This window comes from Hemicordylus capensis, chromosome 2 (genome assembly GCF_027244095.1).
Source record: "Hemicordylus capensis ecotype Gifberg chromosome 2, rHemCap1.1.pri, whole genome shotgun sequence".
In the NCBI taxonomy this organism is placed as follows: domain Eukaryota; kingdom Metazoa; phylum Chordata; class Lepidosauria; order Squamata; family Cordylidae; genus Hemicordylus; species Hemicordylus capensis.
The window spans coordinates 425,978,129-426,120,277 of NC_069658.1; the positions used below are offsets into that span (position 1 = coordinate 425,978,129).

The 142,149-nt window shown below is 46.7% G+C and overlaps 4 protein-coding genes across 18 annotated transcripts in view; 2 read left to right on the forward strand and 2 right to left on the reverse strand.

Annotated features, from left to right (window-relative positions):
* Window positions 1-1,841: 1,841 nt before the first annotated feature.
* Window positions 1,842-74,330, reverse strand: ESYT1 (extended synaptotagmin 1). 4 transcript variants are annotated; one of them, XM_053297692.1, is made up of 31 exons: window positions 73,623-74,330; window positions 37,684-37,725; window positions 37,458-37,592; window positions 34,008-34,081; window positions 33,309-33,381; window positions 31,478-31,567; window positions 30,333-30,388; window positions 29,499-29,622; window positions 29,237-29,413; window positions 28,947-29,029; window positions 28,607-28,655; window positions 28,187-28,276; window positions 21,780-21,872; window positions 21,286-21,357; window positions 20,873-20,959; window positions 20,642-20,791; window positions 20,111-20,263; window positions 16,503-16,679; window positions 16,028-16,110; window positions 14,305-14,353; window positions 14,111-14,200; window positions 13,445-13,540; window positions 11,881-11,952; window positions 11,541-11,627; window positions 10,302-10,445; window positions 10,061-10,224; window positions 8,284-8,382; window positions 7,358-7,489; window positions 5,067-5,169; window positions 4,908-4,957; window positions 1,842-4,291 (listed from the first exon to the last, which is right to left on the reverse strand). In XM_053297692.1, exons 1-31 carry the CDS (start codon window positions 73,989-73,991, stop codon window positions 4,258-4,260), a joined length of 3,297 nt encoding a protein of 1,098 aa, XP_053153667.1. In that variant the 5' UTR covers window positions 73,992-74,330; the 3' UTR covers window positions 1,842-4,257. The 4 variants fall into 4 exon arrangements, with proteins under 4 accessions (XP_053153667.1, XP_053153670.1, XP_053153669.1 ...); XM_053297695.1 differs by lacking the exon at window positions 73,623-74,330 and adding an exon at window positions 39,221-39,249; XM_053297694.1 differs by lacking the exon at window positions 73,623-74,330 and adding an exon at window positions 38,568-38,590.
* A 10,319-nt stretch (window positions 74,331-84,649) lies between these two features.
* INPP1 (inositol polyphosphate-1-phosphatase) lies at window positions 84,650-101,325 on the reverse strand. 8 transcript variants are annotated; one of them, XM_053289228.1, is made up of 10 exons: window positions 101,206-101,325; window positions 100,719-100,810; window positions 100,138-100,259; window positions 96,201-96,296; window positions 95,570-96,122; window positions 93,086-93,325; window positions 92,433-92,493; window positions 89,342-89,542; window positions 88,218-88,392; window positions 84,650-87,045 (listed from the first exon to the last, which is right to left on the reverse strand). In XM_053289228.1, exons 6-10 carry the CDS (start codon window positions 93,287-93,289, stop codon window positions 86,559-86,561), a joined length of 1,128 nt encoding a protein of 375 aa, XP_053145203.1. In that variant the 5' UTR covers window positions 93,290-93,325; window positions 95,570-96,122; window positions 96,201-96,296; window positions 100,138-100,259; window positions 100,719-100,810; window positions 101,206-101,325; the 3' UTR covers window positions 84,650-86,558. The 8 variants fall into 8 exon arrangements, with proteins under 8 accessions (XP_053145203.1, XP_053145201.1, XP_053145207.1 ...); XM_053289226.1 differs by lacking the exon at window positions 96,201-96,296 and having other exon boundaries at window positions 95,905-96,122; XM_053289232.1 differs by lacking the exon at window positions 96,201-96,296 and having other exon boundaries at window positions 93,086-93,320; window positions 95,843-96,122.
* Window positions 101,305-128,786, forward strand: PRKAG1 (protein kinase AMP-activated non-catalytic subunit gamma 1). 2 transcript variants are annotated; one of them, XM_053289235.1, is made up of 12 exons: window positions 101,305-101,455; window positions 107,588-107,636; window positions 108,819-108,925; window positions 111,910-111,991; window positions 112,123-112,181; window positions 114,142-114,187; window positions 114,486-114,540; window positions 116,452-116,578; window positions 119,895-120,060; window positions 123,357-123,394; window positions 124,471-124,617; window positions 127,259-128,786. In XM_053289235.1, the coding sequence occupies exons 1-12, from the start codon at window positions 101,447-101,449 to the stop codon at window positions 127,361-127,363; spliced, it is 990 nt and encodes a 329-aa protein (XP_053145210.1). In that variant the 5' UTR covers window positions 101,305-101,446; the 3' UTR covers window positions 127,364-128,786. The 2 variants fall into 2 exon arrangements, with proteins under 2 accessions (XP_053145210.1, XP_053145208.1); XM_053289233.1 differs by lacking the exon at window positions 101,305-101,455 and adding an exon at window positions 102,344-102,493.
* A 484-nt stretch (window positions 128,787-129,270) lies between these two features.
* DDN (dendrin) overlaps window positions 129,271-142,149 on the forward strand; it is a 14,705-nt gene continuing 1,826 nt past the window's right edge. The window contains exons 1-5 of one of the 4 annotated variants that reach the window (XM_053289222.1): window positions 129,271-130,392; window positions 132,877-132,949; window positions 133,757-133,889; window positions 136,470-136,553; window positions 138,976-142,149. The exon at window positions 138,976-142,149 is cut by the window's right edge and continues 1,826 nt beyond it. In XM_053289222.1, coding sequence (XP_053145197.1) covers window positions 136,480-136,553; window positions 138,976-140,878 — 1,977 coding nt within the window. In that variant the 5' untranslated portion in view covers window positions 129,271-130,392; window positions 132,877-132,949; window positions 133,757-133,889; window positions 136,470-136,479 and the 3' untranslated portion in view covers window positions 140,879-142,149. Of the gene's footprint in view, window positions 130,393-132,876; window positions 132,950-133,401; window positions 133,890-135,164; window positions 135,850-135,883; window positions 136,554-138,975 lie in introns of those variants that run through there. The other 3 variants (XM_053289221.1, XM_053289223.1, XM_053289220.1) reach the window with 3 other exon arrangements.

Consider the following 142,149-nt stretch of genomic DNA (forward strand, 5'->3'; position numbering starts at 1 on the left):
CATGGTTTTCATAATAGCGCAGCACTGCCTGGCGATAAAATCTTGCAGCCAATCTGCACGATCCGGAGGAAAGGGATCCTTGTTGGCCAAGGGCACCCTACTCACGATCTCTGTAGGTAGACTTGGTTAACTCGCCTCTGCCAGAGTAAGGTTTGTGAATGGCTGCGGAGGAGGAGGAGACTGAGAGGCCAGCCAGACTGGCAGATCTGAGGGGCTGCCGGGACAAAGCTATATTGGGCTGATCTTGCAGCAGTGAGAGTGGCGAGCTCCTGCTCAAGAGGGAGCCGCTGCTCAGTTGGTGGAGCCAATGGCAAGGGCTCCGTAACTGGAATTGGCTGCCCCACAGGTGGGGGAGAGGTAGGCGGAATGACCGTTGCGAGTACCGCAAGAGCGCTACCGGAATAGGTGCCCTAAAGGGGCTGCCGGAGGGAGGCGGGAGCTCAATAACCTCGGATGCAGGCAGCAAACCGTGAGGAGGGTGCTCCCTGCAAACCGCCTGAATGAAGAGCCATTCACCGAGCAGGGGAGTTGCCGAGGCCTTGTGGCACTTGCGAGGCTCGGCACCGCTCTTTTTGGTCTCTTCTGCATGGCGTGTCTTTTTAGCGGCTTTTTGGGGCACCTTTTTGTCTTTCTCAGAGCACGGAACAGAGACGGCCGGGGGGGTTACATGGAGCATTCCCGGCACGGAGAGGGGTTGCTCGCTTGCTGTAACCCCAGTTGTAGGTGTGAGGAAGAGCCTCCCCGAATACCAGGGCATAGGAACATAGGAAACTGCCATATACTGAGTCAGACCATTGGTCCATCTAGCTCAGGATTGTCTGCACAGACTGGCAGCGGCTTCTCCAAGGTTGCAGGCAGGAATCTCTCTCAGCCCTATCTTGGAGATGCTGCCAGGGAGGGAACCTGAAACCTTCTGCTCTTCCCAGAGCGGCTCCATCCCCTGAGGGGAATATCTTGCAGTGCTCACACATCAAGTCTCCCATTCATATGCAACCAGGGCAGACCCTGCTTAGCTAAGGGGACAAGTTATGCTTGCTACCACAAGACCAGCTCTCCTCTCCATGAACCTTCAGAGGGAGTCCTCCAGTAAAGCTCCTTCATAAGAGTGGCTCATAGTGCCAATAAGTGGCTGTAAACTCTCCTCCACGGAAAACAGAAAGCAAACACCAAACAAACCTTAGAGGTGCCAATGAGCCAAACTGAGAAAGGGAAAAAAACTGCAGTCAACTTCCTTCCCCTTCAGGCACACTACTAAGGGCGTGGAGGAAAAGGGGAAAAAGCTAGCCACAGAAAAAAGAGCCAAGGAGCCAGGGGCTCCTTGGTAGCCGTGTGTTCTGGAGCAAGACAGGGCTGGAACTGGGGATTTGCTGCCTTCCAGGCAGGAAGCTAGCCATGCCTATAGTTCAAAAGGTCATGTCCTGTCTGTTGGAGCATGCTCAATACACAACCCAGTATTAAGTATGGCCTCCTCAACCATGGAAAAAGCAGTATATAAATGCCCAAACTAAATAAACCTAGCAAGTGAGGGAAGTTGCATCCCGGGGACCAGTGCAAACACTAACCTTGGCTTGCTTACATGGAAGAGATTTCAGGACGCCCAGTAGGTAGCATATCCCAACAATGTACTGGTGATGTGGCCCTGCTGCACCTAATTTTGTCACACTCTTTTCTTTGAAAAGAGTGTGACAAAATTGTCCATACATGTATTTGTGCATCCAGTGCTGCACTGTGATGCCGCAGAATGGCAGAACCTCCGATTGAATGATGGTATGTGTCAGTGTTTTCATCAGGCTCTTGTTTCCCACTGTTCAGGGTGGGGAAATAGACCACGTAAAGCACAGTCACATTTTGCTCCTGTCTTTATTTGCTACGACAAGTTACAGTGGCTGCTACAAGAGGCACAGCTGCCTGGAACACAGTCTTACAGTAAAGCCTGCTTGAGCAAAAGCAAGCGTTGGAGCCTTGATTTGGCGTGGAAGGCAGCAAGTGGTTGAGCTCCTGACAGGCACGTGCATTTCATTCCCCGTCAACAAGCTTTGGGGGAAGCATAACCAGATTCAGTGAGGAGGTGCTTTTGCTGGATCAAACACACAGAAACAAGCCATTAAAAATACTTTATAAATAGACCACAAATAATGGTTTTGGCTTCTTCAGAGGCAAGGGAGCTAGTGCGCATGAGCAGAAGGGGAGAGGAGCTAGGACTCAGAGTTCCTGTGTTCTGGCTCCAGACGTGAGGGGTAAAAGGACTGGAAAAGGGTGAGCAGGGAGGCAAGATTGCTAGATAGTGGAAGTTCAGGTCACATTGCAAAGAAATGCTCTCCCTCCCTCCATATTTTGGGAAGACTCAAAGCATATCTTGCCTCCTGCCCTCCCACAGAACTTCTGCCCACCTGCTCCAGATTACAAGCTCTGAGAAACTGGAGGAAATCTACAGTCGCAATGAGGCACTGACCAGGATTTTGCTTCCTGAGAGCTTAATCCAGATGATTTTTTAAAATCACAAAAGCAGTAAGATTCTTTCTCATAGCAACAACACAAACAACAAACCCCCACAAAAACAAAAATCCAGGGCAGCTGCCAGATAACACTATGAGGGCAAGTCCATGCTGCCCACATGCTTTCAGGAAGGAGCCTCCGCCAAGGCCAGGACAAGAAGAATAGCTTGAGGATGAGGGAAAGGTGAATAAATGGAGCCCTTGCCACTGGAGTATGTTTTAAATAGCACTCAGCCCACGTCTACCCTGGAAAGTAGCATAGCACTGCAAATTAAACAGTGATTCATCTCTGAGTAAAAAGGGTTATGGGCTCTTTCGTTTGTGTGTGTGAAAAAGCCTCAGAAGTTCAGTCGTCAAGGTCTTCAAGCTAGCGCAGGAAACCTTAAAATCATGTCTACAGTGTGTGCTCGGAGTGGGGTTTCTGACCTGATCTACCTTTGTGACCTTTTGCTCCTTGAAGCAATTCCCCTGTCCCCACAAGTTTCACGTCTCTCCTTCCATTGTGAGCTATATTCAGCATCAGTCAAACTGCAAATATTGCAAGTTAATCTGCATACAGTTAGATAAATTCTTCATATTTGCAAATCTGATCTGGAGCACGGAATTCGTACTTCCTTGCTACAGAATACACACAGTCCTAAAATGTGGTGCTGCACTGTGGGGTGGAGGAGTATTGCCCCCCCCCCCCCAATTCCAGGCCTGGAGTACAAGAAGGCACCAAACAACATTCGTTTTTAAAAGCAGCAATGAAAGTGGCACAGGTTAAGATACAGCAAGAAAGCTGTCTGTCCTTTTGAGTGAGCAGCAGAATGTGGAGTGAGACACAAACAGAATCCCTTTAAAAGAGCCAGAAGCAGAAAGAGCAGGTTATGCACGGTGAGGTTAGCATGAGTTGCTGCTGCAAGGATGGGCTTGAAAAAAATTGGGATGCAGACACTATGCCAGGTGGGGCATTTGCTAAATGCACATAGCCATGAATCCCCCAATGGGGGAAAATAGCACATACGCTGCAAATAAAAAATGCTTGGCAACTGCACTCCCCCACCTGTTTTTTCAAGCTGTTGGTTCAAAATGATTGTATGCCATTTGAAAACCTTATTATCAGAGCTAGGACAGAATCCCCATCACTTGTCTTAGCTGACCAATCTCAGGGCAGGGGATGTCATAATTCTCCTTTTTGGATAAAAGATGTCTCCCATCAGGGACACACTTGTGTGTGGAACCCTTTGTTCCAAAGGAGGCCCACCGCTACTAAGGGAAATATTTGGTCCCTCCATGCTGGTCTCTTTGTACCTTTCTAACTGTCACTCAGCCTCAGGCCCAGTTTGCTCCTGGACTTTCTAGTTTCTGCTTCAGTGGCTGCTGAAAGTGTCCGCTCACAGCATCTGTGCAAAGAACCTTCATCCTCAACTGAAGGAGGAGCCAGGCCCATTTCTTTGGTCAATAAAAAGGCAGAATGTGATTTGCGGTGTTGAAAGAAGCACACAGGGTGAATGCAGGATGGGAATCTCCCCGCTCCTTTAAAACCCGCCCAAGAGTCACTTCTCTACCCCTGCCAACTTCACATTGAGAAGAAGATTCTAAACAAAACAAAACAAAACAAAACACACTATGGTTGCTTTGAAACAGAATCACTGAAAACCCCATCCAGATGGGGGGTGAGCTTGGAATCTTGCAGTGAAGGGTGGCGGTGTTGGCGGTCTTAATGCCAGCTCTTAACTCCCTGGATGGTGAAGTATCAAGAAAGGAGGCACTGTGGAGGCTAGGGGCTGCTTTTGTCATCTTTAATATCGTACCTGCCAAGAGAAAAAGAACCAGTGTGGTGAGGGGAAGAGGTAAGCACACAGCATGCCTTTTGTGGACCTTCTGACACAAGCAGTCTAAAAGAGATTCTTCCTCAACTGAAAGGCAAGGTCCTGCCTAAGAAGCTGCAGGTAGTTGCCAGGGGAGTTGTAATTTCCCCACAGTCTTCCCACCATGCAATGCCTCCCATTGACCGAGGGAGGGACAGAATGCCAGCCCATCCTCAAATCTTCCCAGTCAGCGCAATATGAGGAACAGTACATGTTACCACTTTATGTTGACAGGCTAGGCTGGGAAGGGGAGGGGTTGTACATGGATGTGTGTGCTTTTTAAGGAGGGCTAAAGAATCCTGGAGGCTCACATCTCCCCAGCTCCTTCCCTTGTCTTTGGCATATATCCATGTGCTACAGGTGCCCCTCTTTTGCCTTCATTATACAGAGGGATGCTCAAAAAAGGCCTATTCATGGGTCCTTCCATGCCAGGGTCTTTCAGTGCTGCGGAGGCATTGCTTTGCCACAAGTGGCTAGAAGCAGGATTAAAATGGAGCGACTATTTACCAGTTCCCTATGACGCTCTTTTTCTGCCCTCGTTGATTCCTCCCATACTCACCACTGGGCAGCACCCTGGGTCAGGTCCTTCTGTGAGAGGTCAATGTGCACCTGGGAGCAAAGGGCACAGAGAAAGGAGTCACATGCCTGCTCCTCTCCAATAAGGATCACAGTTGCTCTCAAAGCGAATACCAGGGCAACCTCTTTCTCCCTTCCATACCTTTCCAATTGGCTCCCCTCGTGACACAAAAGAGACACTATTTTTGATGTAGGCCTCCAGCTTCCTTCGTTGGGCTTCATCCACGGGTAGATCCCATTCAAACCTATTAAGGGGGAAGCACCACGAGATCATTTAACACGAATCACCCCACAACTCTGTAATTATCTTTTTGTAATCAGAGCAATTATCTCATTCATTTTATTTATTAAAACACTGCTTTACCAGCTTTTGGTTCAACACTAGAACCGCCCCCACAAGGTGGCTCACAGCTTTAAGAAAAACAATAATCAACGGAAATAGCAGACAGCAATATTATAGGATTCAAAACAGCAGAGCGTATAAGACAAAGGAATGGCAAGCAGTGATCATCTGAAGCAATCGTTAAGATTATCCAGGAGCACATTACTACGTCTCTGAGCAAAACAGTTCTTAACTGGTGCCTAAAGGCATAAAGAGAAGGAGCAAAATGGCAGGAGTCTGAATTCTTCCTTACTACATGAACACAAACTTAAGACTGGTTCTGACAATTATTCTGATGTCAGTGAAATCTTGAGATCCTGGCGGCATGTGTGTGCTCCCACGTAATGTGTCTTGTGGACTCAGGATCTTTTTGTTGGTTCCAGATTCACACCATGACTGACTGACATTTAATGAAACAGACAAGCCAAGTTCAAATCTAAGGTTACTGGATTGAGGCTAATTGTCAGTCTGTCATGGTGTGAATCTGGTGAAAAATCCCAAGTTCACACAACATGCTCTGCAGGAGCGTGTGCACCTCCGGGATCTGAGATTTTCATTTAAGTGACATCAGAATGATCGTGAGAACTAGCGCTTAGGGCTGAAATATGGAATTAAACCTATGTTAATGACTGCAAGTTTGGAAAACAAGTGACGATAGGTTTCTCAACAGAAAAAAGGCATATAAAGTAATTAATGATAGTTAATTTCAAATTATTTAAAGCAGCATAAAAGGGCTAGACCCTCACGTGGGCACTCAGAGCGTTGGAGCTAAGAGATGCCCAGGTAAATGCAATGCATATTCACAACACAACCCATTCTACACATGTGGCCCATGCTTCATTTCTACGAGAGAAATGTCAAAGCCCAAAGCTGCCTGACAGTTGCATCTCCTCTGATTTGGAAGCAGTTCCACTTAGCAATAGATATAGATAGGTGTGTGTGTGTGTGTGTGTGTGTGTGTGTGGTGACAGGCTGGGGTTCCTCAGTGGTGAGAGATCATGTGCCCAAAAGCACATGTTGCTGGGCGGAGTTCTGGTTAAACTTCCCTCCAAGTACACCTGCCAGTCTGGCCAAAGTCTTGCAAAGTCTTTCAACCAGGGATTCAAAGAACAGAGGGGATGACAGTTGCTTTCCAGGCATCTGCTGAATACTCCCCATGAATACTACAGTAAATCAAACACATTCACTGGGGGCTGGGAGGTGCACAAAATGGCCACTATGAGAAGGCTACTTAGATCTCCTTGCAAAAGCTGTCACCAGGAAATGATCAAGGGGTCTGCAGTATTTCAACACACCGATGAAGGAAGTTTCTCTTCACTCCACACCAAACCTCCAAAACAAGCCGGTTGGTGTTCATGCTGAAAATTCTTCCAAAGAGCAGGGAGCTTATTGCAGAGAAACCACTATTACAGAGAGTGTTTTAAAGAGGCCTCCATATGGCAGTCATTTTGTGGGCATTGGTGTCTAGTGAGTGTAGTAAACAGAGCTGTCAACAAGGACATCTCCAGTTCAAATGTGACCTCTGCCATGAACTCAACAGGTGGTCTTAGGCAACCCTCTGTCTCTGAGCTTCACTGCCCCACCCTCTAAAATATGGGGATAACAGTACAAGCCTACATTATAGGGTTGTTAGGAGGATCCGTGAAGTAATGTATGTCACATTATTCATTATGCCGAGTATTTAAATGGGGATAACTCAGTTGCTTCATGGAATGTGGTGGATCAGACACCGTTGTCTCAAAGTTTCTTTCTGATCTCACACTCTACAAATTTCTGGATGGAATCGTTGCTAGAAGGGTGATCATTTGGGATGTGAGAGAAATACCAGTCACTTCCCTGGGCAGACTCTGGTAACAGCTAAACTCCTTTGATGCTTGGACTTGAAAAAATGCATTGATCTAGCAAGAGATCCCGAGCAAAAGTTGGATCCCTGAATTTACTTTATACCAGTGGCAGATCCCATTCCCGTTAGGTATTACCTCACCATGTCCAACCCCAAGAGTGATCTTTCTAGCTATAACCATCCCACAGACAACTGCCTCCTCCCTTACTTCTCATTGAACTCAGGATTAAGAGTCTTCTTCCGCACAGTGGTCTTTCTTTTGGTGACACGGGATTTGTCAGGCAACAGAATCAGGGAGACATAAGGGTCAGGAGCATCCTTGGCACTTGACTTCAAGTTCCTGGAATGAGGGTAGATTATTAGTTAAAGGAATTATTAGATCCTAGCTGGCCTGGGCTCAGAGCATCTGCACTTCTAGTTCTCCATCGTTCTCGGCCCCCCTCCCTCTTTCTCTCCCACTGGCTTGGCCACCGTTTTCTCCCCACCCCGACCTGGCCGCTGCTTTATTCACACACACCCCTCTGGCCGGCCTGGCCATCACTTTCTCTCCCTGCCCACTGGCCGCTTTTTGCCTTATCTTCTCCGCTGTCGCTTTCCTCTCCCCCTCCCCTTGCTCGCAAACTCTCGTGAGAGCTGCCATGCATGGGATTAGCGACGGGTACGTCTAAGAGAATTATAGATATAGATATTGCCTTTAAAACTCCCAAATGCAGCAAAGGGACAAGACAAAGGGAAGTGAAATTGTGGTCATCATAAGTGGTAAAAGAAGCTGCTTGGGCTCTTCACATGGACATCAGGTCACTAGTGATCTCACTCCCTTCGTCACATGCTCATTAAAATGTGATCCAAACAAAAAGTCAGGACAGAGCTTCTGTGCACTTACAGTATTTTTCTACCACCACATAAAACTTGGCAGTAGAGACTGCATTGCCCACAAGAGGTTAAAGCAAAAACCTTTGCTGGGGCAGGAGAATCTGAAAATGCCCCCCACTTTCTGTTTCCAATCAGGAGAATCCAAGCTCTCTGGCCAATAGCCTTGGAGCAGGCAAAGGCAGCTTTTAGGGCTTATGTCAAATCTGTCTCTTCACAGTGCTCCTCTCAAACAAAATCTTCTTTCAATCCTGCAACAATTACCTGCAGGCATGAACGATGACAATCAGCTTGCGAGTATCCATGTTGTACCAGACAGTAAGGCGCAGCTGGCCCAGTGGCGAGTCGGACAGATCCAAATTACTGCAGTGCAAAAAGACATACAAGCCGGTGAGAATGCTGGGGGAATTATGGTAGCCTGTGAGGCTGAGATGAGGAAAGGGTGGGATGTTTAATGGCATGCCCAGCTAGAAGGAAAGAAAAGGGATGGTGTAATTAGGGGAACAGAGAGAACTGTGCAGTTCTTAAGATCCATTTCAGTTGCATACAGGTGATTTAAGAGATAGAATGATTCGTTTTTTATGTTGCAGATGTGAAGGCCGGTTAATGAAGTATCTGACTGTGGCAGCAGAATGTACCAATGTACCACCAGTTAACAGTGGGTTAGAGATCGTAGCAGCTGCCTCCATAAAACAATGATGAGAGGGGACTGGAAAGCAAGGCTATTACGTATTTTTCTGCAGCTCTCACTGCTGTGGAGAAGGGTCTGGTTTTGCTGCTGTTCCCCAAGCCTAGACAAGTGCTCCCATGCTGCAAAAGGAGAACTCACCTTTTTAAGTACTGAATCTCTAATGCACATAAGCGGCAGATGTTGTCAGTCCCTTTCTGGCAAAAGGCTCTGAGGCCTTTCAAGCGATTTGTATCAGCAAGAAGTTGTTCAAAAGGCCACTGTGCCTTGACTTCAATTTCATCGGTTGCCCAGACCTCACATTCTGAAGTCTCCAGCCCCTCCAAATGGCTCCCAAGCTGCAAGCTGGCAAAAGGAGGCCTCTGGGGAGTGGACAATGTACCACTCCATCCCGCTGGAGCCCTTTTCCATCACCACATGGCTGCCAGGAAAAGCCAGCAGCCCATGTGAGGAGGTAATTCACCCCCGAGGTGAAAACATCTAGAACTACTTGGCCTAGTTACCGGGTGGCACACCCTGGGCAAGTGGGTGCTGTTTTTCAGTTGTGGCCACCATGGAACCTTTACAGAGCAGCCGCTGGAGCAGCCACAGTAGCACCTGAGGCCTGGGGAGGAGTGGCCATCTTGCAGCCATAGCAGACCAGCAGCTGGCGTGGCAACAGTCACATCTCTTACCAGATTTCGAACCATTTCATTACATTGGCTTATTGCTGATTTTATTATTAGTGAATTATATTTTTTATTCTGACCGTAAGGTGCCTTGGATAGTAGAAAGGCAGGATTTTTAAAATCCCAGAATAAACTCCCCATAACATCAGAGCTACTAAGCCAATAGCATCCCAGAGGCTGTAACCACCACATTTGCCAACTCAAGGTCACTGGGACAGCAGAGCAGATTAATCAAACATGTCAAGAGAGGTGGAACCAGCAAAGAGAGTAGAAGTCGAAAGGGAAAGGTGAACTACCGGGAAAGAATTCTGACGATTTTCACAGCCTATCATATGAATGCGTCCTTTGCTGCTAGTATTAAATAAATAGTGAAGTCACAAAATGGCATTGTGGTGAGGAGTTGAATCACTCAGCACCATTCATGTCGCAGGGAATATGCAACAGGTGGCCCTTGTGCAACTCCCTTCCATGTGACAATAAAAACAGGATGGCCACTCTGTCTGGGGAAAGAGTAGAATTTCCTCAGATACAAAATATCAGGCTCTGACTGCTCAGAAAACATGATATCTCTGCAAGAGAGGCACCATGTCGATGGAAGAGGTCTCAGTCCTGTGCAAGTGCACATTTACTAAGTCTCAAAATCTACCTGCCTGGGTCCCACATTCTGCAGCGAAGTCTTCCTTACCTGTTGGCATGTGGCACACGCTGGCGCAGCTCTGGCACGGAACCAGAGTCGCTGTCCTCCCTGATATAGAGTTCTGCTGCTGACCCCTTCTGGGAGCCCTCCTCACTCTCGTCACCTTCCACGGCATGAAGAACTTCCACACCAGAGTGTTGTGAGATCAGAAGCTGTGGGAGAGGGGGGAAAGTGGTCAGGGAGTGTTCCATGGTAGCCTAGAGGGGCTGCTCTCCAGAATCCCACTTACTCCGAGTTGCACCCGCATCAGGACCTGGATGGCCGAACCAGAGTTGTTGAGCTGGAACCAGCGGTCAAGGACAAGCCCCTCTGCTGCCAGAAGCTGTGAAAGGGGGAGCGACAGGGTACCCAGGACATGCCCATCATCCTTCACCTGCAGGAATAACAGGCAAGCGTGGGCTCATCAAAATTCCATGGATTAAATGGAGGAAAGCATTTGGACCCACAGGAAGTGAAGGACAAGTCCCTTCCACAGCTTAAAGGGTCCTGCTGAGGAGGGAAAGCAGACTTGGAGGGGGTTGCACCTTCTCTGTGCTCATTCTCTCTTGCCCATCCTTTAAGCTAAAGGGGGCCACTGAGGTTCCTCTGATGAGAGTTAAATTAACACAAGCAGCAGATGTAGAGACAAAACTACTCCTCAACTGCACTGCTTTAAACAGCAAGGTCTCATGACTGAGTGTTCCTCCATATCATAAAGTCTCTCAACACTGGGAAGCTAGAAGTCAAGGAAGAGAGTACTAGTCTTGGCCTTCTCCCCATTATGCTAGTTTTCGACGTGTAGGGAATTTTCATGGGAAAATGCTCAACCATCCAATTCCCACCTTCAATTATCAGGGAGACCACAAGGGTGTCTCCAATACAGAGGAGAAGTATTCTGAGACCAAAGGGCAGTCGACTTGAGATTGGCTCAGAAGATATAGTAAAGGGAAAGTGTGCTGTCGGGTCGGTGTCGACTCCTGGTGCCCACAGAGCCCTGTGGCTGTCTTTGGTAGAATACGGGAGGGGTTTAGCATTGTCATCTCCCACGCAGTCTGAGATGATGCCTTTCAGCATCTTTCCTAGATCGCTGCTGCCTGATATAGGTGTTTCCCATAGTCTGGGAAACATACCAGCGGGGATTTAAACCGGCAACCTCTGGCTTGATAATCAAGTCATTTTCCCGCTGCACCATTAGGTGGCTTAGAAGACATAGTAGGGAACTATTTTTCCTCTTTCCAGCCTTGAGTTGTTTTGAAGTTAGCTGACATTTTCATTTAATTAACTCTTAGCAAAATGTCTTATAAATAAGAAAAACATCTTATAATGTAAATGACAATGACGATGACTATTCTTGTTGGATAACTTTACTGTGTTATAAAACCACCCCCAAAAATTTTTTTCTAAAAAGTGGGAGAGAGAGGGAGGGAGGGAGGGAGAGAGAGGGGCAGGAGAACTGAGAGTCAGGCTCCAGTAATGATGCGAGATTTACCTGCAACTCCAAAGATTCAGCGTGGGGTCTCTTGACAAGGAAGGAGAAAGCTTCATCCCACACTGGCTCTGCAGTCTGAGGGGAGACCTGAGGGCAGAGACAGAAGTTATGACAAACCCTCCAACATTTTGAAGATACAGAAAGGAACAAAATACCATAGCTAGAAGTTTGGCATTTGCTTTCTTCAGGGACTGGAGGGGGATCTATTCACGAGTCATAGGGGCACAAGACATCATATCTTAAGTAAGAGTAAATGTGCATAAACACAAGCTCATCATTACCACCCACCCCAACCCAACCCTTTCCCTCAAGAAACATATTCCCCCCCCCCTGCTGTTACCTTGGTCTTGAAGGAGATGCCCCGGACAGAGAGACTGGCATAAGGGCTTGGAGGTTTGGAACCCTTCCGCAGCTAGTGATGTGGGAAAGAGAATGGCCGAGAGTCTGGTATTGCAGGCGTCAACAGGAGGCACAGCTCAAAGACATCCATGTCGTTTACGTATGCTTAAAGCTCATCCTTGTGGGTGGGGGTGCCTCACTAGTACTAGTTCAGTGCTACCCAGCGTTAACCACAACACGTCATTTGTATGATAATAATTGGACTGCAGAGAGAAGTCATAGGGAACCGGAGAAGGGTGGACCACCACATTCTGTGTGTGTGTGCGTGTGTGTATGTATAATGAATTGAAATTTCTGACAGTACTTTTCAATGTGCTGTGTGTGTGCAGTACATTCTATAGTGATTTAGATGGCTTTTCTTCAAACCACCAAAGCAAGGGGTGAATGTACCCTGCACAGCCAGAGACATTCAAAATCAGATACCAGCAGTACATTGGACGTGAATCTTTCAAAGGTCCTGACCACTCTCAGTGCAGCTATCACTACAACATCAGCATTGAGAAAAAGCAAAACAGTAGTACAGGGAGCAGTAGTAAAGAGAGCAGAACCCTTTCAGGAGTGAGTAGAAGGCTCCTCCAGAGATATTTGGGCCACTTTCATGCATCAATAAAGTACAGGATATTCCAAGCTTTTGTGCAAGTTCCAAGTGCAACGTTGCTTCCCATACACACACCGTTGCCAGCTTCCATGCTACCTCCTAGCACAACCTTACCATCTGTACACATGCTAAGCAGGGAACTTTTGCCATTTTTGCAGCACCACATGTCAGTCAAGTCTTGCATTCCAAGAAGAACCTGCCTTTTTTCATTACCACTTTCCTGGCAACTGAGGGAACAGGGCAGGTTCTTCTCAGAATGCAAGAGTCGGGTGGCAGGCAGTGCTGTGAAAATCACACAAGGCCCCTGCTTGGAGAGTTTACAGAGGGTAAGATTGCAGTAGCACAGAAGCCTGCAACAGTAGAACAAGATTGCATTTGAATAGCAGAACAATACAGTAGAACAAGATTGCAACAGGGGAACAAGATTGCATTTGGACTTAAGTCAAAGCTTTAAATGTCCTGCATTTCACTGCTGTATGGAAGAGGCCTTGGTCCACTGGCCACTAGTGCACAGTGCAGACCAACAGTTGTGCTCCACTGAGAACATTAACTCCTGGTTCTTATCATTTCATATATCTCTTCTAGTTATTGCAATGCATTCTGTACACTATTACTTTCATATCCACTTTACAGGTGGAAAAACCAAACGCCTTGCCCAAGACCACTCATTTGAGTCTATGAATTTGCTGGGAACCCAGGTGTTCTTGGTTAAAATCCAACACAAAGTTTCAGAGTAGCTCTGTTTTCATACTAGTTAACAAGGAGGGACCTCTGCTCTAGCCTGCCCAGTTTACAGCCAGCAGTTTAGGGTCTCTGGGAATGCATTTTCTAGCTCTGATGGCCTCTGAAAGAAACTAAGAGCAACAAAATGATACAGAAGGGAGAGGTGATGCGTGTCTCTACTCACCGGCAGGTCAGATGCCCTGTCAAGGAAAACAGAGAGCAGGGCAGAGGACAAGTCCTCACTCTTTGGTGTCTGGATCAAGCTGTTCACCATCAGTACCTGTGAAGAAGGATGCCCAGTGGGGACTACGATGAGATGCAGCACCACATGGTTCACCCACCTGAGACAGTGGGTGGATGCATTTATTCAGTGTGTTCAACACCATCACATGACTATTTGCATTCATTATATAGTGGACTCATCAACAGGTAGCCTTCTCATTTCCAAAGAGAGATGGCAGTCAGCGGGAAGCTCCCATATGATGATCAGCTGAGCAGCTCTTGCTGTTCTGACCAGACGGATAGGCAAGCCTAAGTTCTAGGGCTATGGAATATTACTATAATGAAGTAATTAAAACAAACAAACAAACAACGTACTTCGAAACAAGGCACTGTAAAGTGCACACAAAAAAATTATCAATGACAAAACCCCATCCATAGACTTACAGTCTAAATAAAAGGAGACATGAAGAAAAGAACGGAAGAGGGAGTAAGGAAAGACAATGGAAGAAGAGAGACACAAACAGCATGATCCTATACAGGTTCATTCAAAAGCAAGTTCTACCAAGTTCAGTGGGGCTTATTCCCAAGAAGATGTGCACAGGACAGCTTTCCCGATGGCCCCTATTACCTGCTCCAGCTCAGCACCACTGGGCGTGGGGGGCAAGCACTCCAGCTTCACATGGAGTCGTCCTGATTTCACATCCTCTAGCAGGATCCACTGCAAGAAGAAGGAAGAGGAGGAGGGGGGAATAAGATCCAGCATAGCTCCTTATTTGCATCTTCTCCCTTCTTTTTCCAGTGCTGTCGGAAGACTCCTCTTACCTCATCTACAAACTTGGTGCTTAGCACTCGTCTCAGAGGGATCTTACACCTAAGGGATAGGGATTGAGGGGAGAGAAGGAGAAGGAGAAAGTCATCCATTTCATTAAGCAAGTACTTTTCTTTCTACTACAGGCCCTAGAAAAACAATTAGTTTGTTTTCATCTGTGGGGCAAACATCACAGGGCCTGATCCTAGGCTATCACCATAAGGCACCTCACAAACCATTCTTGAGGTACCTGTTAAAAATGACAGGAGAATGGTGGTGTAAATTTTTAGCCCAAAAACCTGGTCTTTGGGGAGGGGCTTTGGATGAATTTTGCTCACGATTCAAGGCCCTAATGATGGCCATATTGGGAATCATGGGCCAACATCCTGACTAAATAACTCAACAAAAATCCCATTGAAATTAATAGGACCAACTAACTAATGACTAACTAGTCCTATTAATTTCAATGGAACTTCCATTAAGTTATTTAGTCAGGATGTCAGCCATGGAGTTTTCTTCCAGACCAGATTGGAGGAAAACTCCATGACCCAGTGATCCTGGAGTTTCATGTCTTCCCCTTGACGTATTTGGCTTGGCTCTCATTTGCTTAGGCCTGAAGCCACTTGCTCTTTGCCTGTGGCACACTGTGGAACGTATCTGTAAGTTCAACTGTGGGAAGAAAAGGTTCGTTGCCTTGTCACACAGGACTAAACTGGAGGTTGTTTTGGTTTTCATTCTACGCCTCCAGTCCTATGGGCTGTGAAGTCTCTACCAAGGACTCTGCAGGCACTGCGAATTAGACCAAAACGCAGCTCAGATTCAGAGGCCCAGGTCCTCTGCTCCTAGCATACAGAGTGTGTGAGGTGGAACAAGTTGAAAACTAGGCCCAAACTATGAAGTAGTGGAGCTGTGATGGGACTCTTTGAAGTTCTTCCAGAGAAATTCAAACCCCTGAACTTTCAACTTTCATTAAACACAAAACAAAAAACTAAACTTTTAAGTTATGGAGGTATAAGGAGAAGACAGTGGCTGACATCCAGGCGAACCTGTTGGTAGCATGCAGGGAAATTCACACACCCCACAGAGATCTTCCCCACTACTGCTATGGCCAGAAAGCTTCCCCACTACCCTGCATGACTCTCAAGGACATATTTTAGGGTGACAGAGGCTGCTTCTGGAGCCAGAGCAATCCCTCAAAATTTGCTTCCCACGGCTGTGTGCAGAGCCCCAGTGCAGCTAGGAAGCCTCTCCATCACACGGGCCCGACTTCCTGGCATGCTGCCAGTAGGCTGCTCTGGAGTTCAGCTGGCAGTCCATACAATTGCCCTAGAAGAAGTAAACTCACTCCCAATGCATGCAAAAGGATAGGGAGATCTGAAAAGCAGCTAAATGCCTGACATATCCAAAAAATGCTTTGTTGTAGTGAAATGCAAAATAGTAAGTATCACGAATTTAAACAAAATTAGGCTACTTGTAGTTGCAATTTTCCAGTTTCACACTCATACACTCACTCGTGTCCCCCTTAAACTCCACCACCACCAAATGTGTGGCTGTGGGATTAATTAACTCTTTGTTTGGGTAGTGAGAGAAGGGAATGGGGTGCTGCATTTCAGATCTTCCGCCCACCTAATGGGATATTCAGACTACGCAGAGAGCTTCCTTTGCTCCCTACTCGGAGGGAGAGAAGATACTACATTGTCTGGGTTTTGTCCATTCTTCTACTTGCTTCAGACTTACCTGCCCAGGAAGTCATCCTTGTCAACATCTTTGTCATATAAGTCAAACTCCACCTCCTGGCCTGGGATGTCATTCACAATGACCTGAAGGATGGAGGATCAGGAAAAGGAGGCATGTTCAGAGCAACACAGACCCATAACACAGAAAATCCAGGGGTGGGCTTGAATGGATTAGGTATGAAACTATGACTCATTTGTTCTGACCTCAGCTTTGGAAAATCCATGAGATCTAGTACGTTATACCAACTGTATAAGCCAATTTGTACGTGGTAAGTCAAATTTGAAAAATCCATACTAGGGGTTACTTGGGGTGGTGAAGAAAGGGACATTTTGTCCTGCAGAGTTAAGGATTAGACCCTATGGGCTCCTAGGGGGCTGCCACACTCTCATTGCAGGGCCGTTTTTGAAAGTATTCCAAATGCTCCATCTGGGCTGTGAGAGAGAGAGACTGTCTCCCAGTGGAGTAGCATTCTCACCTCATAGATCTCACTCCAGCGGGGGTTGAGCTCCTCCTTGATGACGCGGCTACGGAACTTCTGACCCCCCAAGCGCACTTTGACGTAAGGGTCTGATTTGCCCTTGATCATTCCACCCATAAAGTTATCTTTGGCGATGAGGTTCTCAGCCTCCAGCAAGTGAATCCGAACCACGCTCTGAGGGTGGAATTAGATGAGAGGAGGAATGGTTCTCCTGACAGAACTATAGTCATCATCACATACAACAATGTCCCTTTGTCCTCTCCAGGTTCTTAAGACTTCTCTCTGGTTTCTCTCTGTCTTCTTTAGCTCCCAAACCATCTGGGATGTTTAGTTAACAACACTTTTCAGCATAGGAGTGGGTGGAAAAATAAGATAGGAGTGCCCAGATTCTTTAATCATTAAATTTGCTGTAATCAACCCAATTTTTATTGTCAAGACTAATAAGGGCCAAAGTGAAGAGACAAGAGAGATGTATGAATAAGATATCCTGTATTTTTAAAAAAGTGTTACTAGTAGATAAACGGGGAGGAGGAAAAGGAGGAGGAGGAGGAACATAATCCATACCAGGGCTGCAGTGTGGGGGGACAGGGGTTTAATCCTTCTCCCTTCTTTTTCCTGATTAAACCATCTCCAAAATTGCTGTTTGCCCCAGGAGGCAAAACATACAGGTATTAGGCCATGAATTCCGGGTGCTTTAATGCTGCACATGCAAGAGCCGACTATCCAGTTTAACTATGATGCTGGCCACGTGTAACTCCACACAAATAACAATTCTTCTATATGCCCACCATCATTTTACAACTGGGCCTATGAATCTGCTCCCAAGTCCAGTTACTTGAAAGTTCTGCAGCAGTAAATGTGAGTTTTTATCAAGAATGAGAATTCAGAATGAAGGTACCAGTTATGGATCTTCTCTCTCTCTAACCTTAAAACTATCAACAAACCTACTGTAAGTTCTACCTCAAGCTGTGGTTGATGTCTTATAGGTCCTGAGGACCAAGATTCCTAGGCTTTTTATGCATGGTTAAATTTTTTAAATAGAGTTTACTCTTACTACAATGGTTTTTGAATTGTCTTCCTAGGAACTCTGGGATTCCTCGGAAGCTTATTAGGGATTCCTAAGCAAAAAGATTAGTAACAGCAGACAAGCTTCCCTAAAAGTCACTGGCTGATACCCCAACATTGAGCACATGTGACTAAAGCAGCTATGTTCCCACTTCAGCAGTGTGGGCGGTAAAACATGGCGGGCACTTTTTGCCAATCTCCCCTTCCTCTAGAAGTACTCTGTGCAACATACAAATATCTCCCTGTGGGCTGTATGACCCCTGCAAGTAAGCCCCTGTGTTTCAGAAGTGGGAATGGAGCTGCTGTGGTTGTGAATCCTTTGGCCACATGTGTACAGCATTAGTTAGGATATCAGTCATCTTATGCCCATTACTGTTTTCCTCCTGTCAGGCACAGCTTCAGGGGGCTGTTGGGTGCATTTTGGGAGAAAGTCCCGGTCTGCATGGGTCAACAGTGACCCATGTTATCTTGAATTGTCAGTTTTCTCGAACTTTGCGGGAGAGATATATAAGTCCTTTTTTAACAGCATACCCCAGTTGTTCTGAGCAGTTCTATCTGGAATTACTTTTGACAGACTCGTAATACCAGAACTTGAGGTCACTCAAAGAAGTGGATTGGCAAAAGGTTCAGAACAAACACCACTTGGCTAGGCCAGGGAGTGAACAGGCAGGCAAGCTGGGTGAGCTGAGGTGAGTGGGTATCATGAGGGGAACTTCAAAGGGTGTTGCCCAGAGACCCACCAAAACCCAGCACCAGCCCTGGACAAAAGGAAGTCTCATTTCACATGCTGCTTAACTAATGCATGAAATCCACTACTACAAGGTGATTAGATGGCTTTAAAGGGGGAGCTGACAAATCCATGGAGGACAGGTCTATCACCAGCTATGAGTCACGATAGCTAAATGGATCATCATGTTCAAAGGCAGAGAACCTCTTAATATTCCAAACAAAGAACAGGGAAGGCCTGGAACTGTCCCACCCTGCTTGTGGGCTTCGTGGAGGCATCTGGCTGGCCACTGCTGGAAACAGAGGGCTGAATTAGTATGGGTGGGCTTTAAGTCTGACCCAACAGCTGATCTGGACAGCCGGATGCCTCCAGGAAGCTTATGCTCTTATTTTTCATAATAGCAAAACTATTTATGTTTGCACAACTGCTGAGGGAAATTATTCTTGGATTAGTTAAGAAGTGGCATCGAGCCCAATACATAAATAGCTTGACTGCAAATAGTTAATGGTTTATTTGAACAAAAACAGATCTGCCTGTTTGCAAAACTGGGAGACTAGAAATGAAAGATTTCAATCCTACTGTTTTCCAAACTTGATCTGATCTGTAATGTTGTTTTGACAAGTTGTAAATTGGTTTGTTCTTTGGTACAGCTTCATCGCAAGCCCTGTTCAAATGTTCAGGGCAGCATCAAAGATTGCATGTTGGCACGCCTCACCACCATGCCAACACACTCCATACTCCTGTCTTTATACTGCCCATGAGCACAGTGTGCATCGAAGAAGACAAACGCTGTAGATGGGGAGAGATCCTCCCCAGGACTGGGAAAGCTCAGTGTTGAGTCATGCGCAGCATTTCAGTAACTAGTAAATTAGGCTTTTAGAATCACATGTGTATATTCCCATTAATAAATATGTATCCTGCTAACTGAGCAAAGAGGCACTTTCAAAATAGTTATTGCTTTATATTTAGCAAAGGGAGAGCAGCTAGCCCTATCCAACCTCAGGACAGCATCCCTCCAGTGGTTGTTGCGGGTGTCTACCTTCTGTGTTTTTGGGACTGTGAGCCCTTTTGGGACAGGGAACTATCTTATTTATTTTTCTGTGTAAACCACTTTGAGAACTTTAGTTGAAAGGTAGTATATACTATATTCATCCAAACAGGATGACTCTGAATAAGCAAACCCCTTAGAAAATGAAATCTCTCTCTCTCTCTCCATACATACATTTTTCTCTAGACCTGTTTTATTGTGTAAGTTAAAACATAAAACATAAAAAGGAACTACAACAAAGAACAGACGTTTCAACTTATATATGTCAGCTTCATTGTTCTATGACCCACTGTTTAAAATTAGATTGGGGAAAGTCGTGGATATAAGGGTGTGGATTTTAAACAGTGGGACATAGAACACTAAAGCTGACATATATAAGTCAAAACATCTGTTCTTTGTTGCAATTCCCTTTTGTAGCAGATCCATCCTGTGTTTTGAATTGCCATTATATCAATTATTTATATATAATATATATAATACACACATATACATACACACACACACACGAATGGGAGATACTCTCCCCACTTCTAAAATCAAAGAACTTGGAAAAAACCTAGTCTTGGATTCGGATAAATAGAGTAAATATCCCAGTAATAACAACTAAAGAATTTAAAACATAACTGTCTGCACCTGAATTTGAACTGCTGATTTAAAAATGCAGCACATCTTATCCTTATTTCATATCATGAGCAAGAATGCTTCATCTGGCCTAGCATGATTGCTATTCAGACAATCTCAGCCTTCTCAGTGGGGTGTCCTTACCTCAGTGCCAAAGTGGGCATCTGGGCTGGCCTTGGTGGGCCTAGGAGGCCTGTCAACGCTGCTGCCAATATGGGCACTCTCGGTGACATTCAGATGTCCTGGAGGGCACGGCCGAGTGTTGAGGCAAACTTCAGGGGCATCCAGATACAGGACCTACAGAAATAGTAGTGTATAGGGAAGGATTACACAAGAAAGCCAACTCAAGCAGAGAATTAGGAAGCATTGACTGTTGAAGGAAGCAAATCAACACAGCTGTGGGGATGTAACACCTTCTTCCACTAACAGAAGAAGCACTGGTTGCAAAGCATTGGCAGTGATGGAACCTGAAACTAGACAGAGTTGGCCAAGACATTTCGCCACCCCAAGTGGCAGCATCATTCCCAAAACAAATGGTGCAACTAAGTATCTCTTACATTATGTTCCCTGAAAACTGTTGGGCTGGGGAGGAAGGGGAAGCAGGCCATTATAATAGAATCACCGGGGGACACATCTAGTCCCCAAACACAACAATCCCAACCCCATGCCTTTTACCCGCATAATGATTTTCATGTAGATGCGGCTGCTGGGTCCAGAGTTCTCCAGCTGGAACCACTGGTCAAGTGTCAGATTTTCGGCACTCAAAAGGCGGGACAGGCGGATAGTGAGGGAGCCCAGGGTGGTCTGACGATTGTCATCTTTGACCTGCAGGGAGCAAGAACTGTTTATGCTACTGCCTGCATGGGCAGAAAGAGGAAAGAATTCTGAAAAGGAGACAAAGCCTACCTGTATATCAATATCTTGGGTGGTTGGGTCTTGAAGGAAGAAACGGAAGGCATCATCCCAGACAGGCGAGACAGTGTTAGAGACAACCTGGCAGAAGAAGAAACAGAGAATGGCAGTGAGTCACTAGTGCCCCCTGCAGGGAAGGACAGAAATGGTACCCACTATGGGAGGTCAGTCATCGAAGCACCAGACATCTGAATGGATGGGAGGCAGCAGCTAAGCACTCATCCATCATGTCCAGGTGCAGCTTTGGCTGAGAATCCCTCCAGCAATGCTTGCCATTCTGAAGCTGCTGCCCCCATTCATTCTGCCTGCAACAGTTCTTCATGCAGCAAGGTGCTCAGTAGGCAACTACTAAGGCAAGAAAACCAGCTCTTTAGGGAAGGCTGTCTTATGCTGAACCAAACACTGACCTTGCTCTCACGGGTGACATCTTGGACAGAGAGCTGTGCCATAGGGTTGGGATCCTTACTGGATTTCTTCAGCTGTGGTACAAGGAGAAAGGAAACAAACAGAGTGCTTATTCAGGAACAAAATGGCATGGTGACAGCTTACACCTAATCTATTTAAGAGAGAGAAACCACTTCCTGCAATATGGAATCTAAAAGGGAGTCTTTACTATTTTTGTCTTTCACACATTTGAAATGAGTGATATTCCTGTTTTAGTAACACACTAAATGAACTGAAAAAAACTAAAGCTGAAGGTCCATCAATATGGGAACCAGTTAGCATTTAAAAAATATATATATTTAGAAGGATTTTTAAATTTTGTTTTACTCTCACAGCAAAATATAAATGTAAAAACACGGATTTAAATCTTTGAATCTGTCCAGTTCTATCCAGACCAGCTAGATGATAAACCCAGTGAGATCAACAAATCCATATCAGGAGGTCTCCGACTACTCACTGGGAGGTCTTGTGCCTTATCCAGATAGACAACCAAGATGGCAGCTGATGGGGGCTCTGGCTTGGAGGAGATGGTTTTGTTCCACTGAAGAACCTGCAAATATCAAATATCAAAATAAAGGAGCATTGGTTTCACTTACCGTGAAGGCTTCTTCTGGTTGCTGAAGCCAGGGACATCTCTATGGGTTATCCTCCTCCAGGAGCTCCAAGGCAGGACAGATTTAATTGGATAAAAAAGAAGGACACGCCTACCTGAGCCCGAGGGGGATAACCCCACTCTAGTTCTTTCAGACTCAGAAGGTAAAGGTAGATGTGTACTATATACAGAGAAAATAAGACTGTAAACAACAAAGAAAGAACTGCGGACAACAGAGCGAGGGACGAACGGTGGCCTGATCTATGCAGGGCCGCAGAACCAGGAGTCTTGTCGAGAGTAGGTCAGAGTGTTGCAGCTGGGTGGGCTGAGATGTCCCTGGCTTCAGCAACCAGAAGAAGCCTTCACAGTAAGAGAAACCAATGCTCCTTTCTCGGTTGCTTGAAGGCAAGGACATCTCTATGGGACATACCACAGCTGACCAATACGGGCGGGAGCGGTCTGACCTACCGTTGAGGAAGAACCTGCTGCAGAACCCGCCTCCCAAAGGTGGCTCTGGCAGGGGCGTATTCGTCGATTTTGTAGTGCCTTGTAAAAGTAGAGGATGACGCCCATGTAGCTGCTCTGCATATCTCGTCGACTGAGGCGTTTATAGAAAATGCCGCTGAAGTTGCTGCCACCCTGGTTGAGTGATCCAGAATGGAGGCAGGAGGCCTGAGGCATTGTGCTTTGTAAGCCATAGCGATGCATGCCTTGATCCACCTTGCTATGGTAGCCGAAGATACTGCTGATCCCATGGACTGTAGATGGAAAGACACAAACATACTCTCTGAGGTCCTGAATGAGGTTGAATGTTTTATGTAGACCTTTAAACAGTGTTGAACATCCAACTTGTGCCACCTCTTTTCTGTAGGGTGGGAGGGCTTGGGGCAAAAGGACGGCAAGAACACGTCCTGCGACAGGTGGAAAGTGGACGAGACTTTTGGACGCATGAACGGGTCTGGAACCAGGTGTACGGCATCTTTGAGAAAAATGCAGAATGATTTGTTTACTGACAGGGCTCAGAGTTCAGAAATCCTCCTAGTGGATGTGATTGCGACGAGGAAGGCTAACTTAAATGACAAAACCCGGATGGGGATGGATCGTATTGGTTTGAAGGGCTGTGATTGCAGGGTGCGAAGGACAATATGCAGGTCCCAGGTGGGAAATCGGTGGACTGTTGGTGGTGACAGTAGAGATGCACCCCTCAGGAAGTGGCAGAGATGAGAATGTGCTTGAGAGGACTGGGATGTGCCATCGGAGAGCAATGGAAGTAGTGAAGCCGCCTGTCTTTTTAAGGTGTTTGGTCTGAGTCCCTTCTCCAGCCCCTCCTGAAGGAAACAAAAAAGGTGCTGAAGAGAATGAGAACTCCTTGGAATGGAATGACGTGCCATCCAACGTAGAAATGACCACCAGGTGTATTGGTATACTCTTTCCGTTGACACTCAGCGCGATGCCAACATGGTGTCTAGTACTCCTCCATTGAAACCTTGCCGTTTGAGGATCCACCGCTCAGTCTCCAGGCAGAGAGACGCAACCAAGCGAGGTTGGGATGTTGGAGCGGGCCTTGTAAGAGAAGGTCCTGTGTCAATGGCAACTCCCGTGGGGGGGCGACCGACACGTGAAGTAACTCCGGGAACCAGAGACGTTGAGGCCAGAAGGGAGCTATGAGAAGTACTTCGGCTCGAAGAAGACGGATCCTGCGAAGGACTCTTGCTAGCAGTGGGGTCGGGGGAAAGGCGTAGAGAAACCCCTCTAGCCATTGGGCTGACATGGCGTCTACTGCTGCTGCGCCCTGGGAAGGGAATCTTGACATGAACCTGGGAAGCTTCACATTGGACGAAGTTGCGAAAAGGTCCAGCACCGGGACAACCATGCGACCCGTGATCTGATGGAAGATCCTGGGATGTAGTCTCCATTCCCCCGGGGAGACATCCATGTGACTGAGCCAGTCCGCCACTACATTCAGTTCTCCCTTGACATGATGGACTATTATGGATTCCAGATGTTCCTCCGCCCAGGCCAGGAGGAGCATCGCTTCCTGATGCAATGAGCGAGAGTGAGTTCCCCCTTGTTGGTTGATGTATGCTTTGGCCGTTGTGTTGTCTGTCTTGACTAACGCATGTGAGGCGTGGAGAGAGGACTGAAAGGCTAGGAGAGCTAACCGGATAGCTCGAGGTTCTCTCCAGTTTATGCTGTGCTCTTGCTCTTGTCTTGACCAGAGTCCCTGAGCAGACAGATTTGAGCTTGCGTCGGTATACGAATGGTCCTGGGAGGATCCAGGAAGGGTTTGCCTCACAGGAAGTTGTTGGAGTTTAACCACCAGTGGAGTGAAGTCCGGGTCGAGCCTGGGAGGTTTACTTTGTGCTTTGACTTTCTGGCGATTTTCCTCTGGAAGGGGAGCAGGAACCACTGCAGAGTGTGTAGATGGAAGGCACAGAGTCCAGTGCTGCCACCATCAAACCCAGCAGGTGCGCCAGCATGTTGAGGGGAACCGTAGGAGTCGATAGAACCAGTTTGATTTCTGACTGAAGAGTGAACAAGCGGTCTGGAGGAAGAGACAGGGTCGCCCTTGTTGTGTCTATTATTACTCCTAGGTGACGTAATTGGTGTAACGGAGTCAGCTGACTCTTTTCGAGGTTTACGAGGAAACCGTGAAGATCCAGTGCTGACAGAGTGGACTAGAGATCTCTTTGGGCCTCTTGAGATGAGCGTGACTGAAGAAGCAAGTAGGTACGCAAAGACCCACACTCCTTGGAGGCGGAGGTGAGCCACCAGGGGTGCCAGGATCTTCATGAAAAACCGAGGGGCAGAGGAGAGGCCAAAGGGCAGGGCCGCATATTGGAAATGCCGGTCTGCATATTTGAACCAAAGGTATTTCCTGCTGTCTGGGTGAATAGGCACATGCAGGTAGGCCTCCTTTGGGTCGATGGAAGCTAGTAGGTTGTGGGCCTCTGAGATTGATCTTAGGGTTTCCATGCAAAAGTGAATCCTGCGTACCGACTTGTTCAAGCATTTTAAGGCACCGGTTCGATTGCCCTGATGTCCTGAAGGTGTTGGATTGCTTATAGTATCTGGGAGTGCTTCGCAAAGGACCGTGACCTTGGAGTTGGTAGGAACTTGTAGGAGCGAAGAGAGTGGAATTCTATTTTGTAACCTTGTCTGATAAATTCTAAGACCCAGGCGTCTGAAGTGAGGGATTCCCAGGCTTGGAGAAACTGCGACAAACGCCTGTCATGCCAGGTAGGCCTTGCGTCATTGTTGCTGTTTTTGCTTGGAATGTGGCGCGGGCTTGAAGGCACTGGAGCCCCTGAAGGATTGGCGTTGTCTATTCCAGGAGCCCCTCTGGCTTCTATTGTCTGTGCCTTGGAAGGAACAAAACCCCCGAAAGGACTGGTTGGAATGCTGGTAGTGCAGGGGTTTCCGAAAAGGTGCTCTATCAGGTCTTTTAACTGCGGAGGAGGGCATTGTCTTCCGCTTGTCTTTGGAGTCTATCAGAACGTCTTTCAAGGCCTTGTCTCCGAAGAGCTTCGAGGCATCATATGGAACAGAAGAGAGGTTGATTCTGGAGTTGACATCTACTTGCCAATTTTTGAGCCACAGGTGGCGTCTGCCCACCACTGCAGCGGCAGACACTCATGCTGAAAAGCGAATTGCATCTAATGTAGCGTCGGCCAGAAAGGTCTGGGCCTTCTGTATCTTCAGCAATTGTTGGCGCATCTTCACTGGATCAGACGGTGGGTCGCTAATGAGGTCATCCACCCAAAGCGGAGACGCCCTGGCTGCCACAGATGCTGCAGAGGTGGCCCGAGTAACTAGAGCTGAATTGTCATGGACTCACTTGAAGGAGAATTCCGCCTTCCTATCCCCCAGGTCCTTGAGGGACACTTCACCATCTTTTGGAACCAAAGAGTCCCATACCAGCTGAGCTATTGGAGCATTGGTATTAGGTATTTTTAGCATGTTTGATGCCTCCTGTTGGAAGGAATAAAACTTGTTTGCTATCTCCGTTGGTCTGCAATTTGAGGCTGGAAGGAGCCATTCTTCTTTTACCACATCTGAAAATAAATCTGGCATGGGTAACAACATATATTTTGCTTTTGCCCTAGGGAACACCAACTCCCCCTTTGCTGTGGGATTGGGTTCTTGAGTAGATTTATTTGGCAGACCAATTGTTTTTATAATCTTGTTCATGAGTGGGGAGTAGTCTTCTGCCACACATAGACGCTGGGACACCGGTGCGCGGTCCCCTTTCTCTGCATCTGACCAATCACCCTCATTCTTGGTTGGAGCTGTATCTGAATCAGGATCAGATAGGGGCTCCAAGGGGAGATCTCGGTCATGGTCGGATTGCTCAGAGGAGTGATCCTGATCAAAGACAATAGTGGGGGTTGGCTTAGTATGTTTACGCTGTAGCTTTTTTGGGGGTAGGACTAACAGAAGTGCTAGAGGATGAATCGGGACTGGGAGACCTCCATCTAGACTTCCTCTTTGTCTTTTTTGCTTTTGGTTTTTTGGGTGGCCTGACTTGCAAAACAGTGTCCACAGTCACGTTTTTAAACCAAGCCTGCCACTCGGGAGGAATCACTTTGGGGAGTGAGATGGCTGGGCTCTGGTTGGCAGCAGCTACAGAACTAGGCCCTGCCGAAGTGGAGGAAGATGGTTTGGGCCCCGATCCCCCCTGCCCCTGGGTGACCAAAGAGCGCTGTCCCTTATTCCCAGGTCCCCCATGGGAGGTACTTGAGATCTGTGGAGGTGGTGAAGAGGCCGCCATTTTCAGTTGTTGTTTTCTTTGGGGCTGGACACCGATGGCCCAGATTTCTTCGGAAGTCGGGGGAGTGGTTTCACCAGGGGCCACCAGTGGAACCAGAGTTCCTCCACTGCAGCCTGGAATTCGGCTTCCTTGTAGGCCGCGGTGGATCTCCTCTCTCGGCCCGAGGGCAAGAGACGAGTGGCGGCTCCACTAGTGTGCAGCATGGGAGGCTGAGAAGCGGCCAGCGCCGACACTAATGCGGCAGGCTCTTTGGGCGGCTGAGCGGGGGCCGTAGATGCTGCCGGAGGATCGAGGGCAGCACAGTCGGGCGGCTGACGAGCGGCCGAAGGGACTGCTGGCTGTGTGGCTGGAGGGCGAGCAGGCGGCTCCTCGGAAGCCATTGTTGCTGCTGTTGAGGCTTTGTAGGCGAGAAACAGGCCTTGGAAGGGCCGTGAACGCCTGGGCCCGAAGGCTTTCTGATGCGGCCCCCTCGGGACCAAAACAACTATTCTGCCCCTAAGATCCTGCTCCATGCAGTGGAAGGGGAGAAGCGGGGGGGAGTTGTTATTATTTATTATTTATTAATTTTATATAGGTAGAGGATAAGGAAGGAGTGAGCCACAAAGGGAAGAAACAGAAGAAGAAGACAAAAGGAGTCAAAATGAGAGCAAAAAATGCTGAAAAGGCTAGAGAGAGAAGATAAACTGCCTGGAGCTGCTGAAGGACAGAAAGAACTGGGGCGGGGTTATCCCCCTTGGGCTCAGGTAGGCGTGTCCTTTTTATCCAATTAAATCTGTCCTGCCTTGGAGCTCCTGGAGGAGGATAACCCATAGAGATGTCCCTGCCTTCAAGCAACCAAGAACAGTAAAGCCTGCATTTACCCAGCTCCAACATTTTCTCCCACGAGATCTAGTTATCACCCTGTAGGATAATGCCCCTGGCAAGCTAAGTCAGCTCAAGACTCACTCTCAACAGGAGAGACAGATTTCTCCAAACTATACTTGGAAACGTTACTTTCCATCTCTCTTTTATAATCCAATCAAATGAGCCCAGCCCATATTGGAAGCTCAGTTGTTGAGCTCACCCACCCCCAGGTCTCCCAAGCCAGTTTTCCTCTGAACCTCACAGTCTTTATAGGAATAGTACCAGGAGCCCTGGCTCCCTGTTTCAGTCTCTATGTACCTTGGAGGCTGAATTTGCAGTCCGTGGTTGGGAATCTATAGAGTCCAATACTCACACTTGCTTTGAGGAAACTCTCCTCTAAGGAAACACTTAATAGAAAGGAGGGCTCTAGAGTCACAGATTAATCCTTGGCATCTCCAGTTCAAAAGGCAACAGGGCTGGGAGAGATCTCAGTGCTGCCTGAGACCTTGGACAGCTCCTATCAGCCAGTACTGGGCCAGATGATATGGCTCTGTATAAAGCAGATTCATCTGAAGGGCAGTGTTTCATATGCAGACCACTCCAGAGGCACCCTGAACTGCACTAGCCCTGTTACAAATTAGATCCTTGTTACACTCACCTGATCCAACTTGGAAGCATCTGACATAAGAGTATGCCACTCCAGGCGCAGATGCACACGAGCCCGGCCACCATCCTGCAATGGGAACCACTGCCAGCAAGGAGAAGGAGGAAGAGAATTAGGAACACAGCACCAGTCTGTACATCTGAAGACCATTCTCATTTACAGCCAATGGGCTCTCCCTCTATTGCCCCGCTTCAGAAAACATGGCCTGCTTGTTGTTCATATTCAGACCACTCTGTGTCAGCATTACAGTACTTTCTCACAAGACCCTTTTCCATCTCCTCTTTACCAAGCTGTGCCTCTCTATTCTTCATTGTTCCCCACAGGTGACAAACCTAGCCCGCTGGAAACCAAATTCAAATGCCATCCCACTGCTTGGCTCGGAGGAGTATGACGCCTGCCCTGCCTAGTGCTCACCTCCTCTAGCACATGAGCCTTGAGCACCTCACCAAAGTCCAGCTTCATCCTGCGAAAGGAAAGAAGAGAGTGAAATTTGCACATCTACGATTTCCATTCTGTCAAGAGGCTGCGGACCAAGTGACTCCCATCTCAAAAGATCCCCACCAGATCTCCCCTCACCAAGAAGATCCTACTCCCAGAACTGAGGGTGAAGCAGTTGACCCTTGGACAACTCTGTCCTCACTTATTACCTCCCAAATCCTCTCAGCATCAGCAAAACAGCTGCCCACCCCTCAGCGACTCATCCAACTAGGCCTCCCTCGCCGGCCAGAGCTGGAAGCTGAACCCAGCCTCTCACCTGCCCAGGAAGTCATCCTGATCGGGATCCTTGTCAAACAGCTCCACCTCCAGTTCCTGCCCCGGCACCTCGTGTACAATGAACTGTGGGGATAGTGGGGTGGGGGGTCAGAGCAGACACCACCTAGTGTGTAGGCCGGAGGGGCCCTCTTCAGACAGAGAAAGGAAAGGAATGATAGTTGTGTTGTATGAAGAGGAAAAACTAAGCCAGGAGGGAAGGATAGAAAGGAAGCTGAACATTCCCCGAAATATTTGTGTTCCAAGTTACTGCCTCAGATGGCATCCAATTACCTCATACGTTTCATTCCACTTGGGGTTGAGGTCTTCATCAATGACTTTGCTGGTGAAGACCTGGGTGCCCACACGCACAACGGCGTATGGGTCAGACTTGCCCTCAATCATCCCCTTGATGTACTTATCCTTGGACTGCACGTCCTTGGCCTCTATCAGGTGGACACGGACAACACCCTGGAGGGGAGCAAGTGGAAGGCACATCAGTATAGGGCACTGACTCACAACCCAACCCTTCTCCCCGTCACAGATTCCATCTTACCCTAGGAATAGGGGAGCGCAGCTCAGCAGCGTCATGGAGGTCAGGGACCAGTGGGATGAGCAAGCGATTGGGGAGGACCAAGAAAGAGGCAATGGAGTCCATTATCATTGTGTCAGACAACGAGCTGCAAAAGAAAGCGGCTTCTGATATAACACAGCACTCTCTGTGTCCTACCATACTGCCTCCCTGAATTGCATGCATAAGCATGCCGCCTCAGCAAAGTATATGCTGCAATCATGTACCCCCTCCAAAGCCCCAGGATGCCTCTTGAAGATGCCCTAGTGCACTTCAACTAATCTCTCCGTGAATTTTCCCTTCTACTACTATACGTATTTATATACCGCTTTTAAACCAAAGTTTTCAAAGCAGTTTACATAGGAACAGACAAATACAGACAAACAAGATGGTTCCCTGTCCACAAAGGGCTTACAATCTTTAAAATGTAAACATAAAAGGTAAACACCAGCAACAGCCACTGGAGGGGTGCTGTGTGATAGGGCCAGTTGCTCTCCCCTTGCTAAATATAAAGAGAATCACCACTTGAAAAGGTGAGGTGCCTCTTTGCTCAGTTAGCTTCACTCTACAAAATCCTCCTGGTCCTTCTTACACATTCAGCTCCTCTGTTACCTTCAAGAGAAAAAGTGTCCCAGCTGGAGATCTCGGGAGCATGGAAGAATCCCCACCACTCAACTGATGTAGCTCATGCTACCTAGCTACAGCTCTGCCCTTCTTGCCACAGTGGTAATTGGATGGAGGAAACAAAACAAGAATTTTTGCCCCACTCTCCTCTCATGACCCAGCAAACTGAAAGGCTTAAAGTCAGCCCCAATTTACCTCAGTCCAGGGATGTCCAAGAGGTTGGTCATTCCAGTCCAGTTGATGTCTAGAGTCTGGGAAAGAAAGGGGTACATGGATTTATGGGGTGGGAGAGAGAAAGATCTAAGATGTCTTAATCTGGCCATAGAGGGGCAGGACCATGATTCTGCAAGCACTTATAATATGCAGTTCCTCCACATCCTGTTCCCCTCCCCATTCCTTGTGGGTTGGGCCTGCATTTTTCAACACTTAGATTGGACTTTATCAATATTATTTATGACATTTTAATCCTTACTTTTCCCCAAGGAGCTCAGAACTGCATACATGGGCGGTTAGATTGGGGGAGAGAGAGACAGAGAGAGACAGAGAGAGAGAGAGAGAGAGAGAGAGTGTGTGTGTGTGTGTGACTGACACAAGTCTACTCAGAGAGCTTCATGGCTGAGCAGGGATTTGAACTTGGGACCTTGGAGAAGCTGCTGCTAGTCTAGCATTCTAACCACTATACCACACTGCCTAAGGTATTAAAACACCACGGAAGTCATTGGTTTGTTATTTCTCTTTGTAAACCGCCCTGAGCCATTTTTGGAAGAGCGGTATAGAAATCGAATGAATAAATAATAATAATAATAATAATAATAATAACAACGACGACAATAAAATTCTGGCATCCCAGGTCCTTGGGAAGGACTCGATGTCTGGATAAAACAAACCAGTCAATAACACCTGTCTGACTGTGTAAAATAATAAAATAATAATAATGGAAAACAAGTGACTGTATGCCTGCTCAATAAACTGTTGCATGACAACAATTATCTGCCCTTAAAAACAGATGGGCAAAGACAAACAGTGATGGGCCTCCACCCTGCCACCCACATGGGACAGACTGGGTTTGACTGTGCCACTTTGTCCCACAGCACTTGGCGCCGTTTCCGGCCTCCATCTGCCACAAAAAACATGATTTGATCTCACGCCCCACAGACGTCTAATAGGGAGAGGAGCCATTGCACAAGTAAATATGGGATTCACAAGACTGAGAGTGGCTCAAGACATGAAGAGAGCAGGGAGGCCAGAATGCTGGAGGTCTCTGTGGCCAATACATCGCCTGACTGGCTTGCTGTTCAGGAAATAGGACTCACAGGGATGTAGGCTGCAGGCATACTTACTGGCCGGCGAATGAAGAACATGGTGAGTGCCCCAACAATGGGGACATCACCAATGAGCGGTTCCAGGATGACTCGCAGCATGCCATGTAGCTGAGAAAAGAGGAAGAAGAGATTGACCCCGCAATTCCCAGTCGATGCTATTTTAATCCCCAAGTTCTGAAGGGGGGGGGATGCCCAACACAAGCACATCTGGTGCAAGTGATGCTCCTGCCATGTCATCAGTGATGCAGTTCTCTCTGACAAACAGCAGGGGTCGTTCTGTCACATCAGGCCTGCAGACTTAAGCCTCTATTCAGGAATTGTGAAACACTAGGGAGAGGGAAGGAGATTCGTCTCCTCCACAGATGATATTTCGAGGGGAAGAAGCACCAATAAACTCCCCCTCTCAGTTCTCAAAGTTAAGTTAATTTGGAAGGAGAGCTGGTCTTGTGGTAACAAGCATGGCTTGTCCCCTTAGCTAAGCAGGGCCTGCCCTGGTTGCATATGAATGGGAGACCAGAAGTGTAATAAATTCCCCTCAAGGGATGGAGCCACTCTGGGAAAAGCATCTAGGTTCCAAGTTCCCTCTCTGGCATCTCCAAGATAGGGCTGAGAGAGATTCCTGCCTGCAACCTTGGAGAAGCTGCTGCCAGTCTGTGAAGACAGTACTGAGCTAGACAAACCAATGGTCTGACTCAGTATATGGTAGCTTCCTATGTTCCTAAGTGGGATGGCCTTTATTCTTTTCTTTCTGGGACCACAGTACCTTTAAAATGGTAGCTCAAAGAAATTAAGGAACCAATTACTTACACACACACACACACACACACCCCAAGGATTTGTGAGATTGGCATTATGGAAAGATCCAGTGACTTTCCAAGACATTTTGCTGCCCAAGGCAAAGGACAGTATGACACCCCCTCCCATCTGCAGGTGAGTGCTCAGCATTCCCAGGCCATACTACAGAGGCAGGCCGTGGTGACAGGGGCATTCCGATTTTGCTTCGGGGGAAATAAGAGGTGTGTCCCAGTAAGGCAAAGAGGTAAAAAGGAACCGCATGCCCCAATGTAGTGAGGAGGGGTTGTGGCAGTGGGGCAGCAGGAAGGCCTGTGGGATGATGCCTGTGCTGATGGGGGGCCGGCACTTGCTGCCTCCTGCACCCCCCCTCCTCATGACCGCTTCTGAGGTGACTGCTTCATGGAAGGGCTGCCCAAGCTGTCCAAAAATCAACAGAAACAGGGTGGATGGGCAGGGAAGCAATGCCCCAGGAACACAGCCACAGCATGCCCCTCTCACCTCTTGCCTGTGGGCTCCCCAGAGGTGTCTGGTGGGCCACTGTGTGAAACAGGATGCTGAGCTAGATGGGCTTCCTTGGGCCTGACCCGGCAGGGCTGTTCTTCTGTTCTAACAAGGAAGCTGACCGCTGAGTCAGGCCATTGGTCTATTTAGCTCAGGATTACCTACACTGACTGGCAGCGGCTCTCCAGGGCTTCAGACAGGAGCCATCCCTTACCTGGAGGTGCCAAGGATTGAACCTGGGATCTTCTGCATGCAAACAGTGTGCTCTATCACTGAGCTATGGTCCCATTTATTTAAAGGAGCACAACACAAAGCCATGGAAAAGAATGGCCAGGTAGAACTGCTTGGAGCGGTGCTCCGCTTAGGCCAAGCAGAGGTTTCTTGGGCTAAAAGCCAGACTGCACCAGGATGCTGACACAGGAAACACACAGGCAAAGATTCTATATCTGGAAATCATATGAGCCTCTGTACTGACCAATCCGACCTTGAGCAACTGAGATAGGTTACTGTTTCTCTAGATCATTATCTAGATCACAGCCCTAATCCATTTTACCTGCATGCCTTTCACCCCGGCCTTACAGAAAAATTTCTTCACTTCCACATCAATCTGGACATCACCTGCGTAGCTGTTGGGTGTGGGAGAAGGGGAGAAAGACAGCAACATGAGGCTCTGAGAATCCAAAGAAACCCATAAGCCAGGAGCAAGAATGAACCATTAAATACCTAAAGGAAACAGTTTCTCCCTAGCCTCTACCTGTCTGGACAGCTTCTCCAGGGATCCCCAAGTAGAGCGGGCTCTTCTCTTTTAAAGTGGGGCTTATTCATAACAGAAGCCCAGTACGGCTAACAAGTGAAGGAGACAATGATTCTCTGTTCAGCTCTGCCCCAAAGAAACTCTGCCTCCTCCACCCAAGGAAGTTCACTGATCAACCTCAGCCTGTCCTTACACCTGGCTTCCCTCGTCAAAAGGCAAGTCAGTCATGAAGGGCCAGGCCAGGCTGAGCTGCACCAGGAGAAAGGAAGCTACCTTTCCTTCTGCACTGCAGCTCAGCCTCCTCAGTGCAGGCCATAACTTGCCTTCCGGGTGTGCGCTCTTCCAGGAAAGAGCACAGTGCACGCCCAAATACTAAAAGACAGGCTGGCAAAGTGACAGGCGCTTTGCTAGTCAATTCAATAACCAACAGTCATTTTCCATCCACATGGCCCCATCTGATGGCAGCAACACAGCAGCTCAGCAAAACCTGAAACTCACCTGATGTTTAGATCCAGCAAGATCTGCCTCTTGTTTGAGCCAGTGTGGACCTTGACTCCAATCACCTTGAGAGGCTGAGAAAAGAAAGGAAGTCACGATACCCAAAAAGGATGCATTGCTCTCCCATCCCTCTCCAGCCACGTTTCCTCAGGGTCTTAAGACAACCAGTTCATTGACGGCATGGACCTCACAGCTTGCACAAAGAGACATCTGCACCTGGGGTAACTCTTTATGTCCAGATCCCTTACCCATTTCCAATATACTATCTCTTAAATGACGGGGCAGGACATGAACAACATTCCTGTGCATTTATAGTGCATCTAATTCATGCAAGTAAAGAGAGAACTCGTGATGTTTTGGAGGCAGGATCTGGAATCCATCACCACAAACATCGGTTTGGAAAAAGCAACGGAGGCATGTTCTCTCCCTTCAACACCTCAGATGGAGAGGCTGTGATGTTCCAGCTATACGATGCTGCCTCTGTTCCTGCAAGGCCATTCCAGGAGCAGAGGAAGGGCAGGTAGTATGAAGAAGCGTGGTCAAGACAACGTGAAAGCACCACTCTTTCCCTGTGATTTAAAAACTAGAATGAATTATGGCAATTAAACAGATTTGCAAAGCTGCTTCATTTGTTTCCAAAATCCAAGCTTTCAAAGCATTTTGTTCATTTTCAGTTATAGGATTTAGAGTCTTATTTTTATTCATTTGCCCTCCAATCACAGAAGCAGTAGCTGTAAATTCCATCCGTCTATCTATCTATCTATCTATCTATCTATCTATCTATCTATCTATCTATCTATCACATAAATAAATGTGCTCCACCATCTCTTCACACCAGATTCCTTCCTGACTCTAAACTATAGCTGTAGGAGATGCAGTTCTAATGGTGGCCTTGGATGCCAATGCTATACCTAAGGGGTGAGAGGGAAGAAATATTGTCCTTCTGTGGTGCCTCACATGGGAAACATTTTATATTCTCCCTGAATATGCCAGGTTTTTTTAGAGCAGAATATAATATTTACAGCTTTTTTACAATGAGCAGACTATACATCTTAGTCTACATTTGTAATAACCATATGCATTACTTATTTCAAAATATAGATTTTTTTTTCATTCTAAGAACAAGGTAATGGAAGGAGATGCTATGAAAGTTAGGGTTGAGTATGCTGTAGAACAGGGGCTAGGGATAGCTAAGAGCGGGGGGGAAACAAAGGATAACGTAAGAGTCCCAAAACTCTGATAGTACTGCCTCGCTCCCTCTGTGATCCGAGCTTTCAATAACAAAAGCTAAGAATACTGGATTTTGCTCCCAAAACCAGTCTCCACATTTTGCACAGCAAAACTGCAGACCTGCAGGATGTGTACAGCCCTAAGTCTAATGTAGAAGCTGGAAGAGCATAAATGAGATAGTGATTATCTGTCTGTGATGAAAAAGCAGGATGTGAGCTTCTGGCTGCAGGTCCAATAATAAGTAATCATCTTAACTGGAAGAAGGATCACTATGTGACAGAATTACAGAACTCAACTACTGCATTTTGCACAGCCATACAAAATACATGATGACCATTTGATAGCACAATGGCTAAGTTCAGAATATAACATGAGACCATCATTTGCACTAGCAATAATTAAGAGCCCAAAGCATGGTTTAAACTTCCAGACACGCGACAGGCAAACTGTGATTTAGAGCTGCTTGTCTGCCTTTGTTTCCTGTCTGCTCAGGACTCGGCTTCACAAGGCCAAACATTCACTCCTGTTTCCATGGTGCAGCAGCCTCTTGAAGTGAAACAATGGCTCTAACTGTGGTTTCATCATTACATTGGAGGCTCCTTTAAGGCATGGGGAGGGTGCTTTTACCTCCCCTGCCGTGCTTGCCCCTGTAAAAACCACTGGCATGGGGTGGCTGTATTCCCTCTTGCCACCCCGGTCAGCATAATACCAGAAGTGGCAGGCATGTGTGCGTATTACGTTGAGTGGGGCGGCAAGAGGGAATACAGCTGCCCCGCACCAGCGGCTTTTACAGCAGCACTGGAGGCGCAAGCATGGTGGGGAGGTAAGAGCACCCTCCCCACGCCTTAAAGGAGCCCCCATATTCAAACCCTTTCAAACGCGGGGGTTCCAAACCTGTTCGGCGTTCTAGGAATAGAACGCCAAACAGGTTTGTGCACATCTCTAGTTTATTGATAGTCTGTGAATTCAGGCATGATGTAAAGCCATAGTTAACACTAACTCTAATTTGCAACTAAACAATAGTTTGCAACTATAGTTTTGGACCCTGGTTTGTTAGCTCCAAACAAATCATGATTTATGGACAAGCTCAGGTTCTGATATAAAACTGTGGTATAGCTAAATAAAACGGTGGTTCACTGCTCTGTTTGAATCTGTCCACTGGATCAAATGCAATGAAAACCTATGAGAAAAATTAAACTTCAGACAGGGTCCTAATAGATTAAAAACACAGACCACCAGCAATGCACAAATATATCTCAATACTTCTGGTAAATTTTAATCTAAAGCAGAAGAAATCTTCTGGCCAGACTACTAATTAGAATACAGTGTTCTGTTGTTTTAACTAAAATTTTCTTATACATTTTTATATATTATTAGACCATAGTTCTTGTGTGTGTGTGTGAGAGAGAGAGAGAGAGAGAGAGAGAGAGAGAGATGTCTTTAACACATTTTGCTAACTTAGAAGTCAGCAAAATTTCATACATTATGTTGAATTTCATTCATTAGGTCAGTGTTCTTCATTGGAAGGCCCAGGGTCCAGATATGGCCCCCATCAACCCTAAGTGCAGCCCCCTGACTGTTTATTGGGCCTGTGTGAAACTTCAGTCCAAGCTGAAAACTCTGCAGTCCACTTGGCATCATATGGTGATGTCCATTCCCATCATGCAGTGCTGCATTTTGCCCAGTGCTCCTTTCAGGGAAACAGAGCCCTCCTGAGCCCCTGCACCATCTCAGAAGATGTGTATGGAGTGCTAGGTACCATAGCCCTCCCTAGTGCTTTCTTCCTTGAGCTTGTAAGAGGGCTCTGTCTCTCTCTTAAAAGGCCCTCCCAGCACTGAAACAAGCGCACTACTGTACGGAGGTCAGCACAGTGGGAAATGGCTCTCACATTGAGAGTTTTTGCCAAAGTGGTCCCCACTTGAAAAATAGGGACGATCACTGCATTATGTCATATGCAATTATTTATTACAGATTGGTTTGTTTTGGGGGGAGTTGCATTTCTTTCTCCTTTATTTTTAGTATGTGGATGCTGACACGGATTAGAGAAGGTGCAAAGCCTTGGAGTTTGATAGGCTGACATCTGACAGAGGATTAATTACATGTTTAGTTTGGGTTAGGGATTAATTTATCACAGTGACTAGCTGCATTGGACTTGTGCACTGGGGTGGGGTTGCCCCCCCCGCCAATATTCTGAGTGAATATTCTTTCGCTGACCATTACCTTCTCTCCCATGTCCACCCTGGCAAAGGTAAAGGTCTGCAGATGGGTGTTGGAGGCTCGGATGTTTGGAGCAATGTTCTCCACCAACAGCTTCTCCATGTACTGGCCAAAGAAGGGCCAGGCCTGGGCCAGAATCTACCATGAGAAACAAGAGAAAGAAATGTTAGTCTCGCTACAATCATGTACCCACGATGGGACAGAAACAACCAAACCAATTGCTTCTCACCTTGTTGAGCCATTCAGCTTTCTCAACATCTGGGAAACTGACCTAGAAAGAAAAAATAAATAAATATAGATCAGTTTCGGCAACAGGGTCCCATCCGTTATGAACTCCTAGACCAGATCTTGACAATTCCCAGGTGGCAACTCACCATGGTATCAAGGCAGGTGATGGACAGATGTGACTGAGTTGCTCCCTCCTCTTCCTGGTAGCATCTGCCCATCGCCTGCCTGAGCCAGACAGATGTGCCCAGGAGGAAAAGTGGGCAAACAACAGCAGGGACAAAGTGCTGAGACTGTGTCCCCCACCCCCAATGGAGCAGAGGGCAGTCTGGCTCCTAAATTTTGGGGCTGGTTCCTAGAGCCAAAGAAAACATGTCGAGGCCTGTCCCAGACACACTGGAAGTGCTCATCGGCTGGGTAAAGCTAGGGCTGTGTGTATTCCATATGTCTGCCAAGAAGGAGGAGGAGAAGGAGGAGGCTGATATTAAGTGGAGCATAGAGTGTTGCATTTGAACTGGGCAGGCTGGTATTCAAATCCCTGTTCAGTCACAAAGCTTACTGGGTGACCCTGAACTAGTCACTAGCTTTCTGTTCTTCTACACAGGATTGCTGTGAAGATAAAGACTGAATAACTTTGTGTATCCCATGCTGAGACTCCTTAGAGAAAGGGTAGGATAGAAATGTTAAAGGGCCGCCATCTCTCACAGGATCCTGCCCTCCTACTGAGGTAATCAATAGAGGCCCTGCTCCATGTCCCACTACTATCAGACGTGTAGTTGGTGGGAACACAGGACTGGGCCTTTTCAGTTGCAGTGCCCCGGTTTCCTACCAGTACCAACTTCGGGTTTCAGGGGATTTCAGAAACTGCCTCCATAGGTCCTTTCCTACCTAGATGGGCCCTGTGCTGTCGCCGCCGTCACCACCACCACCACCACCACATGAAGGCTATGAGCACAGAGGTGGTCTCAGGGATCAGTAGTGGGTCCTTCCGAGGTCCCTGGGTAGGTGCCCAACTGTGCTGATCCCCGACACCAGCCCTACAATCATGGCCCCACTGGAGAACATCTCCATCTCAGAGTTCTTGAGGCAGCTGAAGTGTAGCAGGCAAAAAGTATGGTTCTATTGACCAGGCCTGGCCAGAGGACCACAGTTTCAGTATTTAGACCAGGCCTGGCCAATCCAGAGGCTTCATATTGCCTGCCAATGGCACATTCCTCAGGCCAGCTCCAAATTTTAGGACAGGCCTCACACTGCTCTCCATGGGACCCTTCCTACTTGAGTGGGCCCCAAGAGAGTCACTCTGCCGCCACCACATGAAGGCAACGGAGCACAGAGGTGGTCTCAGGAATCAGCAGAGAGCTCTTCTGAGAGCCCAGTGGGCTGGGCAGCGGCCCAATGATGTCAGCCCTGAGAGGCTCACTTGGCCCAACTTCATTAACATTCCACAGCCTTTTTATTCCATGGTCCTTTTGGGTTAGCTTGCTTTTATTTTCCCCTTAAGATATCACATTGCTGCCTCTCTAGCCTCAGACGTTACTCACCCCAGCGATGCTCACTGTTACAGCTGCAAAAGGCGGTAGGAAGTCCCGCCCTGGAGCTGTCACCCACCCCCTTCCTGCCAGGTGCTCACAGTTACGGAGTTGTTTATGTGAAGGGGAAACGCTGCAACCGTGATGGCTGGCGATTCCGTGAGCAGCAGCAACCTGGACCTCCCGAGGTTGCTGCTCACAGAAGTGCCGGCCATCACGGTTGCAGTGCTTCCCCCTTCACACAAACAGCTCCGTAACTGTGAGCACCTGGCAGGAAGGGGGTGAATGGTAGAGATGTGTACGGACCTGTTCAGAGGCCCTTTTACTGACCTCCAAGCTGGTTAGAAGGTCCAGCGGTTTGGCAGCAGGGGGGTCACCTTTAAGGAGTAGGGAGGTTGCTCTTACTCCAGCCCCCAGTGCTGTGATTAAAAACTGCCCCATGGGGCGGCAGCGTACCTCCTTGCTGCCCCAGTGCGCATCAGACCGCAAGTGCGCATGCGCATGTTGCGCGCACACACCAGGCACTTCCGGTCCAAAGCACACCGGGGCGGCAAGGAGATACACTGCTGCCTCATGGGACAGTTTTTAATCACAGCGCCAGGAGGGGAAACGCGGTGGGGGAGGGGGAAGGGCTCCCTCCCTGCTCCTTAAAGGTAACCACCCCTGCAGTCGAACTGGCCGTCACTGCTTCCGTGCACATCCCTAGTGAGTGACCGCTCCTGGATGGGACTTCCTCCCCACTTTTGCAGCTATAACAGTGAGTGCAGCAGCACGTACACATGTCAGAAGAGAGCTACTGTTTTGCACTATGTGTGTGTAAAATTTATTTTTGACTTCCTGTATATTGCCTCAGTGGTTGTTTAGGGCAAAAGGTTGGGCCATAAATATTTTATCACAAATAAATGTGCTAAAGAAGAGGATAATTTGGTATCAGGGCAGGATGAAGCATCCGAAAATTCCCAGCATTCATGTTCTTAAAAAGCAAGTGACAGAAATTAGCACTGGGTTGAGTTTTAGACATCAGAGGCAGCTACACTCTTTCCAAGTATGGGTCTTAGATCTCTGCAACACTGAAATGCCGAGCAACATCCACCTATTGCTCCATTAGCCATTAGCAGACATCTAAATGATAGCTTAAACTTTAGTGGCTTTGGTCCCTCAAGCACACTTTGGTCCTCTTTAGCACACAAAACCAGAACCACACAAGAAATGCAAAGGGCTGGGGATACTCATGCACCTTTTTTAATGAAAAACTCAGCACACAAATGCCTGGGGTTTCAGGACTCACAAATAAGCAGCAGGGTTATCAGGGAAAGATAAAACTGAATATAGGTCAAGGATGAGAAGCAGAACTCCAAGACGACCACGAGTCTGGCTTCATGACCTTGGAACATCTAGTGCTGTTTAGTCATCGTCCATCCACCACCGTGTCAGCTGTTGGGTGAAGCCATTTCCCCTGCCCTGTGCTTTCTTAATTTGCTTGCTCAGAACAGAGAGGGGGAAAGGAGGGGACTATAAGAGATATTTTGAAATGGGATGACTGTTGACATGAGAACAGCAGCTGATCCTTTTAAATGTTCTAGGCCATTGCTATCAAACATTTACACCCTTCCTCTCCCACTGGAGTCACAGAACTGGGAGGCTGAGCAGAGTTTTCTGTTCCTCACAAAAGTTCACTTCTGTATCCTCCCTACAATTAGTTATGGAAGGGTGTGTGTGTGTGAGAGAGAGGGGGGGCACAAGGGAGAGCGAGTGCAGAAGATGCCTCACATATTACAAAAACCCTACTCAAAAGCCATTTCTATGTAGGGAAATAGTGTGAATCCCATATGTAGTAGGGATGTGCATGGAACCAGTACGTGCACTCCTGGGAGGGCGGCGGGGGTCACTTTAAGGGACAGGGAAGGTGGTTCCTACCTGCCCATCCCTGCCCCACTGCTTTCTCCCAGCTGGCGCTCTCCTAAACAGCCTGGGTGCGGGGCTGCAGCATTCCTGCTTGCAGCCCTGTTCAGTGTCGCCACGTCCGCGTTGACCAGAAGCATGGCGACGCTGAATGGGGCTGCAAGCAGGCACGCTGCAGCCCCGCGCCCGCACTGTTTAGAACTTTCAAACCAGTTCAGCGCTCCAGAAAAGGCGTGCCAAACCAGTTCTGTGCACATGCCGAATATGTAGATTGTCACAGACAGTGATCCTCTATGTATATAAATAACTGTATACAGTCTATGTACTGGAATTGGCAGCCAGTTGCCACTTCCCACACAACCAGGGGCAGAGCCAGCCGAACGGCCGCCTGTGTTCGTCCCGCCCGGCAGCCCCACCAGTGAAGCCCCATGCGCGTGACATCACATGCACAGGGGCATGGCTCGGGCTCCGGAGAGTCCCGAGTGAGCTCTCCCTGTCTCATTTCAGGTAGTCTCATTTCCCTCGCTGGAGGGAGAGGAAGGGAAATAAATGCCTGGAAATTAGAGGGGGAGGACTGGGCAGGCCTTCAGGCAATTGGGCCATGCCACCTTTGTGCGTGATGCAACGGGGGCTCCAGTGGCCCTTTTCATTGGTGGCCTGGGTTCTTTGAACCCGTTCTTTGAACCACTGTTTAGATATATGTAGATACCACAAGTGACAAACGTCATGTAAGATTTGCATGATTTTCTATACGGAACCAACTTCCAAATAGGTAGGTGTGTGTGTAGCAATTTGAAAGATCAAGTTATGCACAAATACAGCCAATTTATCTACTCTGGCTTCCCCTCACAGCCCCTCTTCCCATCTTAGTTAGAGATTAAAATTCAGTTACATCTCAAGGATTCTTATTGAACTGGAGTTTTGTTTTGTTTTTTAAAAGATGCTGTTGCAAGAAATGAGCATATATTTCTAGGATGCAGGCGAGGAAAGAAATAACCAGTATCACTGATAATCCAAGCTAGAACATTAAGAATTGGCTGGACAATACAATTGGCTGTGTATGCGCATGCATGTGAACAAGAGACCACATTGAGAATGTATTTATTCATTCATTCACCCATGTTGCTCTTGCTCACTCCCAAAAGGTGGGAGGTTAGAAATGAGATTCACAAGGATTCATACTGAACTGAACAATTTGACATTGTTGCAAAGAGCGAGTACATGTTATTTTGGGATGCTGCAACAGAAGTCTAGTTGAGCTTCATAGAGATTGATTGCAATACGTTTGGAAGATGCAGATTTTAAAAACAAGATGCAGAGACACTGTACAGAAGAGCAATAAAAATAAGTGGTTCAGGTCTGAGACAGCACAAGAATATATTGCAAATGTGCACATACAACACTTTTTGCAATGTATTTTATGTTCACTCTGGAAGAAATGTCTAAAAGGTAAGAGATATGTCATTCTCCTGAAACAAGGAGGGGGGAAACACACCACCAAATATGTATGTATTTTGTGTGCTTGCATGATCTGCTCACATGCATGCAGTTTGGCACCTAGCATAGAGAGCAGATCAGCGGTACTTCCAGTACCGGGAAGTGTGGGAAAATATGTAGCTTCAGCACCTTATCTAGCTCTATGTATTCCCACCACTCAATATTCCATGGATCTAGCTGATGCAAGGTCTACCGTTACACTTTCCTCCTTTCATTTCCCTAAGAACTTTCTGTTTCTTTACAAGCATAGCTTTTAAAAACTAAGGTGTATCCACACTAGAGCACTTTTACAGTGCTCTTCCACAATAAATTGGAAGTGGAATTAAAATGGAGGTTCCACAGAGCACTTAATATAGTGCTTAATTATGCCCTTCCCCATGACCAAAATCCTTCTGTTTTACCCACAAGTAAGGCCCATTTGACAAAGTTCCTTTCTAATGCTAATGGGACATCTTCTCTTTGTAGATTCAGCTGATTGTATTGCTTCTCTAATCAGTTGCCCTAGGGTCTTTTGGCACTGAGCAGGGGGCTGCTAAAAGATTTCCAAGGTCCCTTCCAAATCTAGTGTTCTATGGATGTGTTCTCACAATGAGCCAAGGGGCCACACTTCCAGTTTTGTGTCGTGGAAACTCAGAAATGTAGGGCTTGCAATCACGCCTAGCCCACCTTGGCCTCAAATCTCTGATCTAGGATTTGATCTTGAGTGACTGCTCTGGGCTTGACATGGCCTGGGCATGATTGCAAGCCCTACACTTCTGGGTTCCCATGATACAAATGCAGGAGAATGCACACCGCTTGGATCTAGGATTCCCACTTCCCCACCAGCCCAGATCATCATGAGAACATTCTCCAATGATGTTTTTCTGTGGACAGGAAGAGACTTTACTCATTTTTTCTTGTTATTTTAAGGAACAAAGGAAAAATAGCTACTTTCATTTTCTTTTTAAAAAGAACTAAAGCCTCTGTCCCATGGGGAAAGAAGCTGACATTAGGGTGATTCCGAGTGGCTATTTAAGGGGCAAATTAGAGGCTATGCAGCAATAATCCCCTGGCCCCACTGAATAAGTACACAATAAATCTAAAATAGGGGGTCCTTGGTTTAAAGACACAAGAGCCCTGAAAAGTCTTGATAGCATATTGTCTCTCCACACTGGACATACTGGAGCAGCACCCGTGTTTTATTAAGCGTGTGCAGACACACACATGCCACAAATGAAGTCTGAAACCCTGGAAGTCAACTATTCAGAACCAATGTCAAGTGAATGCCCTATAAAGAGTGTGTGAAAGAAGATGGCAATTCCAAAATTAATTTTAATCTGAAAGCATCCTAGATTTTGAAAGCTGAATGCATTCCTTGGCAAAGAATGTGGGTAACCTTGCAGCAGAATCTAGTCTGGGGATTTTTCTGGCACAGGAAACACAAAGCTTTACTCTAATGCTAGAGTAAAAATGTTTCAGGAAAAGATGATCAAACAAGCAGATGCTCATGTTTTCCCCCACCCCCACATACATAAAAGGCTGTTATACAAAGATATAAAGTTGGAAGCTTTCTTTTCCCCACAGCCAATAAGAAACCATAAGGTATACAAGCCCAATGACACATCGAAGTAATAAATATTACAGTCATTATTCCCTAATTGTAACAACATCTGAGCACCAAAAGCGTGTATAACCCCTATACCAGAGGGTTTTATATAAGGCTGGGGAAATTATTTGAGGCCGCCTCAAGGAGAGCAGGAGAGAGACAAAGAAAATAAATGAAATTATACCAGGATTGGAAAAGGAAGCTTGGATGCTAGAAGATGGCATCCAAGATGTAAGTTCACAGGGGCAATGCAACCGGCAAGATGTAAGTTCAAGACATAACTGACTGGCAAGATGTAAGTTCATAGGGGCGATACAACTTCCCAAGAGGTAGGCATGTTAGCCTTTTGCAGCAAAAACAAGAAGTCTCGTGGTATCTTAAAGACTAATACATTTATTGTAGCAGAGTGCCAGAATGTTGCGGGCGTGGGGGGGAATACATCCGCTTCTCTGCAGGTGTCTGCCACTGAATCCTCAGCTATGCTGCTGCATTCCTGTGTTGTGCTTGATTCACTACTGCTGACTTCCTGCAGTTAAACTGCCATGGCAACAAACAAATATAGGGTTGCCCTGGTACAGATGGGGCAGGAAACCCAGGCCCCATCACCCGAGTCATAAGCCCACAGACAGTTTGAATTAAGATTTCCCCCTTAATGTGCTACACATCTTCTGCTCAGTGCCATCTTCACATCACTGCATATCCTAGAAGTAGGGCTTATGGCCTAGCGAAGGGCTGGCCAACTTTTGGCTAATGGAACCTCATGTGGCTTGCAAACAGGTCAAGAAAATAAACATAATGAAAACCAACCATTAGTGTGCTGTAAAAAAAAACAACAACGAGGCTCTGCAGCATATAGCCAACTTGGTTTTGCTCAGGTTTATCTGAAGCCATCTGTTTTGCTGGCATCTGCATATGATACCCCTTGTTTGTTTCTGCTCTTTGCTGCTAGTACAACATGGTTTGGATCATACAATAGGAACTGATGTGTGGAGAAGGTAGCTTCAGTCACCCCACCCCAAGCCCACACAGCCGGCCTGGAACACAGCTAACATTTATTTATTCAGCCTTGACATTCTGCTCTGCCCCAGACATTCTCGGCCATTTACACAGTTTTACTTGTAAAGAGGGATAAGGAAAAGGAACAGTCTGACGAGCTTTGCCCTAAAGATCCGATAAACAGCCCCAATGCAAGCAGTTCCCCTCAGCAGCCATTCATGGAGTAGCTGGTGGGTATGAAGAAGCTCTTGCTGGAAGGGGACAGGCACCCCCTTCCCACAGACACTGATCCTCTGGACACTGCCTTGCTTCTGTATCCCCAGGGATGACTCTTACTCTAGGACGGGGATAACAAGAGAGACTCTGTAGTGTAGAGCCAACAGGTTGCTTGGCACTGTTCAGGTCTTGTCCAGATCATTGATAATTTTATTAAACAAGAGAGAGAGGAAATGAAAGGCAGGGCTTAAGAGTAGTTCAAGAAAAGTGCTGCTTCATTCCCATATTTCTCTTTAAATAGCCCTCCTTTCGATCACCAAAGTACTTTTTGAACTCAGGGGAGTTTATTTTATTATTTTTTATTTTTTACATTTTATATCTCGCTCTTCCTCCAAGGAGCCCAGAGCGGTGTACTACATACTTACGTTTCTCCTCACAACAACCCTGTGAAGTAGGCTAGGCTGAGAGAGAAGTGACTGGCCCAGAGTCACCCAGCAAGTCTCATGGCTGAATGGGGATTTGAACTCGGGTCTCCCCAGTCCTTGTCCGGCACTCTAACCACTACATCACACTGGCTTTAATGAGAGGGACAGTGCTTGGGGGGGGGGGAATCAGTGTGGGTGTGTACCTCTCCATCAAACCCAGGAGGGGATGCAGCTCAGAACACATACACTGCACACACACAAGGCCCTGGGTTGAGCTTCCTGCATCATCACCTGCAGAGTTGGGAACACTTTCCAAAATGTTCAAGACCCCGGAGAGCCACTGCTAGCCGGGCTGGACAGGGCTAGATGGGCCAGTGAGCTGACTAAATAGCTCTACTCAGCATTATGCTCAACATGTTCAGTCTGTGTACACATGTGCAAAGGGGTGTACACATAGTTATTCACACATTATGCACAACGTACATACAGTAGAACAATTCCTGCCGATATATCCTGAAGCTGAGGGGTCCTGTACCCAGGTTCATGTTTAAATGATCACATGTACTGTCATTCACACCACAACACGTACATTTGTGGACACCTTTATGCACACACAACATAATGTCTGAATAGGGCTAATGTAAGTCAGCTTAATCTCTGTTGCCAGATTTGGCTTTTTTAAAGCCAAATTTTGGGTTACGGCCCATTTGACTCATGGGTATACCCCTGAGGTTCTGGCCACGCATGGGACAGCGGTGAGAAAGTGGCAGCACAACCGTAGAAAAGCAGCCCCTTTTGCTCAGCAGAAACAGCCACATAAGCTCTTCAGTTCCACAGACAGCCGATTCCTGCCACTCCAGAGTCTAGTTGTGTGAGAGAGAAGCCCGGGCATAAGTAGTCAACATAACAGACACCTTTATTCTTGAGAAAACGGGATCTGTGTTCTGCTGAGTGGGTGTGAAGAGGACTCACGCAATGCAAGTAGCACTACCAAACGTACAGATTGCAGTCAACAGCTTCCCTGGATGGGTGTGTTCTCAGCACCGACCACAGCAGGCAGCTGCGGATGCAGCTTTTTCAGTCTGCTATCCACGCGCCTGCAGTAATCTCTCTCTCTCTTTTTAATTTGCAGGGAAGGGAAGAAAGCTGCAGAAGCTCCCTAGGCGAGGGAGCAACCAACAGCTGGTTATAGACTGTCCAGAATAGGCCCTTCTAGCAGCTGTTTTGTTTCCTCTCTTCAGAGAAACAGTAAGGGGGTGGGGTGGGGAGACCAAAGACAGAAGAGCTTTGTCTACAGCACTGCTTCTTTAGCGCTCTTAAACACCCTGCTGCTGACATGCAAGGACAGATGATATAGCTGTAGCTCCAAGGCCAAGTCAGCACCCCACTTCCAACGCTTAATGTTTATTTCTTATCATTATTCCTTGCTGGGTGTTTTACTCACCCACAGTTTTGTAACTAGATTTCTCCTTCCACAGAAATCAGGGCTGTTCTTTCTCTGGTGTGTGGTGAGGAGGGAAAGAGCACCAACTGTTTTGGTTTTAAGTTACACAAGATCTGCAGCTGGCCAGATAGGTGCCAATTTCTTACAAACCAAGCATGCAGGGGCGCACAAAATGCACAAGGAAGAAAGAGACAAACTATGGAAAAAGATGGCCATGAAGGAGGTTGCAAAAGAGGCCCAAGTACACAAAACTGGGCCGGGGGGGGGGGATTTAGAGGCCAACGTGATTTTTTGTTTAGTGAAGACTGCAGAATGTGCACATAGAGATTTTTTTAAAGATTACATACCAATAGAGGTGGGAAAGGGAGATACGAGTGCTAGATAAAAGGAACTGCAAACTGTTTGTCCAAATAATCCTGCTAGAACCAAGAATGGTTACAAAGGGGACAATCCCACAAGATAATCTCTTGGGCACATGCCACTGAAATGAGTAAGAGTAATATAAGCATGAGCATTACACAAATCCCATTCAATTCAACATGGGGATTACATAGGAACATAGGCAGCTGCCATAGACTAAGTCAGACCCTTGGTCTATCTAGCTCAGTATTGTCTACACAGACTGGTAACGGCTTCTCCAAGGTTGCAGGCAGGAGTCTCTCAGTCTTATCTTGGAGGGAACATGGGACCTTCTGCGTGCAAGCATGCTGATGCTCTTCCCAGAGTGGCCAAATCCCCTAAGGCAGTGGTTCCCAGACTGGGAGCCTCCAGATGTTACTGAACTACAGCTCCTATCATACCCAGTCACAATAAATTGTAGCTGTTGCTGAATTGTAGTTCAGCAACATTTGGAGGCTCCCAGTTGGGGAACCACTGCCCTAAGGGAATTTTCTTACAGCACTCACATGTAGTCTCCCATTCAAATGCAACCAGGGTGGACCCTGCTTAGCAAAGGGGACAATTCATGCTTGCTACCACAAGACCAGCTCTCCTCCTCAGTGGAATTGCCCAGCAGAACATGTCTCTATCCTGGAAGATACCAACTTCCATATAAAAAGTCCAAGAAGTAAAATACAGATTGAGAAGATACCTTTATTAGATACTACGTAAGGGTTATATAAAAGAATTGTAGGTGCTGATAAATCTGTGAAGGACATCCTGTTCTCCATCATATTCAAAAGGGAGATGTAAAACCTAGCACATTCCAACAGCTTTTACATTATCTTTAAACACTTCAAATGGGAGTGCAACATTCTTAAGCTCTGTGGTGGTGAGAGAATCAACGCCCTGGTCCATAATGCAGCTAGAAATAAGTAATTTTGCAGCAAACCCCTTTCCCTTTGTCATACCAGACAGACTGTAGTCCCATTCTGCAGGGCTAGGCTCTCTCTGGGTCTGGAGCATATACAGGAATACACAAATCCAACCAGCCATTATTTGTGATCACCAACAGTCCCCTCTTTCACCTCAGATCCTTTTTCTGGCATGCAGGCAGAGGTCTTAGGGGTCTTCCATCATTTGCACTTGCAAGTGAAGTGGTATGAAACAGTGCTCAGAAAGGATTCCTGCTGTTTCTCACCTTCTCAAAAGTGGCAGTGGAAACCAGACTCCTGGTGAGGAGATCTGTGTGGTTCTGGGTGTCCTGCTCGCCACAGAGCTAGGCGCACTCACCACTAGTGAGCTGGCAAGTGGATTTGTAGATTCCTGAGCATATAGATTTACATTATTTTTTGTCAAGTGAGTGAGAGGGTAGGAATAATTTTTAATCCTGGGCCAACAATCTCTGAACACATTTCTGACATTACATGTTCAAAGGGTACATCAGAGACTGAAGTGAGTTAAGGGAACATTATCAGCACCTGGAAAGATCAAAGCAGAGATCTGGAATAGGACCATTGCTAGACAGAGCTCCTGCTTTGGGGTCCCAGGTTCACCCTCTGCCTAAAACCCTGGAGAGCTACGGCCACAAGATCATACAGAGCTCGACAGACTGAGGGGCTGACTCCGTAGAAGGCAACTTCAGATGTTCAAAGGCTTCTGACTCACTTCTAATTCTTTCTGGGATAAATGACCATGTAAACATCTCTGGACAGTGTAAATGGATTGTGAGCCCTTTTGGGACAGGGAACCATCTCTCCCCCCTCCTTTTTTTAATATAAACCGCTTTGAGGACTGTTGTTGAAAAGCAGTATGTAAGTTTTTGTTGTTGTAGTATTCAGTTTCCATAGAAAAACAAGACAGTCATCACATGGGTGTGGCTCAACCTTTGAATTCCCTGTTACATAGGCAGAGGTATGCTGCCCCAGGGCAACCACTTCTATGCATGGGGCCACTTGATGTTACACCAGCAGCAGTGATCCTCTTTGGGCCACAGAGGAGGAAACATGCCTCTGCCTTCCACCAGGCAGATGATCTCACTTTTGAAGGGGGGACTCCGTGCAGAAGCCCAATTGTACAAATGCCTACTTCAGATTATTCTTCCTCCTCAAAAAAGAGGAGGGAGTGTTGCAAATTGTGTGCCTGCACCTTTGGGCATCCATGTGGCATGGCCACTGGGGCTGGGAATGATGGGAGACGCCTCTCGCATCCATTCTCATCCTGCCCCCTTATTTCATGGTATTTCTGCAATGGATTCTCCGCCAAACACAGCTGCTATATTGACTACTCAGGGTTAGAATCTAAGAGCGGGATGCTTGGATTTGTCAGGGCCATTGGTAAAAGCTGTGATAATTTATTTTAAGATGTATGCGTGTTCTGAACTGCCCACTGACCAGGCCACAAGTTCAGCGTAAAGGCGGGAGGGAGCATTCGGACATATGCCCCTGTCTTGAGAATGATTTACTGAAAGATGGGTTACATTTTTTTATGATACAAAACAATGACAGATAACATCAGAGAAGGAAAACCACACACAGAAAGCTAGGGCAGATGATATCATGATATTTACACACTTCCCTTTATGCACACACTGCACAAGCTTCCAAACCTCATTTCTTTCCAGAGCTAAAGCAGAGTCAGTAAGTCCAGTTCTTTCCCTGCCATCCACCCCTACCTGCTTGAGAAACTCTAAGCCCTTCCGTTCAGCAAAGAATTTGAGCACTCAGTGGCTGAGATTGGGAAGTTGTTATCACAGATAAATGCAATAGTGAGTTTGCACTCATTTCAGAGCACCTGGTCAATGCATGATTCATTCAGGTCAGCCTAGAGGCTGAAGCCAAAAGCACACAGAGAAGAGCTGGAGACGGGAGGATAGGCCATCTGTTTCTGAGAAAGGAAGCTAAGCAACCCTCAAGCACAGCAGAAGCAGGCAGCATGGGGCGTGGCAAGGCAGGGAGCCCAAGATGAGAATTTTAACTTGGAGCTAGTTCTCAGTTACCTATGTATATCCAAGCACCACATTCACGTGTGCCCTATCTTGAATGAAAGGCAAATGGATATTACTTGTCACAGTCTCTTCCTCTTAAGTTCTACACAAGTGGGGCAGGGTCCCATCTGGACCAGATTACCGTTTGCAACTAACACTGCCCTCCACAAGCTTGCCACGTGAAACTGTAGGCAGGGGCACTTATCTGTGAATAGATCTGCTTGCAGATAAAAACCAACTCAGCATCTTAAGTATGTGGAACAACTACTCATGAGTAAATGGATGGCAGGCTCAAGTGCTCACGCTCAAGCAATCATTGCAAAGATATTCCAAAAGTTACCAGCCCACACAACTTTAATTAACTCCCTTGCCCACATCAACCTGTGTTAGTTGTTCAGGCCTCTGAAGGTTTTCTACCAGGTTGGCTGGAAGCAGTTCTTATACACCATGAGCAACCAGGTGTGGAGCTATTTAAAGCCTGCTCTTAGCTTATTAAAATGGCTGGTGGCCAGCAAAGTTTAAGCCTGTTTGCTTAGAGCAGCCGATAAGCATGTGACTCTTAAAGCAGACATGATTGTAGTGAGCACAGCTGAGATTCACTCACAAATCCTGAGCAATGGGTTGTTAACTGTAAGAACGGATGCGATCCAGGGCTGCACAACTTTGGTCCTCCAGCTGTTTATGGACTACAATTCCCATCATCCCCCATCACGATGACCAATAATCAGGGATTGTGGGAGCTGTAGTCCAGCTTCTGCAGGAGGGCCAAAGTTGTGCAGCCCTGCTTTATACACAACAGAAATGCAATTTGGGGTTTGGGGTGAATCTGGCCGTCTGTGATACATCGCAAGGCTCTTCTACAATTCTTCTCCATATATGCAAATGGCATATACATTAAGAACAGGATAAAAAAGAACATACAGCTCACGGGACTAAATAAATGTATATACATGTTAAGTAATGGTGGCCCTCACATTTCCCCACAATGCCCCACAGCAACACTATCTATAGGCACTGTGAGAGGGAATTGGTGTTGCGGTCTAATCCTCACCATGAGCCTAAGGGCAGGCATCAACAGCTGGCCCTCCCAGGACCATGGGGCCCAGCAGCTGCCCAGTGATGAATGCCGATGCCAGATGCCAGGCGTGTCTAGTAAGGGTCACAAATGCAGCAGAATCAAGCGGTAACACTTTTCCTCCATTTCACATGGCAGGTGGTGGGTGGTATGTCTGAATGCTGAATGGGAGGCAGTGAGAAGAGACACACTACCTACAGAAGAACAACATGCCAGGAAGATGGCTAGGCTAAACCTCTCTCCCTGACCTGTTGGAAGGTGGGGGGTTTTGCTAGGGGGGGTGGAGTAAGGCACACTCAGTTCATTGTCAGGACTTGTTGGACTTCGCTATTGTTAATTAAACCCTACAGTCTACCTCTATGGCTTCACTCTAAAGGGGAAGATTGGTAGTGGTAGGCAAGCTGTTATTCAGGGAAACTTGCCTTCTGCCACTTGACCTCCTGATTCTGAAACTCCTGAGTCTTCTGGATTCAGAAAATCCAGCAATGCCATCTTATTCCAGAAGCACAATCCCAAGAGAGTACCTTCAAGTGCAACATTCTCCCCACCGCCACAGTTCCAAACTTCCTGTTGAGAGCATTCTATTCTACATTCTACAACAGTTTGTTTCTAACCTGTTAAAATGTGTTGCTAGCCACCCCGAGGTCTCAGGATGAGGTCTTAGGATAAAAACCTACATACAATACAACACACACACACACACACACACACACACACACACACACACACACACACACACACCATAGAGTTTGCCCTGAAAATGGAGGTCACCAGTTCATGGGAGGATGGGGAAGGACCTAAACAGTGCATGTACAGTATATGTAAGCATGTATATCACCTGCATATCAGCACGTAGCACTGAAGACCGTTAAAGGTTGGATTTAGAAAGGAGATGCTGAAGCACACTTTGCTTCCACTCCTATCCCCCCTTTAGTTCTACTACTCCAAAACTCTTCTGCAAGCATAAGTGGGAAAAGAGCTAGTTGGAAAGCAAGACACTGCCTAGATCGGCTCTGAACCTGCTCGGCTTGTTTTCGGGATGGATCGGCTTGTCAAAATGTTTGCTTTCCTAATGAAGAAAATAGACTGTACATACAAGTGGCCTCTGTGGTTATGACACCTGGCTAAGGTTCCGGAAACCTAACTTCAGTTCTCCCTAGTTCCTGTACTGACTCCCTACAGTGGCTTGGGCAACTCGCTTATGGACAGCTCCCCACACCTTCCCTAGAGAGGGCACTGTGGATAGCAGGATATATACAAGAAACTAGTAGTCCCACAAGCAGCTACTGCTGCATTTTCTGGTTCCCTCAGCACATGCTTGTGCTGGTCACAAATACCACACACACACCAGCAGCAGGTGTTTGACTGTTTTGACACAGCAAGAAGGAATACATATTCTCCCCAAAGCCCCAGCTGTCTATATTAAGGATGAGATTTGGTGTGGGCGGATCTGCTGATGAATTCAGTGAATAGATTGCACACAAGTGTTATATTAAATCATATGCTTCCTGATTACTCCCCTCAATGTTGGAGGGGATGCCAAGTTAAGGGATCATGTTACCATATTTGGTGGGAATGTTCCAAAATTTTAAAGTTTGGGTTACGTGTCATCTATCAACATTATAACTGGGATATTAATAAATCCAGATTTGGTAACCATACTATTGGGGAGCTCATTTCTCATGTCATTGTCCAGTGATTCATGGAGATTTAATTGGGTTAATTTTAATGGTGGCAAAATGCATAATCTCTAAAGAAGAGACAATCCTCTATTAAATAGTGGTTTGACAAAAAATGGGAGCTCATGGTAATGGACAAGATATAATCACGTATTAAAAGTTCCACGATGAACTCAATATGCTGAAATTATGATGAGAAATGATTATCCTTCCTCAGTTTCACAGATAGAAATCAACTCCCATATTCAAGACCTGAAGGATATAATTCAATACTCCTCTGGTAAGAAGGTATCCTTTATAATTCTAATATTTATAAATTATACTGGCAAGTCATAAATCAGACAAATGGGCAAAATACATTGAGTCTTATTGCTATTCTAATTTCCTTTGTGTGTATATTAACTGGTGAGTACACTTGATAGTGGATTACAAAGTGAAATGCCAATGCTCAATTTTTTGTTCCTGCATATCTGGTGTAAGAACATAAGAACAGTCCTGCTGGATCAGGCCTAAGGCCTATCTAGCCCAGCATCCTATTTCACACAGTGGCCCAACAGATGCCTCTGGCAGGCCCACAGGCAAGAGCTGAGGGCATGTCCTCCCACCTGTTGTTGCTCCCCTTCAACTGGTATTTAGAGACATCTAGCCTCTGGGGCTGGCCCATAGCCCTCTGACTAGTAGCCATTGATAGACTTGTCTTCCATGAATTTATCTAAGCCCTTCTTAAAGCCATCCAGGCTGGTGGCTGTCACCACATCTTGTGGCAGAGAATTCCATAGATTATGTGTTGTCAGTCCTAAATTTCTTGGCAATCAATTTCATGGGATGATCCATCATTCTAGTAATGTAAGAGACGGAGATTTCTCCACACCATGCATAATTTTATAGACCGCTATCGTGTCTCCCCTCACTCTTCTTTTTTCTAAAGGCTAGTTGTAGCTTTACCTTGCAAGGAAGGTGCTCTAGGCCCCTGATCATCTTGGTTGACCTCTTCTGTATCTTTTCCAGTTCTATAATGTCCTTTTTGAGGTATGGTGAGCAGAACTGTACACAGTACTCCAAATGTGGCCGCACCACATATTTGTAAAAAGGCATTATGATACTGAAAACCTGAAAACACTTGTTCCTTTTTAAAAGGTGGGGTGGTGGTGGTGGTTTTTACTCACAATAAAAAACATTAAAGAACTTTGGCCATTCCCCACATCAAGAAAGTCGAATGATATGACCACCCCATGACTGAGAGTCAACAACAACCCAACTTTCAACACCCTTCATTTTCTTTCCTAAAGTAGACACAAGGAGGTAACTAGCAAGAGGAGCAAAGCAGTGTCATGTCATGGGCCCATAGATTGTGTTAATCTAAGGCTACCAAAAGGAAGGAGGGTAGATAAGAAGTTCTGATTTTTTAAATTGAAATTTGATCCAGTAACATTAAATACTTCAAATAACATGACTGAAAATTAAATGAAACCTAAAATCACTCCAAACATGTTCAAGTCTATATTTACAAGTTACAAGTCAAGTCCTGTTGAAATCAATGGAGCAATTTTCATAACTGACTTAAGCTTTTAAATTATTTATACCACCTTCCATTAAAACAATCTCTAGGCGGTTTACAAAACATTTAAAGCAATGTAAGACTATAAAAGTTACAGATTATAAAACAGAATATAAAAATACAAATCTAATTATAAGCTTAAAACACACACACAATAAGACCATAAAATACAGAGCAGCAGCAGCAACAAAAACACTTATAAAACTCTACACTTTCTTATAAAAGCCAGGACTTCACGCGCTTTCTAAAAACTGTGATGGAGACTGAAAAGTAGATGCCAACTGGTAGAGCATTCCAAAGTCTGGGGGCAATAACTGAGAAGACCCTATTCTGCATGAATGACAGCCGAGCCTCTCGTACTGTCAGCCCACGGAGCAGAGCCCCCTCCGATGACTTCCTCAAGTGGGCAGAAACCATCTCAGGTATCCAGGGCCCAAACCATTAAGGGTTTTATAGGTCAAAACCAGCACTTTGAATTGGACCCAGAAACAAATTGGCAGCCAATGTAGCTCTCTATAAAATCCTCGCTGCCGCATTTTACACTAGCTGTAGTTTCCAAATATTCTTCAGGGGCAGCCCCATTTAGAGTAAGTTACAGTAATCCAGCCATGACGTGACTAAGGTGATGCACAGAAAAGGCAGCTTTAAATTATGAACAAAGCCAGCTAATACAAATGGTGTACAGAAGGCCATATATTGTATTACTGAAGGAAATTATGAATATACAAGTAAATTTTAGCCCATTGAATAACGGGCGCTAGGAAGGGAAGGGGCCGATAACCGTCCTCCCGCCCTCCCAGCTGCCCGACTTACCCTTCCCCGCACCCCCCCCCAAAGGAATAAGGGCCTCCGCGGCCGCCGGAACTGCCCTCCCGCCCTCCCAGCTGCCCGAGCCCTACTCACCCGAGTCAGCCCGCAAGAGCCGGGCGAAGTGCAAGCATGTTTTCAAAAGGTCCAGAGAGGAGCTCGCGGACAGAGCTCCTCTCTGTGCTAAATCTCTTCCCGAACTGTCGGGAAGAGACTTAGCACAGAGAGGAGCTCTGTCCGCGAGCTCCTCTCTGGACCTTTTGAAAACATGCTTGCACTTCGCCCGGCTCTTGCGGGCTGACTCGGGTGAGTAGGGCTCGGGCAGCTGGGAGGGCGGGAGGGCAGCTGGGAGGGCGGGAGGGCAGTTCTGGCGGCCGCGGAGGCCCTTATTCCTTTGGGGGGGGTGCGGGGAAGGGTAAGTCGGGCAGCTGGGAGGGCGGGAAGGTGGATATAGGCTGTGGCGGCGGCGCCGCCAGCCTCTATGCCGCGGCCGGTCTCCCCGGTCAGGCAAGGGCCCCAAGCCGCCCGGCTGCGGCGGCGGCGGCGGCGCCAGGCCTCGGCGGCGGCTCGGCCACCACCTCGGCCGGCTTCCCCCGCCGCCTCCTCCCCCCGCCCGGCTTCGGCGGCGCGGCCATGGCTCCGCCGCCGCCTTGGCCGCACCTCGGCCAGTGTCCCCCGCCGCCGCTTATCCGGCTTCTTCGGGCGGCCACTTCTGGCCGCCCAAGATGGCCGCCGGGTGCTGGCGGTCGTATCTCCCTTGGACTGTTCTGAGCGTGCGCTCCGCGCACGCTCAGAACAGTCGAGGCACGAACGCACACTTGGTGTCCGTCCACGGACGGACACCAAGCATTTTATTAGAGAGGATATTACTGTACCAAGAAATAGGAACATTTTCCAACTCTTGAACAGTGGAAAGTTCTATGCACTAACCAAATAACTTCGTTATTTAACTTTGCATGCATACAGAAAACACACAGAAAGCCATTAATTACACAATTGCTCATCTTGCTTCTATGCAGATAGACATCTTCAGTGCAAAAAGCATACACACGTGGACAAATGTGTTGGTTCCCCTCCACAAAAAAAGAAGAACCTACAATTGTCTCTGAAATAACTTGAAACTGACAAAAGTAATTGGCACCCATCATTATTTATTCCACATTGAACAAAAATCAGACTTTGCTTTAGAGTTTTGATGCAACAGAATATTTCAAATAATAACATAAATGAAAATGGTATGGGCAAAAATGATGGGACCCTTAACCTAATATTTTGTTGCACAACCTTTAGAGGCAATCACTGCAAACAAGTGATTCCTGTAGCTCTCAATGAGACTTCTGCACTTGTCAACAGGTAGTTTGGCCCACCCTTCCTGAGCAAACTGCTCCAGCTGTGTCAGGTTTGAAGGGTGTCTTCTCCAGACTGCATGTTTCAGTTCTTTCCATAGATGTTGATTAGGATTCAAATCAGGGCTCACAGAAGGCCACTTCAGAATAGTCCAATGTTTTGTCCTTAGCCATTCTTGGGTGCTTTTAGCTGTGTGTTTTGGGTCATTATCCTGTTGGAGGATCCATGACTTGAGACTGAGACAGAGACAGAGCTTTCTGACACTGGGCAGTACATTCCACTCCAGAATGTCTTGATAGTCTTGAGATTTCATTGTTCCCTGCACAGACTCAAGGCACCCCATGCCAGACACAGCAAAGCAGCCCCAAAACATAACCTAGCTTCCTCCATGTTTCACAGGCGGTATGGTGTTCTTTTCTTTGAACGCTTCATTTTTTCGTCTGTGGACATAGAGCTGATGTGACTTGCCAAAAAGCTCCAGTTTTGTCTCATCTTTTCAAAGGACATTCTCCCAGAAGCATTGTGGCTTGTCAATATGCATTTTAGCAAATTCCATTTATGATTTTCTTTCAACAGTGGAGTCCTCCTGGGTCTTCTTCCATTGAGCCCACTGTCACTCAAAAAGTGATGGATGGTGCGATTAGACACTGATGGACCTTGACCTTGGAGTTCAGCTTGTATCTCTTTGGAAGTTGTCCTTGGCTTTTTGTCTACCATTCTCACTATCCTTCTGCCCATTCTGGGGTCGATTTTCCTCTTGCAGCCAGATTTTCCTCTTGTAGCCAGGGAGGTTGGCTACAGTCCCATGGACCTTGAACAACTTAATAATATTTGCAACTATTGTCACAGGAACATCAAACTGCTTGGAGATGGTCTTATAGCCTTTGCCTTTAACATGCTTGTCTATAATTTTCTTTCTGCTCTCCTCAGACAACTCTCTCCTTTGCTTTCTCTGGTCCGTGTTCATTGTGGGACACACGAGGATACCAAACAGCAGAGCGACTACTTTTCTACATTTAAATAGGCTGAATGACTGATTTCACGATTGGAGACATGTGTGATACTAATTAAACAGCTAATTTGAAAAATCACTCTAATTTATGATCTTTTCTAGGGGTACCAACAAATGTGTCCAGGCCACTTCAGAATATCTTTGTAGAATAAGCAATACTTTATCTCTTTTCACCAGGGGCGTAACTACCATTAGGCAAGGGGAGGCGGCTGCCTGGGGGCCCCCACGCCTCGAGGCCCCCCCCCAGAGGCAAGTCACATGACTATATATTGTGAAGTGTGTGTGTGTGTATCAGTGAGGGGCCCATTTTAAAATTTTGTCTCTGGGCCCACTCCAGCCTTGTTACGCCCCTGCTTTTCACACTTGCTTTGCTTTACTCGAAGACATATCAAAGGCATGCAGGTATACATGGGACAATTGCTTTTCATTTAAGCGCTTTTCAGGAGGCATAAAGCACTTTTTCAATGAGCTGTAAGGGTACCAACAAATTTGTCCACGTGTGTACGAGTTGTATTAGCAGAAGAATCATAAAAAAGTTTTATTTAGCTGCAAGTAATTGTTTAATAGTTTTCACAACCAATTCATATGAATGCGCTTTCAGAAGAACAAGTTACAATACTGGAAACTTAGGTTCCCACAAAGGGGGAACCTACAGGTTTGCTTAGTCAGCTAATGACACAGTGAGGAAATGACTTGACTAGCAAGCCAGAGGTTGTCGGTTCAAATCCCCGCTGGTATATTTCCCATACTATGGGAAAAACCTATATCAGGCAGCAGCAATATAGAAAGATGCTGAAAGGCATAATCTTATACTGTGCAGGAGATGGCAATGGTAAGTAAAGTGTTCCATCAAGTTGATTTCGACTCCCGGCGCCCACAGAGCCCTGCAGTTTTCTTTGGTAGAATACAGGAGGGGTTTACCATTGCCTCCTCCAACACAGTATGCCTTTCAGCATCATCCTATATCGCTGTTGCCCAATATAGTACCAGCAGGGATTTGAACCGGCAACCTTCTGCTTGTTAGTTAAGCATTTCCCCATTGCGCCACTTAAGGTGACTGGCAATGGTAAACCCCTCCTGTATTCTACCAAAGACAACCACAGGGATCTGTGGTCACCAGGAGTCGACACCGACTCGATGGCACACTTTACCTTACACTGCAGGTGTGCGTGCAACCATTTGCCACAAATGGTCTTTATAAGCTCCCTCCAGAGGGCACAGCTGGTATTCCAGAGGGGATAGTCCTTCATGCATCTCATATGCATGAAGGTCCATCTGCAGTTGCCACTGGCTCGTTTGGTGGCTACTTGGAGATGGGCCTTTTTCACTGCTGCCCCAAAGCTTTGGAACACACTCCCTGCTGAAATAAGAGCCTCCCTATCTCTGACAACTTTTTAAAAGTCTTTAAAGACACATCTATTCACCCAGGCTTTTAACTAAATATTGTTTTAATAGGTTTAACATTGTTTTAAATGTTTTAAGGTTTGAATTGTTGTAGTGTTTTAACTTTTGCTGTACCATTTATTCTGTTTTAACTGGTGTTTTAATTTTTGTTGCCATTTATTTTAACTGGTGTTTTAGCTTTTTCTGTTTTGTTTGCTTTGTTGTGAACCGCCCAGAGACGTGAGTTTTGGATGGTATAAAAATATGTCAGCTAAATAAATAAATAAGACCTGCTTCTCCACTGAGACCACTCCCCTTTCAGCTGCTTTTGCCCAGAGATATGCATAAGAACATTGACGGGGCTAGAGAGAAAGAGTCTCATGGGAAAGACAACTGGCAAAGGAAGGGTCAAGCACTCCTTTTCCTTCCATTCCTTTCCAAATGCACATCACTGCCTCCTGAGTGTGCTTTGCAAAGGAGGAGCCAATGGGGCTTCCTCACACACTGCTGCAGTGTAACATGTGGTTTGCCCAAAGTTGTTCATGTTACACCATCTAAACTAGGCCAAATTTAGGAGGACAAATGTGAACCCATATTTCCATTACGGGACCGTGAATCAAGACATGTTCCAAAGACATGTCATGGAAACTCATGGGCTCTCATTTCAAGGGCCCTGCACAAAAAGTGTGGCAAGTACCTAATGCAGAAAGTATTCACTTCCAGACCTACAGAAGCAAGATTGCAGACACACTGCAACATCATTGTGAAAACACTTTCCTCGGGCAGAGTCTCCAATTCTTCAGAAAACCATGAAACACTTTTTTTTTTAACCTTCGAGAAAGGCATTTCATGTTTCTTCTCAATTTATAGTCATGTTTTATGGGACCACAGCATTGCATCTTTTGCTCTTGGCTCTCTAGGTGTTTTCAACTGTGATCACAATGTCGATGTTCTGTGTTGCTTACATACTGGAACATTTATAAGTAGTTAGCCACTTTGAGCTCTTTTGATAAGCCAGAGTAGGCCTTGCCAAATTCTCCTTGGTTCTAGGAGCCAGCCCAAGCATGTAGGAGCCAGACAATGGACTCTGGACTTTGTGATGTGCACTGTAGGAGGAGGGGCAAATGGGCTTCTCTCTATCCTCTTCACAAGTAACATACTTGGCAATAGTATTGTTGCTCAGGTATTAGTTGAGCCTGGTACATGTATATGTTTTGGGTTGTCCAGAGGTGAGGACGCAGGGGACAACTCTGGGTCAGCTATTCCAGTGGTGGTGGGGAAGTGATGAAGAGATGGCTCTGGTAGGTCAGCTGGAAAATAATTCAGAAATTTAATTGCTGTTTCCCCTTCCAACAGGCCTACCACCTCTTTGACCTTGGAGCAGTGCCAATTACCCACAGAACCTCACCTTATTATTTTGTAATGCTCAGTTAATACAAAATATGTCTGAGATCATTAATGACCTGATTATGGATGAAGGAGCCAATCTGGTATGCATTACAGAGACCTGGTTGGAAGAGGCTAGTGGACACACAGCTCAGTTTTTGAAAGGTTGGCCAGGAACGCATCTCTCTGCTTTTGCAAGCAGGGAGAGGTGCTCCTGGCTGTGCTGCAAATGCAGCGATGGACAAAGCTTACTTGCAAATGGGGTGCATGGCCACGTTTGCTAATGTGGCCACACACCCCGTGTCTAACACCAGACACAGTGGGCTTGGCTGGGGTACAAATGCAGCCCTTGAGCACGGCGGCCCAGGTTCTTTGAACCTCCCGCACAATGGTGGCTCCGCTCCACTTCAATGTTCATTTTGGGACTGGGTTATCAAGAGTGGCTCAGGTGTTCATAGCAGCCATGACTATGGACCTATCCCAATTGGTCTCTGGACCAACACATGATTCTGTTCACACACTCAATTTGGTCTTTTGCTCTGTTCAGGGTGGTGTTCTGTGGGTGGGGACTCTTGTCATCTCACCATTGTCATGGACAGACCACCATTTGGTTAAGGAAGGACCTACTGGTTATTGGATCCAACAGGATCCCGAGAAGCCTTGGAAGGGTTTAGAGTTGGCTCTGTTAGTGATTCTCGGGGACTGTTGTTCCTCAAAAACTGAACTTCAGTATGGTGTCCCTCAGGGCTCCATATTGTCTCCGATTTGTTTAACATCTACATGAAACTGCTGGGAGAGATCATCAGGAGATTTGGTGCAGGGTTTTATCAGTATGCTGATGACACCCAAATATTTTTCTCCATGTCAACATAATCAGAAGGCATAACCTCCCTAAATGCCTGCCTGGAGGCAGTGATGGGCTGGATGAGAGGTAACAGGCTGAGACTGAATCTAGATAAGAAGGAGGTACTTATTGTGCGTGGTCGGAACTCGGGAGATGATTTTGATCTGCCAGTTCTGGATGGGGTCACACTTCCCCAGATGGAACAGGTACGTAGTCTCGGGGTGCTTCTGGACACAAAACTCTCCCTGGTGTCCCAGGTTGAGGCAGTGGCCAGAGGTGCCTTTTATCAGCTTCAGCTATACTCCAGCTGCGATTGTTTCTTTAGATAAATGACCTGAGAACAGTAGTACATCTGCTGGTCACCTCCAGACTTGACTACTGCAGTGCACTCTATGTGGAGCCCCTTTGTACATAGTCTGGAAACTGCAGTTAGTTCAGAATGCGGCGGCCAGGTTGGTCTCTGGGTCATCTTGGAGAGACCATATCACTCCTATCTTAAAAGATCTACACTGGCTGCAGATAGGTTTCCAGGCAAAGTACAAAGTTTTGGTTATAACCCATAAAGCCCTAAACAGCTTGGGCCCTGGGTATTTAAGAGAACGCCTTCTTTACTATGAACATCTTCTTTGCCACATCACCCATTGAGATCATCTGGAGAGGTTCGTCTGCAGTTGCCACCGGCTCGTCTGGTGGCTACTCCTGGATGGACCTTCTCCATTGCTGCCCCGAGGCTTTGGAACACACTTCCTGCTGCAATAAGAGCCTCCCCATCTCTTACGACTTTTAAAAAAGCAGTCAAGACACATTTGTTCACCCACACTTTTAATTAGATATTGTTTTAATTAGATATTGTTTTAATTGTGTTTTAATAGTTTTAATGTTTTAAATTTTAATTGTTGAAATGTTTTAATCTTTTTATTGGTTGTTTTTATTGTTTTGTTATAAACTGCCCAGAGAACATGCTTGTTGGGTGGTATAAAATGTGTTAAATATAATAAATATAAATATAATATTCTGTCTATGCTCTGGTACAAACATGGAATAATGAACTCACTAGGGCAGTAGACACAATAGCTCCAAAGTGTCCTCTCCAGCCTGCTTCTAAATTAGCTCCTAGGTATTTGGAAGAATTATGGGAGCTGAAGTGACAAGGTAGATGACAAGAGCTCAACTGGAGGATGACTCGGCATGAATCCAACAGAGTGCGGGCAGCAAAGAAGCTGTTTTTTTCTGCCAGCGTTGCTTCTGCAAATTCATGACAAGCAGAGTTGTCTCAGGTTGTGAGGAGGCTAGTATATGCCCCACCCCCTTGAATTTGAACTTGGAACCCTCAGTCACTCGCTGCAACATCTTCAATGACGTTTTTGTGCATAAAAATCTCTCATATTTAGGCTGAACTGGATTCCACAGTTTCTTCATAGTCTACTGTGGAGGTATCCAGCACCTCCTCTTATAGGATTAGACTGGACCACTTTCCGTTGGTGACTCCTGAGGATGTGAACAAGCTGCTTTGGACTGTACATCCTACAACCTGTTGACTTGACCCTTGCCCAACTTGGGTTATTTCATCTGGTAATCGTATTATCAGAGAGGGTCTGGTAAATATTATAAATGCTTCTCTGAGGGAGGGCAGGATGTTTTAAGGAGGCTATTATTAGACCACTCTTGAAGAAACTTGCTCCTGAGCTGTGAGAGAACTGAGAACTGGCTTGCTCCTGAGCAGGGAGGGCAGTGAGGGGAAAGCTCCCCTTTTACCTCTTAAAGCTGCGTGGCGGGATGTGGGCAGCAATGGCTGCATTGGCTACAAGATGGGGGCAGCAAGAGCTCCTTCCAGCTCTCCTCCTGCCTCCCGAATGGAGGCAGCAGGACTGAATGGTCAGTCTGCAGCCAGTTTTGAGCTGGAATGAGCTCTCATCGCCCCCTCGCAGCCACTGCAGCTGCTGCTGCCCCCATCCTGCCACGCAACGGCTTTAAGGGGTAAAAAGGGAACTTTCCCCTCACCACCCTCCCCTCAGTAGCCGCTGCCGCCCCCATCCTGCCACACTACTGCATATTTTTATAGATTAACAGGGGAACTCCCTACCACCACCACCACAAGTACTTTACTTGTAAAGGGGAATTCTTGCCAGATTCCCCTTTACAATTATAGTCTTCGAGCCATCAAGCAGGCTCGACAGCCGGACTGGGCCTGGGCTCATTTAAGACTGAACCGAGCCACCCAGGAGCACTTTGAATCCAGGCTGGCCAGTTCCATGCACATCCCTGAAACCTGCACTGGATCCCTCAGAGTTCGCTAAGTACAGACCCATTTCCAATCTTCTATGGTTAGGCAAGGTGACTGAGTGGGTGGTGGCCTCTCAGCTCCAGGCAGTTTCGGATGATACAGATTAGCTAGACCCATTTCAAACTGGCTTTCGAGTGAGCTATGAGTCCGAGACAGTTTGGTCAGCCTGATGGCGATCTCCGATTGGCTATCAACCGGGGTGTGTGACTCTGCTGATCCTTTTAAGTCTCTCGGCAGCTTTCAATACCATCAACCATGGTATCTTTCTGGGTCACCGGAGGGAGGTGGGATTGGGTGGCACTGTTTTACGGTGGGTCTGTTCCTACCTCTCTAGTAGATTCCAGATGGCCTTGCTTAGAGACTGCTGCTCTAAAAATGAAAACTAATGTATGGAGTTCCACAAGGCTCCATACTGTCTCCAATGCTCTTTAATATCTACATGAAAGCACTGGGAGAGATCATCAGGTTTAGTGCAGGGTGTTATTAATATGCTGATGACACTTAGATCTATTTCTCCATATCAACCTCATCAGGAAATAGCATATCTTCCCTAATTGCCTGCCTGGAGGCAGTAATGGGCTGGATGAGGGATTACAAACTGAAGTTGAATCCAATTCAAATGGAGGTATTGACTGTGGGGGATTGGGAGCAGAGAGATGGTTTAGGTCTACCTGTTCTGGATGGGGTTACACTCCCCATTAAAGATCAGGTACGTCACTTGGGAGCACTCCTGAATACAAAACTCTCTCTGGTTTTTCAAGCTGAGGCAGAGGTCAGGAGCACTTTTTATCAGTTTCGGCTGATACATCAGCTACACCCATTTCTAGAGATTAATCTATCTATCTATCTATTCGATTTCTATACTGCCCTTCCAAAAATGGCTCAAGGCGGTTTACACAGAGAAATGATAAATAAATAAGATGGACTCCTGTTCTCAAAGGCCTCACAATCTAAAAAGAAACATCAGATAGACACCAGCAACAGTCACTGAAGGTACTGTGCTGGGGGTGGATAGGGCCAGTTACTCTCCCCCTGCTAAATAAAAGAGAATCACCATATTAAAAGGTGCCTCTTTGCCAAGTTAGCAGGGGTAATGACCTTAAGACAGTGGTGTATGTGCTGGTAACCTGCAGGCTTGACCACTGTAAGGCACTCTATGAGGGGCTGCCTTTTTATGTCATCCAGAAACTACAATTGGTGCAGAATGTGGCAGCCAGACTGGTCTCTGGAGCAACGCAAAGCGACTGCATAACACTGAGTTTAAAAGAATTGCACTGACTGCCACTATGTTTCCGAGCAAAATATGAAGTATTGGTTAAAGCCCTGAATGGCTTGGGTCCAGAGTACTTAAGAGAGTGCCTTCTTTGTCATGAACCCTGTTATCTATTGAGATCATCTGGAGAGGTCCGGTTACAGTTGCCACTGGTTCTTTTGGTGGGACCAGGCCTTCTCTGTGGCTGCTCTGGGGACCTGGAATATGCTCTCTGTCAAAACAAGAGCATCTCCATCTCTGCTTGCTTTCAGGAAGATCCTCAAGACACACTTGTTCTCTCAGGCTTGTAGCTGAAATTAATTTCCAACTGTATATCCGGCAGGATAGAAATATGAGACATAAAAAACTGAAAAGGGACTGCCTGGGACAAAAATATGAATATCCTCTGATATTCATATCAGAGGTGCCACAGTTATTTCTAGATGCCATGGTTCTCTGGCATCTGGGATTTGTTTAGCCCTTAGTCAGTATATACAAAGAATATGCAAATGTTCATGCAAATCAGTGAACCGATGTGGGCAATAGGCTCCTTGACCCAGCTTATCCAAGCAAAGGAAGCCCCTACTTCAGCTGGAAATGTAGCCCTATGGAGGGGAGAGGGCAGGCTCTACGTGTAATATGCATAATCATAAACCAAATGATTCCAAGATCTGGCTCTGTCTAGCAGCATAAGTGTATGAGTTATTTTCACAGGATTTCTCCAAGTGTGTACTACTTCTAGTGTGGACTCACACCACCGCAGATGTGCTCATTTTCAAAATTCAACCAATGCTGAAGTCTCCAGCTCTAAGGTGTTGAAAAACAGCAGGAAGATGCCAGACTAGCTTATATTTAGATACTGCCTTGTGCTGCCTGCCCCAAATGTTACACCCACAGATCTTAATCGCATGGCTGCAAGAAGAGCAAAACCAACAGCCGCATTTCCTGTACAGGAGAAAACAGAGTGGGCAACAAGTAGTGAGTCAGGCAGAAGCATTCTCCAAATACTGTTGCTATTAGGACTGCCAAGTCAGGCTATGGCGGAGACAGCCGGGCTAAGGCGTCTGCTTTCTTTATGGTGCAAGAATCCTTCAATTTCTTTTCATAGCAAAGATTTCGGCCCCACTCCGGCAAACAGCTGACCGGATCTAAATTGCTAGCTTTGGCAGCAAGGCTTGATAAACAGCCACTTGCCTGGGCACCTGCGACAAGAGCAGCCTCTAGGTAATCTGGCAGGGGAGATGCTGTAAACTGGAGGAGAGCTGGCCCTTTCCCAGCCTTTCAGACTGTCTGTGTGCCACAAATACAGGTACATGTGGGCAGACAAGCTCATAAACATTTTTACAGGCTAGTACCTTGTGGGATTTGCTTGCAAAGCTGCCGTGTTCCGTGTATACAAGTGGTAGGCTTTTAAACCATCACTGCTATTTACCCACAGTTTAGCAGGCTTAATAATAATTAGTGTCCTGTGGTGCAAAGGCTGCTTGGCACACTCTACCATTTCCTAAATTTCTGACATGGAGTGATAACCACTCTTCTTTCCCCACCCTCCATAGAGTTAAAACTGAAGCCACACTGCACTCAGTTGAAAAGCTTTATTTTTGTATAGAAGGGTAAGCATCACCTGCCTCTTCAGAGAAACACACATTCTGTGTGACGCACTGATCTGGGCAGATGAAAAGCAAGCAAACCTATAGCAGTGACTCACGCAGAGACACAGCGGGCAGCTTTCCCTGGAGACAGGTAGTTCTGCTGCATCTCTGGGAATGAAAGGATGATCCAAATCTCATCTAAAAGCAATAAAATCACATCCAAAAGCACATCAAAAGCTGTGGCAAAAATTACCCAACTCCAGCAGAGGCGGAATGGAGAGAGGTAGGTCCAGAGCAGTACATAGACACAACATGCAGCCTCTGCTGTTAATATATGCTGTGGACTCACAGGAGTCTTTCGATATTAAATTTATCATGGAATGCCAACTAGTATCTCACAGCACATTGCTTTGGAATGATAGTTCTTTGGATTCTGAAGTAATCTGCAACACCATCTAGTCTAGTGCAGGCCTGCTCAATTTAGGTCCCCCCCAACTGTTTTTGGACTACAACTCCCATAATCCCCAGCCACAGTGGCCAATAGCCAGGGATTATGGGAATTGTAGGCCAACATCTGCAGGAGGGCGGAAGTTGGGCAGCCCTGGGTGGCTGGATTTTTAAATGCACATCTCCCCTGGTTCAAAAGCTAGTTCCGTGGGTTGTCTTGGACAACAGATGCTAATCCCAGCTCAGATAAAAGAGAGAGCAGAGAAAAGGATGCTGTCATGTCTGTCAAAGCACTTACTTCTGAAGGAAGCTAGTTTACCTTTAGCATAAACGGAGGGAAGATTCCAGATGTTAAGAACTGCAACTTAAAAGGTCTCAGCAAAGCCAGCCTAGTGCTCCACTTTGAGTTCTGGGAATCTCAAGGAAAACTAAGGAGTGTGATGTCATCAGCAAGAACTAAACACTCCATTTATGGCATGCAATGAATTGTTTATTTTCCACAGTTGAGTCTGTGCACACACACACCCCCACAGTCTTCTCAAGGATCACGGGGAAATTGAATTTAGATTTCCCCTCCTTTTAAACTCACAGACAAGAGTCACATTGCTGCAGACAGTCTGCCAGTTTTGTTTCTTAGGGCCCCTTTGTCTCATCTCAGCTAAGTTTAAGCCAAGTGGGCTTCAAAAACTAATATAGTTTTCAAGAACAGTGGTTAAATTAGAGGCCAATTCTTGCACAGTACATGATCTCAATTGTGATTGGCAAGACACCATGCAGAAATTGTCTGTCTTGAGGTTGTTAACTGCAACAGGGAGGTGCTTTAGTTTTCTCGCTTTAAAAAAAATATGCCTCTCTTCTCATTGACGTTATTTAAGAGCTGCCCTACTTTTACCCCTATTTTAGGCTACTCTTTATTATCTGAAAAATGGAAACATACCGTACTTCATGAAGCTCTAACTGCAGAACTTATTTCAGGACACACACAAAAAACACAAATATTTCCAGGCACATGGAACATGGCATTCCTGCTGAAAGGCACATCTAATTGGATAGATCAATTCTTTCCTTGAGCATTCTGTAACCTCAGCAAGGCACTAAAGAAAAATATATCAGTGCAGTGGTGGAGAAAAGCAGTTTCCTTTTAAGACTGCAGCCTAAACTTGCCTACATCTTCCTCATTCCATGGCACTGCATATTACATAATACCATGCAAGCATGTAAAAGTACAGGATGGGTTATCTGCACTTAAATTTTTTCAAAGTAAGTTTTTAGCTCTTATGGCTATGAAAATAGAGTTGAAAGTATGTGGGTAGTATCTGATGAATTCTGAATCCAAAGTGATCAGAGCTTAATTAATTAATTATGTATTAGGCGTTTATACTGCCTCACCCAGATGGCTCTAGGCAGTTCACAAATATAAAAACAGATTTAAAAAAACAAAACTCTTAAAATGTCAGTACTCACTAAAAACCAGGCTAAAGAGATGTTTTTAGGGCTCTTTTGTAGGCTGCTAAAACTCTTAAGCCTCTAATATCCATAGGGAGCACATTCTAGAGCCCAGAAACAGCTACAGAGAAGGCCCAATCCAAAGTTGTTGTCAGGCTCGCTGGTGGCAGCCAGAGATGGGCCTCTCCTGATGAGCTTAAAGTGCGATTGGGATCATACTGAACAAGGTGCTCTCCCAGGTAACCCGGTCCTAAGCAGTTTATGGCCTTAAAGGTAATTACTAGAACTTTGTATTTTGTCTGGAAACATATCGGCAGCCAGTGCAGCTGTTTTAAAACAGGCATAACAGGGTCTCTCTGAGAAACCCCAGAGACCAATGTGGCTGCTGCGTTTTGAACTCACTGAAGTTTTCGGACGATGTACAAAGGCAGCCCCACCTATAGTGCTCTGCAGTAGTCAAGCTGAGAAGTTACCAGTGAGTGCACCACAGTTTTGAGATCATTACCTTCAAGGAATGGGTGCAACTGTCATATCGACTGAAGTTGATAGAAAGCGCTCCTGACCATAGCCTCCACCTAAGACACCAAGGTGAGGCCTGGGTCTTGAAGCACTCCCAAGCTACATACCTGTTTCTTTAATGTCCTACGGAGCTCCTCACCTCTTTCCATGACAAACAGAAGCCAAATAAGCAAGTCACAGAAATTCATTTCTATGCCTAGCTTTTCTAGGTCACTTAAGAACAAAGTGGCATTTTTAATCACAAAGTACCCACCGCAGCGATATAGGAAGATGCTGAAAGGCGTCATCTCATGCTGCGCAGGAGATGGCAATGGTCAGCCCCTCCTGTATTCTACCAAAGACAACCACGGGGCTCTGTGGGCGCCAGGAGTCGACACCGACTCAATGGCACACTTTACCTTTACCCACCATCCTACCCATTACAGAGCCTCTTCCCCAGGTTTCCCTGGGCCCAGGCCAAAGAGTCCAGACAAGCTGCTGTACCTAATTTGTCCCACCTAGACTCTGGATCACAGCATGCTCGTTTACATCCCAATGCTGTTGTTGAGGCTCTCTGGATCTCTTTAGCATCAGGTCCTCTAACATTTCTGTTGCAACAGAGATACTCATTACCCTGATGCTGTGAAGGCATAAGGGTCGGTTTGGACAATACCTTACCAGCCCATGCAATTAGGAAGAGAAGCTGCCAAGAGGGACGTCTTTCACAGACAGCTCTCCCAGCCCATCTCTTTATCACGTGGAGTGGGACGGTTCACCTGAATGAGCAGCCTTTGAGGTGCATGCAAAGCGACCATTCAGATGAACAGCCCCCTCCATGTGAAGAAGAAGAAGTGTGCCTAGAGGGTGCCAGGACATCTGCAGAAGACATGACAATGAGAATGCTCTCAGCAGGCCCCCCTTTCTAATCAGGTGAGCCAATAAGATATTGTCCAAACTGGCCCATGGGCTTCCATCTTCTACATTGTGCCATCAAGTCAGTGTGGACTCCTGGTGACCACAGAGCCCTGTGGTTGTCTTTGGTAGAATACAGGAGGAGTTTACCATTGCCATCTCCCGCACAGGATGAGATGATGCCTTTCAGCATCTTCCTAAATCGCTGATGCCCGATATAGGTGTTTCTCATAGCCTGGGAAACATACCAACAGGGATTTGAACCGGTAGCCTCTTGCTCCCTAGGAAAGCTGCTTCCCCGCTGCCCCATTAGGCGCCCTGTAAGACTGCTGTCCTATACAGCCCTCTAAACTCACACTGACTAGTAATGCCCGCCCAGGGCACCCAATTAGTAAGCCATCTTTCCACACCAAGGAAAGGGTTTGTATTCCCTGCCCCCCCCCCCCAGTGCACAGAGTATGGGTCCCTCTTGATAACAAGATACTGGTTCTGGAGTGGGTGGGAGAAACCCTATCACAGATATACACACTTTCAATACAGACTTCATCACCATATTATATCCACCCTGTCACACAGAAGGGAAATTTAGATCCATGAGCACACACTTGAAGCTATGTTACTTATCTGAATAATGGAAGCCAATAATAAAAACATTCTTGCCAGGAGTTTGTTGCATTTTTTAAAGCTGCAACACAAAGTCAGGCAAGATAAGAAACCAGGTAGTTGAAAGCTAGTAAAAGGAACAATGGGAGGGATTAGGGTAGTGTTAAAAGCACCTTATTAAAAAATATACCACTAGGAATTTCCTAGAAACTTGAAACCTAGAAATCTGGTTTCAGGCCAGAATGGCCCATTGTACATTATCCCAGCCTGTATCATTGGTTGCTTCTGGTAAGGAGCAACAATCCCATGAAGTCAGAACACTGATAAATTGCCCTGGATGTCAGGAGAAATTAAACACATCATTGCTGCTTTCAGTAACGTCTATAGCATTCAATGCAGTATGCAGTTCTAGCTTCAGCTGCTAATGGTTTTTGAGTTAAATAAGACACACCAGCATGACCCGAGTTTCACCACCTCAGACTCAAATTTCTCATTACATTCATGGTTGGGTCAAGGGTTTATATTGGAATTTGTCAGTGCTGAAGTTGGGAGAGAGACTGGATTTCAAATTTTGGTGAATATTTGTTTATTTTGGTGCTACCTCAAAAAAAACATTGAGAATCTCCCACACACTTCCCCGCTAAACTCCAATGACACCAGTTTGCTAATTCCTGTTCACTAAGCTCTGGTCGCGAAGTCCCCTGGCCACCACCTCTTATGTAAAGAGTAGGCTTCAAAGTCGCAATCGGGCTCAGCAGGAATGTGGCCCCTCCCACCAGGTGTGACTCACCTCAGCCCTAGCTAGCTCCTCCCACTCTTTCTCTCCAAGCAAGAGAGAACCTAAAAATGAAAGCCACATAGCCACCAAAACAAGACCTGGACAAAAAAACAAAAACACAGACACAGACACACACAGGGATTTCTGCATATCCACTGCAGCGTATCAGAACTCAAATCTATCAACATTGACACACCATGGCGCAACAGTTCAGATAAGCACTATTAAAACAACAGGAATTGTGCATGTATGCCAACATGAAGGCCTTTTTCTCTTTTGCAACCATCACGTTAGATTGTTAAAGTGGTCTGATGCTATACAGCCACACTCAAGATCAACGCTAGCTGGAGCAACTGAAAGACAAACATGGATGCATCTTTCTTTCTTAAGGGCGCACCTGATACCAATAGGAATTGGGAGATCCTCATGGCAAATAGAGGAGGAACTCCCCCAAGAATCTATATGCCTCCTGCTTTTCCCCTTTCCTGTCCAAGTCTGTTACTGTTCCTTGCTGGGCTGCTTGTTTGACTCTTTGCTAGTATATATGCACACATGGCCCAGGGAGGGCAGAGAAAAGCCAAGAACAGGGTAGGAGATGCAGAAGGTGATGCCAAGATTTGGATGAGAGCTGCGGGTGGGGCAGGTGGGTGAGCACCTGCCGTCTCTAGGAACGACATCCACACATGCTAAGAAGATATACAACAGTGAGAAAAGGTGGTGGATGACTAACCAGGAGGCGAAATTGGATTCCCTCAAGGGAGAGATTTCTGGGCGGAATTGTAAGGAGAGCAAAATGTGGAAGTGTGGTTAAAGGGAGCTTCAAATAGGTATGAGAGACAGAAGAACATACCAAGAGGGCATTAGCTGCTGCAAGTCAGGGGGAGCATTAGATGTAACCACCGATTTACAAGGTGCATTGCTCCCCAAGACGACAAGAGTGATTAGCAGGATGCTGGCTTCTTTCTCCTCTCCCACAGCTCACTGTATAATTTCATTTATTCCCTCATGCAGAGCAAAAGCACAGAAAGTTACAGCTTAATGGCTCCTTCCAGACTAAACAGATGAAGGAATACCAGAAGGAGTCTGAGTTTAAGGTCACAGGGTGACTAGAAAGCAATGTATACAGTGCTGTCAGTGCTCATCGCATGAAATTGTATTCTTGCAATTTTTACAAGAACAACACAGTAAGGTAGGACAGACTGGACAGTATTAGTTTCCCCACACTGCAAATGCAGGCTGAAGCTGAGAGATATGCTAAGAAGATAAATGGGAAGAGAGGGCTGGTAGAAGGAAGAGAGAGCTAATGCACATACCTTCCATCTCCTATTTGTAAAGTTCTAAAATCAAGTTTCCCACCAGGATGGGACATCCAGAATGAGCCCAAGGAATTAGGAGCCCAATGAGCAGATAGGAATTATAGAGTTAGCATTAAGAATGGTGTATACTCAAGATCAATTGATGTAGGTTTTATTTTCATTAGAAGATGCACCTGATGGCCTGTGACAAGATTCATCTCCAAGTGATCAGACAAAGAAGCTTTACAAAGTGAGATATTTTTTAAGGCCACAAGCAACTAGCATATGCACAGATGGGGAAGCAGGCATGCAAGTATTTGAGTGGTCTAGTAACTTGGGAGCTTCTTTAGCAGTTTCATCACTTTGCCATTAGATTCTCAGTCTAGTCGGGCTGAAGAGCGGCCAAGTATTCCCTCCCCCACCCCTTTCTAAGTATGATTTATAAGAGCAAGGAGGGAAGGGGGGATGCTGAAACCCACGAAAGCTGCCAGGCATAGGGAACTAGAGATGAGCCATCATTCCAGACGAATGGGTCAAGAGTAGAAGGGCTGGAGCCAGCAGGGGCGAAGTTTCATCCCTTCTCTCCAAGCCTCGCCTTCGTTAGCCGTGCCTCCCAGGATAGGAAACCCAGGGTACATCTCCCGACCCCGGCAGACAGTACACAGAAACCTAGTAGTGGAAGATGGAAAGGGAACCTCCTGCTAGCCAGAAGAGAGAGAGAGAGGAGGGACGGACGGACGGACACTGTTAGCAAGCATGGCTGAAACGGGCGCATCGCTCTTCTTACCCAGGCGGGCAGCTCGCTCTGTCCCAGGCTTCGGCCCAGCCCCACGCTGCTGGCCGTAGCGCTCACCGTCGCCTCTTCGTCGCCCAGGAGCAGCCCAGCCGCCCGCAGCGACCGCTCCTTGCTCATCCGCCGTCCTCGCCAGCCCATGTAAAGAGCCACGCCGGCCACCACGAAGCCCAGGCTGAGCCCCGCCCGACCCGCCAGGTACACGGGGAGCAGCCAGAGCAGCCGCCGCCCGATGGCGCCCAGAGCCGCCAGGGCTTCTGCAGACCCTATGCCCCCGAGCCCGCCACGGGAGCTGGAAGGGGGCACCTCCGGGGCCGGATCCGGCACTGCAGTAGCAGCTTCCCGCGCCGGGCCTTGCTCCATGGCGCTCCCGGGGCCGAGTGGACAACGAGGACCACCAGTAGCAGAAGCCTCCCTCTCTCACTGCGGCGAACGAGGCTGCCCTGCCAACTCCCGCGGCTGTTGCAGTCATGGAACAAGAAGGCGCGGCATGGCCAAAAGAACGTCGGAACTAACCAACGGATTGGACGGCGAGGTTCCAAGGGGGGCGCTACGGCCGCACTGAGCCCCGCCGCCTCGTTTTTTGATTGGACAAGTTCAAAGGAGGTAGGCAATTAATCCACGCCCCCCGTTCTAATGGAGCGGCGACCCTTCCAAGGGACCGCAGCTAAGCAACGCCTAAAGCCTTGCCTCTTTTGCTTCCTTGTCTTCGCAGTGGGCTGCGATTCAGATAGGCAGGACTACGGAGACAAAGAATCCGCGCTTCTCTTTCTTTGATTGGTCAACTGGATCCCGAGCGGGCGGGGAAAGAGGTGTGGCCATGTTTGCATATTCATATCCTCAGGGTATAATTTGGAATTTGTTTTTATGCTAATATTCCGCCCTGAAACATGTTACATCATCACAATAAAGGAAAGGCAGCTGATCGTGTGCAGAGTGCATTTCCCATACCACTTGACCGAGCAGTCACAACTAGCCTCTACTCCCATTACTGCAGCAGGGGCTTCTAGGTATGATTGAACTTTGCCTGCTCTCTTTTTAGCAATTAACCATCGCTATCTTTTCTCTTTCTTCAATGGCCACCTAGAAGAAGGAAGCAAGGAAGGACTGACATCTTTAGGTTTTATTTATTTCCTTTGGATTTTTTAGATACTGAATTTTCCTCAACTTTGTATGAGTTTGTATAAAATAAGGTATATCCATGTTGTAGACTTGGAAAGAATATTCGCCAATGCCTTAATTAGAATTGAGAATATATGCTGGTCTGTGATCATAATAAAGGAATTGAATTGAATTGAACCAAAATAATATTTTGTTGAATTATTCTATCCATTCTATTACATGCATTGGAGAATATTCATCCATTTGAAAGAAAGGCTACATGTATATAGATCATCCACCCCTTGCCATACTTGATAACCAATCGTTCTTTTGTCAACTTTGTGACCTGTTCATGGTGTACCTTATAGAACCTTATCTTCATAGAGATTTTTAAAGTATGCCTTTAGTTAGGTATAAATATGCAAATCTATTTCATTTCTTCAATGCTCATATAGTTCTCCTTCAGTTTGGGGTGAAAGGCACTGATTGTGACTTTTAAGGAATCTCTAGAATACACCCTAAATGATGAGTTAAGGTGGGAAACCTTACCTTCTACTGAACTTGTTAAAGTTTATTTATTTGTTTGTTTGTTTATTTTTACATTTATATGCTGCTCTTCCTCCAAGGAGCCCAGAGCGGTGTAATACATACCTGAGTTTCTATTTCACAACAACCTTGTGAAGTAGGTTAGGCTGAGAGAGAAGTGACTGGCCCAGAGTCACCCAGCTAGTACCATGTCTGAATGGGGATTTGAACTCGGGTCTCCCCAGTCCTAGTCCAGCACAATAACCACTACACCACGCTGGCTCTATTGTTTATTGGAACGGAGCAAGATTAACGTCTTGGCTAGGCCCCAAGAGCAAAGAGGTTGATTTAAAATGTCATTCAGTGTTCAGCTTGAATTTTATTTATTTAATTACTTACTTACATGCTCAAAGCCATCTATAGCAAAGTATCCTCCAACAATGTCATGCTGCAACATCTCTATATTATTAATTCCTGTAGACGGACCAGAGGGATGCGTGAATCTCTATATTCTTAATTCCTGTAGTCAGATCAGGGGGATGCATGGGGATGTGGCAAGCCACGCCCATGCTGAAGAAACTGATTGGGCAGTGGGGATTCCATATGCAGATAGGGAGGAGGAGCCTGTAGCACCGTGGTGATTGGGCAGTGGGGATTCCCTATGCAGAAAAGGAGGAGGAGCCTGTGATGGTTAAAGTCAGTTGGAATGTAACTGTTACTGGTCGGAAGATGTTCTGGCAGCAGCCTGACAGGGGAATGAGTGGCCATGGCAGCTCTGGCAGCAAGGAAGGGCCCAGGCAACCACTGCTGCTGTTTGGGGCTACCGAGGCCATTGTCAGAGGGAGGGAGGCAGGCAAGGGATGGGTCTGGGCCTGTCAGCACCCTGAGGGGAATGAGCAGCCATGTTGGTGGCAGCAGTGAAGAACGGCGCGGTCAACCACTGCTGCTGCTCCTGTGGGGAGGAGCAGGAGCAGGAGCAGGGCTCAGGTGAGGGTGGGGAGTTCTCTGGGGCTACAGCTTGGTCAATAGGTGGCAGCAATGCTGCAACCACGACCAAGAGGAGTGAGGGGGGGTGGAAGCAACAAGATGGAGGAGGAGGAGGAGGAGGAGCAGAGCTCAGGTGCGGGTGGGGAGATCTCTGAGGTGAGGGGGGCTGGGGCAGGGGGTGAGGGGAGCAATCAAGTACTAGCGTGCAGATGCTCTAGAGCACACAAGAGTTCCAGCACTGAAGTGGAGAGAAAGAATGGTGGCCGCCAGGAGACGGAGGGCCGGCGAGCAAAGCCCTGACGGCCGGAAGAGGTAGGTGGACAGCGGGCAAAGCCCTGCCAGCCGGGAGGAGGAGGAGGTGGCGGCAGGATGGCCTGGCCCGCCTACCAGGGTGAGGCGGCGGGGGGCCCTGGCCCGGCTGCATGGAGGAAGTGGCGGCGGGCCAGCCTAGCCCAGGGGGAATGGCGGAGGTGGGGAGCTGCTGGTCAGCCAGCCAGAAAGCCGGGCATAACAGCATGGGTGGGGAGGACGGCTGGGCCCAACTAGAGGCACAGATGCTCTGCGCCCGGGCCCACTAGTTCCATATTAATTCTTTATCATTGTGGTGTCTCAGCTTTCTACACTAAATAACACTCCCCTCCAAAACAAAGGTTGTGATGTTGAGTAACCACAGCTTTGAGAACAACATTCTGGTTTCCTTTAGACAGGTGCCCTGAACCCTGGTGAATTCCCCTTATAGGTTCCCTAAAACCAGCCTCAAGTTCAAGGCCCAGGTGTGAAAATTGCCCTAATATGGTTATGGTAACAATTCAGCCTTTATCAGGCAAGCAGTGCTGGCTTTATCCTTTTGGGAACTCCAGCTCCAATCCCCCCTATTCCCACTACCCCCACACACCAACTACAGTGTTGCTTCCCCTCTTGCTTGATACTTTTGCGCGCACACACACACACACACTTCTTGCAGCTGCATTCCCAAGGCTGGAGAAGGAAAAGCCTTGAAACCATGTGTCATAGACATCAAAGCCTGTCCCAACCTTCAGCTGAGCAGAGTTTAATTTAAGCCAGGTCACAGAACAAATCAATAATAAACAGCATCTTTGAGCGTATAAATAGTTGCTGTTCCTTACCACAAAAACAAACCGTGAAAGGCCATAAATATTAGGGCTGAAAGCTTCCAGAGCAGAAACCCTAACTTTCTGAAAGGAGCCTGAATCCCTGCACCCCTTTTCTTAAGCCTCCATTGCCAGTGTCACCCTTAAAGCAAATGTTGTCCAACAATATCATCCTTAAGCAGACTTTATCTGGCCTTACTGTTCATTGTAAAGATGTTTATTCCCCCCACCCCCTGCCATCATAATGAGCCTGGTGAAACGGAAAGATGGAAGAGTCCATTATAATTTACACCCTGCCCGTTAAGATGCTCCTTCCATGAGGGGAGGCTTCATGCCATGATGGGGCCCACCTCCTGCCTATCAAACGATAAGAATTGTGTGTAGTGTGTGCGCGTGTGCATGCGCACATGTGTGTGCGTAGATCTCTAAATCACAACATAATGTAGTGCAGTAAGGATTATTCAAGAACCCACACAATAATAGTAAGATGACACTGAAGGCCAAACATCAGCAGAAAAACTTTGTAGAATATTCAGCACCAGCATCTTAAAATGTGGATGGCCACATTGATAACTGAATAAAAATGAAATGCTAAGGCAGGAAATAGCTCAACTCAAAAGCTCTATGGGTGGCTGGTCCTTTGGTCCATTTCAATCAATCATGAGCCTTGAACAAAGCAAGGAGCTACAACAGTCACATCCAAGTTTTTCTCTCCGTGGCTATTATACACACCTAATGGACCCTTTGCAGGCTTATGAGGTGGTCACTACAGAACCCATCACTGAGAAGTACAAATGTTAGGTTTTGTGATTCCCCAGCCAAATCAATTAGAATTGGGTGTGTGGAGGACAAACATGGTATGGAGCGGAGTGTGGGACTCTGGCTTCCTTCGTCACTGAAACTCAGCCTTCTTTCTGCTGCTTCAAGGGAAATGAAAGCACAGGAAAGGAATTCGATTTCCCAAGGCCACCCAGTGAAACAGGAACACCATTGCTTCTTAGATGAGGAGCCAGGAAACTGGTTTTTCATTCCTTTTGCTAAGTAAACCTCTTGGAGAACTGAAAGTGGCACACTTTTAATAACTGCTAGCCTGATCCTATGCAGAATTAGGTGCGCCTGAGTCCACTGTGATCAGGTGTACCTCCCTCTAAATAGGACTAGGCTGCAAACTGAATCCAGTCTGTCCACTTTCTCCCCCTCATCACATGCATACTGTTTTCATGTAGCTCATACAATGGGAATGACTGCTTTCCCCCTTCTTTCTGTATTAGTTGATTAGATTTCTCGTAAGCTTATCTTGCTAGAAGCATTCTTGGCAACTGTGCAGCTGCTGTGGCCAGACATCCTGCCCTTCCTTTGCTGAGCAGATACCACAGGATGAGCACTGGAGCTTTTTCGTGCACAACTGACAGCATAGGCCATCTTGGCTACCCGACACACACACACACTCACCTCTCCAGAACACTTAACGGCCTCCATTATTGACATTACTCACTGAGGTCTTCATAAAAGAGCATTTCCCGGTAGAAGACTTTTTCACACAAGCTACTAGGGCGGGGTATCTTTTGTAGCAGTTATTGCCCCTCTATTATCTCTCTACACCAAGGGTGGAGCATTGGGGGACATTATGAGTTAGAGTCCACCCCTGGTCTGAACTCTCACTGATGCCTTTTTTTTTTCTTTTAAAGAAATTAAATATTGTTGTGTAGTTACAGTTTAGTGCACTTTTGGCTTCCCTCTTCTTCTGACACTCCCGTGGAGCATGGCCTGAAAGAAACAATCTGGGCAAGCTGCATGGAGTTTTCAGTATAGATAGCAACTTATCTACAGATTTATCCTTAGTCCATCTACACCTTTTCCTGGTTGCAAAAAAGCTTCCCTCCTCTGTGATCACGTATAAGCTTGCCACCTCCCCTGGATTTCTGGGTATTTACCAGATTTTAAGCATGTTCCCCAATGCCTGGTTAACTGATTAGCTTGCCCAGATTCCCAGCTTTAATTTCTTTAAAAAAGCAAAGCGCTAGCTAGGGGTGTCGCTATAATTGAGCAGATGGGTTCAAAGAACCCCGGGCTCCTGAGGGCCACCCAGCTCCACCCCTCCCTATCCTCTTAATTATCTCCCTCACCCCAAGGGGCCACAGGAGAGAGGGGTGAACACAGGCTCCCCTGCCCCCCCCCCGCTAGCCCTTGTAGAAGTGAAGGAGCAAAACATGTGGCCACTATTCTGTTCAACCACTGGACTTGGAGAAAGGCAGGTGAAACAGAGAGGGTTGGCTGGGAGAGGTTCACAATAAGTAATCCCCCTGAGGAATTTTGCCCTTTTTTTGTCCACAGGGGATCTCTATAGGGCAGTTGAGAGGATAGCTTGATTTTGTTGTAAATCACTGCCTACCTGTAATGTTTAAGGGTTGTTGTGTTGTTGTTGTTTTGGCTTTATAGGGCAATGCATTCTATGCATGCCTACTTTCAAGTTAGTAGCACTGGTTTCAATCAGATATTATCCCAAGTAAGTGCATATAGAATTGCAGCCTTAAATACCCTCAGTGTATTTTTTGTTCTGTTGCTGCTATTCATATCTCAAACTCAGTATAACCTTCATTTATTTTTGACAGATATTGTTTTGTGTGGGTTTTAAAATTTTGCTTTAAGACACCATGAATTTTCCTTGCCCCCTGCTCTTTTCCAGCCTATAGTAATGTTGCTATGACATTTTATGTACTTATTTCAGGATGTAAATAGTGACCGTGACAAGGCTTAAGCATGAAAGCTGAAATACCTAGCACCGCTTTTTAAGGGTCAATTGTAGAATTTAGGTGTGATGAAAATGCACTCCACACTGCTCTTCAGCGTGAGCTTCGATTTGGTATCTTCACCGGTCTTATCTAGTATCTTAACCTTCACCAATAAGTAGAATATTAATTCACCAATAAAAAGCATATTCCGGTATTGGAAAATGGAGTGGGGTGGTAGTCTGTAGTTGGTCAGGAATCCATGACAGCACTACACACACAGTTCATTAGACAAGGTTGTATATTAGAAAATGTTGGGATATAAAGTCTGGGTGTTTAATAGTCAAGTAAAGAAGTCCTTCCCACATGTTGTTGGTAGATATCCAGAGCAAATACAAGTGCATCAGTTAATTTGCACAACTCACGTTAATTTGCATAACTCAGTGTGATGGCAAAGAGGCACCTTTTAACGTGGTGATTCTATTTAGCAGTGTGAGAGTAACTGGCCCTATCCACCCCCAGCACAGTATCTCCAGTGACTGTTGCTGGTGTCTATCTTACGTTTCTTTTTAGATTGTGAGCCCTTTGGGGACAGGGATCCATCTTGTTTATTTATTAATTCTCTGTGTAAACTGCTCTGAGCCATTTTTGGAAGGGTGGTATAGAAATCAAATAAATAAACTAACAAACAAATAAATAGAGTGCTGGACTAGAACTGGGGAGACCCAAGTTAAAATCTCCATTCAGCCATGATACTTGCTGGGTGACTCTGGGTCAGTCACTTCTCTCTCAGCCTAACCTACTACACAGAGTTGTTGTGAGGAAAAACTTAACTATTTCCACGCTCTGGGCTCCTTGGAGGAAGAGTGGAATATAAATGTAAAAAATAAATAAGGCTGCCCAGATTTGGAGAGCTTGAATATGGCAACCCTGGTGTTTCATGGACTGGCAGGCAGTTCCCGTGAGGAAGTGATGTGCAAAATGTTATCTAGATCTCCTCCAAAATCATCTGTGAGAACCAGCAGTCTTGTTAGAATAAACCATCATCTGGAAATACTCAGTGTTTCTTACCACTAGAAATAAGGAGCCAGCGTGGTGTAGTGGTTAGAGTGCTGGACTAGGACCGGGGAGACCCGAGTTCAAATCCCCATTCAGCCATGAAACTAGCTGGGTGACTCTGGGCCAGTCACTTCTCTCTCAGCCTAACCTACTTCACAGGGTTGTTGTGAGGAGAAACTCAAGTATGTAGTACACCGCTCTGGGCTTCTTGGTGCGGGATATAAATGTAAGAAATAAAATAAAATAAATAAATAAATAAGGGAGATGCCAGAACTGCATATTTTGTTCCAAAGAATCCCATTATGTTTACTTTAAAAGGGTATATCTATTACTGCTAAATGAGTTCTGAATGCTACATCCTGTGCTTGCACAGAATACATATAGCCTTCCCTAAAGCGTCAGTTCAGCAGAAAGACAGAAGTTTCTCCAGTTCATGAGATCCACAAACATGTTTTACAAGGATTTCTGTGCTCCTGCCTGTAAACAAGCAAATGGCAGATCTAATATGTGAACCTACTCTTAGCGGCCTTCTAGTTTAATCAGAAAATGCAACAGTGAAACATAGAATCAAGCCAGCTTTTAAGTTATTAAATATTCAGGCAATACTGAAAGCTTATCCCTCCCCCACTCAATCCAGCTGCTGAGATACCAACATCACCCATGCTCAAAAGAGTAATGGTACCATCTAGTGGCAGAAGAGCATTACAAGCCTCCTGGCTCATTCTCACAAGGAGGAATGGAATTTGCATCAGTTGCTCCAGGACTGTTTGAGTAATTAATTAGGATTCCTACATCAGATTATTTCTAGAGATTCAGGGAGAGTAACAATATATTATTTATCTTCTATCTGAAAAGGCCAGTCTCCAACATTCTGGCTGGATGTTGGTAATGAAAAAAATCTGAAATACGCTTTTGCCCTCTAGCTCCTTGGATTCTTAGAAATGTGGTAATTAATAGCCTGCTCTGATCCCATGCAGAATTGGACACACCATTCATTTCCATAGGCTTAGATGGCATAACTCTGCACATAATACAGTCTGGCAGACCTCACTCATAGATACACATGTAGACAAATGTGTTGGTACTCCTCCACGAAAAAAGAAGAACCCACAAATGTCTCTGAAATAACTTGAAACTGACAAACATAATTGGCATAGAGCTGATGTGACTTGCCAAAAAGCTCGTTTTGCCTCATCTGTCCAAAGGACATTCTCCCAGAAGCATTGTGGCTTGTCAATATGCATTTTAGCAAATTCCAGTCTGGATTTTTATGACAAAACTGGAGCTTTTTGGCAAGTCACATCAGCTCTATGTCCACAGACAAAAAAAACGAAGCTTTCACAGAAAAGAACACCATACCTACTGTGAAACATGGAGGAGGCTCAGTTATGTTTTTGGGGCTGCTTTGCTGTGTCTGGCATGGGGTGCCTTGAGTCTGTGCAGGGAACAATGAAATCTCAAGACTATCGAGACATTCTGGAGTGAAACGTACTGCCCAGTGTCAGAAAGCTGTGTCTCAGTCGCAGGTCATGGATCCGCCAACAGGATAATGACCCAAAACACACAGCTAAAAGCACCCAAGAATGGCTAAGAGCAAAACATTGGACTATTCTGAAGTGGCCTTCGATGAGCCCTGATTTGAATCCTATTGAACATCTATGGAAAGAACTGAAACATGCAGTCTGGATAAGGCACCCTTAAACCTGACACAGCTGGAGCAGTTTGCTCAGGAATAGGGGCGGAGCCACCATTGGGCCAACGGGTTCAAAGAACCCAGGCTGCGCCCAATCAGGAGCCGCGGCCCCGACACGCCCCCCGCGTCTGACATCAGACGTGGGGGTGCTAGTTTAGCTCCTGAGCGGGAGCTGTGCGGCCGCTTCAGGAGCTAAACTAAGGCTAGCTAAGTAGCTCCTGAAGGGGCTGCGCAGAGTTAAAAGGCTGGCGCTGTGTTTGCAGCACAGCCAGGAGCGGCTCTTCCTTGCAGGGAAGAGCTGCTCCTGGCTGCGCTGTGAAAGCAGTGACAGCCTTAGTTTAACTCCCGAATGGAGCCTCAAGGCTCCGTTTGGGAGCCAGACCACATCCCACCCCCCGCATGGCTAGCCCCACGTCTGATGTCAGACGCAGGGGGTGGGGTCAGCGGGGCCACCACCGCTGTACACAGGCCGGGGCGGTCCCGCTCCAGACCTGCTCAGGAATAGTGGGCCAAACTACCAGTTGACAGGGGCAGAAGTCTCACTGAGATCTACAGGAATTGCGTGTTTACAATTATTGCTTCTAAAGGTTGTGCAACAAAATATTAGGTTAAGGGTCCCATCATTTTTGTCCATGCCATTTTCATTTGTGTTATTATTTGAAATATTCTGTTGCATCAAAACTCTAAAGCAAGGTCTGATTTTTGTTCAATGCGGAATAAACAGTGATGGGTGCCAATTACGTTTGTCAGTTTCAAGTTATTTCAGAGACAATTGTGGGTTCTTTTTTCATGCCAGGGTACCAACACATCTGTCCACGTGTGTACAGATATTTGCCTGATCAGGCTATAAGGCACATTACGAGCCTTGAACAGAGCAACTCAGCTTTTTAACTAAATTTATCAGCAGATTACTTTATGTTTGAATTCCAAGTGATTTGTTATCCTAAGAACAAATCTATTCCCACTCCCACACACCAACTGCAATCTAAACAGATAGTTCTTATCCTCTCTGCACATGTGCCTAGGCACCCTGTTTTGGTAGAAGCTATGGGTAAATAGATTTTGTGTGTGACAAGAAGTCAACAATGTAATATTTGCTGTTGAAGACCTTTATAAAAAGGATGTTGCAAGAGACTAAGATGTAGAAGCAAACCTGCAGCCCTTACTACAACTGATCTCAAAATGGCTGCTGCCCTAGGTTGCAATTATCTGCTGATGTTCATTCCTCAGACCTATATCCCTCCATACACCTACTCATGACACTCTTTGGTTCCTACTGTCATTACAAGAAACCCTCTATAATAGGGGTAAGCAACCTTGGCTCTCCAGCTGTTGCTGAACTACAACTCCCATCATCCCCAGCCACAATCTGGCTGGGGATGATGGGAGTTATAATTCAGAAACTAGAGAACCAAAATTGCCTACCCTTCCTGCTCTAGAATGTAATCTAAGGAGGAAAGATTGACTGCATGGGGGGCAAAAAGGAAAGCATTAGAGTAGCCATGCCAGATGGTAACTTTCTGCAAATGCAGTGAGAAATAATAGTTTTATGACTTTGCAGTTTTTAAGTTTTAACAGGAAACAGGGGAATGAGTAGGTGGCTGATAAAAAAAATTCTGTTAAACTCCTGCCTCCAGCTTCCCCATAGATGTATCTGCACTTCTTTGAATAAACCATTATTTTATTGCTGCAATTTGCTTTTAGTTAATTTCATGTTAATTAAAATGCTGAGTCTGTAATTCAATTTTTTTGTAAACGATCTTGAGCTTTGAAAAGTGACAAACACTAATTAAATAAATGCTAGATTCCACAAGAGAAGAAATACTGGTATGTTTATTAAATATTGGAATAGTACACAGTCTAAGATTGCAGATATACTGAGTTTTTCAAAAAATAAAATCTGAGAATATTCCATACAATTCCATTTTAGCTGCAGTTTATTACTCATACAGTACAATCCCATGCATGTTTACTTAGAAGCAAGCCTCACTATATTCAGTGGGATTTACCCTCAGGTAAATATGCAATGGATTGCAACTTTAGAATACCAAATGTGATTATTGTAATCGTCATTATAGACGCTTAAAAAAAAAAGTCTATATTCTGCACCGAGAAAGTCACATCCTGTGTTCAGAGTAAATAAATCTACATTAAGTGGATAGTCTTTTATATTCTGCTCCCACATATTTAAATGTATGTACACCTTTTAAAAAAAAGCAGTGTGTGCCTGCGTGGACACACATGCGTATGTGTTAGAAGCATCGGAGGTATGGGTACACTACAGCACTGAAAGGAGAGATGGTGGCTATGCCTCTTTCTTGACTATTTTGCTGACACTGTGTACCTGTTTTCAATAATATCTTCAAATCAGAAGAGCTAGAAGTGTGCTTTAAAAATCAAAATTCCTATAAATCTGCCATATCAATCAAGTCCTGTGCCAAATACTACATTCTATGCAAAATCCCACACATACAGAATTGCAAGAAACGAATAGCCTGGCAATATCATAACTTGCTATGACAGCAAGTTGTAGAAGAGTGTTCCTAGAAGCAAGGCACATATCCACACTGTACACTCATGTCAGTTTCCTAGAAGTTCAAATGTCAGGGCTTCCTCCAAATAATTTAGGAATTATGGTTTGGTCTGTGAGTATTCCTGCGAAAGAGCCTTCGCCTGCTCACAGAACTACAAGTCTCAGGATTCTCTGGGGAAGAAGAAATGACTGCTAAGTCAGTTTAAAGCTGTGGCATAGATATATGCCCTGCCCCTGTAGACCTGGAAGGGACATCAAGGCCATCTAGGTACCTCCCACCATGAAGCAGGACCATCCATCCACTATCCCAGGGGTGGCCAACCCAAGGCTTTCCAGCTGCTGTTGGACCCAATCCTATCATCCCCAGCTGCAATTGTGGCGGACGACAATGGGAGTTGTAGTCCAAGAATGGCTGGAGAGCCTCAAATTGGCCACTGCTGCACACAATTTCCTCATAGATTAAGCTACACAATCCAGACAGTGGCTCACATGATGTGCAGCATTACAGAGGCATAATGCTGTGGGGCTGCTGTGGACCTGAAAGGCAGTGCTGGGGCTGCTCAGAACAGGTGGGTGCACAAGCAGCACTTTGGTAAGTTTCCCTGTTGACCTGAATGAGGAAACCTGTGAAAGCACTGTGTGCACAACCGCCTGTTGTGAGCAGCCCTGGCAGTGCCTTATGGCATCATGCCTCTGTAACGCTGTGCATCATGTCGGCCAGAGTGTCACAAGGGATGGGCACAACAGAAAGGATGCTTGTGCCAGAGGATTAGTACAGCATGCTACTCACTACACAAGAGACAGTGAGAACTGAAGCAAATATAATGGAAGGTACTTAATGGTCTCAAGGCATATTTACTGCTTTACCCACAAAATTAAAAAAAAAGTGCACACACACGGGTGTGTGTGTATATATATGAACGAACAATATAGCAACACAGATAGAGGATAATGATTTTAGATTCTGCCCCCTGCACCAGAAGTGATGTTTTCTATGACTGAGAAGACATAAGCCAGCCAAAGAACACCACCACTCATTCCGAGCCAGCCCCATTCAGGCATTTGGACCCACCAACAATTGATTTGTCCCTTGAGAAGCCAGAGTCATACAGAGTCCCTTGCTGGGGGTCAGCTTCCTTTCCTCAGGCAGAGACGAATGTCCCAGCAAAGCCCCCACCCCCCAGGAGGAGTTTAAAAGGCATCCACCAGAGTGGCCATCACAGCCTCTAGATGCTCCTGATAAACATAGGCCACGATGCCCCCTTGGTTGGCCCAGCACTCCGCACCCACAGCTCCCTGCACAGGCTGGTTATAGGACAGTTCAGGCAGCAGTGTGTGTTGCCCAGCCCGCCATGCCTTCAAGGCCTCTGCAAGGTCAACAATGCCTCCCCCAAGGGCCCGCAGGATGGCATGGGGGCCACATGAGTCCCACTTGAAAGTGCTGCCCTCTGAGAGCACGTAGGCATCCGCAAGGCCCAAGGCCACACACAACATCTTGTACCCGGCACCCGAGGCAAAGCACAGCTGCTCCCCATACAGGGGAGCCAGGGCCTTCTGTAGCACCACTTTCTCATTGCTGCTCAGCACCACACGAGGAGCAGCCCGCAGTAAGGGCTGGCTCAGTGAGCTCAAGTTGGTGCCTCTGTAGGAGATGCCCCAGTGATATTTGCTCTGCCATCTGCAAGAGGGGAGAGAGAGAGAGACAGAGAGACAGACCAGGGTGCTTTCCAGATTAATCCCTATAACAGGGTCACTACGGATCTCCTAAGTGTGCTTCCATACTTCCTGTGTTGTGACACTGCAGCCCCTGCACTGACAGCAAGGTGCCGTTCACATTTCTGATGCCTTAATTTTGGATTTTATCTTTGCGTTATAGTGCTACAACGTTGCAAGTCTGTTGCAGAAAAATAGCTGCATTTTCCCATCTCAGGAGTATGAGATTCTGGGGATCATTTTCAATACGATCCTGCCAAGTCGAAGCATTTTACCCCTGTTGAGCATGTAATCTGGAAAACGCCTAGGATAATTTGCTGGGAACAACACCAATTCATCACCTTAATGGGTCTCCGTTGAAGCAGAAGTGGCTACTACGCTTCTCATCCCTGACAACATCTTGTCAGCAAGGAAGGTGGTTGTTGTGGTGAGGTGGTGATCAATGTAGCATGAGAAGGAAGCAAAAATCTGAGACAGCAATGCACTGTGTGCTGAAAATGACACACATCACTGGGCCGTGGGAATGACTAAGGGGTCTCTCTTGGAGAAAGGAATGGGATAAGGCAAACTGGAACCAGCTCTGTAAGATAGTGTAATATTCAGTCTGTATGACAGTTGGGCTTTTTATAAGCAAAGCGCAACATACTCATCTGGTGTAGCAAACTGTCTGCAGTAATGCAGTTGGCAGCGGTCAGATCTACACTAGTTGGCCTCTGCGTGCAGATATGTGCTAGATCAGAGGGTAACCCCAAACCTCAATATTAAGACCAGAGGACGCTGCAGCAAACATAGATGTAAACCAAGGCTGCATAACTTCAGCCCTGCAGCTGCTGTTGGACTACAGCTCCCAGCATCCCCAGTCACAGAGGCCATTGTGGTGGGATGATGGGAGTTTTAGTCCAACCACAGCTGGAGGTCCGAAGTTGTAAATTTAATTACAATTTGATTGCTTGTACTGATGGTTACTTAGCTGTTTGAATTGTCATACCAACCCTGTTCATCCTAACCTTTGCATGAAAGATGATGTGTGTCTGTCAAAACAATGGGAAGATCAAGAGTCTCTGGCTAAGCCACTTGCTCCTTAGGGAGGTGGTCACTCTGGCCCACATGTGCAAGTATGTCCTGTAGTACAGTTACCTGCGTGCTGGCTGCCCTTCCTGGAAAAAGGGCTCATTGATTATGCCTAGGACAGGCTCCCCTGAGTGCCGGTGATAGACCCCTATCAACACCAGTGCCGAGTGAAGCCCTGAAGGATAGATGCCATCAACAGGCGTCACGTCGCCACGCCCACGGATGTACTGATTGGTGGAATCTGAGGAGAGAGAGAGAGAGAGCGTGCGAGCGCGTGTGAGAGACTGGACTTCCTTCACCCAGGTACAGTACTAGCCAAGCAGGCATCAAAATGGTCCAAACGGTCTGAAGTGTAGTATTTCGTACAGGCAGAGGGAAGGGATTTGGAGGGCCTGAATGGGTCTCAGTCAGTTCCCATCAATACCTCTTAATTCCAAAGTGGCAGGACAGTAGGAGCTATATCCCCACAGCTGCCAGCCTCAAGAATAGTAGAGCATATGCTTTACACGTAGAAGATCCAAGGTTTAATCCCCGATACATCCAAGTAAAGGACCATTTCACACATTATATCATAACAAGCCTGGCTTGACCACAGAGTGTATGCTTGACATGGAGTGTCAGTAAATCACAGCTTCCCAGCAAACATACCTGTGTGATGTGTGTTTCCAATCATTTTTTTGTTACATTCACTCATTATATTTTTAGGTGTATAGATGTAAAACAATAATGCACAAAGAGACCCAAAATCAACTCAGGCAGCAGAACCAGGCAAGACGTCTGCCTGAGACATTTGCCTCATTCACACACTATGTTCTACACTCGTACAATCTGAGTTCAGCGTACACAGATACAGATCTATATGCAGGTAGAGCTATTCACATGTTATGCTGAACCCAGGTAAAGCAGTACACTTCCTATCAGTAGCCTGCATTTCAGGGAACCTGTACCCAGGTTTGCTTTTAAAAGGAATGTGGATACAGTCATTCACACAAAAACATCTGTACAGGAACAACATTATGTCTGAACAGGGCTATGTGAGTGCTACGATTCAAAACTGGGCTTGAAAACAGAGCAAGGGTATAAGCAGCTCCTTCTACTTTACAGGCCCAGCACTGATGCCCTGGGAATCAGAGGAGAGTCCAAGCTCATGTTTTCTGGTGCCTAATGTTGTATTCCCTTTGCCATGTTACCTATGGGATCGATCCACACTGCCATGCTGTCTGTGGGAATTGTCACGGCCACCTTATCCAGTGCTGGGTCCGAAAGCACCACTTCCCGATGAATAGCAGCAGCTAACAATTCAGCCGCTGCCTGCTTCCGATCCAGGACTTTTTGCAACAATGCAGCTGTTTCCTGTTGGGTGGGACAAACTTGCACCACCACGGTCTCCCCTAGAAGGCAAAGAAAGTTCAGTAAGCTAAAGCTTTTCCACACATGCCCGCCTGTATTGAAAGGGTATTGTTCACTCTGAGTCAGAAATGGAGAATGGCCTGCAGGATGGATCTGAACTTTTGGTTGGCCTGGTGTCCCCATCAGTTTAGTTTTTGTGACTAAACATGCTGACAGTTTCCCTTCTAAGGAGAAACTACAATTTGTTTCCATGGGTAATTCCTATCCACATTGTGAACTTGTTTGTGCAAAAAGGACACTCCCAATCTGCCTCATCTGGTGCATGAAGCCCTTGTGCAGTTCCTGCTAAGCGGGCAAAGAGGCATCTTTCAAAGTGGTGGTCCTCTTCCACTGAGTCGGGGGAGAGCGACTGTCTCTGTTCAGCCCAGCATATTCAGTGTTATGGCTGTAACTTCTTAAGAGACTTACAGAAATGTGTTTAATTAATTAATTAATTAATTAATTAATTAATTTAAAAAACTGCTTAGTTTTTTAAATACTGAGATCCTTTCTGGATGAGGGAATCGTCTTCTTGCGCTTTGAGAACTTCTTTGTTGAAGTGTGGTATACAAATATTTTTAATAATAATAGCACCCTAACTAAATTTACTTGAGGAAATCCCATCTATACATATCTATACATATAATTCTCTAAGGTGTACCCATGGCTAATCCTGTGTGTGGCAGCTCTTGCACGAGTTCACAAGCATAAGCACCATGGTGATTGGGCAGTGGGGATTCCATATGCAGAGAGGAGGAGGGGCCTGTGACAGTTAAGGTCAGTTGGAATACAACTGTTACTGGTCGGAAGATGTTCTTGATTGTAGAGGAGAGGAATATATATATATAGTGTGTGTGTGTGTGTGTGTGTGTGTGTGTGTGTGTGTAGAGAGAGAGAGAGAGAATGAGAATAGTGGGCAGGGGTCCGTGAAGAGAGGGGTCGTGAGGTAGGGAAGAGCCCCTCCAGGAGGAGGCTGTCATTGTGTGAATTAGATGAGGAAACAAGATGAACAAGATCTGTTAACTCAAGAAGGGAGGGCGGGAGGGAGAGAGGAAAAAAGGAAGGAAGGAAGGAGTGGGGAGGGGAATAAAGACAGAGGAAGATCGAGTGGAGGAGAGAGAGAGAGAAAGAAAGGAGGGAAAGAGAAAGAAGTAAGGGCGAGGTATGGGCCCGAGCCTGTCAGGGGAACGAGCGGCCACGGTGGCGCCTATTGGCAGCAAGGAAGGGCCCAGTCAACCATTGCTGATGTTTTGGGCTACTGAGGCCATTGGAGGAGGGAGGCAGGCAAGGGATGGGCCCGGGCCTGTCAGTGGCTTGAGGGGAACGAGTGGCCATGTTGGTGGTGGCAGTGAGGAAGGGCCCGGTCAACCACTGCTGCTGCTCCTGTGGGGAGGAGCAGGAGTGGGGCTTGGGTGGGGAGGTCTCTGGGGATAGGGGGCTGCAGCTTGGCCAACAGGCACCAGCAACACTGCAGCCACGACCAAGAGTGTGAGGGGGATGGAGTAAAAGGATGGAGGAGTGACCAGGAGGGGTGAGGGGGGTGGAAACAATCGGATGGAGGAGGAGGAGGATGAGCAGGAGCACAGCTCAGGTGAGGGTGGAGAGATCTCTGAGGTGAGGGGGGCTATGGCAGGGGGTGAGGGGAGCAATCAAGTACTAGGGCACAGATGTTCTGCGCAGGTTAAGCTAGTTGAAATTAAGAGGACAAGTTAGGCCTAACTCGCCCTTTAATTTCAATGGGACTTCCTCAGGTAAATTTAGTCAAGGTGTCATTATTTAAAATATTTGTATACCACATTTCAACAAAGAAGTTGAAATTATTACTAAGCAGTGGCAACTTTATTGCTTAAGAACCTTTATATCCTACCTTTCTAAGAGAGGAGAGCTGGTCTTGTAGTAGCAAGCATGACTTGTCCCCTTAGCCAAGCAGGGTCCACCCTGGTTGCATATAAATGGGAGACTACAAGTGTGAGCACTGTAAGATATTCCCCTTAGGGGATGGAGCCGCTCTGGGAAGAACAGAAGGTTTCAAGTTCCTTCCCTGGCAGCATCTCCAAGATAGGATTGAGAGAGATTCCTGCCTGCAGCCTTGGAGAAGCCGCTGCCAGTCTGTGTAGACAATACTGAGCTAGATAGACCAATGGTCTGACTCAGTATATGGCAGCTTCCTATGTTCCTAATTCAAACAGCTAAGTAACCATCAGTACAAGCAATCAAATTGTAATTAAATTTACAATTAAAATTTGTAATTTTAAGAGTGGTTTTAGTCTTGTTTAACTTTGTTTTACATTTTATGTGTTTGTAAATGTTGTGAGCCACCCCGGGTAGTACTGCATGGGGGTAAGGTGGGTATAAATATCTATTATAATAATAAAACAACCGTTACTAAAAAAAATAAACTATCACTTCTAAGAAATGATGAATAGCTTTCTGGTGGGCGGGGGAAGGCCTATATGTAATACAGAGCTCTAGAAGATCTTAAAGATGGTACACCAAGTCCAACAATCTTAAAGGACCAGCAGACTCATATGGGAACAGGTGGACCCCATGATATAAGGCAGTCAAGCCATTAAGGCCTTAATAGGCCAAAACCATTGCCAGCACTCCACTACAGTCACCATCTCAAATTTACTTGCAATATAACTGTGCACTGTACAGAATACAGATGTGATACAAAGCCTACTGACAGTTTATAAATCAAAATTAAATCAAAAATGAGAGCAACCAATTAATAAATTAGCAGCAGGTATGGTGCAAGGGCAGTGGTCTTCCAACTGCACTCTGAGGAACTTGGGGGGTTCCTTGAAAAATCATCAGGGGTCCCTAAAGAAGCAGCTCAATAATGGCAAACATTATTCTCCCTCCCTCACATTCTAGAGCCCCAGTACTCACCAAGGCCGTTTTCAAACTTGTTAGACTCTTCACCACGAATATGATCTTGTAGCTCTGGAAACTGAGGAGGTTGTCAATGGGGAGGGGAAAAGAGAAATGGAGAAGGAGAGAGAGCAGGTCAATCATGCTCTGATCCAGGCACTGGCTATTCTGGGCTTGCTAGCTCTTGGCTGCCCTCACCCCACATTGATTCACTGGAGCAGAAACAGAGCAGAGATAATGAGATGTCTAATATGTCCTTTTAATTGCAATGGGACTGTCTCAAGTAAATTTACCCAGGATGTCAGCCACTGTGTATTATACAAATCCCAATTATAAGACCAAGGCGAAACTTGGAATGCCCCAGCAGGGCGCGAAAGGGTAGCAGGAGTAGATGGTGGGGGGATGCCGTGGTGGTGGTGGTGGTGGTGACACAGCACTTGCTGCTCCTACACACCTCCCTGCATCTGCACCTGAATGGGGCTGCCTCTCTGAAGGGCTGCCCCTACAGATACAGGCATAGCTTAAGGTAAGTGGAGCAGCAATTCTGGGTTAGAAGGGGTGGAAGGAGACTGCGTTATCACCATCAGGAGGTCGACTGTCTCATGCTAGCCCTGCCTCTGACCCAGAGCTGCTACGGAGCTCCTCATTTCTCTTCCCCCTTCAACAGGTACCTCCTTTCCCACATCATGCTTGATGACCTCTTGGATCAACACATCTGCCAACGTCTTGAAATCCTGCAGGAACTTCTTGTTCTTGTCCACACCCTTCTTCTCCTCAATGAGCAAGCTGAAAAGTGCCTCCTCTTGGCGACACAGCTGGGCAATATTGGCCGCTTTCTCCGAGGCAGCAAGCAGGCTCTTCAGAAGAGTTGCCATGGTATGGGGCAGGGAAGGAGGAAGGGACAGGCTGTGCTAGAGGAAACAAAGGAAATGAAAAGGGGGGGGGAGAGAATGTAAGAGTCACATCAGCACCCCTATTCACGTCATGCTGAGAGAGCACCCTTCTCTGCCAGATCCCCACTGCTCATCAAGATCATCAGGAGAGGTCCGTCTTCAGGTGCCATCAGTTCCTCTGGTGGCAACTTGGGATCAGGCCTTCTCAGCAGTTACCCCAAAGTGATGAACTGTGCTCCCTGTGAGTACAAGAGGCTTGTCCTCCCTGTAGGCCTTCAAGAGAGCCACAAAGACCAAACTTTTCAGCTGAGCTTGAAACAAACAACAATTATGTTCCACACATGCACAATCTGTGCATAGGGTGTGCACATACAATTAGTCACACATTATGTTTCCTTGCACACTTCCTATCTCTATCCTGGCTCTCTTTTAAAATGAACACAAATACAGTCATTCACACAAACATATGTACAGACACCTATATAGGATAATGTCTGAATAGCATTATTATGTTATCCTAAACCCTGTTCTGGCCAATTAGCTACTGAACCTGAATCCCAGCGGGTGGCAACAGTGATGGAAGAGACAAGACTCCTATTTTCTTCTCTCCTGGGGTGCACCAAGATGGCATAGTATTTAGAGTGTTGGAGTCCAACACTTTGGTTGGACTAGGACTGGGAAGTTCTAGGTTCAAATGCCTGCTTGGCTTACTAGGTGAGCTCAGGCCACTTACACTCTTGCAGCCTGGTCTACCTTACAGGGTTGTTGTGATGATAAAATTGGGCAAGGGGGGAGAATTTTGTATGCCATCCTGAACTCCGGGGGGGAGGGTACGATACAAACATAACACATAGGTAAGTGTACTTGTACACATATTTCTCGTACACACATTTCTTGTCCCTTTGTAATTCCTTCAGTGCAACACATTTAGCAGGTACAAAAAACCCAACCCAACCCTGAATAATAGATATAAAATGCCACTTAACGTCAGATGGAAAAATCTGACAAGCAGTGCAAACTTAAACATGTTTACTCAGAAATAAATTCGATTGTGTTCAGTGAGTCATACTATGGGCTAAGTGTGTTAAGTATTGCAGTTTAAGACACCAAGGAAGGAGAGCTGGAACATATGATTTCTGCTAAAGTAAAAGTTTATGGGCAGGAAATCCCCTCCCCAGCTTCTTAAGTGACAGGGCTAGAGTGCGGCCTGGTGACTCTCAGCAGGACTCTTTGATGGGTTTTTGGATGCTGCCTGAAGATGGAAGTAATATATAATAGATAGTAACTTCCTGGTTTGCTGGGACCACATTTTGTGAGCTCTTAAGTCTTTCCCCTGGCATTTTCCTACACAACAGTCCTACAGAGTATATGCATAAATGCAATGGAACCTAGTACCAACATTTCTAGGATATCTTTCAAGCACATCCTCATCATAAACAGCTGTACTGATAAATATTAGCCATGTTTTAAAGCCACACATTACATTCTGGGAGAACACCTTAGCAGTCCTCTTTTCAGTCCCTGGGGATAAGTTCAGGAAAGGGATGTAAGGAGAAAAAGAGGTAGGCTGACAGTTAAGATGAGGAAGAGTAATGGTTCCTCACTGGGAGTGGAAAGCAAGGAAAGATGGAGTGCGGTTTCCCTTCCAATGAATCACTACACTTAAAAGTTCTAACATGTAGAACAAAGTATGGCCTCTCCCAGAAATGTACTTTATCCCTTGTCACTTTACCCCCAATATCTTTTTCCTGGTGCCTCCACTGTTGTGGTGGGGTGCATAGGACTTTTTAAGCAGTCCAACTTGCAGTTTCATAGTTGTGTATATTAGACATGGGATGACTGGGCATAGCAAGATTGGAGTGAGTTCTGGGACAAAAAGTTAAGACAGAGAAAAGTGAAGATACCCCCCCCCAAAAAAAAAATCCCAAGAAGGCACAAGGGGGAAAGCAAAGATCAAACTGTCACCCAGCTGGCAGACCCCTCTCCCTCAGGGAGATTTGTCCTCCTCCTTTAATTGTAGCTACATCTCTGATTGGTCATTACAGCGTATGGGTCCCAAATGCCAACAATGCCCAGCATCAGCCCACTCCAAGCATCGCCCCCTTTTCTATCGCCCATTGGCGAGGGCGGGCAGGACTTCTACTCCGCACACAGACATTGCCTTCCCTCCTCCACTCCACATCCGCTGGGCCACCAATAAGCTCTCCTGCTCCAGCCCATCAAGTATCCATCTCCCACGACGCCGACGCCAGTGTCACCCACCAGACCAGAAGCTGTTCTAGTGCTCGCCCTGCTGTTCTCCCTGCGGCCGCGCCCCGCTCCACAGCTCGCCCTTTCCAGTCTGGGCAGCAGCACGGCAGGGCGGCAGGATGAAGCAAGGTGAGCGCGGCAGCTTCTGGGAACAACTTGGGTAGCCCGTCACTCACGGCCCTCCAGGGAAGAGCTTCACTCGTTAGCTGGCGGGCCAAGCCGCGGGGGCGGATCAAGGTGTTCGAGGAGCGAATGTATGCTCCAGTCCCCTTTCCTTTTCCTCACCCTCCGGATCACCCCCGTCAGGGACTCTCAAAGCGGTTCCAGAGACGTCAGCGCCTAATTACCGAGGGCGACTTTCCGGCTTCCAGTTCTCAGCTCATTGATTGCGCTCTCCCGTTGAATCCTTCCAGGCAAGGGAGGCGGGGACCAAAATCTGTCCTGACCTGAAACATGTGATCCTCTGCTCTGCCCCTCCCAGGGGCGTGTGCCAGGCAGCGCCTTGCGAACACGAGTCTCACATATTATCCGACAGCCGAGCCAAGAAACGTCTTTTATTTCCCCCCTGCAAGGAAATTAAAGGCATCATTTCCTCTTGCAGCAGAAAAAGGTTTACTTCAGAACATGAACGAACAACAATTACCCATTTCCATTCATTAGAAATTGTCCATGCGGGATTTCTCCGGGCTGTTTTTTTATCTTCCTAGATGCGTTTTGAATGCTGCTCTGCGTTTGGAATCTGGAGTAATCAGAAAATCGAAGCTCAGGCGTGGCTTCGCACGGTTAATTTCTGGCTCAAACTCCATGCCCGCCCACTAGGCCTTGTGCCCTTAGTTTTGAGAGTTGAATTTCAGTCATCTTGGAGTAAGAGCTTGCAGATTACTCTAGGTAAATGTGGGTTTTTAGAGCAATACTAACTATCTTAATGCCCTAATGTAGCCAAAAAGATTGTCAGCTGGAGAGTGCTAGACATGGAGAAACAAAGGGACCTAAGCCTGGTTATTTCCAAAAAGACCCTAGGCAGTTTTCCAAATTACCCTCATCCTGCAGCATACCTCACTCGCCTGACCACATTAAGTCAGAGGAGAGCATTTTCACAAGCACGATTCAATGTGTTGCCTTCTGCCATCTTAGATGAGAGATATAAAGGAATTCCCCTAAGGAATAATGGGCTATGCCCATGCGGTGGGGGTGACATTGAGACAGTAGCCCACGTCTTACTATACTGTGCCTTTTATAAGACCATTAGCTCCATTTGGATAGAGCCATTATTAAAAAAATAGGCTGGGTCACTCGAATGATTATTATGCTTCCAATTTTTTAAATGGATAGCCACATGGAGGTCACAGAGAGGTTAGCAAGATTTTGCGCAGCCAGCGGCTAGCAAATTGAGACAAGAACAACTCAGCTATAAGTGAGTTTTTAAAGTCATTTTTATCTAAGTTATTGTTTTGAATTTCTGCATTATGTTTTATGCTGTGTTTTGTTTTATTATCTGGTCATGGACCGTAATAAACGATGAACTGAACTGAACAATTACCCACCCATGAGGAGCCTACTCTTTGTTTCTGCGGGAGTCACTGTTCTTGGCAGGCCTCCTGAGTCTGGAGTCACAGTAGAGACTCATACAAGGCAACAGCCAGCCTTCTTTAAGAGGCTCTTCACCCGCAGTAATCCAGTCCAATCACACCAGCTGCAGTAGAATTAATCCCATCCTACCCACTCCCACCCCTCACAATTGACACTGAAGACACCAAAGTGGTGGATAGGGATGTGCATGGAACTGGTGGGGGCCAGTTCGACAGCGGAGGGGGGGGGGTTGGTGGCTTTAAGGGCGGGGGAGGATGCACTCCCCCCCCGCCAAGTTACCCCCACTGGCGCACGTCTCGCTAGAAGCTCGTCAGGGCAGCAGCATACCTCCCTGCTGCCCTGCTCCGACATTATCCGGAAGTACTCGGAAGTAGCAGCTGCGACTATGCACATCGCTCGCATGCATCACATGTCACGTGCACGCACCCAATGTGTGCGTGAGTGAGTGCAACATGCGTGTGCTACTTCTGGGTATTTCTGGATAACGTCAGAGTGGGGCGGCAGGGAGGTACGCTGCTGCCCCGATGGGCTTCTGGTGGGGTGTGCAGCAGCGTGGCGGGGGGGAGTGCATCCTCCCCTGCCCTTAAAGCCACCAAGCCCACCGCACCCCCACCATCAAACCCTCAAGCCGGGCAACATTCAAACCGGTTTGGAGGCCCATAAAAAAGCCTCCGATCGTGTTCATGCACATCCGTAGTGGTGAAGCTGAAGACAGATCATCCTGGAGAGAATCTGTCTATGTGGTTGCTAAGAGTTGACACTGACTGAATGGCACTTAATCAATCAATCAATCACCCCCACCCCAGGCTGTCTGGAAAGAGGCACAAGGCCAAAGCAGTGGATCATACAGCGACACAGTGGGTACTTTGGGCTCACAGGCAGCTTTTAATGATTAATTGCTCAAGATACACAGTTTGGGAATTACTGGTATGCAACTTGGTCCTTCGCACACACTCAGAAATGTCACTGTGTTCAACAGAGCTTACTCCCACAGTGGTTGCCAGATTTGGCTGTTTTAAAGCCAAATTCTATACCCCTCAGGTTCTGGCAACAATTACACTTTATTGAAAAGAAAACTCTTTTTACTAAAAGTCTATGCTGCTTGTTTTATTTTCTGTTGAGGAAAAGGTACTTTGTAGGTTCATGTTTTTTGCAGGTACATGTTATAGCTGTTTCTCAGTGTTGTAGTTGTTTTCTAATTCCTTAGTTGCTCTCCCCAGTTCAGTTCAGAATTGCAGATGCATGATTTTAGTTCTGTACTGTACCCCAAACCTTATTTTGGAGTATAGAACTAAAAAACATGTATCTACAGCTCTGAATTGAAATATATATCTATATCTCTAGATATATATCCAGGTGACCCATGAGCTGCTGAATGCTGGGACCTAGTCTAAAAGAATCCATTAAAAGAAGAGTCTAAAAGTATCCACTAGTCTAAAAGAATGGGGCACCCACTTTGGACCTGGATGCCCCATTTCTAATACTGGAAAACAAATTTAAATAAGGCTCTGATATGTGAATAGCTTTGTCCACTGCGCCCCAGAATGGATCATCCCAAACGAGTGATTCGGACTCTCTCCATCCTCCAGAAGATTGTTCCCTCTGAGCTTCTTTTTGCTCATATACCCATTCCAAAAAGGTATTTGCTGCTCTTAAATGCACTTTCCCTGTCTCTGTCATTGGCGACTTGTCAATGTGGAACTGGGAGTTGATAAGATCTCTACCCAAAAATAAGATTTGAACCACGCCAAATATTGAGACCAACAGTAGGCTTTAACAGGAGAAATCTCTGTGGGTTTTGTTCACATTGCAGGGTTAATCAGCTTAGCGGGGAAGTGGATCTTGTTATCACCACTTACTGCTGTTGTGAATGGCAAATGTGGATATACATTTAAGCATGACATCAAATTGTCAGACTGTACCTCTTGCATTTCAGGATTTGGCCTTACTATTTACATGTATTCCCCCCCTCTCTCCACACCCACACATTTCTCTCTCTCTAATACACCAACCGCCCCCCCCCCAAAAAAAACACCACCCCACACATATTTCCTACTTCCCCGAACAGTGAGAAGTTCCAAACTGCTTCTCAGGTTCTGAGTTCCTTTGGAGGAGCAATCATGGGAGGCTTATAGTATCTTTGTAATACTTGGTTTATTTACAAATATACCAGTTGAGCACTGAGTATGAAGTAACAGAGCATTCCAACAAGCAGCAACAGGTTTCATCAGATCCCCAGAAAGAAAATCCTGCACCCTAAGGTGCTTCAGCTCTCTGCCCAGCCTCTCCAAAAGTCAGTTTATTTCACCCTGTATCTCGCACTTCAAGGTAAAGTGTGCTGTTGAGTTGGTATCGATTCTGAGCCCTGTGGTTGTCTTTGGTAGAATATAGGAGGGGTTTACCATTGCCATCTCCTGCACAGTATGAGATGATGCCTTTCAGCATCTTCCTATATCACTGCAGCTCGATATAGGTGTTTCCCATAGTCTGGGAAACATACCAGCAGGGATTCGAACCAGCAACCTCTGGCTTGCTAATCAAGTCATTTCCCCGCTGTGCACTTGGCCTGTCCCAAATGGCTTTACATTCACAGCCAGCAAGGCTGGGATGGGTCACTCTCACATCAACCTTTCCCACTAGGTGGGTCTGTGCCAGGCTTTTATGGCTTCCCCCATCAGGGTTCTTCCAGGCTAATAACATTCCCATTCAGAGACATCCACTGGCCTCCTGAGTCCTGAACTATCAGTCAGCAACTACATAAAGAGATGGCCATATACTTATATACTTGCTGATGGAGTTGAATACTTTATGCATCTGTGAAGTGGATACATACTGTATTCTACAATAAAACACAAGGATCCTTCCAGACTTGAGTGATCCTCACCCACATACCCTATGTCACTGGCATTCCCCATCTCATTTAACTATCTGTCAGTCTGAAGAAATGTGGGGGTGGGGGGGTGGGGAGAGAACTCTAATGTATAACTTACCAGAGAGCTGCTGAGCCACATAACCATTTCTGCTCTGGTCCTTAAGATGCTGTACCCCCATTACTGAAACTTCAGAGGTATACGAAGGAAGTCAACAGTCATAAACTGTTATGTCCTATGATCTACCAGATATAGAAAAAGACAAGATTTAAAACAACCTCCACTGCCAGTTTTCTTTTGAATAACGTCATATGAAGAGCATAATGGAAAAATAGAAAGCCACTCTACCCCAAGTCTCTATGGTATACATTCTCTAGATACATTGCCCATCGAAGTAGAGGAAGACTCGAGCCACACACAGCCTGTACTTCAGGTAAAAATGGAAAACTCCTTTATTGGAAAAATGGAAAGCCATCATTCTCTATGGCCGCTGAGTGGTGTCTGTTTATCTCTTTGCATGTTTATGATGATAAGTCCATATAAGTTGCATTGGCCGTGAGCGGGGAAACCCAGTTCAAAGCTGGTTAAAATGCCACTTAATTGTGTTATAGTGTGTCACTCTAGATTTATCCTTTCCTTTCTCTGTGGGGCTGCTCGCCACCTATCTATACTCGGAAGCAGAAGTGTTTATATAGACTTACTGAGTCCAAGGAGCTTGAACTGTTTTGCAAGAGTTAGAATTCCATAGTCTGCTGACGGGACTTTCTAGTTACCTTTGCCATTTCCCCCTCTCCTGCGAGGAAAAATTGAGTGTTATCTTTAGGCATGAATAGAGAAGCTCAGGACTTAAGCGTCATTGTGACTGGACACTGTCCAGTGGACAGCAGTGTCAAACCTCCTCCCCGCCCTCCCAAAAGGTGAAAGCAAAGGCAGGAGTTCATGCCCTTTATTTCAGTTTAACAACAGATTAACAATCTGTTTGCAAACTGATTTTCCCTCCTGTCAGACAGCATACAACCAAACGCCCAAGTCAGTCCGGAAGCCAGTTAGTGCCTATGGCTTGTCCATGTCTTGGGCTCATGAACCCACAAAGACCGAGGGGTGTGTGTGTGTGTGTGTGTCATTTTTGTCCGATTAACTGTATAATTCTAAACGTGTTTACTCAAAAGTACATCCCTGGGGCCATACCTGAATGGGGCTTACTCTCTAATAGTAAGCATGTTCAGCAATGGGCACGCGCGCGCTCTCTCTCCCTTGCCTGTCTTTCGCGTGGAAGGACGGAGCCAACCCTTTCCCCCACCCACTTCCTGTCACGTGGGCTACCTTACTGGCGGAAGCGAGGGCGGAAGGACGTCGAGGTTCTGCTGGGGCGGCAACTGCAGAGTTCGCTGGCTCCCCCTCGGCGAGTGAGGGGGGAGCGACGGGGATCATGGAGGCGGTAAGTGGAAGCAGGCTCAGGGCCCCGTATGTTCAGCAGAGGCAGCTTCTGTTGCTTAGTCTCACCTATTCCCTTCCGTTGTTGATCTTCTCCATATCCTTGGGGGTGAAGGAGAACGACACAGATCTTCTTTGGGGTGTCCTTTAAGGGAGTGGGTAGTTCTGATGTCCGGGGCATAGGCAAGGAATAACAAGAAGAACCGTCTTAAGTTGTTCTCATAGAATGCTCAAAGTGCTCCAGGTACATTATCTCCCTAATCCTTACAACAACCCTGGAAGGTAGGTCAGTTTTCCCCATATTACAGACTGTCATAGTCTGGGTCATAGTGGCTTGCCTGAAATCCAGTTACTGCAGCCCACTAATAATCCCCATAAATAATTACTTTGCAAGCTGTGTACTTGTGCAATCAGTAACCTGTCTGAAATGAAATCCTATGGAAGGTTGCAGCAGCAGGTCCTTCTGTTAGAAGAATGCCAGGATGCAGTTCTCCTCCTAGCAGAAATAGCTGGTTTCACAGCTCTGTCACTTAGCCACCAGTTTAAATACTGAATAAATTGTTCTGTTCCAAATTGCCATAGAGATTAAGAACACCATATGTTAAAATGTAGAGGAAGACACTTTACTCTCTCACAGCTTTATTGCTTTGGCTTGTAGAGAGTGGTTTGGAGTAATTACTTTTACAATAAGTAATCTTGATTGTGCTATTAAGGTTGTGTAGATGGGATGTGTGTGGTGTCCGTTTAATGGTATCTTCTCCTCCTACATGGAATTCAGAGCAGCATTGTGTATGGTGTGGGGTATTTCCTTTTGTTTTTCCAGTCCTCTGAGCTGATGAGACTGAGAGAAAGCGACTGGCCCGAGGTCTGAATGGGGATTTGAACCCAAGCCTCGATAGAGGAGCAACTATGTTTGTCTGCTGTTGGGGTCCCCTCTTCTCTATCAAGAGGGTGTATGGCTGCATGGGCAGCCCTTGATGTCCTGGCAGGCTGGAGAGTTCCACTAGTGGGATCCCTCAATCTTTTACATGTTTACTCAGAAGTAAGTCCCAATTTGACTCCCAGGTAAGCTTGGGTTGGATTTCAGACATTGAGACAGCAGACTTGTTGCTTCCCTGGCACCCCTCCTCTCTTAGAAAGAGACTTGGAGAGATCCTGCCTAGCTTCTTCCATCATAATATACCTCTGTTGGGTGGACTTGAAATGACTTGGCAACTCTTGTCTGTCCTGAGCCTTTTCAAGACAGTCACACTTGCTACAGGCTATTGTATCCAGCTGGAATGGTATACAGAACACACAGAACAGAACACACAGCATGCTTAGCAGCAATGTTCTCAGAAGCACTGTGTGGGTGGGTGGGTGGATTTCTACAGCATTTCATGTTGAGGGTTTACTGACCCCAGGGGAGGCTAACTAGTAAGGTATGGCAGGAAACTTAGCTTAGTGAGATTATGTTGATACAATTTGTGCCTGGCTACCACATGCATGTGTGATTGAAAATGTCAAGTTTCTACTAATAATAATATTAGCATTTAGACAGTAGCATTCCTGAGTGTTCAAAGCACGCCACATATTTATCCCAGTAATTCCTCCAACTACCATGTAATGTAGGTCAAGAGCTTTTGTCCCCATATTACAGGTGGGGAAACCTGACTTTGAGAGAACTGTGACTGGCCTAAGAATCAAGGTTCAGTGATGAAGTAAAATTTAAAGTAGGGACTCTTCCTGCTTTCGCAGCTTGTGCCAGATTGGTTAAACCTCCACTGTCTGCCGTTCCTCTCTGCTCATTCTGTAGCAGCTTCCTTTGTGTCCTGAGCAACAGGATGCTGCTGTCTTGCAGTGCCAGTGTTGGGTGTAACTTCATCCAGCCTTTTGAAAAGTGAGCAATCCTTGATCCCTTAAGGAAGTAGCTTTCACAAGCTGCCTTTTTTAACTGAGCAAAAGAGCATTTCTCTCTCTTGCCCTTACAGCTTGGCATTCCGAATGATATGGAGGCAAGTAGCCATACATGTTGCTCCCCCAAACAGTTGTCAAGATGGTTCCAAGTGCAGAACTGCTTATATATTAATCATGCTGATAATTTCTACAGCACTCTTGGGGCTTTTTAGACAATCAAGTTAAAATGTTATTCTCCTCAGACAGACATTTTCAAGCTTCTTGTCTTCAGGGGCCTCTTTCATATCAGCTTGTCTGCTCCATCATTCCTGCTCAGTAATCCCTGAATACCTGTCCTGAAACACCTTGCACATTGCATATTCTTGTGAGCACTCTGTGCTTGTGCAGATCACCAGCCTGACCTCTGTGTCCTGCATGAAATAAATCTGGTCCAGAAATCTGCACTCCACTATGGCTGTAAGTTAAAGGGAAATCACTTTTTTGCCAAGGTAGATGCACCACTGAGGACACCACTGAGGACATAGGGGAAAGGGGCTGCAGCCACTTCTTCCTTTCCGTTTCAATGAGAGGGCAATGCAGGCAAAGGTCACAATGTGGTGCACAGTTAAAAGTAATCCCCCTTGAACCCAGTGGCTGACATCCTGCCTAAATGTACTCAAGGACATCCCATTGAAATTAAAAGGGCAAGTTAGGCATGCCTTGAGTAAATTTAGTCAGGATGTCAGCCAGTGGGACTTTTTTCTCAGTAAAAATGCATAGGATCAGGCTGTAACTCAATCTCTCCTGTATCAGCCATCCCTGGTACCCTTCTCCCAATTACAAAGGTTAGTTATCCTTTTTTTAAAGAAAGAAAGAAGTTGTGAACTAGTAGGACCTGGTTGCTGGTAGGAGATAGCTTTACACACGACCAGTAGAAACTCACTTGAACTGTGATCTGGTGTAGATAGTCATGGTGTCATATAGGCTCTACTCTGCCTACCTGCTTACCTTTGCTGTTGCAAGCACATTATAATACAAGGTTAACACTTTTTTAAAATCCTGAGTGATTTAATTTAATTGGGAGCATCTCTTTGACTGATCAAAGGCTTTTTAATAGACTCATCTAGAACATTAATTGTCCAAACTTTGCAGCCCTGCTAGGAATTTGAAATTTTGTCTCCACCCTGCTTAACTGGTTTAATTTAAATAAAAGTGGCTGCAGGGCGCACCTTGCCTTCTTGAAACATGTGTGGGAGAAACAGTGGAGTGGCTGAAATTTCTCTTGCTATGCTTAGGCATAGCCAGGAAAAGGAAGCTGTTAGTCTGATTTACTTGTTTGCAGGTGGGTGTGCTTGAAGCTGTGTGGCCAGAAGTAGTTTTTGCAAGCACTATGCAAAGAGTATCCAATTCTGTGAAAATTCTGCAGTTTTCTCAAAGTCTTTGGAAAGTGGATTTTTCTCGAGTGATTCTGGTGATTCAAGCCTTTTAAAACTCCAGGGACAGGAGTTAAAACTCCAGCCAGCTGTGCACATGAGAGCCAGCCTCTTTTCTGTTACATTTCCTGTTTGCTCCATGTGAGCAGAGACTTGTTGCTGCTGAGCCTGTGACCTTTCCGTCATGCTTATTTTATATTCTCTGTAATGATTCAGCATGGTGTGACATGCAAGCTGGTGTGCCGCCACAGCAGGAGTACTAGCCAGGCAATCCTGGACACGTTGCAGGCAAAGAGAGCAAGTTGAGGGAACCCTTCCTACACAGCCGATGAAGATAGTGTAGCAGGCTAACGAGTCAATAGCTTTGCAGCCTGTGGTGTGTGCATGTGCCTGCAATTAGGGTGCACATATCTGGGTGCACATATCTGTGTTTACATGCTTGCCTGATGAGGGACTGCCATAGTTTAGTGGTAGAGTATCTGCCTTGCATGCAGATGGTCCCGGGTTCAATCCCTGGCATCTCCAAGTAGAGGTGCAGGTTAGATGTATGTGTATGTGCTTTGTGTCCATATACTGACCCCTTGTTGGTGAGTCTCCATCCTAGAGTGAGCGTCAGCATGCAATGAGGACTTTACTGGGATGGAGCATATGCAGTGCTGTGGAGCAGGTGGGAAAGACCCATTGTGTGAGCAGACTTCTTGTGCAACTCTGGATCCACTCCTCTCTCTCTCATTGAAAAATGTGTTTCTTTTCCTTCCATGTGGAGCCGTGGGCAAACATCTTATCATATCTTGACTAAAACTTGATAGTTAAACTTTATAAGGTGCCTAGTAAAATGGTTTGGGGGGCACACATGGCCTATGGGTTGCCAGCTGACCAGTCTCTGATAGTGTGAAGGTTAGGAAGACTGGGTCATACTGAAACTCAAATGGAGTTATAAAAGTTGTGCTTCTTGGGTATATGTGACCTCCAAGACTGGGTTTTGCTTAATTTGTTTGCGCTCATTAATCGGATAGGATTGGAAGATTGTGAAGGTGGAAGAGTTTTATACACTTCAGGTTCTCACTATGATTTCTTTCAAACTCCTGCTCTTACCAACAAAGAGTGGATTGGGGATTTTAATTTCAGCCTGTGCAACCTGCTTGAGTGCCCTGCTTTTCCATTTTAACCTTGTTAGATTTCACCAGATTTAGAATCTTTTGCATTCTTCTTGTCGCAGGGCCAGTGTCCTTTCCTGTTTAACACCCTCAACCTCTTCAGGCAAGACATCTCTGTATATACAGTAGTAGTGGCTCTCCCAGCTTGGAAGCACTAGCAGCTGGATTCTGTCATACTCTGGAGATTGACAGACCATTGTGGGAACACAATGACATTTCTGTGGGATCAAGGACTGAAATTATATAAGGCAGAATCTCATCCTGCTGGCTGATGGGGAGGAGCTTGTAAAAGCACTAACGTTTGCATTTCCTATTGTTGTGCTCAAATGCCATAGCTTTAAGGAGATGGGTCTTCTGTATTGAATGTCCTAGTTGAATCGTGAAGGGAGAGCCAGAAACCTTGTCCCAAGATGCATAGCTGGACTCTGAACACACATGAGAGAGTTGTTTTCCCCTAGGTATGCTGAGATTTCTGCCTAGTATTCTGCTTTTTCTCCATGAAGCTTCAGGGAGGGATGTAATGGCTTTTACTCATTCTATACTTGCAGCAATCCTGTAAGGTAGGTTAGGTTGCGTTATAGTGACAAGTTGAGTTTCATGGCTAACAAAAATTTGATCCTGGTCATCTTGGTCAAAGTCCTGCTTGCCACCCATGTCCCTGGACTGTTTGTCCAGTAAGGACAAACAAAACTGAATGCCCAACTTCACCTCTATTCTTTTGATTTCTGAATTGTTTATAGTCTAGCTGCTGTGAAACTCCTCTAAGATTTCACGTGCTTGTAAGCTGTGTTCGCTGTAACATGAATTCCCAGATTTGTGACTACAGCTCCCAGCATCTTTAGCTGCAATGGCCTTTGGCTAAGAATTATGAGAGTTGTAGACTACTACATCTGGGAATCCCTGTTACAGGGAATACTCTGGTGTGTTAAATCCATCAACAGCTCTGAAGACTGAGGAGTATGTGTGTCTTCCCTTAGCTGTAGCGGGGTCCCTAGTCCGACTGAAGAGGTTAGCAGTATGTTTTTAACTAGGGGTGGGCGAACTTGGTCCTCCAGCTGTTTTTGGACTAAAACTCCCAGTAACAAGATGGGACTTGTAGTTTAACAGCTGAAGGGACAGGTTTGCCCACCCCTGTTTTAAACGGTGTGACTCCAGACACACAAGTCTGTGAGAATGAGACCCATTCCAGGTCATTCTCCTTAGGACAACAGTGCTTAGCTGATTAATCAGATTAATCCATTTAAAATATTTTCATCAGTTAAAAAGATGGGCTGGGTGACTGTCTAAACTATTTTTGAAAAATTCCTTATGAAAGCAGGAGTTAGGAGACACTGTCTTTAAAGGCATCCCCCCCCCACCCCCAAGCAGGACTGTCTCTTTTTAAGATGGTGCCTGCAAAGCTGCAATGATATGCAAGGACATTATCTGCACACAGTGTCATTTCCCCCCTTTACAGTTATTGTTTGTCCGTATACAAATCTATGCAATTAAATAATCAAAATCCATAATATTAAGATTTCTTTAATTTGTCATCAGTACTGGTCTTTGTTTCTTATGTTCCAGGTGATGATATGGGATGTCAGAGGAATCATTTATTGTACCAAGACCTGTGCTTGCATTTCTCTGATTTCCCCTTTTCTCTCCCCCCCCGCCCTTTCTTTTTTTCTTTAGGGCACCATTTCTGAGAGTGAGCTGGAGAAAAGCCTCCCTTTGCCAGAAGGTGAGTGAAACTGTTGGGGCAAACAAAATGATCTGTGTGGTTCTCAGCAGGAAATGGCCTGTGTGTGTGATGGAGCTGTGAGAATATGTAGCTGAGGCATGCCTTTGAGAGGCTCTGTTCAGCTTGCAGTCTGTGAATATTCTGTTGCTGGTTTCTTGTGGAGTGTGGCTAAAGATGCAGGATGTTAACACCAGTGGTCTGTGAGATCCAGTAGATTGTACTGTGTATCTCCACAGGCAAAGGACACACCAGTCCTTGCCTAAAGAGGTGGGGGGTTGCAGAGAAAATCACTGGACAAGAGGTACTCCTGGGCAATGCTGAGTGCCTGAAGCTCTCCTGAGCCCCAGATATACTCTCCATCAGTGCTTGAATTACAGGAAGGCCAGTGGGTCTGCCCCCCTAGCCTTAGAAGGCTATGGGGGGCCTTTTAGTTTGACTGAAGCTGGGGGAGGGACTTGTGGACTTCAATCAGGGACCCTCTGCCTTTCCTTATGTCTTATGTTTATCTTTCAGTAATCTTTTGTTTAAAACAAATAGTTGCTTGGTTTTCAGCTGGTGTGAGTATCTTGTTCACATCACTCACCTAAGGCTGCTGACTCAGAGACGTGCAAGTTAGAGAAGTCTCAGAGGGGTGGCAGCGGGCCTCTTATCTTGTCCCAGCCTACTTGCTCGATAGTGCTCTGTGTAATGCCTTGTCCTTTCCCCAAGGGTTGGTACAATAAATAGTACAAAATATAAGCATATATATTCAAGTTAGTTTCATATCCATTATTTATGTCTGAGTGACATATTATTGTGAGGGCATATATATCATCCTTTTTAAAAAAAATCTCTCTTTTTTTAAAGTATGATGTATATGCTCTGACAATAATATAATTGCTGGTATATTGTAAGCTCCTTGGGGCAGGGGTCTTCCTTTTCTTATATTTCTGTTTAGATAGTGCTATCTAAAGAATAAATAATGGAAAGGGGGCAAGACAGCCTGAAGTTCCCCATCCTGACTCTCGAATGACTCTCAGAAAGGCCATGTTTGGGAGCTCTTGCACTGAAAATGCCTCCCTCCATGTGCCACTGCACCATAAGTTTTCTAATGTATCTATTTGCCCTTCATGCAGTTTGAGGGGTGAGGGATGTATTGGCACACCCTGCTCGTATGCTCTTCATATTTGTTTCCCAAAACAGATGGGGATTCCAGTGGTGGCATCTACACGTGCTTCATGAAGTCACATCGCTGCTATGACCTCATCCCAACAAGCTCCAAGCTTGTTGTGTTTGATACTTCACTGCAGGTGGGTAGTATCCTGGTTGGGGCAGGGTGGGACCTCTATTGGACCAGAGTAGAGTGAACCAGGGTTTCTGGAATGGGTGACTCTGTGACAACTAGTAGGGCAGCAAAATGGAGTTGCCCCAAGAGGGAGGGCTCTCTTGGCCTGTGGAAATTTCCAGGTATTCAGAAGAACCTTAGTGTGTGTCAAAACAAAATTGTAAGACTGAGCAGTAGACATTTGTGGCCCTCGTGCTGCCATAGAACCCTGGCACAAGCCTTCAAGTGGACAAGTATAGGCAGATGGAAGTAAGTAGCAGGCTTAGGGCCAAATGGAGGAGGAAGATGTGTGGTGTGTGGAGTTAGGCACACATATTGCAACACCAATCCCCCCCTCCCCGTGAAAGTCCACACTGTTAGCGGGGACTACCTCCTTTGCAGTTTAAACTGCTTCCTGCGTCTGAATTGATCTTCCCAAGACCATTTCAGCTGTGAAAAGAGCAGACACCTTTACAGTGTGGAGATTCAGGATGTGGGGGTGGGGACTGGTGTTATGAAATTGTTTTTAATTCAGTCTGGTACAGTCTAATGAACAGATCATTAAAATTATAGGGGGAAATTATTTTCATCAAGATCTACAAATTAGCTTAATTTAAACTTCGCAAAAGCAGAAGCATGATGCATTAAGATCTAAAACTGAGTTTGAGAAACTTGTATACATGGAAAATAAAAACATCATCCAAAATGTATTATATGACTTGGAAGCACGGTGAACTGAAAACTGCATGCATAAATAGGAAAAATACTTGCAACATAATATCCCAAATCATTATTTTTCTTAAATTTGGGAGACTTCACAATTTTCACTGTGGTCAAACAGAAAGAAATTGTTTCAAAATCACCACACATTGGCTTTTAACCTTTGCGGGGGATACACACATACACACACACTTTATAAGATAGAGAATGACCTCTTCTGACCTCTTGAGGGTGACATGTTTAGTGACAGTGACAAATACTTAAATGACATTTTTCGATTACAGTTGATAACAGATCCTCATGTCGTCTTTAACTACATAAAGTACATTTCTCCCATAAACACACAAGACTCAGTCCTTTACATATTAACTGTAGTCCAGGTGACATAAGCAAAACATTGGATAGTAAAAACAAGACTTTGGAAATTAGGGTGGCTTAGGAAAGTTTCAGAGCTCCTAAATTAGATAAGATGTTAATAGCCGTGTGTCAAAATGCCCATGTCAAGAAGTTTGGAAACCAGTTGATATAAATATGTAAAAGATATGTTGAAAATGTCTCCTTCCAATTTTGATTCTTTGAATCTGCTGTGAACACTTTGTATAGCTTTTAAAGCCTTTGTCTCAGAGCAAGCTCATGTGAGGGAGAGAAATGCTGAATCATCCCTGCTGAGCTGCATGACTAGGCTTCTCCTAAAACTATTCTGTAATTATTGGTAGGTTCAAAAGGCTGCCACCAAGCACCCGGAAATTTGCAGAGAACGACCAGCGGATTGGGTGCTTTAATCCAAGGTCCCTCTGTCACTCGGTATTGGGCAAATTAAAAAAACACACACCCTTCCACGTGTATACCTACACGGAATGAGAAAAACTCGTAGTTGCTGAACGTCTGAGGATGTGCTTGCACCAGAGTAACCCCCCTTTGCCCCACGTCCTTCCTGAGTTCAAAACCAACTTGGAGAGGCTTGTAAAAAGAAAAGAACTAAAAAAACCCAAACCAGTTTTATTCCATTTCCACAGACTGCTTCCGTCTGAGGCTTCTAGCTTTCTTAGATACAGTTAAGCATCTTATTAAAATTACAAAAATAGGTTGTCTTGATGAATGTTTAAATGTTTTTAGAGTCTTTTGCAACACCCTAGGTAGAATGGGCGTAGGCTAGCGTTTCTTATTTTAATTATGTTGCAGGTAATCAGTACTAGAACAGTATGAGGGATATACCAAGTACACACCAAAGAAACAGAAATTCTAACACAGTCTGGCTATACAAACTTTTTCCTAGACTAAACTTCCTGAAGCCAAAGTCCAGGCTTCCTTTTCACTTGAACTTGCCAAACTCCAGTTGAGATTCAAGCCCCTGCAGTTCTGTCTTCCAAGAACTGCAGTAGTTTTCCATGGCCACATGTTTCCTTCTTTTCTCTAACCAAAACCAGCCCTTCTTGTTCCCAGAATTCCCCACAACCGCTCTCTAGGTCCCACCCACCTGGTCTACTGATTGACTCAAATTGGGCTGAGTGAGGAGCTTTTCTTTTGCTTTTTGCTCGGTCATGAATCTGAGCAGTGTAGTGCTACATCTCTTGAGGTCAGGACTGGGTTTTGTCCAGGAGCTTAGCTACAATTGAGCAGGGAGTGTGGGAGAATGTCCCTGGGCCTCTGAGGGAGAGGGTGGCTGCTTCCTCTTTCCCTTATGACTCTCTGAAGAAGGCAGCAGAGCGGCAGGGGCCCATCTTCACTCTTTGTCCCAGGGTCCACTCCAACCTTGCCATGCCCCTGCGTTTGTCACTTTTCTATGCAGCACCCAAATGTATACAAGATGAGAGGAGAATGACTCTTTCAGAACTGCACTCAGTAGTGATAATCTATTTCTCCTTGGGGCTCTGCACAGAAGAGTGATAGAGGCACTGCCATCCTTTGCGCTTCATGTTGCATGTGCTCAGACACCCTTCCAACTGAGAATAGCGCTGTGCATCTAACAAAATGGATGCTAGTCTGCAAAAGCATATGCCACTACAAATGTGCTAGCTTCTAAGGGGCTGCAGGACTTTTGGTGTGTTTTGATAACACCCAGAATTATTTAAAAGAGGTTTCAATGCTCCTGCTCATTCCTTCCTTTAGTTCCTCTCTCAATAAGAAGATAATCTGAAAGTGTGTTGTGGGCTTGTTAAATTAAAGTAGCTGATTTAGATTAATTAAAGTCACTGTGTGTGTGTCTGTCTCACTGTGTGAACATCCTCTCTTTGTTTATCTGGCTTGTAGGTGAAGAAAGCCTTCTTTGCATTAGTAACCAATGGTGTGCGGGCTGCACCCCTTTGGGACAGCAAAAAGCAAAGCTTTGTGGGTAAGTGTCTCCCCTCTGAAAGACACAGGAGAGGCTAGTGCCTTTTTTTTTTTGCATGCTTTGCCCATCCACCCCCAACCAACCACCTGTAGTATGGAATTGACCCCTGTTACCTCTTCTTTGTCCCATAGGAATGCTTACAATTACAGACTTCATCAACATCCTGCACCGCTACTACAAGTCAGCCATGGTAAGCATACTCTGAGCATTGTTATCTCCTTTTTTCAGTGTTGAAGAAGTGCATACATTTCCGGGGTTGTTGTGATTAAATTGTGGTCTCTAATGTAGATTTGTCAGTTGCCATGGAATCTTGAAAACCTTAGCTTTCCAAGAGCAAGTTTCTAGCTCTTATTGTTGAGGGCAGGGGGAATTAAGTGCAAGTGAGAAACATAGATTAGGTTTTGCCTGGGACTTCTAGTTGGCTAGGAGTGACAGTTTGTCACTTATATCACTCAGCCTTTCAAGTCCTAACGTGAAGATTAGTTAGGGACTGTAGTGATCAGACTCCTCTCCCCCAAAGAGTTTACTGGAAGTGAACCCTGTCTTGACTGAGAGGCTGGTGAACTCCAGGGCTCAATCAGCACACCAGGTGGGTGGGACCTAGAAAACTCTTGCCAGGAAGAGGGGAATTCTTTGTTAGAAAGAAGCTAGGCTGGAGGTGCACAGGAGGACGTGCGGCCATGAAGGTTGGTTGCAGGAGAATGATGCTGCAGATCTTTGAAAAATAGGAGAGCTGGAAGCTTGAATTCTCATCAGGAGTTTGGTGAGTTCAAGGCAAGGAGCCAGGGCTTTGGCTTCGGGAAGATTAATTTAGGGGAAAGTTTGATTAGTCAGACTTTGTGTTAAAAACTTATATTTCTTTGGTGTGTGTGCTTTTGCATATTCCTGATACTGTTTTATTGTAGTTCACCTGGAATGTAATTAAAATGAGAAACATTAGCCTATGCCCACCCTATCTAGGGTGTTGCAAAATACTCTATAAACATTTAAGCATGCATTAAGACAACCTATTTTTGTAATCCTACTAAGTATTCTTGACTGTATTTAAAGCTGAGAGAACCTCAGACAGAAGCAGTCTCTAGTAATTGAATAAAACTATTATTTTTAGTTATTTTCTTTTTACGAGCCTCTCCGAGTTGGCTTTCAATTGAGGAAAGGGTGTGTGTGTGTGTGTGTGTGTGTGTGTGTGTGTGTGTGTGTGTGTGTGATGGGGGATTCCTCTGATGCAATCATGTCCTCAAACGGTCAGAAGCTATCAGTTTTCTCACCACATGCAGGCTTGCATGTGGAAGATTACTGTACTTATCCAATATCAGAATAAAGAGAATTGTCCCTGGGATTCCACACCAAACCGAGGGAGGTTCAAGCTCTGTCGATACAAGGGCTGGTGGTGGCAGCATTTTGAATCTACTGATAATACAGACTAGTTTTAGGAGAAACCTAGCCAGGCAGCTCCACAGGGATGATTCAGCATTTCTTTCCCTCACATGAGCTTGTTCTGAGACAAAGGCTTTAATTTGCTACAGGGACAAAATACTTTGATTGGGTGAGTACACTGCTGACTTGACTAATCAAGATGGACACATACTGGATTGGGGACATTCAGGGAGAAGCTTTTGTCTATGGCGCTTTCCAGATTAATCCCTACTACAGTGTCACTGTGGATCTTCTAAGTGTGCTTCCATATTTCTTTTGTTGTGATACCCCAGTCCCTGCGCTGACAGCAAGGTGCCGTTCACATTTCCAATGCCTTATTTCGGATTTTATCGCAATTTAGTGCTACAACATTGCAAGTCCTTTGCAGAAAAAGAGCTGTATTTTCCCGTTGTAGGAGTTTGAGATTCTGCGGATTGTTTTCAATACGATCCTGCCAAGTCAAAGCATTTTACCCCTGTTGAGTATGTAATCTAGAAAGCGCCTATCTGAACAATTGTCCACACCATCTTGAGGAGGCTTATTTCACACTTTGAAACCCAGAGCTTTAATAAATTGAATCCTGTTCCTGATATTGCCAAGTTAACATACTTCATCACTGGAGGGAATTTCATCTCATGCTGTCAAAGCTAGAGTTTGCACAGCTACACTGTGGATGGGAGGGTGACGAGATGGCTTGCATTATGTTGATACCTTGCTCTGTTTCCTTCATGCAGGTGCAGATATATGAGCTGGAGGAACACAAGATTGAAACATGGCGAGGTGAGAAGGACGCTGGGGCAAAGAGAACATGGGGTGCTTTTGGAGAGGCAAGATTAGAAGAAACATGTGTGTTTTAAGTTGATAGTAAAGAGAGCAGGGGCAGTGGGGAGGGAATTGCTAGGCCTTTGGCAAGGTCCTTCTCTTTCTGATGGCACAGATAGTTCTTGTTCCTCTTGGCCCTCGCCAGCAGGAGAAGCTACAAGGTCTTTTCCCTCTCCCACAAGCAATAGCGGTGTGTTTTTGCCTCCCTCCCTGAAACGAGTGCATCTGGGTGACTGGCTTTTTCTGTCCCACACAGAAGTCTACCTGCAAGACTCGTTCAAGCCGCTGGTTTGCATTTCACCCAGTGCCAGGTAGGAGCCTCTGCCAGGAGGGGATTGGGTACTAAAATGTCTCTGCATTTTGAAGTATTGCTAAGCCATTGCTTTCTGCCAGTTTCCCCATCTTGTGCATGTCCCCTTGCCAAAGCCACCACCAGGTGGGTGAAGAGCGGACAGGCTTGTCCCTGAACAATCTTTCTGTAGCAATTCAGCCTCTTACAGACAGTTGCTTGCTCTAGTCCCTCTGCCCAGAAGCTGAGCATTGCAAATGTCCACAAAAGAGCAGTGACAGATGCTATTCTGTATGCATGCATAAAAGACCATACATTTGGGGCGGTATGTGCTATATGTATGTGAAATCTTGAATAATTGCTTCCTGAAAATCATGGAGTCCCCACCCCCCTTCTGAAAACAATGTTTCTAGTCTTCATGGTTTTAGGGAAAGCCTTGGAAATGTGTAGGTAGGTTCCAGGGGACAGGGCTTCCAGTAATCAGAGGCAAGGCTTTTAGTGCCTTACCCAGTTCTTCCCTAGTTACTGTTCTCTAATGTCTTGCTCCAATCGCTTTCTAACCCCTCCTTCATGGTCTTCTGCCACTACATTCCTTGCCACAAAATTCTTTGAAAGCCTCAATGTAGGAAACAAGAATAAATTAGTGCACACAGGCAGATTTACTCAACTACATAGAGCTGGTTGTGTAATTATTGGTAATTTGCAGTCTTTCTTTAGTTGCCCTCATAGCATCCCTGTGAAAGGGAGATGACCAATTACTCCTCCTTCACAGCAGGGATGTGCACAAGCCAGTTTGGTGGCGCCTCTGGAAAGTGCTGAACCCGCTCGGGCACCAACGATTGAGCCAGCTCGACCGGGCAAGGAGTGGTTCCCTTAAGGAGCCAGTAAGAAGCTCTTTACCTCCTCCTCTCTGCGCTGCTGCTTTTCCGGCCATGTGGGGCTGTGACTGGTCAGCACGCCTGGAAAGGCAGCGGGGTGAGGAGGAGCAGGCAAGGAGCTCCTTACTGGCTCCTTAAGGGAACCACTCCCCGCCCCGCCAGCCCATACATGAGCTGTTCGTGCACATCTCTACTTCACCTGAGAGACCAGGGCTTGCCCTAGGCTAGGAATGGGCAATTGGTAACTCAAAGGTGACATCTGAGCCCCACAACAATTTCATATGTGATCCCTGGTTGCCCTACCAAATTTTAGTTGAGATGTAGTAAAATATTTACCCATTGTTTCAATTATAAGAACAAAGGGGGGAAATGTTTTCAGGTTGTTAGAGAGAATCCATTGCATTTGGATTTGTATGTTGTAATCCAACTATACCTGCAAGCATGTGCTTCTTAATTGTGAAGCCTTTAGTTCTATTATTGCTGAACCTGACCATCTGTATGGAGATCAATGTAAGAGGCACATGGAGTTCCACATTTTGTCTCCATATTGTCTGGAGTCTGCACTGGCCCTGAGAATACAGAAGTCAACCATTCTGACTCCTTACTATCTTAAGAGCACTTTATTGGGTACTTGGGTACGATTGGGGTCAAAGTACTGTCCTGTCCTGCCATTCTCCCCAACCAGCTGGCAGGTTTGATCATTTAATAACAACAATAATAGTAACAGCAACAACAATTTCCTATGCTCAGGGCAACATACAACAAAAATAAATCAAAGTAGCAACATTTCCCCCTTCTGATGTGCAATGACTGTCCCAAGTCATTGGGATAGGATGGAGCTGTGCATTAAATGAGCATTGGAATCCTTGCCCCCTGCTTCCCACCTTCTCTCAGACTTGAGAGATCTGGATCTAGGGATACCAGCTGCCCCTCTTTCCTCCTGATCTTTAGGCCACAGCATCTCTTGTGGAGCTAGGGAGAAAATCCAGACCTCTGAGGGCCCTCATTGCCTCTCAACTGTGACATACTCCCACACCTCCTCTTATGACTTCCAGCCTGTTTGATGCTGTCACCTCTCTGATCCGGAACAAGATCCACCGGTTGCCCGTCATCGACCCTGACTCCGGGAACACGTTGTACATCCTGACACACAAGCGCATCCTCAAGTTCCTCAAGCTCTTTGTGAGTGCCCTGAGTAGCTTCTACCTTAAAGGCTCTAAATATAATGCTCTGTGCTGTTGTCTTGTAGGGATAGTCCGAGAAGAACCTTCCTATAGCTAATCTATGCTGAGGACTGCAGTCCCGTTACACATCTCAACCTGGAGGCAGATGCTAGATCAGCTAGCTTTCTGCAAGGCAGTGATCACAGTGCAAATTGTGGTGCGTTCTGGTTCCGTCCAGCAGATTCCTGAGAATCTTAGCTTTCATTCTCATTATGGAAAGAAACAAGTTTCCAGTACTCGTACTTGTGGAAGTGAACTTAAAGAGAAATGCAGGGATTCTTTGATGGCTCTAAGTCCCTGCTTAACAACTAGTTTTATTGGAGGCCCACTTGGAGGAGAGGGAGGGTGACAGGGCAGGCCCTTGCTACTGCTCTCCAAAATGGCCTGCTAAGTTCAGTGGCCACAGCCACCACTCCCTCCTTATATCCCTCTTGACTTTGGACTGGCAATTTGAGGGTCAACCTGAGGACACTAGATTTGGCCCAGTTAATACGAATTGCTGATTTCTGTTCAAAAATCTAAAGGTGATCTGGGGGTTCGAGCAACCCAGGTACCTTCACTCCTCCCAGATCCTTGCTCTCTGATCATGGGGGTCTGGTCCTAACTTCTCTGCCCCTGCCTACTGTCCCTCAATATCACTGAAGTCCTGATGCTTCTAAATCACAGTTGCGGGGGGGGCAGCTGGAGAAGGGGGCATGCCTTAATCTCTTGCTTGTGGGCTTCTCGGGGGCATCTGATTGGCCACTATGCGGAAACAGGATGCTGGACGAGATAGGCCTTGGCCTGATCCAGCAGGGCTGCTCTTACATTCTCCTCCTCCTGTGCATCCTTTTGCAACAGGGATGCTGCATCTAATCCACCATAGATGGCAGTCTCTCCCAGAAGTTGTGGCTACTTAGACTGATTTTGAATGGAGCTTATCTAATAAACACTTGATGTTATTTGTATCATGTGTCATTTAAACCATTTCTAATAGCTCTTTTTGAACCACCTAATGGTGCAGTGGGGAGATGACTTGACTAGCAAGCCGGAGGTGGTTGGTTCGAATCCCCCCTGGTATATCTCCAAGACTATGGGAAACACCTATATTGGGCAGCAGCGATATAGGAAGATGCTGAAAGGCATCATCTCATACTGCGCGGAAGGAGCCAATGGTAAATCCCTCCAGTATTCTACCAAAGACAACCACAGGGCTCTGTGGTCTCCAGCAGTCGACTCCAACTCAACGGCACACTTCACTTTACTAATAGCTCTTTTCAGAGTACAAAGTGCTTTACAGTTCATTCCTGTAATGAGGGGACAGGGCTTAAGTATCCACATCTTATTGATCCTCTCCATGAGTAGCAGAGACAGAATAAGGCTGTACTGCTATAAATGCTTAGGTAAAGGTAAATTGTGCTGTCGAGTCAATGTTGACTCCTGGTGACCACAGATCCCTGTGGTTGTCTTTGGTAGATACAGAAAGGGTTGACCATTGCCATCTCCCGTGCAGTATGATGAGATGATGCCTTTCAGCATCTTCCTATATCACTGTTGCCTCATATAGGTGTTTCCCATAGTCTGGGAAACATACCAGCGGAGAGTCTAACCAGCAACCTCTGACTTGCTAGTCAAGTCATTTCCCCGCTGCGCCATCAGGTGGCTCCTATACACGGTTACCTTGGAGTAATTACCATTTAATTCAATTGTTCTTAGTTCTGAGTAGACATGTATAGAATTGGGATCTGTACGTTTTGCAAAACAAGGCACTCTTTCATAAGTTGCGGAACTCAGTTTTTTGGTACTCAGGTTTTTTTGGTGGTTTTTTTTTTAAGCACAGAGTGTTCACAATCCTGACTGCAATTCGAGTTCCCCATTTCCAAGTTCTGTAGTCTGCTGCCTCACATTGATCTTGATTCAATGTGTAAATGTCCTTGTGCTGATAATGGAGCATTTGAGACAGGTTGCAGAGTTTTGGCTTTTGATTTTTAGTTAAAGTCATGCAGAGTTTAGCAACAGACTAGTATTTCCCAGGTGGTAGTGCTGGGAGGCAGCTCCTACTACTGACTTATCCCCCATGGGTGGGGTGTATTGTTGCGTGGTTGTTCACCAGCAATGGCTGTACCTCAGCACCAGGCTAGCTTGACCATCCCTGATCAAAAAAGGCTGAGAGTCTTATCCCCATCTTTACCTCAGAACCATCTTGCATAGTCACGAGATGCCATCTGTAGTGATCAGCCTCGCCTCCCTCTAAAGAGTAAACTGGAAGTGAACCCTTATCTTGACTGGCAGGCTGGTGACCTACAGACATTGTCCAATCAGTCCACCGGGGGTGGGTGGGTGGGACCTAGAAAGCTGTAGCTGGGAATTCTGGGAACAAGAAAGTAAGTTCTGTGCTGGAGGAGCAAGGGGATGTGTGGCAATAGAGGTTGCTGCAACAGGATGATTGCAGCTCTTGGAAAACAGAACTGCAGGGGCTTGATTCTCAACAGGAGTTTGGTGAGTTCAGGAAAAGGAAGCCTGTGCTTTGGCTTCGGGAAGATTAATTTAGGGAAAAGCTTGTTTAGTCAGACTTTGCGTTAGAAACTTATTTCTTTGTGTGTGTGTTCTGCATATTCTGAATACTGTTCTATTATAGTTTACCTGCAGTGTAATTGAAATAAGAAACACTAGCCTATGCTCAATATACCTAGGGCGTTGCAAAAGCCTCTCTTAAGATTTAAGCGTGCATTAAGACAACCTATTTTTGTAATCCTACTGAGTATTCTTAACTGTATCTAAAAGCTGAGAAAGCTTCAGATGGAAGCAGTCTGTAGTAATTGAATAAAACTGGTTTTTTAGTTCTTTTCTTTTTACAAGCCTCTCTGAGTTGGTTTTTAACTCAGGAAAAGTGGGAGCCAAAGGGGGGATTTCTCTGGTGCATACACATCCTCAAACGTTCAGTAGCTATCCATTTTCTCAGCACATGTAGGCTTGCACATGGAAGATTTCTGTATGTCTCCAAGAGCCAAATTAAAAGAGGTTTTTCCCCCTGGATTATGCCACCTCAATCCCAGAGAGTTTCTGTAGACAAAAGCGGTGGCAGTGGCAGCATTTTGAACCTACCGATAATACAGGATAGTTTTAGGAGAAGCCTAGCCAGGCAGCTCAGCAGGGATGATTCAGCATTTCTTTCCTTCATGTGAGCTTGCTCTGAGACAAAGGCTTTAATCAGCTACACCATCTTGTCCTTTTCTTTTCTTTTTTGGTCTGCAGAGCCCCAAGTTGCTATAAAAACACTTCCTCTTGTTCTGCAGATTGCAGAGTTCCCTAAGCCAGAATTCATGTCCAAATCCCTGGAAGAGCTGAAGATCGGGACGTATGAAAACATTGCAAAGGTCCACACCAATACTCCTATCTATGTTGCGCTGGGCATCTTTGTGCAGCACCGGGTCTCTGCATTGCCTGTGGTGGATGACTCAGGTGAGAGGCAGCCCTGTGGCACAAATGCAGGAGTTCCTCTGGGAAAGTTGCGGGTCCTGTCAATTGGCTGCTCAAGCACATCTTGTGGGGTGCACTCTGGACCCGTCTTCCTGGAGCAGTAGCATGAGCAAGGAGACTAGCTGCATTTAAAACAAGGTTGGCTAAAATATTAGGGGTATCTTGCAGTTTCTGTTCCAGTGCCTCATTTACAACTGGGGTCAGGGAGGGGTGTTCCTCCTTCCCTTTATATGATCAGCCTTCCTTTGAGATATTTGTGTTCACCATCCTCACACTTTTCTCATTGCCTCCTTGTGCGATAATATCATTTAGTAGGGCACTGCTCTAGGTGCTTCCTTTTTATCTCAAGTGAGACTAGCTTTTGCTAGGGCAGGACCTCTTTGGCATTGGCACTCCCAGCTGCCTTCCACCCTCCATGAGGCCCATGTGGCTTTCTCTCTGATAGCTTTCAGGAAGCATATGGAAACTTCCTTATTCTGTCAGGTATTTGGAGAGCGGATTTTAAGCTGCTGTGCAGCACTCTGTCTTGCTATATTTTGAAATCTATGGAACCTTTTTTTAACATATTGTACTGTATTTTATTGGGCAGCATCCAGTCTAGTCAGTCATTTACTTTATTTATTATTAATTTATCATATTTCTATATTGACTGACATGTACATCCCTAGGCAGTGTATATGTTAAAATACAATATAAAAACATGATTAAATGATTAAAACAATTATGATATAAAATTAATTAAAATCCTGAGAAAACAAGTGTGTCTCAAGGGTCTTTTTAAAAACAGCCAGAGATGGAGAAACCAGGGAATGCATTCCAGAGCCCCAAGACAGCCACAGAGAAGACACAGTCCCGAGTATTCACCAAACAAGCTGGCAGTAGCCATAAATGGACCTCCCCAGATGATCTTTAGGCAGCAGGGGTTATGACAAAGAAGTCACTCTCTTAAATATCGTGGACCCAAGCCATTCAGAGTTTTATAAGTAATAACCGGCACTTTGTATTCTGCTTGGAAACATCGGGGCAGCCAGTGCAGTTCTTTTAAGTTTGGTGTTACATGGTCTCTTTGGGTTATCCCGGAGACCAGTCTGGATGTCACATTCTGTACCAACTGTAGTTTCAGGACTACGTACAAAGGCAGCCCTGTGTAGAGTGCATCACAGTAGTCAAACCTGGAGGATACCAGCATATTCACCAGTTTTAAGGTCATTTACCTCCAGAAATGGGCGTAGTTGACGTATCAGCCAAAGCTGATAAAAAGCGCTCCTGGTCACTGCCTCAACCTGAGAAACCAGAGAGAGTTTTGGATCCATGAGCACTCCCAAGCTATGTACTAGTTCTTTCTGGGGGAGTGTAACCCCACCCAGAACAGGCAGATCTGAACCATCTCTCGAGTTCTAACCCCCCACAGTCAGTATCTCCATCTTATTTTGATTCAGCTTCAGTTTGTTATCCCTCATCCTACCCATTACTGCCTCCAGGCAGGCTTTTAGGAAAGTTATGCCACTTTCTGATGAAGTTGATAGGGAGAAATAGATTTGGGTGTCATCACAATATTGAGAACACCCTGCACCAAATCATCTGATGATCTCTCCCAGCAATCTCATGTAGATGTTAAAAAGCACTGTAGATAGTATGGAGCCTTGTGTAACTCCATACTTTAGTTCTCGCTTTGCAGAGCAGCAGTCTCCAAGCGACACCATCTGGAATCTGCCAGAGAGGAAGGAACAGAAGCACTGTAAAACAGTTCCATCCAATCCCAACTCCCTCAGGTGACCCAAAAGGATACCATGGTCAATAGTATCGAAAGCTGCAGAGAGATCCAAAAGGATCGACAAATTCACACTCTGTCAATACCCAATTGGAAATCATCCATCAGACCGACGAAGGCAGTCTCAACCCCGTAGCCCACCTGAAAGCCAGTTTGAAATGGGTATAGATAATCTGTTTCCTCCAAGACTGCGTGTAGCTGAGGCCACCGCCCTCACAATCACTTTTCCTGACCATGGAGGATTGCAGACAAGTCTGTAATTGGGGAACTGAGGGAACCAGTTCAGGTTTCTTCAAGTAAGGTCTAATAATATCCTCAAGACAAGGAAGAATCCTGCCCTCCTTCAAAGAAGCATTTATAATACGTACCGGAACCTCTCTGATAGTACTATTGTCAGATGAAGTGAGCCAAGTAGAGCAAGGGTCAAGAGAACAGGTGGTAGGATGTACAGTCTGAAGCAGCCTGTCCACATCCTCGGTAGCAACGAACTGAAAGTGATCGAATCTGATCCCATGAAAGGAGTTGCTGGACATCTCCCTAGCAGACTGCAATAAATGTGGAATCCAGTTCAGCCTGAATACAAGATATTTTTATCTGCAAAAAAAAGACATTAAAAACATCACAGCAGGTGAGCGAAGCATCTAAATTTGAGTTCAAGGGGAAGGGGGCATATACTAGCCCTCTCACAACCCTAGATAACTCTGCTGGATGTGAACTTGCAGAAGCAATGCAAGCAGAAAAGAACCACTTCTTTGGCACCCATATTGCCAGAGCATAGATCTTCAAATGTGCTCTGTGTTTTAATCTATCGGATTCACGTAGAGTCTTCCTCCACTTGTGATCTAATCTATCTACCTCACCACTTCAGATCTCATAATTCTTCAGAATACAATGATGCTAATTTTGAAGGTTGGAAAGGACACTTAGTCATGACTAAGCACCATTGAAATTGAGACAAATTAGTCATGACTAACTTAAGTCCCATTAATGTCAATGGGACTCAGACAGGATGCTGCCCATCCTTTTTAGATTTCTTTTTGGATGTATTTAGGTTATTAATTTTGTGATGAGCCTTATGTGCCCATTTCTGTGAAAAGGCAAAGTATAAATGAATTAAATAATAAACGTTTGTGTTCAGGAACTGACTGCCATATTGGAGTCAGAAAGGAATTTCCTCTTCCTCCCCCTGCTGATTGACTGGGGCCCCTGATATATGTTGCCATCTCCTTTGACTGGCTTGCTTGTGCCCTTCAAGCCTTTTATCCTGTAAGCAACTCTTTGAATTGCACTGGCTTTCTGCTTATAGGACATTGTACTCTGAATTGTGTAGCATGGTGGGGTCAATGATTTTTGGGGGGTGGGTGGGTGGTCTTATCTTGCAGCAAGGCTTTAGACTTGTGTTGGTAGTGGTGTTCTTAACTATTTCCAACTCTAAGGATCTTTCTGGATCTTGGGTTTGGACATGAAGCAGAATGGCTCACACACTCCTCTTGTATCTGTCTTTCAGGGCGAGTCGTGGATATTTATTCCAAGTTTGATGTCATTGTAAGTATTGAGGCTTGAGGGCATGTTTCACTTATATGCTGTTCCCCCGTCTTTGAGAATACTTTGCCTATAGCATTAGGGGAGTAGATTTTGCTCAAGTTTACAGGCTCTCCAGCTCAGCCAGACGTTTCTTAAGGGCCCTCCTGGCTTTCCTGTTTCGAGATCTTATGTTTTTATGAGCGGGGCTGGTCATCTTGTAGCAAATTCTGTGCCTTAGAGAGCCAAATTCCACACAAAAATCCTACTGATACATTTTGTAGAAATGTAATTCATTTGCAAAGCTGACCTTATTAACTACATGGTCCTGTGGGTGCTCTTGTCTCATGGTAGGGCTAGGTGCTTCTTTGGTCTTTTCAGTTCCATCCTATAATGCCCTGTGAGCAGCCTTTTTGTGACGGCAGCCCTGATGGATTCAGCAGCCAGGGAGAGAAACCTTCTCCCACTTGCAGCCCAGTGCACAGGAGAACAGGGGACTTGGCATCAGCGAGGGCCAGCTATGCCAGCAAGTTGTTTGACTTCCTCTTGTTGGAGAAATCTCCAGGAGTTCGTGTTAATGAGCGGTGGCCACACCATCTATCAAGTTCAAGGTTTATTATCACAACATGCTGGGTGCCTGCACACCCAGTAGACTTGGCAAGAGTGCTTTATACAGTTACAGATCTTAATGCAAACATAGGCCCACCAATTAGGGGCTTACAACACACTGTCTGAACCAATCATAATAGAACAAAGTTTCAGCATTATGCAAAGTAAGGATTGCAAAGTTCCCCCGCAATCAGGAGCATATAACATAACCAGTTACCCAATTACAGTAAAGGTCAAACAGCAGACTATATAACTAGTAACATTGAGAGTATGCACCAATCACCATTTGCCAGCAGTTCTTAACACTTAGTCTCTATGTTGTCCCAATTCCTTCAATTCCCTCTAAATAGCATATTGATACATTATGTTACCATAGCAACCCTTGCAGCAGTACTGAAGTCCACAACTCACAGGCCTAGCTTAGATGCTTGACTAGGCCCGAACCAGACACAGATAAAGTTTTTCTTCATCACTCCTTCCCCTACAACTAGAATCTGGCAGCGGAGAAAACCTACAACAATCTGGATGTGACCGTGACCAAGGCGCTGCAGCATCGCTCACAGTATTTTGAGGGTGTGCTCAAGTGTTACAAGCATGAGACGCTGGAGACCATCATCAACCGGCTGGTGGAAGCTGAGGTAATGCCCCCCCCCCCACTGCGACTTGGGTACTCTCTTCAAGAGGGGAACAATGCCTCAGTGGCAAGAGTGGGGTGAGAGGACCTCTCTAAGGATACTGATCAATACCATCTTTTCTATGGAAGTTTGTTTTCAGGAAGTGGTGAACATTAAATTGAGAATATTTCATAGTCATCTTGGTCTTAGAGCAGGGATTCTCAAACTTGGGTCCTCAGGTATTGTTGGACTTCAACTCCCATAATCCCCAGCCTCAGTGGCCTTTGGTTGGGGATTATGGGAGTTGAAGTCCAATAACACCTGAGGACCCAAGTTTGAGAATCACGGCCTTAGAGGTATTGAGCTTGAGATACTTCTACAGTAGCTGAAATTTGGTCCACACTAGATCCAGTTTAGACAATCCACCAAGCCATAGTCCCTGACTACTGGCCCTACCATGGACTGTGAACATGACGTAGTACCTGTACCTACCTAGGCCCTAGTATCTACCGTGTTTCCCCGAAAATAAGACAGTGTCTTATATTAATTTTAGGCTCAAAAAATGCACTAGGGCTTATTTTTGGGTAGGTCTTATTTTCGGGGGAGGGCTTATATTAGCGGTACATCAGAAATTACTGCTAGGTCTTACTTTCGGGGTAGGTCTTACTTTCAGGGAAACACGGTACCATGGATTGTGAACGTTCAATGAATGCGAAGCCCATATATTCCTCCGCTTTTACTTCACATGTCCAGCTGCAAGGGAGAAGCCCTGGTTTGTTGAACTGCAGCTTTGCAAGTCATCTGAACCCAGGAGCTGTGGTTTTAACTGTGGGACTCTGGGGGGTGATCTCTGACACTTGTTTGTGTCATGCTCATAATCCAACAAACTCTGGTTTGTTGCCTCGTCTGATACCTGAATACTAGAAAAGTCTAAAAATGGGGCTTGTTTTGGGATGTGAGGACTACTTCAAAATAGTAGTTGGCATTCAAGCAGAGAGCAGAGTAGGCCAAGCCATGCCACACTGATGGAGTGGATGGATTTGGGAGTTTCTACTCCACTTGCTTTCCAAATCTGGGATTTGCAGTGGCAACCAGGCACATACCTACGCTGACATGTAGTAACAAAGAATTTGGAAAAATATTCAGTCATCTTGGTAGATCTGCCATAAAATGGTCCATTTTAGCTAACCCTGGGCATTGTTTATCTTTTTCAAAACAGTCGTGATTTACTCCCACTGGTTAGGAGCATATCCTACAGTAGAAGGGATTTGTCTTCGCAGTCATCCTAGCTATAACATACCAGTAATAACAAACCCACAGCAAACAAACCCACTTAGCATGTTGCTAAGGGATGTTGATGTTGCTGTGGGGTAGACTGCCTTGTGAATGGTCTTCCAGGCACCTTGGTTGATTTTGTCACTTCCCTCCCATTGTCATGGAAGTTATCAGCTAGCCAAAGCCCCCTGTGACACAGACCATATTTGGGACACTAGTGTCTGATATGTATTATACAGGTGAAACTCGGAAAATTAGAATATCGTGCAAAAGTCCATTAATTTCAATAATGCAAATTAAAAGGTGAAACTGATATATGAGACAGACGCATTACATGCAAAGCGAGATAAGTCAAGCCTTAATTTGTTATAATTGTGATGATCATGGCGTACAGCTCATGAAAACCCCAAATCCACAGTCTCAGAAAATTAGAATATTACATGGAACCAAGAAGACAAGGATTGAAGAATAGAACAATATTGGACCTCTGAAAAGTATACAGTGTACTGTGCTTGATTGGCCAGCAAACTCGCCTGACCTGACCCCATAGAGAATCTATGGGGCATTGCCAAGAGAAGGATGAGAGACATGAGACCAAACAATGCAGAATTGCTGAAGGCCGCTAATGAAGCATCCTGGTCTTCCATAATACCTCATCAGTGCCACAGGCTGATAGCATCCATGCCACGCCGCATTGAGGCAGTAATTGCTGCAAAAGGGGCCCAAACCAAGTACTGAATACATATGCATGCTTATACTTTTCAGAGGTCCGATATTGTTCTATTCTTCAATCCTTGTCTTCTTGGTTCCATGTAATATTCTAATTTTCTGAGATTGTGGATTTGGGGTTTTCATGAGCTGTACGCCATGATCATCACAATTATAACAAATTAAGGCTTGACTTATCTCGCTTTGCATGTAATGCGTCTGTCTCATATATCAGTTTCACCTTTTAATTTGCATTACTGAAATTAATGGACTTTTGCATGATATTCTAATTTTCCGAGTTTCACCTGTATATGCATTATCTTTTATCCTGGCCTTTAAAAACAACACCCCTCTGATTTGTTTACATGTTTAACAGGCAAATTGAAGTGGAGTCAAAAGTTCTAGCATTATCAGATGCCCTTGATTTTGCCTCTTAAGTGATCAGGTATATGATAGCATGGTGGTTATCTCTGGAAGATGGGGTTCTTATTTCCATAGAAAAACCTGCAGACTTCTGAACAGCATGGGAGAGAATCGGCAAGGTGGTGGCTGGGCACCATCACACTGACTTCTTTGTTCATGTAGATCTGGAGTTGTTTATTATGAAGGTATCCTCAAGGGTGTCCACTGCTGACTCTTTGTGGTGTCAACAAGCCCTCACAAGCACTTCTGTCACCAACAGGTTCACCGGCTGGTCGTGGTGGATGAAAGCAATGTGGTGAAGGGTATTGTTTCCCTCTCAGATATTCTGCAGGCCCTGATCCTTCCTGATGGCCAGAGGCCCTGACTGCAGGAGGGCAGAGCTCCCCAGGGGCCTGTGTGCAGCACCTCTTCCATTTCTGCATCACTCTCTTGGCTTGGCAGTGGCCCTGTGAAGGAGGCTGGGCAGCCCAGCGACAAGCCAAGCCCCTAGGACTGGCTCCCTTGACATTTCCCTCCCTACTCGCCTGTGGGTCTCTTTCTTTTCCCATTTGATTGTAAAGAATCCCTGAGACCTGCTGTACCTTGGAGTAGGTACACTGCTCGAGCGCTCAGGGTGGAGATCAACTGGATAATACTGACCACACACGTGGGTGGGAGGAAGATGGGACAGGCGTCCTGGCAGTATGCGAAGGAAGGTGTTGGAGGGCCATATAAATTTCAAAAAATCACAGGCTATGCTCTGGAGCTCAGGGGACATCTGATCTACAGCACAATTTAAAAAACAACAACAATGTAGTACCTGGCAGCTCTTGAGTGGGTGACCTTTGTATTTGCACACATTTGCATGCCATGTGTGTATAAGAGGAAGTGTGTGAGAGTGTGAATAATCATCACCCTAGTGCCACTTGTAACTTCCACTAAGCAATATCCTTCCTTTTGCAGTCTCCCAGGTGGGAATGCTCTCTGCTTTGTAGTTCCCATCACCACCTTCCCCCTAGCAGGGCCAGTACTCATGCTGTGGGCTCCTGAATGAAACAACTTCTATCTTCCCAGGAAGTGAATCCCTTGCTGGATCAGTGTGGTGGGCAATGCTTCGTCCTGTGTGGAGCATTGAAACTGCCATTGATCTGTGTAGGGGAAACTTGGTTAGTTCCTCTTCCTCCATCCCTGGCCTCAATCTTGTGTTTCAGTTGTCCTACCACCTTAACTGTGGGAATGCAGTAATCAGTCCTCTGTTTGTGCCCTGGGAGAGAGAAATCCAGAGTTCTGAAAAGGTGATATAATTGTGGACAGTGGCGGTGGGAGGAATACAAGTATGAGTGTCTGAGAGAATCAGAACATGATTCTCCCTTACCAAACAGAAGAGGTGGAATTGTAGCCTCTCCTCTCCCCCACTGTGCAAGATTTTAGCTGTGCAAAAGTGGTTTCTGCCATAAGTTCCTCTACTTTTGCACATTCCTACAAGCCTTCCCCATGTAAATTATTCAGCATGTATTTTTATAAAACCCTTCTTCCTATCTTTGATGTTTTATTTGTGCCCTTCCTCTTTTTGAGGGAGGGAGGCACTCTCCTGGGCTGCATCGCCACACTCCACCTCACCTGGACCTGGAAGCTTTGGTTTTGGTCCACCACGCCTGGGACCTAAGGAAGAGAAGGCTTTCAAAATTATTATTATTAGTATTCCAAGATCATGCAGGGGATCCTCCTGGACCCTTTCTTCTGTGTGGTGTGTCAATTCCTACTTGTTTTATTGAGATTCTGTACTTAATAAAAATCAGGGTGTCACATTTAAAAGTGTGCTTTTTAAAGAGTGAATTAAACCTTGCAAACCATGGGGTGGGGTGGGGCAGGGAGTTCCATCAAGAGAAGAGAGCTGTGCCTTGGGACCCCAGTGTTGGGGTGTGCATCTGCTTGAGTTAAGCTAAGAAGGTTGATTCTCATCACCTTTCCCCATTCAAACCTCCACATGCCGCAGCATTCCCTCCTCCCTTGTTCTCCTTCTATTGATTTGGCAGTTTTGAGAGTCAGAAGAGCCAATCTATTTTCCCCCATCGGGTTTCTGATTTTTCCTTCAAATCACTTTAATGTTGGACCTTGAAACTTGCTATGAAGCCCTGGTGCTTCTCCCTTCATTACACACTTGCGTTTTCACAATTACTTTGTGTGGTGCCTGCCTCAATAAGGAAAAAAACATGTGCACTATGTTACAAACTGCACCTTTATTTTATCTATATTCAGAATTTGGTTTTTTCCTTCTGCCATGGTGATTTTCAGACTGTGTTCCTTGGGAGTATGGGCTTCCTTAGAGTCCCATGAAAGATTCCTCAGTGGAAAGATCAGTAATGGCAGAGAAGTTTCTTGAGTGACAGCTAACCCACTGCACCCAATCTTCCCCTGCAGCATATGGCTACAGGGGTGTGATGCAGTCCACACACTTTGTTTTTTGGGCGTGATGATGAAGCCCGAAGGCCTGGCCACTCTCCTTCATGAATGTGTCTCTTGTGTATGTGTGTGCACATATGCATCCACATGTCCTGTGCACAGGGCATTCACAGCAGATTCCAGGAGGGCTGTTCTTATGTAGCTGTCAGTATGGAAAGTGTTGCCTAAAGATAGATTTAAAGCTGCAGTTCTTACCCAACTAGCTCTTTTCTGATATATTTATTTTATTAAAAGATTTAATATACTGCCCAATCCACAGACTCAGGGCAGTGTACAAACAAGAACAGCATCTGAGATTTGAAAATAATAAATGTAAAGGGCAATCGCCTGGCGGGCAAAAAATGTCTTCAATAAGGTTTTAAAGGCTGAAAGGGAGGAGGCAAACCGTATTTTGTGGGGAAGAGAATTCCAAAGTGAAGGGGCAGCAACAGAGAAAGCCTTTCCACAGGCCCTAGTACTATGGACCTCTCTGAGACCAGGGACCAAAAGAAGGGCAACCTGAGAAGATCTCCTAGGATGGCAAAGGACTGGCTAGGAGAGGCGGTCCTGAAGATAAGCAGCTGCTAAGCCTTGAGGGGTTTTAAAGGTGAGAACCAGCACTTTGAATCTGACGCAAAAGCAAATAGGTAACCAGTGCAGTAACCACAACAGAGATGTCACACTATCATATCTCCTAGCGCCCATAAGCAGGTGGGCCACTGCATTCTGGACCAACTGAAGCTTACAGGTTGTCTTCAAAGGCAAGCCCAGATAGAGCACATTACAAGATAGGGCCACAACTGGCGGGCCAGCCGAAGCTGGGCAACTGCACCTCTGGCCATGGCCTCCACCTGCTGCTCAAGCAGGAGCCGTGAGTCCAAGAGGACCCTCCATTCCCAGACCACTTCATTCAGGGGCAGTGCAACCCCATCCAGGGAGAGACTCAGACTCAGCAATTGGCCAGATCAAGGAGTAAGCAAAAGCAACTCAGTCTGGGAGGGATTAAGTCTGAGCTTGTTTTGGCCCATTCAGACTCTGACAGCCTCCACACCCTGGGCAAGCACTGATATATGTTATATCTATGTCTATTCTCAGTGTCTTAGAATGTGGGACCAAAATGTCAAAGCCCTATCACAGCCCTATTTACATCGTACATCTACCATCACTACAATTTGTGCACTGTGTACACATTTTGTGCTCTATGCATGTACAGTTATTCACACATTACATCCAACATGTGTACAGGATGTGCCATCTGCACTTTGCCTTTTCAAAAGGCTCAGTCCCCTTCAAATGAATGGCTGTGCAGTCAAGACACACAAACGTGTACAGGCACTGGCACAAGTGTACAATCTGAGGTGTGACTAGTTCTCTTGTGTCTTTGTACAGCAAGGGGGCAGTGTTGGGTACTAAATAGCCAAGTGAAACTGTGAACAGTACTCTGCCCCTCTGGAGCAGTGTGAGTCCTATTCGGAGGGGATGGACTTAAGAGTCTTCCAACCCTCAGGTCTTTTTCTTCCACCATGAATGACTCCACCCTTTCTCCCCATCCCTTCCAAGCTTCCTCCCCGGCAAAGGTGTTCAGGCCATTCTCCTCCCTCCCTGTCAGCTAGCGGCCAAGGTCTTTGTGTCTCCCACTCTGTCCCGGTCACTCCTCTTCCCTAGCCAGTGCCCTCTGGCCTAGGAATGTGCTGAGCCAGCGTCACCGCCCAGACACCAAATCCTTGTTTGTTCTGCCTGTGGCTTTTAAAAAGGCAAGAATCCCCCCAGCACCCAGCTGGAGCCATGGGCGGTGATGGCATTTCCTAGCAAAAGTGCACAGCAGATGCTGGGAGAGGGCAACTGCTCAGGACCAGGGTGCTCAGCAGAGTGAGCCAAAACAACTGTGAGTGGAAGTGGAATGGGGTGATCGATGCGGCCGCCGGTAGTGTCCAGGGATGCTTTCTCTGGCTTTTAGAGCAGCTGGCCGTTTACGTGGTGAAAGTGGGGGATTGGAGGTGGGCCTCCTAGGGGTTTTTCCTAGGCACAGGAAGAGGCTAGAAAACGCTTGGAGGTTTCTATTTAATTTCTGGTGGCAGGCAAAGAGCGGGCTCCGTGGTGACTGCATCCGTGTGGTAGTAGGGCAGAAGTTGCTGGGAGCCTGTCCTTGTCTTGGATTCTGTTCTGCGTGTTGTTGCCGGCACTTAGGACAGGGATCTCTTTTTCTTCCCCTCGGAGATCCTTCTCCCTCTTTCCCCAGCAACTTGGTGTGCCCAGAGAGCCCACTGGGGGCCGAGGAGGGATCTGGGGCCTCTGGAAGGCCCAGGAGCAGTTGCTCATTTCAGTTGTGTCTGACTGACAGGCACCGGTAAAATGCTGGGTTTTTTGTATTGGGTGAAGGAGAGTGTTCAAGCAGCCTGCTGAGAGTTTGAGGGCCGTGGGTGCAGAGGCATTCTTCAGACACACAACACTGCAGAGTCTGGTGCCGTTTGGGGAGATTCGGGGGCAGTCGTTCCATGAGGATGTAAAGTAGTTGCCTCAGGCAGCAATTTATTGGGGTGCCAGCAGGGCAGCAAGATGTCCCTTCCCATCATCAGCACCATTGGAGCAGCTCTTCAAGACCGACCGGAGCCTTGCAAGAAGCACAAGGAGAGAAAAGGCAGTGGCTGCTGGTCACCTGCCTGCGCCCCACATACCACTTCCAAAGCTTGCCAGGGTTGTTTTTGAAAGGGGACGGGCTCTCACCGGAGTTTGGGGCAAGGCAGCCTTTGGTGGCCCCCTCACCTCAGACAAAGACCTTGGGCACCCCTGGCGGGAGAGCACTGCCTTTATTTTGGGTAGCGTGTCAAAGCACTTGAGTGTCTCTCTGACCTTGGACTCGGATGAAGGACAATCTGTACATGGCAGGAACAGTGAATGGGGTGAGAAGTGGGGTAAGTCACTTAGCCTCAAGTGTCGCCGGGGTGGCCCAGAGACAAGGCTATGTAGAATGGGAGGCAGCTGCTTAACCCTGGCTAGATCGGTCGGGGCAAGGAGTGCAGTAGAACGAGGACTGGTGGCAAGGCACCGAAGAGCAGGATTGCCACCACAGAGCCAACTCTGCGAGGGCAATTGGACCCTACCGCCCTAGGTTGGTTCCCTCTCCCATTCTCTCCAGCTACCCCTCCTCATCCTGCCCTCCCTTCACAATGGCTGACACAGCACATTCCCTGCAGGGTGGGAGTTGGACAAGCCGGGGAGATGTTTAAGGCTGCACCCACCAGCTAGGCAGGGGCATAGCTAGGGGAGAGGGGCCCTGTGTTCACCCCTCTCTCTGATGGCCCCCCAGAATGAGGGAGATAATGAAGGAAATAGGGAGGGATGGAGCTGGAGGGCCCTCAGGAGCTGGGGGCCCGTGTTCTTTGAACCCTTTCGCTCAATTATAGCTACGCCCCTGCAGCTAGGATACTTTTGTCTTTAAATGTTCTCTCTCTGAAGATGATCTAGGACAGGACTGGGCTACTGTGTGGTCTGGAGCCTCTAGCCTGCTGCTGCTGCTGACCTACCACAGGTAATGCAAAAGGAAAACCGGGGACAAAAGGTGTGCATCTGAGAGCCGGTTCGAGGCGCATGGGGTGGAGGCTACACGACTCTGTTACTGTGTATGACGCAAGCCTGGACCCCAGCATGCTGGTCACAAAGTCATGGTGCTGTTGAATAGGTATAATACAGGATTGCTTCAAACCCGGATTCATATGAGGAGGCAGGCTTCCACCCTGGGTTCACCTCCCTGGATGTAGTTCACTGAAGCCAAAGGGTGTTGCATATGGCAGATTGTCTCACATTCGTTAAGGAGGCCTGTGTGCGAGAGAGCCCCTTGCAGGATTTGTGTAAGAGGGCCCCTTGCAGATCCTCCACTGTGCAACTGGATGACAAGCAGCAAAGACTGCCTGCTAAATCCCTGGAGTTTGGGTTGCAGCTGTGTGGGCGGCGGCGGGGTGGTGGTGGTAGGCCAGATCTAGACAGCCCTTCTCCCTTTCCCCCAGCAGAGTGCTGATGTGTATAAACCTGATGCCCAATACCAAAGCTCCGGCACTACACTGGGAGTGCCGATTCTAAAATACACATGATGGGAACTCTTTTGGGGGTCTGGGTTATCGTGGGCATTTACACCACCGTACATTGCAGACACGAGCATGAGCACATGTTTGCTGGGGAATAGGGAGAGAGAGATTGTTTGAACTGTGCTGTTTATGTTAAACAAAACAAAACTTGGAGGAAGCACGCCACTAGCCCTTAGACAATGAGCTGGTAGCTCACCTATTGGCTTTGCTTGCCTCCATACGGAATATTAAGCACAGCCATTTCTCTCTCTCAGCTCTTAATGGAAAAGCCAGCTTTCCTCTCTGCCATATTTTGGAAAGAGTGCAAGTCTCTCTCTAGTGCAGAAGCAAAATCCTGATGCAGGACTAACACGGGAGCACATCATCTGCTTGAACAGGGAGCCTGAGGTAATGCTGCACGCTTATATTCTTAGCTAAGCTACACGGTACATCACATGATGGTACACCGGAGCTTTTGTCTTGGTATGGCCAGGGGATTGTGTTCAGTAGCATACCCACCCGAGAGATAAGGTGGATTTAAAACTCAGTGAAGCTAAGCTTTCTCCCCACATGGCTTTGAGGAGTTGGTACATATATATTTAAACTAGCTCTCCTGCTGTGCCTTCAGCTGCTGCTTCACACAAAAACCTCACAGGAAAACTATACATACCAGAGAAAACTCCACGGGCTACATTTTCATTATTTATTTTTACATTTTATATCCTGCTCTTCCTCCAAGGAGCCCAGAGCGGTGTACTACATACTTAAGTTTCTCCTCACAACAGCCCTGTGAAGTAGGTTAGGCTGAGAGAGAAGTGACTGGCCCAGAGTCACCCAGCAAGTCTCATGGCTGAATGGGGATTTGAACTCGGGTCTCCCCAGCCCTAGTCCAGCACTCTAACCACTACACCATGCCGGCTCTCTTTTAATGTGTTATAGGTGCAGGAGCAAGACCAGTGAAAACACCGAAGTAGCAAATCTAGTCTTGACGGTTCCTCACATGCCAAATGGGAACGAGAGCAGCCTACCTGTCAGGACTGTTGTGGAGGGTGAATGCAACAGGATTTGTTAAGCACTCTGTATCCTGAAGTGATCTATATTATTACTAATAACCTTGGGTTCTATTCTTGGGCACTGGCCCTCTGGAACCCCGGTTAGGGCTGCTTCCGGAGCTTTGGGTAGAAAGCCCAATTTCTCTCCCTCCCCACCCGACGACAAATAATAAATGGGGTTGTGTCACTGGCAGCTCTGCTAACCACCCCCATTGTTGCCATCCGTTGCCAATGCAGTTGCCATGCTGGCGCTCAGTTGCTAGGTTTCACTTGGAGCTGGCGTGGGAGTTTGTACTGAACTCTCTAATTTACTGAGAAACTTGGGGAGGGGGGAGAGGGAGAGACTGCATTTACCTTGGGGTGAGGGGTGAATGCATTCTCCCCAGAGCAAGCATGATCAGAGAGAGAAAGGTGCCTCCTCCACAAAGATGGGTCTGCTCCTTCTGATTGGACACAGCTTGGTGCCAGCTTATGTGAAGAGCATGTCTGAGCTACCTGGTGAAGCTAAGGGAGGGACTTCTCACTCCGGTTTGCCTCTTGCTCCTACTGGAGCGTATCAACCCCCATCCTCACGGTCCCCGGGTGCCAGATTCTCTAGGAGTTGGATCTCTTGTGCTCCTCATTGGTTGCAATTTGGGCAGGAGTGCCTTCTTTTCTTGTGCAGCTGTGATGGAAGACGCTGCATCTGCCAGCACTCCCCCTGCTATGCACTCTCAAGTATACTGGAGCCCTGTTTTGTGTAGAAGCTGGCAACCTTACCCATCCTAGATGTTGTTAACCCTGGGCTTGTGCCCAGATCCCTGCTGGCGTAGAGAACACAGTGCACGGCATTTCTAGTTTTGGACTCTGCGAAGCAAAGGCAGCTTGAGTCAGAAAATCCAAGTGGTGATCCAAATAAGCAAACTGATGAACAAGGATCTGTCCTTGAATGGTACCCTCAAACCTGCTCTCCTGAGGTGGGCTCCCTCACCCTGCCTAACAATAGGGCCGGGCCAGCCACTGCTTAGCTGGCCTAGCATGCATGGGGTGAATGACAGCTGAATGTTGCAAGAGCTGTCACTGGCTTGAGGGACCCAGCCAGGGCAGCTGAGTGCTGGTGAAAAGCAGGGTGTGTCGCAAGGGGCACTCTTCACATCTGGGCATCACTCTGGCACATCGCCAAGTGGCCAGGCATCGGCGAGTGGAGAAGAGGCTGGACAGAGCAGTGCCCTCCCCATCTGCCCGATGTGAATGGAATGCCACGGAAGCTGGAAGCCTTTCCCAGTCCATTCCTTGCGATTCCTTGACCTTAGCTGCTCACCGGGCTCCATGTGAAGGTGGGCAGTGTAAGGGCAAGATCGACACGGACCTGGGGGTGCGAAAGTGGCACAGCTGACATGCCTGAAATACCGAGGGATGTAACCGAGCTAGCAGTGGTCTGTGTGATACACGTTGCCTCACAGGCTGTAGCGCTGTGTGTGTCTCTGTCGCTGTGCAACTGCTCTCGCAGCCGTGTGTGTGGTCTCTGTGTGCAGCACAGTGTGTAGCAATGCAAGCCATTTTCAGGGGGCGTAATTACTTGCCTGATGTGCCTTTGCGTTCTGCATGTGTGCCAGTGTCCACGTGTCTCTCCCGTTCTCTCTCTTCATCGGTTGCACCGAGGACCACCTGTCTCTGCCTCCCCTGCTTGGCGTGTGGCCCCGCGCCCCCTGCGCGGCCGCCACTCTCGCTACCTGCGCTGGGAAGTTGCCTGTCAGGTGCAGGGGGCGTGTGGGTGCCGTGCACTCCCCGCCTTCCTCTGCCAGGCCTGCCGTGGGCTCCAGTGGCTGCTAGATGACCCGGCAACCAGGACAATGTTTGAATGCCCGGGGCTGAGTCCCAGCGATGCCAGGAGGCTCCATGTCTGTGAGAGGACCAACCTGCTCCTTGTCGAGTTTAACGCCGTCTCTTGTTCCAGCCGGAGTACCATGGAAGGACGGCCGTGGACTGGGCAAGGCTACAGGGCCCCCTGGATGTACCACAGCGTGGCTGGGCAGTATACGTGAGTCCAGGTCTCTCTGGAAGGGATTCTGAACAGCAGGGGGGTGTTTCTTTTGGCACAGCTCCAGTCCGAGCACTGATGAGCCAGCAGAGGGGGCTTTGGGTTTGGGATCAGGGAGCCCAAGTGTGGTTTCTAATGGAGAAGGAGGGGGAGAAGTGACTGGGAGATCCGGATGTGTGTTGTGTGCACTGGATGATGCGAGAAGTGATCAAAGTGCCAGGGGGTTAGTAATATGCCTTAGCAATGTATACAGTGCTTTTCCTAATTGCTTTAAAAACTTTACATTGTTTGAGCCATCCTTACAGCAGTTGTGAAAGGTAAGGCAGTCTTATTATTCCCATATTACAGACTGGAAGACTTAAGGGTAAGAATTAGTTCATGGCTGAGCTGAGATTTTGAATTACAGTCCTGCTGGCTCACAACACGTGCTCTTGAATGCAACACTATATCTGCTTTGTAGCAGAAATGCTGCAGGTATGTTGCCCCAGAGAGTTGGGTTTGGACCAGCACTGGATTTCTAAAAGGAGTGCAAAGGCTCAAAGATGTTTGGACGCCATCAATGCTAACCTGGAAGCCCTAACTCTTTAGCTTCCATACAAAGGGATGGCAAAAATTGACATAATGAAGGGAAGGATTTTTCTTCACATGCTCAGAGGCACTCTTCTTTGTTATTAGATAGGAACTGAGAATGAGCCATGGCAGCAGATTCATGGGCCATGTCCTGGTTTAGATGTGGGAGACCCAAATTCGAATCACTGCTCAGGTTGCTAGGGAACCTTGGACAAGTTATTAACTATGAGCTGAATCTATTACATAAGGTTCAACTCATGATACAGTGCTGTAAACCAATTTGTATGCTCAAAAGTACAGCAGAAATAATAAATAACAAATGAGGGTGAGTTTTCCACCAACTCCTTCTCCAATGAATTGGGCCAGCAATGCTATTTTGCAATGCCTGCTACAAATGACAGGCTATTGGCAATTTCAAATTAGCATACATTTACTTGAGTTGACATAGGGCGCACATCATAGGCAACTACAATTAATAGACTCAACCCCCACCCCGCTGAAGAGCAGCTGTAAAGATTAGAGACGCCGTGTTTGGACTGAAATTTACTGGTTGAATCTGGAGGGAGCTGGAATAAACAGGGTGGAACTGAGGGCATCCACAAAGCTGGAGAGATACCAGGTAGCAGAGAGGGGATGGACCACTTGTAGAGCTGTTGGGAGTCAAGTGTGGTGAATCGGGACAGAAAGATTGTGGCTGTGTGCATTCATGTGTGCACCTACAGAGCATGATGAACAGGTTTTGAAAGCTGGATTAGGAAGGGGATAGTGCTAATTTGGATCAAATTGGTGCTGCTGAGTGTAGCTAAGAGTATGAGCTGGAAGCCAAGGGGTTCCTGATTCAAATCTTACCTCATCCATAAATTGACTAGATGGCATTATGCTATTCCTTCAGACTCTGCCCACCCGCACCACAATATGGTGATACTGTCCTGCCTTATAGGGGTGTTGTAAAAATTACTGAGAATGTGTATTAAACACTTGAAAGACTTTAAATGGTACTTAAACACTGCCATTTTACATGCCCCCTCCCACATACTCCCTACAACAGGAGCCTACCAGAGAGCTTTTTTTAAAAAAAGCAATAGCAATATTGCCAATAGAAGAAATAACTTCATTTAGTGCAATTGGAACCAAGGCAAAGAAGATGAAGTGTTAATGGCTTTGGAGGAAGGGTTGACAGCCTTCAGGGCTACCACACTGGAACTGAAGTATAGAGTGAGGACTGGAGAAGCCAGAATAAGGCTCCTTTAACTGGTGAACAATCCAACATGCATACCTGGATTTGTAAAGATGAAAGAGAAAGAACTCCATCTCCCATTCTCAGTTGCCCACTGATTAGCACTGGGTCTGAGTAATGTAAAACAGGCAACCTGCAAAGGCCAAAAGAAAGAGAATGGGATGAGCCTTTTAAAAATGGGCCGAAGTTGCTGTTAACGACATCTGAGATCTGTTAACACATTTCAAACTGGGGTTCCAAACTGGGTTTCAGGTCCAGTTCACACTTTTACTGCAGAATGAGATTGTAGAGTTCTGAGGTTGTAGAATGGAGCACACCACTTCAGAATCTGGCAGATGAGTGATGACGTATTGGCTCACCCACGTAAAAAAACTTTTGCAAGCCAAAAGCCAGCACAGATGGCAAAGGGCCGGAATAGCACTTTTCTGGTTTTCTGTTTGTGGAGAGTTTTTCAAAAATGTGGAGGAGCATTCAGAAGTGGAGTCTCTCACCTGCAGTCTGAGAAGTGGTTCAGTCTATTTTATCAGCCAGGCATTCTACCGCCTCCGTTTCTTGCAAGTTCAATGCTGTGCCTTTTCTAGTGGCCTCAGTGACTACTTCTCTGCCCTTTTGCAGGCTCTTGGAAAAGCAATTGGTACCCGACTTTTCGCCCTGCCAGCGCCGCCTCGTCGTCCCCCGCATACTGCAGGATTCGACCAACTGGCAGGATGCCCAGCCTCCATCCCGCTGGGGCCTAGTGAGGCAGGAGGGCCGCTGGCTTTCAGGGAAGGAACTGAGCAGGGCGGCGGCAGCAGGAGCAGCATCCCCCAAGGCCCAAAGGCAATACAGCCCCGCTTATGAGGGGCTCCGTCCGCTCTCCAGGAGGGACCTGAGCTGGGAGCCCAGCAGCCCCACTGCAAAGGACCGTTCCCGAGCCCTAGCAGGAGGGGCGGCTCCACACTGCCCGTGGAATCAAGGGGCCCCTGCCAAGAGCAGGGCGGATCTCCCTGCCCGGGCGCCCCCCAGCTATGAAACGCACATGCTGCTGCGCCTCCGGGCAGGGCACGGCCCCCGCAAGGAAAACTGGCCCCGCCCGCCCCCCTACGTGCCTCCCCCCTCCTATGAGGCACCCCACCGCACAGTGCAGCCCCAGCAGAGGGGATGCAGCAGCGCCAGGGGCCACCCCGCAGTGAGCAAGCAGCTCCGGAAAGAAGCCCCCAAGAAATGCCGGGAGACGAGCGCAGGGGCCTGCGAACTCAGGCCTTTGCCAGCTCTCGGTGCTGGAAGGAAGGCAGGGCGCCACTACCGGGCTCCGATGCCAGGGGGCTGGAGCTATCTCTCGGGAGCCACGACCTGGGGGGGCCCGAGGATGCCTCCGGAGCCAGCAGAGCCTCCCTACTGCTGGGACAGGAGCCCCCAGTGCCGAAGCCACACCCTGCCCCGGGTCAACCGGAGGAGCAAGGGGGGAGCTGTGCCCTGCCCACCCCTCCTCCCCCCCCCTCACGGCCAGCCCCAGGACTCCCTCCCTGCCGGTTGGGGCTTTAGCCACGCCGTTAGCTGGCCCGGCGGCGCCTTGGGCAAAGCGGGCAAGCAGAGCCGAGACCTCTTGCCCAAGTGGAAGGAACCCAGGCCCGCGAGAACACAGCAGGCGGCCAACAGCCTGGCCGCATCTCCGGCGCCTCCTCGACCCGCGCCACAAAGGCCTGGGGGGCTCTTCGTCATCGACGCCACGTGCGTGGTGATCCAAGCCCACTACATCCCGCCGCCCCGCACGCAGCACGTGCGCTACTTGGGCCAGCAGGGGGCAGGCCAAGGCCAGGCGGGGGCGGCAGCAGCACCTGTCTCTATGGAGGAGCGAGCTGCTCGCATCCTCGGCCTCCCCGTGAGCGAACTCGGTTTCACACAGACCCGGAGGCAAGGCTTGGATCCCGAGATGATCCCTGGGCACGGGGCTGGCGAGAGCTGTCCAGCCGACCCTGGGGCTGCGCCTGCAGATGTCCCTGGAGGGGCTCCTTCTCCTCCTCGGGGCACCCCGAAGAAACCCCTCCTCCCGGCCCCAGCAGCCCCCAGTAGTTGCGAGGCTGCTGGGCCTCTAGTGCAGCAGGGGCCGCCGGGTTGCCCTCATGAGAGCGGGGTGGCCGTGCCTGGGCAGGGAGGGGATGGCTGCTGCTGCCAGCCACCAGGCGAAGAAGAGCCCGTGTTTTGCCCGTCAAGCAGATCCTATGTGCGGGATCTGAAGGAAGCCATGTCGAGGATTCGCCGGCACACGGCCCCGGATTCGGACACGGACGAGGAACTGGAGAAGGAGTGCCAGACGGCCTGCGGCCCCCGCCCCCGGGCACGGAGAGGGCGCCTGAATGAAGGGGCTCTCTCCTACAGCAGCAGCAGCTTAGAGAGCAGCGAGTCCAACGCCACCGTGGTGCCCGGGAACGCCACACCCACTCTCCTACGGAATGGGCACCAGACTGATTCTGAGCTGACCCTGGACGCAGGAAGTAATGCTGGGCCGAGCAGTGCCCTAACAATGAAGAGGGATTAGCGAGAGAGAGAGAGAGAGAGAGAGGAAACAAGGTCGATTCCTTACCCAGCAACCCACCCCGCTCTCCCAAGTGCCTGGTATTATCCACATGCCTCTGCCCCCTCCTTGCCTCAAAATCAGGGACATTGCTGTGTTTGGGGCCATGGGGTAGGGAAGGAGAGGATATACAGAACTGTAACACTTTTCAAATAAGTTTCCTGTATTTTTGTGTGTTGTAGCTAAGAATGGAAGCTTCATGTTGAGAAGCAGAATACCTCTGATTTATTACTAGACAGTAGCGACAATCTATAAGATAGCCATCACCGTCATGCCCTATAACTCTGCACCTCCTTGGGCTACCTGACTGTCCCTCCTTGGAAACAGAGTGCTGCCTGACCGAGAGCAGAGCCCTTGGTTTGAGCCAGCTGGGCTGTCCTTAGGTAGCAGAGGTATTTGCTGTGGGCAATAAACCTGCCAAGACCTTTTCTGTTTCTCTGTTTCACAAGAAAATCCACGTGTGCGGGACATTCAGGAATAACATTACTAAGCAGGAACAATAATAAAGATGATCACAACGAAAGGAGTTGGGTGATATACTCTCAATGTCATCATTCCTTTGCCTGCCAAGGTAGTGTGTAACTAGCATTCAAGCACTGAGCTTGACCCCATTAATGCATCAGTTATTCAAACGAAAGGGGGTGGCAGCAGGAATGTTTGTGCATGTGTTGAACCTTGTTGGAAGGTTCGCCACTCTTCTGTTTTAAAAACAAGGAATTGGCACTAAAATGCACAACCCGCAAAGGGAACCATATTGAGTAAAGCTTCCTTCATGGTGGCACGTTGCTGCTGGGGAAGAGGTTTACTTGTTTATCACAGTGAAGAGGCTACATGGGCACTCCCTCTGTAAAAAAGAAGCGCTCATGCCGAGAGAGAATTTTCAGTATAAGTTCAAAGCAGCCACTGCATGACAAACATTGGTGGGTTTGGGGTAATGAGAATGTTTCTCTGGTAATTAGTGATGTCACAGACTCTATCCAAAAGGTGTCTGTGATTGTTGCATTTTACACACAGCTATTTGAATGAAAATGGAAGTACTAGCTGCTGTGGACATTGGGAGCACTGCATTGAAGCTGAGAGCCCCAAACCCAGACCTGGGAACCGCCTCTGCCGCTTCCCCACTGCAAAGTGCTGCCGGTAGGTGCAGTTTAAAGGAGAAAAGCAGTGGCCGGCCTGGGTGTGTGCTTAACTTGTCTTCCACCATAGCTTTTCCTCTGCAGCCCCTCCTCGCTGTT

Bases quoted from the DNA above. Each gene is read 5' to 3' on its own strand.
- ESYT1 (XM_053297692.1), bottom strand. From the start codon at position 73,991: ATGGAGCAAGGCCCGGCGCGGGAAGCTGCTACTGCAGTGCCGGATCCG. The intron at 21,358-21,779 runs GTGAGTAGTCGG...CTTGTACCACAG, and splicing joins ATAAGGCACAAGACCTCCCA to CTGAAGAAATCCAGTAAGGA. The intron at 20,960-21,285 runs GTCAGTGTTTGG...TTCTTCTGCCAG, and splicing joins ATGTCACCCGTGAGAGCAAG to GTTGTCTCTAACACTGTCTC.
- INPP1 (XM_053289227.1), bottom strand. From the start codon at position 93,289: ATGGCAACTCTTCTGAAGAGCCTGCTTGCTGCCTCGGAGAAAGCGGCC. The intron at 92,494-93,085 runs GTACCTGTTGAA...CAACCTCCTCAG, and splicing joins AGCATGATGTGGGAAAGGAG to TTTCCAGAGCTACAAGATCA. The intron at 89,543-92,432 runs GTGAGTACTGGG...TTTGCCTTCTAG, and splicing joins CAAGTTTGAAAACGGCCTTG to GGGAGACCGTGGTGGTGCAA.
- PRKAG1 (XM_053289233.1), top strand. From the start codon at position 102,407: ATGGCTGCATGGGCAGCCCTTGATGTCCTGGCAGGCTGGAGAGTTCCA. The intron at 102,494-107,587 runs GTAAGTCCCAAT...TTTTTTCTTTAG, and splicing joins TTTTACATGTTTACTCAGAA to GGCACCATTTCTGAGAGTGA. The intron at 111,992-112,122 runs GTAAGTGTCTCC...TTTGTCCCATAG, and splicing joins CAAAAAGCAAAGCTTTGTGG to GAATGCTTACAATTACAGAC.